Raw genomic sequence first — 106,279 nt, 5'->3', positions numbered from 1 at the left:
GGACGTCAGTCTTCCGCGACCACGGCCAGTGCAACCTGGCCGAAACGTTGGGAAAAAATGTAAAAATAAAGTTAATTAATCGCATTCGACCTGTATGTGACTTTAAATATGTGTACAAAGTGCGAGAACTTAGTGTTATCTTGATAAGGGATAGGGATAGCGATAGGGATAGCGATATCACTACATAGTATAAAACAAAGTCGCTTTCTCTGTCCCTATGTCCCTTTGTATGCTTAAATATTTGAAACTACGCAACGGATTTTGATGCGGTTTTTTTTAATAGATAGAGTGATTCAAGAGGAAGGTTTATATGTATAATAACATCCATTAAATAGTGGAGAAGTACTGTTATTTTTGAGGTTTCTAATGTGATGTCGTAAATAATTACATGCGGGTAGATTATATTTATTTGTCTACCCCGAACATTTATATAAATTAATATCGGGTAGTTTTGTGTTGTTTACATCTCCGGTGACATTTTGCTGGGACGTCAGTCTTCCGCGACCACGGCCAGTGCAACCTGGCCGAAACGTTGGGAAAAAAGGTAAAAATAATGTTAATTAATCGCTTTCGACCTGTATGTGACTTTAAATATGTGTACAAAGCGCGAGAACTTAGTGTTATCTTGATAAGGGATAGGGATAGCGATAGGGATAGCGATAGCCATAGCGTTAGCGATAGCGATAGGGATTAGGGATAGAGATAGGGATACGGATACGGATACGGAAACGGATACGGATAATATGGGTATCGTTAGAGGGATACGGATAATCGGTCGGCGGTCTCTTACAATCAAAGTGCTCTAAGACGATCGTTGTTTGCTTGCTTGAAGATTACGTTTGCGATAAGTATAAGCAAAATGTAAAAAAATTATAAGGGATAATAGAAAAAAGTACTTTTTACCCACCGATCATATAGTGTCGAAATACGGGCTATGTGGGATGTTTATAAAGGTTTCCCCAGCGTATATAGAATTACCTACGCTGTGGTCGATGTGTAATATTTCTACAATCATTGCAAGCAAAAGTATTATGTGCAATCGAAATAATCGCAGATAAATATACCAGAGAAACCTAAGGATCCAAATGAAAATCTTAATGAATACTTTTATTACGCGGGCGAAGCCGCGGGTAAAAGCTAGTTTAATAATATTTTTCTATTTTATTTTCGAGATCTTCTAAACAAGCCCGTAAATTCTCTTCGGGAACTTGTTCTAACTTTTTTCTTATAACGACTGCAACTATATTACGCTTGCATGAACAAGGGCACATCGCGTCCGGTTCCGGTTCACTATAAATGGATTGCATGGGTTGTGCTCTCTCAAGGACTGCATCTTGGTCCTTAAAAACATTTAAAAACATATCACTATTACAAATTCACACAGATTAAGTAACACACATATTTATACAAATTAGTGCAGATTATATTTTATACAGCTTTCTCACACTATAAGCACTTACATCCAACTCAAGGTCATCAGAATCGCTTGGATATGGGGTAGTTTTTCTCTATATATATTTTTTTGAAGGCTAGATCTTCATCATCTATGTCAAAGCTTTTATCTGCAATAAAAATATCTTATTTATTTTGCATAATGTACTTACATTTCTAGAAAATTATTACAATAAGTTACAAGCTTTTGAGAATTGGGCCCTTGGTGTATCTACATGGAATACACAACTGTAGTTGGCGAGTGTATTAGTGTCTACACTGTCTACAGACGACCAAACCGACCAAGGTCCAACAAGTACGGGATTGTAAGAGCGGGAGAGTTACGTCAACCGGGGTGGCTTTAGGAAAATTTGGGGTTACTTTGATGGTATTTGAACGGCTTTAAAATTAACATCATTCATTATTTACTGAAACTGTTCATGTAATTAGTAGATAGATAATAGATCAATAAATATTCTTGTAAATCTACCATAGAAAATCGCGAATTTACTTACAGTATGACTTTAAAACTAAATTTTCAAAGTCACCCCTGCGTTTTAAAGCCACCCCGGTTGACCGTATAAGGCTTTCTCATTTTTTTACAAATAACTGCGTCCCTAATTGACATATGTCGGTACGGTCGCCTGTAAGTACCTACTTTAGGAGTGACACCGAATAGGGCTTGTATTGTAATCCGGATATATCCGCTGATTTTGAAATTCGGATAATTTGCACGTTAAAATCCGGATAAAACGAATAATTCGAATATTGTGAATGACAGAAATACCATTGCAATTTTTAAGAAGCTCATTTGGAAAACAAATTTTAAAGTAAAATTAACACATTTCCGATATTAAAGCGATTTATATCAAAAATTACTCCTTGAGTGGCACTACTACCTTATTTAATAATAGTCATACTAGTTATGAAAAGAAAGCTGCACTTTTGGATGGAAGCAAGTCGCTTTGCATGGTGATAGTAGACATCATAGTAAACGATTTTTTCCGAGGATATCGAAATTTCATCCCTTAAGAAGCCGAGCGTAGCGAGGTGTTTTATGAAAATGAAAAAAATTCTATCTTTTTATTGTATCGTCCGATTTTGACAAAACGTATCTCAAATGAAAGGTATTAATTTGTGTAATTAAAAAAAAAATACAAAGAAAAAAATTTAAAATAAAAGTAAGAAAAAAATAAAAAAAGTAAATTTCCGTCTCGCACTGAATAACTTCAAAGAATGACAGACAAAATGTACAATGTCGATATACAAGTTTTTTTTTTTTAATCGAAGACAGATAAATTTTTAGTTGAAAACTGAAGACCGCATCGAAATCAGATCAGCATTTTTTAAGATACAAGTTGCCAAAGTTGGGAAAGATCGCTTTATATGGCCACTTTGAAATTCCTTTGCCAGAAAGTCAGAAATAATATGTTTTTCGGACACAGAAAAATACATAGTAACAGTACACATCAAAATAAAATTAAAAATTCCGAGGATATTATAATTTCATCCCTTAGAACGACGAGCGTAGCGAGTCGGTTACGAAAACCGAAAAAAAAATATCATTTTTTTGTACGTCGTCCGATTTTGACAAAACATGTTTCATTTGAAAGGTATTACTTTATGTAACTTAAAAAAAATATTGAAAAAAATTGGAAAAAAAATGTAAGATTTAAAAAAAAAACCTTAATTTTCGTATCACACTGAATAACCGCAAAAAACGGTAGACACGGTGTATAATTTCGATATATGATTTTTTTAAATTAAATACAAATAAATGTATGATTATAAACTAAAAACCGAATCGAAATCGAATCAGTAGTTTTTAAGATGCAATTTGTCAAAGTTGGCTTAGTTTGTTTATATGGTCGCTTATAAATTCCTTAGCCAGAAAGTCAGAAACATTATATTTTTCTCACAGTTAAAAGTATGCATAGGTAATAGACATCATAATAAACAATTTTTTACGAGGATATAAAAAATTCATCCCTTGGAAAGCCGAGCGTAGCGATGTCTGTTACGAAAAACAAAAAAAAGGCAGTTTTTTTTATTGGATCGTCTTTGTAAGGGTTTCTAAGGAATGAAATTTTTATATCCTTGTAAAAAAATGTTTATAATGATGTCTATTACCTATGCATACTTTTAACTGTAAGAAAAATATAATGTTTCTGACTTTCTGGCTAAGGAATTTATATTATAACTATTATAAGCGACCATATAAACAAACTAAGCCAACTTTGACAACTTGCATCTTAAAAACTACTGATTCGATTTCGATTCGGTTTTTAGTTTATAATCATGCATTTATTTGTCTTTAATTTAAAAAAATCATATATCGAAATTATACACCGTGTCTACCGTTTTTTGCGGTTATTCAGTGTGATACGAAAATTAAGGTTTTTTTTTTAAATCTTACATTTTTTTCCAATTTTTTTCAATATTTTTTTTAAGTTACATAAAATACCTTTCAAATGAAACATGTTTTGTCAAAATCGGACGACGTACAAAAAAATGAGATTTTTTTTTTCGGTTTTCGTAACCGACCTCGCTACGCTCGTCGTTCTAAGGGATGAAATTATAATATCCTCGGAATTTTTAATTTTAGTTTGATGTGTACTGTTACTATGTATTTTTCTGTGTCAGAAAAACATGTTATTTCTGACTTTCTGGCAAAGGAATTTCAAAGTGGCCATATAAAGCGATCTTTCCCAACTTTGGCAACTTGTATCTTAAAAAATGCTGATCTGATTTCGATGCGGTCTTCAGTTTTCAACTAAAAATTTATCTGTCTTCGATTAAAAAAAAAACTTGTATATCGACATTGTACATTTTGTCTGTCATTCTTTGAAGTTATTCAGTGCGAGACGGAAATTTACTTTTTTTATTTTTTTCTTACTTTTCTTTTAAATTTTTTTTCTTTATATTTTTTTTAAATTACACAAATTAATACCTTTCATTTGAGATACGTTTTGTCAAAATCGGACGATACAATAAAAAGATAGAATTTTTTTCATTTTCATAAAACACCTCGCTACGCTCGGCTTCCTAAGAGATGAAATTTCGATATCCTCGGAAAAAATCGTTTACTATAATGTCTACTATCACCATGCAAAGCGGCTTGCTTCCATCCAAAAGTGCAGCTTTTGGCCAAAAATTCTCCATAACAAGTATGACTATAAGTAAATAAATAATAAACAAAAATATTGGGGGACATCTTACATAGATCAACCTAGCCCCAAACTAAGCAAAGCTTGTACTATGGGTGCTAGGCGACGATACGAATACATACTTATATAGATAAATACATACTTATATACACAGAAAACATCCAAGACTCAGGAACAAATATCTATGCTCATCACACAAATAAATGCCCTTACCGGGATTCGAATCCGCCGGGACCGCGGCTTAGCAGGCAGGGTTTTTTTCATGAATATTTGTGGATAATCTCATGTAAATGTATATCAATTTAACTCAATCAATCAAGTGACACTGAGTACCGTATCAAACGCTGCACTTTCATTATTGTTAGCATCCGAATACATTATAAATAAATAAATAAATAAATTGCAAACAGAACTAAAACTGTTCAAATTTTCTGACAAAAAGAAGTCTTCTATGTATCCCGCGGCGGAAGACCTGTTTAGTATTGAACTGCAGAACAAGATGAAGTAGTTAAGCAGATACGCTTTTACATTTTATCCTTTCAAAATAGGTTGCAAGTGTTGCAACACCAAAACTTTTTCGCTGTATACGTAACGTAAGGCCCTCTGGCTAAGAACGTCTACCCGAGAGTCCCAAGTGTAACTGGAATGGAGTCACGAAGTCATCAAAGATAAGAGGTGAAAATTATTAGAGAGAAAGATCATTCAGCCTTGTTATTTAACAAAGCTAAATGGTGTTTGTAATATGTCATAGTTCTTTTTGCATTTGAATAAATCGGCAATGAAAACCTCGTAAATGCAATCTGATATTTAAACAAGGAGTAGGTAGGTAATACCTTTTTTAGGTAATATTCGATCTAAACGATCACAACATGACGTTTTACCTCATATGGCAATCAGATTATGTCTCTAGCATTAAAATTCATTAATATCAAATATTAGTCAAAATTACATAAAAATAAAATCATATATCTTATGGGCAACTGAAGTCATTTCATAAAAACCGGCCAAGAGCGTGTCGGGCCACGCTCAGTGTAGGGTTCCGTAGTTTTCCGTATTTTTCTCAAAAACTACTGAACCTATCAAGTTCAAAACAATTTTCCTAGAAAGTCTTTATAAAGTTCTACTTTTGTGATTTTTTTCATATTTTTTAAATATATGGTTCAAAAGTTAGAGGGGGGGGACGCACTTTTTTTTCCTTTAAGAGCGATTATTTCCGAAAATATTAATATTATCAAAAAACGATCTAAGTAAACCCTTATTCATTTTTAAATACCTATCCAACGATGTATCACACGTTGGGGTTGGAATGAAAAAAAAAATCTGCCCCCACTTTACATGTAGGGGTCCCGTTAAGCAAGCAGAACTTGCGGTAACATTGCTCAATGCTACATCTGGGAGCTTGAAACTTACAATTGCAACGTTGCAATGTTTGGGCAACGTTTGAGCCATATTGATGTTAAACGCTTTCGGCCGCGCTGTAGATAAACCCTGTAAGTTTCCCAGATCGGATTTTTACAACTTTCTATAACTTTGAATAGCAATGTTGCTGATACATTGAAATATCAACTTACTAGAAAGTTACGACGAAAACTTTTAAGAAGTTCATTTTTGTACATTGCAACAATAGCACATTATGCAACTTGTACGTAACTTACACGCTATTCATTACGGCAATGTTGCATTTACAATACACCAAAAAGTTTAAAGTTGTAAATTGTATCAACTTTTCACCGGTACCTTTTAATAAGTTACAAATGTAACATTGCTTTAATAACTCTAGTGAAGTTCCTTGTAAGTTACTCTTGTAATGTACCTAAAAGTTGCATTTGGTATGTTGTGTCAACGAATCACTGGCAACTTGTTCGTTTAGTGAAATAATAATATTGCTAGCATTTCCTAGATGCATGTTTTGTGCAAGCCACTCGTGAACCGTTCACACAATATTTCATAGGGATGTTTCAGGGAAGTTGATTTTTGTGGTTGATAGGATGTCACAAATTAACTGCACGCAAGGTGCTCTGCAAGCTGCGCGCGGACCGCCGCGGCTGTCGAGAACTCGCTAGTTTCGATCGCGAGTGAATTGGAACAAGCTAGATTCTCTCCAAAAACCGAAAGTCTGCTCGACAGGTTTGCGACGGTCCGTGTGCAGCTTAATACTTCCAAACATAATTTTAATGATTATGTATGATCAAAATAACTAGAAACGAAAAAGTCAAACTTAAAAAATACCACACACAAAAATCATTGATGTGTAAAACAAAAACATGGATATACAGACAACATAATTATTTTATTTGAAGTTTTTTCTTCAGGCCGGAAAAACATCACCATACTAATGAAAAGTGATACCTATGTATAGTTATGTAGTGTTACACATTTGAATTGAACGTATGTTACCATAATACACACAAACACTATTTTAAAACACTGCGTGAAAACTACGACGGTTAAGAGCCCACGGGACCCGAGCTCCTTCTCATATTTGAGAAGAATACACCCGTCGCGTTGAAGAGGCGTCACTTAGGCCGTTCGCATATGCACCTACTCAAATCCTCCTCGCCTCAGGTGACATACCTGCAAAAATTTAAATTCATTCAATCTGTAATTTTGATTGCACACGTGAAACATGAGTTTGCAGCTGATGAGATGAAGGACTTATGATATTTTGTATGATTAAACGTATTGATTATTATTATGATTTGCCTGAGCGCTCTTTGAGCTCGCAACCTGCACAGTCTTCAATATGTCTGCACGATTTCTTAGAAACTGAAACTGATAAAAGTCTTCAAGACGTGGAGACTTTGCAAGTGTGGTTTTGTACAGGCAAGTTTCCAGTACTAGAAATATTTTATACCATACAAAATTACAAATGAAGCATCAGATAATTATAAGAAACACATTGGCAGAAGTTATTTTTTAATCAAATTGCTATTGAATATGTCTGATAGAAATATATTAAGTAGGGTGCATTGTGGTAATTCCGAAAGTCGTCTAATTTCTAAAGTCACAGAAAAATCACCATTATTTCCATCATATCAAGATTCCCCTTTTTAAATTACCTGAGCATTTCTGTGCTTCGAAATTACCCCAATGCACACCAAATGAGTTGACCGTGACGTCACTAAACACGAATTCGAATCGGCGAAATTGGGTTTAAAAATATGGCAGATTATTTTTAAACCCAATTTCTATTTAAGAAGTCGCATTGAAATTTATAATGAATGAGTTGACCGTGACGTCAGTCGACACGTTTTTATGTATGCGTATTATCACCCTTCGATCTTCTTTTGTTTCAGACTTATTCACGAAAATGTAAAAAATAATCAAGGTAATTTTTAAACTGTGATATTACATAAACCAAACCAAGTAAGCGAGAGTAACCAAATAAAGTCAGAATTAGAGATGGGCCGAATATTCGGTAAATATTCGGTATTCGGCATATTCGGCAAGTTTTTCAATGTTCGTTTTCGGCCGAATAATTCGGTTGCATTGCCGAATATTTACCGAATAAACAAAGTACATAACTAATGAAGATCTTACGTATTCCATTCGATAATAAGCTCCTCCTCCTAGCTTTCTAAGGAACTACTAAAAAGAGATAATTCACTATGCGTCAAAATATAAATACAAAGTTGAAAAAACCGTAGTTTAAGACTTGAGTAGAGTTCAGAGTTGTTTTAACTAAGTTTTAGTTAAATCCACTAAATCGTAAGAACATATGTAGTTCTAGTGACATTATCCATCATTTAATAGTTTTAATCTTAACTTCCGTTATCCTCCATCCTCCACAACCATTATCCATCATTTAATAGTTTTAATCTTAACATCCGCTTTCTAAATATGGCGTAACCGAATATTCGGCCGAATGTTCGGTTCGGTAAGAGCTGAACCGAATGTTCGGCCGAATATTCGTATTCGGCAAAGTCCATATTCGGCCCATCTCTAGTCAAAATGAAAGAACATGAAATGGAGTACATAACAGCAGAGGCTGGTCCATACAAGCCGATTCCCACCGGCTTGCCTAAAATTGATTACTAGGAAAGTACATACCTAATGTTAAGGTCAGGTTCCTTTTTGCTCAGTGTTGCCTAGCAGAAATTTTCACCAGCCCCACTGATACATAATGCATATTTTTAGACATTCATATTCTTCTATTTCTATTCTCGAACCACTCGCTTCGCTCGTGGTTCAACTATAGGATCCTTTCACTTGCTCGTTTTTCAATTCCACACTCGGCGTTAAAATACAACTTTGCCCCTTGTATAACAAATAACTATAACTATTATTTTTCTCATCCAAGTTCAAGGATATGAATGACTGTAAAAATATGCATTATTGGGGAATGGAATGGGGTTTCCATTTCATGCTTTCTCATTCTGACTTTATTTGGAAACAAAAGAAGATCGAAGGCTGATATTACGCATAAAGTGTACTTAGGGCCTGTCACTAATGCACCTCAAATTACAACCAAATCCCTTGCAGGGGCCAATCTTCTTAGAGCCTGCTAGACGCTTTATGTATATCACTTTTATTTTCTGAAATTAACTCTTTTCCTTATGGGGCCAATAATTCTTTAAATTTAGTAACCCGTGATTTCCGCGCAAAATGTTTGCGAACTAACAGTTTTAGTTTTGCTTCGTCAATCTCCTGGCTCTCGTTATCACTACTGGTACTGTCATTGTCCGACATTTTGTATTTACTGAATAAAAATACATAAATAAATAAATGAAGAGAAGGGTAACAATGTGCAAGCTAACCAAATTCCACCGGGGCGAAGCAAGGAGGCGACACTGTCGAGCTGACACGTGGGTCTCCAGTCGGAGAACAGCCCGTGGCAGTAGCAGAGCGCTGCGCCACAAATACAACCATCTGAAATATTCGGTGCGTGGGATAAAGCAAGTGCGAATGCAATAACAGCAAATGCGCAAAATGTTGGTTAATGAGGTGCAGAAACAGTGAATTAGAAAACCCAGGAAAATTTATGAACACATACATAATTAGCAATTAAATGCTAATGAAATTTAAACAAATCTCTTGGGTTAATTAATCTGAGCTAGGACTACCAAAGGGTTAAGTGGGACTATTTAGGTGACGTTTTTATACTTGTCACACAATGAAACACAAAATAAACATTGTAGACAAGATACAAATATTGCACCCTCGACGGCTTTTAATTGTCAAGTTGAAATAATAGACAACCACAACTGACTAAAAACCTAAATTAATCTATGCTTAACTGCGCCTTAAATGTCTGACAGAGGCACAAAAATATTCAATAAATCTAACTAATTGTGTACCTGTAAGTATTGGTAAATTAGAAGCAAATAAAATTATACTTATTATTTTTAAATCTTTACGTTTGCTATAATAGTTAGGCAGACTTCTCTATGTATACGTACCGTTTATGTGTGGCTTGTGGCGGAGGCTTTATAATGCCTAATCCACGAACTCACGACACTATTCACAACAAATCGAAAAGGGGTGCAAGGAAATCAAAGTAGAGGTATAAATAGAATGGGCAACTTACTTTGTTAACTTCGAGATAGATCCGCCGCATCACATGGACCAGCGATGTTCACCTCGCCCGATGATAGTGCAGGAACAGGGATAGCTTCTTATAGGTCCGTTGCGGATTTCACTGGTCATTGCTCGCAGGCCGGGTCTTGTTGCTGGTTGCCAACTTGTCCAAGATGAAGCAGCAACAAAAACAACCCTGAACACAGTAAAAAGTTATATTAAATTGAATATTTAAAATAAAGTGCGTAATGCGCAGACGTTGGAGATGTGATGCGTGATGCGCGGGCGCGGCCGCGACGCTCTGAGCCGATGCTCGCCGTTCCCGCGACGCGACCCGGAATTGTCCTCCAAACGTATTCAGACTAAACTAAGTGAATTGAATTCATATTGTTTATTATATAAATACTAGCGAATAAATACTTAGCGGGGTACTTGTGTTGTAGGCTTCTTTCTGTAATAAACCAATTTTACACAAATCAACCTAGTCCCGCTGCCGCTGGCTGCCAGGCTCATTTGTTCACTATATATCACTGTGTTAATAATTCATGCATAATTAAAGAAACAAAATACTTACTGCATGATCATGGTCTTCAATGTGATCCATTTTTTGATACAGCACTTTATTACAGCAAGAACAGACACGCAACGCTCGAGACGAGAGGAAATGAAAGATGGCGACGGCAGGCAGTGTTGCCAGGTCCAATTTGAAAAAACAGGAGACACATGTCCTAAAAATCAGGAGAAATCAGGAGACATAATTTCTCCAAAGTCATAAATTGATGATATTATTCTTCTTTTAGTTTATTTTCACAATTATTTGTAACATCTACGTTAATTAAATATTTAAAAAAAATATGGTCAGTCAAATCTTGTCATTTAAAACTTGGTTCATAATACTATTACTATGACGTATTTAAGGCAGTGTTATGTACAGTACAGATGTAGTGCGAAAAGGTTTTCCTTCGTGTTTTTACGGAAAAATTCGTCATTGTCATGCTAGTTCAGACAGTTTCAGTACGTTTTGTACGTAAAAATAAGAAGGAAAGTATTTTTGCACTACATCTGTATTATTACTGCAATTTGCCGATTGCCGCCATACACTCACTTCGAGAAATTTGAATAGAATAGAATTTTAACACCATAATCGTGAACACTAAGAAATTTCTCACAAAGTCAGGAGATTTTCGGGAAAAATTAGGAGATATTTGGGAAAATCAGGAAATTTTTGGTAAAAATCAGGAGATCAGGAATTCAGGAGATGCACCTCGAAATCAGGAGATCTCCTGATAAATCAGGAGATCTGGCAACACTGACGGCAGGACATCACGGACGGCGATCCGGGGTTGCCAACCAACTCTAATAATTTATTTTACATTTACACCTTTATCCGTAGTTATAATATGTACTCTGTGTCCGTAGTCAACTTTTTCGCTACAATGATTATAATAGTAGCACTTCCATTCCAAGTCGTTGCGAATTCGTTTATTTTGCTATATTTGGCTAAAAACGACTATGTGTGGAGGATTAACTTGTCTATATTTGCTGAAATACGCTTATTCGACCGCTTGTCAGTTTTTACTTTTCAAAGGACGCAGCATGAATATTTTGAGTTGGCATGCTAAGTGTGGATGTCGTGTTTGTGAATGTGATATCATAAATGAATATAACACGTGTCGATTTAAAACACTCCCTTCGGTCGTGTTTTAATTTATCGCCACTCGTTTCGAACTTCCTTTTTACGCACTTGTATCGTAATGTACTATTTTAGTACAGATGGTGTTTTTACGCACTAGTGTGAGAAGTGGTTCCATTATATTCCAGGTCGTATTGTACTGAAAAACATCGTACGACACACGTACGAAAAGGAAATTCGTAACTCGTGTTGATTTAGTGCCCTTCGGTCATGTTTAATTTATCGCCACTCGTTTCGAACTTCCTTTTTTATGCACTTGTATCGTATGTCCTATTTTGGTGTAAATCTGGTCCGCCTCTAAAATTCCTTCATAATATATTTTGGCCCCCAAAGAAAAAAGGTTCTGCACCACTGCTCTGTATAGTAAGTTTTATTTATATATTCTTAAAACTCGTAAAATGTGGATTTTAAGTTTATTATGGATATCAAGTTTTGCATTTGAATGTTACAAAATATTTAGGGTCTGTTTCACAATTTCCAAATAAATAATCAACAAATAAATAAATTAACTGCTATATAAAACTTCCCGTTAAAAACAGTTTGCGTTTCACAAACGTGAACTGTTTTTAATGGGAATAAATTATAAATTTACCCCAGTAAATTTATGTGGGCATTTCTATTTAAAGTTGTACCCCCGAGTTTTCGCATGTCCCCTTACATTTTTTGCGATTTACTCTTAAGATTGAAGTTTTAACTGGCTAAATGTTGGTTTTTATTGAAATATATTAAGTAGACGCATCATTTATCAAGTAAAATGCATAATAAATCAATTTTTTATACTTACAATTAAGTTTTAAAATATGGTAAAATGTGGCTGTAGTACTGTCCCCTTCCACGATTCGAAGTTTTGTTGGACTTTTACACAATTTTTTTCTATGATAGTAACATTAAGTAATGCATTTCTACCATAGTTTAAGTAGTAGAAAACGTATTTTTGACGAAAAAGAACTTTAAAATCAACAGTAACAGGGTATAATGTCGATAAAAACGTTGTCCCCTCGAAATGTCCAGTTTCGAGATCGTCCGTTTGGTTACGCAGTTTTAACTAAGTAGCAAAATATTTTTTACCAACATTTAAGGTTTATTTTAATCCTGGCAAACCTGTGACCATAGACAAACCTTGTCTAACTTCACTTTGGTTAATAAAACAGCCAAACCGCGACCGACAAGGAGTGCTGGCATGTGACAGGTAAGTTTACCACTATGTTTGGTCCGTTTTGTTCTAATTTTTACGTAACTAAACTGTTAGGTAAGTAAAGAACTGTTGATGTTAAATGAATCAATGCCTCATACAGTTATTTCTCAAGTAAATAAGTTAAATATTGCTGTTAGTTTTGTATTATTTTCAATCGATTTAATTCTGGTCTAGACAAATCGTTACGTCCGTTTGGAAACAATTTGCAGCGTAACATATTGCCGGACAGTCAAATGTAACCAAACTGACACGGTAAAGTTGCGTGCACATTGAGAATAGCTAGTTTTTTGCCGTGACTTTGTCCATGCTTATTTTTTTGGTAATATTCATACTAGTTTGCAGATCTCATGGACACAAAATATGACCTTATATAATAATAAGATAATTTTTGTTACTAAATAGAAGATATTTCCCATTACTTAAGAAAATACTCCGTTTAATGTGTTTTCTACTTACTAAGAGAGTTAAGACTAAAATATACTATTACTTAAATTCATTTTGATAAGAAATATTAATTTTAATATTATTATTTCTAACTGTGATTAATAAGCATTTGATACCACAGATGTTTAGTAGAACTAAACTCTACCCAAAGTGAGATTAGATATTAGGTATATTTCATAAAAAGCCATTATCGTCCCATTAATGCAAATACCGACTAAGTGACTTTTTGACGAAATCGAGTTTTTAGCGCCTATAGAATAAGGTTTTCAAGGGCTACAATATGTTAAAACCCATGTATTGATACGAAGCTGCATTCAAAAGATAGCTTTCGCATAAACTTACTTAATGGTCAATTTGTTGCATTATAAACTGCCAGAATGTAATATGAATATTTAATATAAACTTTTATGCTTTATCCGCCAAGTAGAACCTTTTAATGGTGTATAGTGTTTTTTTGCATTTAAACATTTTGTTAAAGTAGCCATCTTATGTTCTACAAAAAAGTTTAATGTGTACATATTTGATTTTTGCAAATAAAACTACCAACAAAATTCTTTATTTTAAGCCAGGCTAAATACACCAAATGTCTTTAAGATGTTTTTCCAGAAGACGTTTGTTTACAAACATCAGCAATGTCATTCTACCAAAAAGTTGTATAGGGACTATAATTGGTTTTTCATGTGATGTGACGAATGAAAGGATAACGGTCTATTACTGCAAATACCGACTATGTGTAAATAGGCGATTTTGAGATAATGCGGTTTGAAAGTTTAAAGGCACGTTTTATATGAAAACATGAAGAAATGTACGTTATGTGTATGGCATTTTAAAACCTATATTTTTTTGTTTACTTCTTTGTCGTATATATGTTCAGAATGTATTTAGTTGACGATTAAATACGATTTAATAAAACAGTCGAATACCTACTTAGTTGGTTTTTCCTGTAGAAATAAATGTTTGCATATTTCTCTTCTTTATACATATAACCCATTGTTCGTCTTAAATTAAGCTTCGTTTTCATATGATGTTCTCGTGATTAGCAAAAAGTGCGTTGAGAACCTCCTCCTTTTTTTTGAAATCGGTTAAAAATACAATAACACAAACGGTTTAAGCTGAAGGAATCGAATTTAGTGTAATTTTATGTTTCATAACTTCGATGACCGTTACTAATTACAGTGTTACATTTAAATCAAATCTTTTTTGCCATTTCACCGACTGCTAAAGGCTCTCTTAGTTCTTCGAAAACGGACCAGTGAGTTGCATTTTAGCCACAAAATCTTGTGGATTGCATTAGTGCAAAGTTATTTCATACTAATTTTAATTTGGTAACCTAAGCTGGTTGGAAAATAACTTAAATTAACCTTTGAATTACGATAAATAATACATATCGGTTCAGACGTCTGTGAGTAATCGCATAACATGTATCGTTGTTTTAACAACTCGAAGTGGATTTGGCCTACGAAACTAAATTCACTGCGCCAAAGTCACTGTATTGTAGACGTAGGTAGATGATATTCTTATTAATAAAATAGTGATAAAATTATTAAACGTCATCTTCATCGCTGCTGATTCCCATAAAGCGACATATAGCATCTATTTTTAACGCCTTACCAGTTGAGGAGGGTAATAGATATAATCTTAAGTTACAAAATTGGTTGATAAAAAATATTTTCTACAACCTAAATGAGTTTTTTCTGAAATATCCCGGGTAATAATTATAAGTTAGCCAGTAAGCTAATTTATAGTCAGTAGTTTTTAAGAATATTGTACGCTCGAAATGGGCAACTGTTGGTACTGTATTTACTGTATATCATCCCATCTTATGTACACAGTTAACAATGAATAAACTTTACTTTACTTTACTTACTAGCATACCTACGGTACGAGTAGACTTCAGATGTCATAACTGTGTACCACTTCACCAACTGCAGTATTAAGTGATTGAAACCACTCATGGTATTAAACCTAGTTAGTCTAGCATTGACAGCCGTGTTACGGACGTGTTTGTATCGAATTCCACCAGCGATAAAGATGTTGTTTAATAACTTTTTATCACTCTTGCGCAGTAAGTGTGCAATCGCACGCAGGCATATCAGGAGTAAAAGAAAAAACTCTTTCCCAAGGAGTGTTTAAATTTGTATTTTGAACTAACATAAATACTTTTTTATCTTTTTACTGCAAGTGTGATGAAAAACACTGCGTGTAACTGGGGGCGTAAGAATATTGCAAACATGATTGCTTTAAATCGCCCCAGAAACCTATGTAATTACCGTTATACATTACTTTTTCTTACTTATTACCTCATCTACGCCTACATTTTAGTGACTTTGGCATGAATGTTTACTACAAAACTTTAAATAAACTATTACTTCAGGTTATTGAGCGTACAAAAACTATTTACCTATATATATATTAAATGTAACAGTGTAGATAGTGAAATTTCGAACATAAATTATGGCGGACTTCGGATTGCTGAGACAGTGAACTAGTACATACTAGTTCACTGTCTACTAAGTACCTATGCATATTATGCTATTACCCAAAAACGCATTAACCGATTTGTAAAATTCTTTTTGTGATTTCAAGAGAATGCTATTGCGTTACTTCTTGTTAAATTTTACTGAAATCGGTTAAAGTATTTTGTGAAAAATCTTCTAAAACCGGTTGAAGAGGATTTTTTTCAAAAATTTTTTTTTGAGAATAACCCTTCAAAACCCCAAATAAAGTATTATTAATTGTTAGTAATGTTAAAAAACTTTTTATTACAAATGTACCACTTTAATTAACAATGATAAGTGAAGTTTTGTAACATAAAATTAGAGCAGCTACATTTCCTGCAACTAAAACCGCCTATGTCATTGAGAATATTTAATATATTTTGAAATAAGTTCAAAACTTTTGTATATTTTTTCTTTTTTTGCAAATCATAAGTAAAGTGTATGAAAAGCAAAACTTAATCAAAGGGAAACACTGCTTTATATGTATTAATAAGAGAAATATACAAATTTTTATTTCTACAGGAAAAACCAACTAAGTTTGCTACTATTTTTTTTAAATCGTAGTTTTATCGGAAATCAAATACAGCCTGGACATTTTTTACGATTAAGTATTAAACAAGACAATACGGGCTGTAGAATGCTGTATACAAGTAGTAATTTTTTTCATGTTTTCATATGAAATCGTACCTTCAAACATTAAAATCGCATTATCTCAAAATCACTTTTTTTCACATAGTCGGTATTTGCAGTAAGGGGACGTATATAATAGTGATATATATTTTTAATAAGTATTGATATTATAAGTTCTGATATTTCAAGTACCTACGTACTGTGTTTTTTTACTGAGCAAGCATTTGAGTGAAATGTTTGCTTATTGTGATCTCGTCCTTACTTTGTCCGTTAAGTTACATAGGTGTCCATTTGGAAATTGTCCCCTTGTTAAAAAAGTGTTTTTTATTGTTTAATTAAAGTATAGAAGCTATAAATCTTATGTTTTAATGCTAATAATTACAAGTTTCGTTAATTCTATTGATTGTTATTCATTATATGTCAATAATGCCCGTAGTTACTTAATAAAACTAAAAATAAGGTACGGTTTGGGACCATGCCGTAACCAAACCACCTAAAATACGGTTTTATAAAAAAAGTTTCATTAGTATTATTAAATGATGATTGTTTTTACTTTGTTTAATACGAATTATATCTATTAAACATTAAAACCTTTGGTTCAAGTATGTCTTTTATTTCCTACACTAAAAAACATTTGTAACCAAACGGACCACAAAAAACCTCTCCCATCATAATAAAAATTCATTTTAACTAGTTTATCCTAAAAATATTGCGATTCTCTTCAGTGTTTCGTAAACTAGAATATATTTTCTAACAAAATAACACGACAAAATACCAAATAATGCCAATTTTATTTTCAACTTCTCAAATGAGTCATGGTACAAGTTTAAATAGAAATGCCCATGTACCAGTTTGCTTGCTTATTGTAAGTTAGAGCTGGCAACATCGTAAAAATGTTTCGGTTTACGGAATATGTGAATTTTTTCACTTTACAAAATAAACTTTAAATGTATATTCTATTATATAACAATTATTAATGATACATTTTTTTTTATCGAGAACTTTTATGTGGATACAATCATATTCTTTGATGTGGATCGAAACAACTGTCAAAATGCGTTGCATTGCATTGTAGCTGGAAACAAATTATGAGACGCGACGCGTCCGCGGACGCATGGCCACTGCTGCGATGTAGAATCTACAGTGGCGTCTACATTGTAGATCTATAAGATAATGAATATACTCGGAATTGTGCAAACTATCGGACGTAACGTAAGCCATGGACATGGCCTTGAGCGTTTGGTTTCAGACATAAAACCTGGCCGCCAGATGTTTTAAGACTGCATGTCGCGGTCGTCAGCCACGTCCGTATGACGCGTCCCATAATTTGTTTCTAGCTTAATGCAAATGTCAAAGAAACTAGAAACTTAGAAAGTTTTAGCAACCGTTCGGTTGACTTTTATTGGGCATTTTTAGCGTGTGCGTGTTTCTTTTGAACTTCAGTTTGCCAATGCGCTTGAATCAGTGGCAAAGAGTATTATTAGTATATATCAGTGGACTGGGCTGCGGTGGTAGAACGCTCGAGGCACGATTGTCACAGGCTCGCGCAATCACTACTTAACATATTAGTTGACAAATTTAACACATGTTTTCCTATACTTACGTAAACAACCACAACAGCACAGGAGGGCTGAAGCCTCAGTGCAGCACCTGTTTTGACTCCCAGTGAGAATGAGTGACAGTCTGCCAAAGACAGTAGGTATGTTTATAAATTATTGCTTAGATTTATTTACAAACTAGCTTTTAGAAATAGACAAAAGTAGCCTATGACAGTCTCCATCCTTTCAACTATCTCCACTTAAAAAATTACGACAATTCGTCGCTCCGTTTTGCAGTGAAGGACGGACAAACAAACAGACACACACTTTCCCATTTATAATATTAGTATGGATTAATTAATAACATACAATACAACATTAAATTCAGACTTTCTATGTAACAGTTTTTTTCTACCTCTATGTTAACTGTGAATAACGTTTTATATATTTTTTATTTACTAATGTATTCATATTCTTCTGTTTCAGTTACTTGCATTTTGCACAAATACCCTTCACATGATTGCAATAATGCAGATGAATCTAAGTGGTATGTACTTAATAATGTGTGTAACATATCAAGGAAGTTAACAATATTATTCTACATTGAATTTTATACCTGTTTCAGTATTGGTAACTTCACCATCCTGTGTAGCCGAAGAAGCACCTGTATGTCCACCAAAAACCAGAGCACATAATATATAAAAGAACAAGTACAGAAGGCTCACAGTCAACAACCTGTCAACGGACTGCATGTGACATTGAGTTCTATTGCGAAGCGAGAAGGTCATCAAACTATGGGCCGGGAACTCTTAGCCGCCGGAATGTATGAAAGAAATGTGGAGTGAGCCACCCCGACAAGAGTTATTTTTTTATAATAATCAGATAGAACTGTCACAAATAGAAGAGTTAAAATTCACTGCAATTGATCAACCACAGATTTTGTATAAAAAAAATGCCTATGTGATTAATGTTGAGTGTATTCTGAATATTTTATGAAATACCTATATTTTTGTTTTATTTGTATAAATGATTGCATCTCTTCTAAATATACTGACTAGATGGCTTTCAATATCATTAAAATCAACCCTACCTTATAGTTATTCAAATTTACAAATTGGTAGCAAAAACATTATGCATGCAAGTACAGTTGGGGACAGCCAGAGTTAAATATTATAGGACGTTCTTCACAGATTTCTTTTTGTTGGACGTTTTTCTTTTAAATAAAAACTTTATTTAATGGTGAACGATTTGAAAGAATAACAATATGAAACCTAAAAAAAATACCTAGAAATAACTACTTAACCCTTAAATGTATGGTGATGTATCACACATTTGATGGCCTGTGGTTCAATATGTAGATATCCAAAATCACATTTATAGCCATTGAACTACTATGTACAGCTTAATTATTATTCAGTATTTATTGTTATTAAATAAATTCAATAATATTATGATTTACTATTTATTATTTAAGGATAAAGATGAAATAGCGGAAAAGTGTGAGAAAACAGGATGGTGGCGATTTTTAGTATGTGATTTAGGCAGATTTTTCGGAGTTAGTAATTAGTTTATGTTTAAACATTATATCACATGGGTTTCAGAAATAGTATACCTTTCTAATAGTAGTAAAACTTTACAAATAAAACTTGCCAATAATTATATATTTATATAAATAAGTTTTGGCCTATTTAACTTCTAACACTGATTTGGTATTAAAATCAGTAGGTATTAAATATTTTTTTATTATTTTTCCTACAGTCAGAAAACCATTCACATATATTCATATCTCGTTAAAAGAAAAATTCATGCATTTAAGGGTTAAATTTAAAACCAATTATAAAAAGAAAATTCCATCTAAAAGTTCCGCCTGCGGCATGGTGCCCATTATAAGTATGCTGGCGGCAATTCCTCTCTGTATTGCCAGAGCGATACGTTGAGAGAAATATGCTCCAGCTCTGGGGTCTCCTGTGGAGTCAATGAGCCGTGCCGACAGAGGTCCCAAAAGGCTTTCATGTCTGCCGACCAAGGACCCAGTGTCTCCATAGCATCAAGTGCCGCAAACTCGTAGTCCTTCGTCAAGAACGAGTAAGTATTTACGGCGCTTGAGAATCTGGGCCTGGTCAGCTGCACCACCAGCCTGAGTGCGGGTCGCCTGGATATGGGACTGCGCGAACGTATCTACGCATGTCGCGTCCCATAGGTACTAGGGTTCTGCCTAGTTTCCATGGCACCAAAGTTGATACGGGTTATATCGTTGAAGGAGAGATCATTTTGTGATAACGCAGCTAAATTATAAAAAATATATTTAAAACGGTCAATGACTGTAATGTTGATGTTAAATGTTTTATAAACATAATTATTACAAATTGGTGCAACATTGAGAAATTAATTCTTAAAAAAAACAATTGCTGTGACATTGTATTTATAAGTAATGTGTAATGTTACAAAAAAAAATACCAGTTCTATCAAAAGGTTTTATTGGCGGAAATGTTAATTTGTGATATTACAGCAACTGCATAAAACCAATATTTCAAGTGGTCAATTGCAGTAATATTGATTTTGAACATTTGGGAAACTTTAAGTTTAGACATTGAGGTAATATCGAAAACTTGATGTTTCAAAGTTAATGTTGCCGTAACGTTGCGTATATAACATAACTAATACCTTGTTGCAGCAATGTAATAAATGAACATTTAAATAACTTGTGATCAAAACATCCTCGCAATATTATAATATCAGTTTTCATTTGTCATGTTATAGTAATATAGTATTAGTAATTTTCTGAAAGGTTCAAATTACCAATAAGTTGAATGTTGTTGTCATATTTTTTCGACTTTACGTTCTAAACTTACAAATGTGAGGTATGTAAACTTACTGCAAGTTATTGTAAGTTTCATGCTCAGTGGGGTGGTACCCTAATAAAACATTTTTTTCCATTTTTTATTTTTGCACTTTGTTGGCGTGATTGATATACATATTGCTACCAAATTTCAGCTTTCTAGTGCTTACGGTTACTGAGATTATCCGCGGACGGACGGACGGACGGACGGACGGACGGACGGACGGACGGACAGACAGACATGGCGAAGCTATAAGGGTTCCTAGTTGACTACGGAACCCTAAAAAAGGCAAGAATGAATTAACTAAGTAACCTAACCTAACATTAAGGTTACGAACAACAGCTCAAGCCTGATTATAAAATAACAATTTCCTACGACGTGTTTTTCGTATCGTAGTACATAATTATGTTACTAATTATGAGATTTATTAAATAAAATAAAAAATATTCGAAATATCCATTTTATCCGAATATCCGGATTTTCAAATATCGAGTCGAATCATCCGGATTTCGAATTGGACGGATAATTGCAAGCCCTAACACCGAACCACCGGGCAGAGTTTCAGTATTTAGGTTTATGAAGGTTTAGTATAGGTAAGTACTTACTCAGTGGCTCATTCTGTGCATCGATCAAGTCATAAATATCATCATTAGTGCCCCTTTCACTCGCAGCAGTATAAGAACATTGGATAAATTGGGATTCTTCGAGTTCTGGGACACGGGAGTGTTGAATACTAAAAACAATTTATTTTTGTGACTAATTGCACATTTCACATCTTTCATTGTGACGTTTTTAGACTAAGGGCCCGTTGCATCAACCACATTTGACACACACATCATCGTCACGCAGCAGACGCCTATGGAACTGTCCATACAATAAAATTTAACGAATGCTTTAACGGTGACAGACGGTTTGGTGCAACTGACCCTAAAGGTCCATTGTTGATAGTAGCTGATGTAATTTCTATGGTAATTGACTATCTACAGTACCAACGACACAATTAATGGGAAAGTAGTGTATATTGTACACACGCACACGCACACGCACACGCACACGCACACGCACACGCACACGCACACGCACACGCACACGCACACACACACACACACACACACACACACACACACACACACACACACACACACACACACACACACACACACACACACACACACACATACACACACACACACCTGAGATGACCGTACCAAGGTCAAATAAGGACGCTCGCTCTTGCTAATAGCGGCGTCCCGTCCTTATTTGACCTTGGACTGTACGATTGCCTGTAAATAAATACTTAAGCGTCGTGACATTACTTAAATTTTAAAATCGGTAAAATTGAAAGCACTAAGTTAAAAGAAAAAAACTTACTTCATTGTGGTTGTGGTGCAGAATGTTTTCGACGTATTTGTTTCGTTCGACGCCACGTTTACTCACCGCTAGTCTCAAATCAAACTAAAGTTACTTAAGTGATGGCCGTGGCCGACACCGCTTGCACTGTTCGTTCAAATTCTTGGAAATAGAAAAACCGAAATAATTTCGTTCCTGCGAACTGTTCTTTAAAGAACGTATCATTTAATTCCGTTCCCGCGAACTGTTCTTTAAAGAACGTATCATTTAATTCTGTTCTTCGGAACAGTTCTCACTCATAAACGTTCGTTCACTGAACGAAAAAGAATACCGGTTAATGGAACCAGAAACGCTAAAGTAAAGTTCTCGGGTCAACGTACGGAACCGTTCCGAAAAAAATACCGGTATCCGATCCCTGCTTGGTACTAAGAATCGTACCTCAATTTTTTAGCGCCACCTATTAAATACTATCAGAACTACACTGATGATACCTACAAATTTCTTTTTAGGGTACCGTACCAAAAAGGTACAAAAGGAACCCTTATGGTGCGACTCTGTCTGTCTGTTTGTCACATTACGAAATATCTTAAGAAAGTCGAGAACTACTTATGCTACCGCTTTGAAATTTGGAATACTTAGGAACATGATTAACCTCTACAAATTGAAAGATTTTTTTTAATGTATTGAAAAGGGGGCAATCTATAAATGTCACGTGACTACGTCAAATCAAGTGGGGCATCATTAGAAAAAGCTTAAACTGTACATATCAATTTTTTTTTAATTTTCTTTGTTGTGGAAAAAAATGTTTTTTGAAGGAAACCGTAAAAAAATAGCGCCCCCCCCCCCCTTTATCTCCGTAGTGCACCAACGAAAAGTCATGAAATTTTATCAAACATGGCTATTATAATAAATATTACAGGAAAAATAAAATGGTAATTATACGTATCTTGAAAACTTTTATTTTATTAATAAAAAACCTGTCAGATTTACATTTTCAGTTTAACCACCGTTGCGGGTACCTGTAATGTCTACAGAATAACAATGAAGTATTTTCACCGATTTGAAATAAACTAATATGGTCAAAATCGGTTCACGAAATAAACAATTAATTATCCCATAAAAATCATCCTGCTCATCTTTTGACGACCGGTCTGGCCTAGCGCGCAGTGACCCTGCCTGCTACGCCGCGGTCCCGGTCCCGGGTTCGAATTCCGGCAAGGGCATTTATTTGTTCCTGAGTCATGGATGTTTTCTATGTAAATAAGTATTTGTATATTATTATACAGGATGGCCCATTCAAATCGGTCAGTATGGGAAAGTCTGAAACTGTAAGACATACGAAGATTTGTTCTTAGGAACCATGTCACCGATTTTGATAAAAAGAAAAACTGCATTCATACAATTAAAAAAAAAAGTGTACCCAGCTGGGGAATCGAACCCGGTTGTTTTGAAAAAATAAACTTACACTATTTCTATTCAGATATCGTTTGTGTAGGTCTTAAGCAGTAAATATCTCTAAGAAACATAATGTCTAAAATGAATAAAATGCATTTTTTTCACATACTTTAATTTATCATAGTAGGTGTTAAAAGCGATAGGTCTGAGGCGGGCAACCCCATTTCCCGCCGAGGTATGTATAGTGCTTTTCTCAAACATGGTATGAAATAAATAAAGTCTACTGAAAATAGTAACTTTGGATGGCTGTATCTCCTAAACGGTACGTCGTAGCGCAAAAATAATCGAATTTTCGTTCCCCTTTAATGCCCCGTATACGCCTATAAAAAAACAAAAAATAAAAAAAAAACTTTAAAAAAATCGAAAAAATTTTTTTTGTATGAAAACGCACCCAAAATCAAATATTGTCTAGGGCCCGTACCAGTTGCAGTCGGCACGTCTATAAAGCCCCTTATAGTTTTTTTTAATTGGCTAAATACCTGGATGTTATGTCACAATTATCTGTGTTTGGAAATTAAAAAAGAAGACTTTGCCGGCCTCGGCCTGCAAGGTTTGTATGAAATTCCATTATCTATCAATCGTCCTAGCCGCACCCAACGTCATACTTCGCTGCCAATTATAAGGCACATAACATCAATATTTCATACCATGTTTGAGAAAATACTATTTTCACAGGACACCATGTTAAATATGCCACATAATAATATTAAGAAGGTATGTACAAATGTGAAGTCAGTATTAAGCGCGACTGTCGCAGTTGGTTTTTAAGTATATTACAATCGTAACTTGTTATTAGAAATTGTAAACTAAGTGATTTATACATAAAACAAACATGTATTGTAAGTCGCCTGATGCCAACTGTGGAACATTCGGCCGGTTTAGATCGCCGCGAGATCGACAATAAATTCGTCCAATGATGCTGCCAAACTCATTAATTCTAAATATCTCTTTACCTATCTATAATTGCCGAGTCTGTGTATTGAATTTTGTTAAATATATTATTAATAAAAATGTGGTAAATGTTACAGTTGCCATCCCATCAAGGTTGTGACTTATAATTATCGTAACTTATGACATAAAATCCACGATACTAGTATACAACTTTGCTATACATAGTCTTCGTGCTTATTTTTCGTCATTGAGCCATTGCGATTTATATTTTTCCAAACAAAATAAACTTCCAAAGTGACTGATTCCTCAGGTATCTAAAGAAGTACCTACGTACAGACGCGAGTTAATAGACGCAAGTAAAATTTGGAAGCCTAGCCACAATGGCAATAGTTTGGAAGGAAACTAAAATAAACGCTCTCTGCCTCTATATTATCATTATATCGAAGGCTGTAGGTATAATTATAAGGCGAGGATCGGTATAATCCACTCAAGCCTATGGCCTATGTACTCATGAAAACCACTTATAATATCATGGTTCTAAAGTATTTATTTAGGTTCCTAATACTTAAAATCAGATTTTAATAAGCAGGCGTAAATTAGAAATGCAAACATTTAAAGTAAACACTTTGTTGGCAAAATTAAATATGAATGATTAAACGTTTCTGCAAAGTAAACACAACTAAATATTTGAATTTAAGCGCAAGGTATACCTTTACATATCAACTAGAGAAGCTATAAGAGACCGCAATAAACTGGAACTGTTGAAAATAGCAGAAAACCTAGCTACTTATGGTTTTCATGAATTATTTACTTAATTATTATTTTTTATCAAGCAGTGCTTTTGTGTATTTTTAGCCCATCATCGGGTATTTCAAAGCGAGCAGTAAAATGATTGAGAGTACAATTTTAATTCTTTAAAGGTAAAATTGGCGTACCTAATTCCACATGACATGACCAATTGGTCGTAGTTGTGACAGGTAAACTATTTAACTGCCAATGCGCCTTTTGTAACTCGAATCAAATTAATTTAGAAAGAGATAATATAACCTTACTTGCGTATCCTTAACAAAATTGATGCGAACGAGACTTTCAACAGCCATCTTCGTCATGGGAACAATCATTGTATTGCATATGTTGGAGCAATCATCATAAGGATGCAGTGATATTTATGAATAATTTGTATGAGCTCGTGTTTTACTCGCAGCCTGGTAAAGAAACAAATAGCACTCAGTACAATTTATCTGCTATCACGTATCTCCTTCTGTTCGTAAACCCTCAGCTTAAATAGTCAATTTTCGCTCGCTAGCTTAATACAGAATTGTAAAGTACGAGTTACCTACCTTCTCGTTCTTAGGTGTTTAATTAAATTTGAAGTTTATTGCGAAGAGTACTGTATATTTGTAAGTAATTTTGTTATATTATTCTAGTTTTTTTTTTTACTCTTAAATCATAAGTCTTGTTAGAGGTGTTGACACTTTATTGAAGGTGCATTACGTTTTAATATTTACTTTCGAAAACATCTTTAAGTTATTTAACAACTTTGATGGCATCAACTTAAAATGGCACTACTTATTATACTTACGTAGGTATTTAAATAATTTCGTAAGACAGAACAACCACGATGGTTTATTTAATGAATAACTATACATTCATGCCTATAAAAATATATAATTACTAGAGAGCGGTTTTGAGGTAGCGATTTAAATATTAATATGGATCTGACTCGCATAATTTATTATTTTTTCTGCACACAAAAAAATGTATCGGATCATAAAAGTAAAAGTTTTTGGATGCTTTTGTGAATATGATGATACCGATAAATAAATACATTTTTATTATTATTTTTATATTTTATTTAATTAAGTTGCGCATTGCACAGTAAAAACTTCTATTGCGACTAAGAATAGAAAAATGAAAATAATTCGCTTCCTGTATACAAACTCCTTTATTTACAATAAAATACTTTTCTTTAAAAGCAGTTTGTTGCAAAAATTACATTAATGTAATTTAATTATTCAGGAAATTTTTGCGGTGTGCTATACGATAATTAATAGATTGTAAGACCTTATATAAACCACATAACATGTACATATTTAATAAATTGCACTAGCCATATCCAGATATGATGGGCCATTTTTTTTTTCAAAGTTGTCTACCCCACTTTTTTGGATTAGGTTTTTTTTATGTGGTTTCCACTCAAAATCGCAAGCTCTTTCAATGCTAATAGGAGAAAAAAAGTGTCCCAAGGTTTTTTTCCAATTTCGTTACCATTTTTTCATACATTTTGTATGGCGGTAACGGAATGGAAGGTCTGAAAAATGTATGGAAATCCTGGGACATTTTTTTTTCTCCTATCAGGATCGAAAGACCTCGCGATTCTGAGTATGAATCGCGTAAAAAATACCTATGTTACAAAAAACAGTGGGGTGGACAACTTTGAAACATAATGGCCCTAATATTTAAATCGCTAGCTGAAATCCGCTCTCTAATAATTACGTTAAAATATTGATAGATTTACGAGACTATCGGGTATAATAAATTAAGTAATAAAGATGATTGTTATAAAAATTTTGTTATTTATTTATAGAAATATGGAGTTCGTGTTTGCCACATTAAAAAATAGCGCCAACTGTTGTTTTATTCTTAGATGTTCATAGCGATCAATTTCCTATCCCCTATGACCCCAATCATAATAATTATGCTACATAGGTAATCAATGTAATCATTAAAAACCAGCCACCTTATTTATGACTGCATCTTGTATAGAAATGCACGCCGATGTTGCAGTTCCCACACTACTAGTTCCAGTTGGGTTGCATTCTGAAAAATTAGTGAAATTCACAAAGTTCACTTTTACAGCACTCTGAATCTTTGACTTACCTGTAAAATCCTACTTCTAAAGCAGGGGAAATCACTATAAGAATACGTAACTGTAGTGACTGTAGCCAAACGTGAAAGCTTACAAGCTCGTCTCTCGAGCTGGGCATGTATAATCAGTATAATTAATTGTAGTGAAATTCGCTAACAGTAGGTAGGTCTAGCCTAGCCCGAGACATACACTCAGCGTCAAAAAAATCGCACATCTCAATCGACTTTGTGCAAGCGGTTTTATATAACCCTTATAATATACACGGTGTAACACGAGGAAACCGAATAACTTTAACAGCGTATTCCTCGGGTGCCCTCTATTTCGCCTATCATTAATTCGCATAACAGATTTGGCATAACATAATTGTTCATAACATTGAATAAGCATAATACTTATTTCGCATAACAATGAATTTGCATAATTGAAATTTGCATACTATTGGGTTGGTAAGAAAGTAATGAGCGAATCATAACCAATATTGTAATTTTTATTTAATTTATTATTTTAATCATTTATCAAAAATATAACGGCCTTCGTTATCTACTACTTGTCTCCATCGTTCTGGTAAAGAATGAACAGCATCGGCGAAGAAGTTCTTAGGTTTCGATTCAAAAAACTCAGCTATGTACTGTCGTAGATGGGCTTGATCATCGAACTTTTTTTCATTCAAGGCATTGCTTAGCGATCTGAACAATGCGTAATCCGTAGGTGCCAAGTCTGGAGAGTACGGTGGATGAGGAATCACTTTCCAACCTAGCTCCAATAGCTTTAGCCGAGTCACTTTTGCAATGTGTGCGAGCATTGTCGTGTAAGAAAAAAACTTTAGCATGCTGTGGACGATTCTGACAGATTTTTTGGTTTAAATTAGCAAGCTGATTACAGTGTACTGGTCGACCAGACTTAGGTTGATCTGATAATGAAAAGTCGCCACTGCGAAACCGCTGGAACCATCGTTTCGCCGTGGCCTCAGACACAACTTCAGGAGCAACACGCTGACATATATTACGCACTGCTTCGGCGGCTGAATGGCCAGACTGAAATTCATATAGTAAGCAATGCCTTACATGCACTTTTAATTCGTCCATTTTCTTCCTTATATTAGCTCGGCGACAGCTAGTGAATGACTGGCGAGAAACTGTGCGACTCGCCCTTTATATACTTTCGACCATAGAAGATTCTAGAACTCTCTCAAAAATTTTATGTGGAATTCAATCGATCGCTCATTGTAGGTACTTTTATAATTGTACATATGTGGGTAAGATTACATTCACGTGGAATAAATCAGTCTCAGCTCGAAGCCCGTGTTTGATTCACGACTCCTAAACTAGATACCTTAACATGGCGCAGCCGGAATTTAAATAAAATGATTATCGCAGTGATTTAGTTAGTTTTGTGCGTGTAGTACATGTCAGGCAGTGATAGTGAACAGTCTTTTGATTCTGTGGACGAAATTGTGGTTTCTTTAAAAATGGAGTCGGTTTTACAACCGCCACCGCCATTCTTGTTCGAGAACAATTTAGTTAATGTCACATCCGGAAATTTAAGTGCTGAGTGGGACAATTGGAAGAAATCGTTCAGAATATATTACGAAGCATGTGAGCTTTCATCGAAAGCTAAAAAAGTGCAAGTAAATATATTATTGCACGTCATCGGAACCAAATGTCGAGAGGTGTACGAGCAATTTACAGCCGACGGCACGGATACAGTGGACGGCTTGCTAGCCAAGTTTGATGAGTTTTTTGTTCCGGTAAAAAATTTGGCAGTGGAAAGGCACAATTTTTTTAAAAGAGATCAGAATGAGTTAGAGTCGACCGAGCAGTATATCTTCGAATTAAATAAAATAGCCGCCAAATGCGAGTTTGGAGACTTACGTGATGGTTTAATATGTAGCAGGTTCATCTGTGGTGTAAAAGAAGTGACCTTATCGGAACGGATGTTAACCCTTAATTGGACAGTGTTCGCTGTGGCGAACATACATTTCAAAAAAATCTACTGGTCACATTTTCATCTTTGTTTATATTTCTTTCGACTCAAATTGTAGCTTTGTGTTATTATTAATTGGTAGAAAATTAATTCATTGCTGTCACAATATTCGTATGTCAGCAGTGCACGCAAAATCGCGGCAAGACGGCAACTGCGAAGTATCATCAAGTTATTTATGACATTATATTAGATTTTTATGGTGTCATATTAATAAAAACGACATTTATCGGTTACCAATGAGGTAATTAATCGTACTAAAGAGTTTCTAGTTTAGTGTATGTCTTAATTTAGTGACAGTGACACTTAAAATGTCATGTTCGTGGTACCGAACACTGCCATCTTCACAGTGAAATAGTAGGTTTGTTGCATGTTCGGTGTGGCGAACACCGCCAGCTACGCAGTGTTTGAATTCCAGGGTTGCATGTTCGGTGTGACGAACATTGCCAACTTATCGGTGGACCTTATACAAAAATATTTATTTCACAAAAGAGCACAAAAGTAAATTAAATTACATTAATATGATGTCTAAATAAAAAAAAATGAATAGCTAACTCTAACCTAATTACGCACATCCCGATGCAGAAGTACCTACCACTGTTCTTGCCGCGTTACCGTGTTGAAGCATGATGGATGTGCATAAGGAAGGTCCTATAGCGAGGATTCAGACCCCTTTTCCTCATGAGTCTTCCTACTTCCCCAAAAATACTTTCTAAGAGTAGATTCATCCATCATCATTCATCCAAGTAAAAAAATCTCAATACTCTCATCCGAGGTTCGCTTCACTCAAAGTGTAGTTAGGCATGCACTTTTTGCCCTCGTTGTCAATAAGTCCAATGGGCCTGATGGTATTCCAGCTATTGTGCTGAAAACGTGCGCTGCGGAGCTTACCCCAGTTTTAATTCGCGTTTTTTGGCATTCATACTGCTCAGGTAAATGCTCGTCATCCTGAAAGACTGCTTGAGTCCATCCAACCACAAAGAAGGGTGATCGCACAAACCCTACACACTGTCGGCCCATTGAGGCCCAGATGAGAGAACCTCTCTTCTCTCCAAGGCAATGAAGTAAGTGGATAATAACCAGCTCTTGGCGTACCTGAAGAACACCAGATTATAGTGACCGGCAATACGGCTTCCGCCATAGTCGTGGCGCTGGTGTTCTTTTGGTATACTTATAGTTGGGCCACCGCCATTGAGAACAAGGGAGAGGCACTGGCAGTTAGCCTAGATATCGCTACCTAAGGTTTTTGATAGAGTTTATCATAAGACGCATCTCCCCAAGCTACCCTCGTACGGGCTCCCAGAAAGGCTTTGCACGTGGGTCGCCAGCTTTCTACCTGGGCGAAGCATTTCAGTTTTCATCGACGATCAATACTCAGAAATCCGGCCCATTAACGGAGGTGTACCCCAAGGATCTATGCTATCACCGACCCTGTTCATCCTTCATATCAATGATAAGCTAGAAACTAGCAATATCTGTTGCTATGCGGATGACAGCACAGATGATAGCCAGTACACAGGTCGTGCAAATGCCTATCGTGAGCAGGTTTTGGAAAGCAGAATGCAACTTGTGTCTCAAATCGATGCCTCTCTTGAGCAGGTATCCGAGTGGAGTAAACATAATCTCGTCTAGTTGAACCCCAGTAAGAACTTTGCACATTTTCCGCATATAAAACCTCATTTGACATAACATAGCGCCTAAATTCCAGGACATCCCCTTTACCGTCTCCAAGAGTACCGAGATATTCGGTGTCAACATTACGACGGAGGTCTAGTTTCGGGGTCACAAAGTACAAAAAGGACACACAAAGTGTAGACAATACTTTTATGTTCATTTTCTACGAAAAATTTGTATGTTTCTTAACATTTATATAGCAAATTATTTCACACTTTTAGTTCTTGATTAGCTGGCAGTGTTCGCCACACCGAACATAATTTTCCTGAAAAACTGAAAGATTATGATTTTTTTCATTATTTTTTCGGGGCTCCTTATGACCCATAAAAATAGTATTCAACAAAAAAAAACGGTATTTTTAATGTTTCTATGTCTGCCAAATTAAGGGTTAAGAGAACCGGACATTTCCCTAAAGAAAGCAATCGACATATGCAAGTTAGCGGAGATGTCTAAATTGCAGGCATTAAATATAAAAACAAATAGTGGTGAACAGCATGTACATGAAGTTTCACAGGGCACTAATCAATCAGGAACAACAGCCTGTGACGTGCATATAGTAAATAAACGTGGTAATACCTCAACCGCTACAAACCGCCCGCGCCGGCCGCCTCACACACCGACGCGGTCGAACATGCCCAGTGGTGCGCGAGAGCATCAGACATATTATCCCAGATCTTCATTTTCTACTCCTAACTCCAGAGATAGGACATTCAATCGTTATGGCAATACATCGCAGCGAGTGACGTCAAATGAACCTCAAAGAACCTTTAACGGCTGTAGCAATTGTGGTCATGCACATAGAAGGATGGAGTGTCCCGCGTTCGGAGTACGGTGTAACAACTGCAATCGGATGAATCACTATGCGCGGATGTGTCGATCGTCGCGTCAAGTGTTTCAAATAGAGGAGGACTCCACCGATCAGGTAATCGCTCAAGTTAATAATAAGTATGATAACAATGACTGGTTTGTAAATTTAGAGATAAACAATGGGTTTCAAGTTGGCTGGTTGGGTGGCTTTCAAGTTAGATTCTGGAGCGGATGTCAATGTATTGCCCAAAAGATTTTTAAGTAAAATTAATTTATCAACTGATGTGTTAACTAAAACGTCGACAAGGTTATATGGTTATTCCAAGGAACCGATTGCCGTACTGGGAAAATGTTATTTAAAAGTAACTTACAAAGGAAATACATATTTTGTGAAATTCATAATTGCCGACGTTGACTCGTGTCCTGTACTTGGCAGGAATTCATGCGTAGAATTAAATCTAGTTAAACGAGTCATGACTATTAGCCAAGGTTCATCAAGTGAAAAAATATTAGACGAATTTTTAGATATCTTTGAAGGGATGGGTTGTTTGCCGGGGGAATACAAAATACAATTAAATAATGACATTTCCCCAGTAGTCCATGCTCCGAGAAAGCTACCGTTAGCATTAAAAGATCAGATTAAAAATAAATTGGATGAAATGGAACAGGAAGGTATTATTTCTAAAGTGGAGGGCCCAACAGATTGGGTCAATAGTATGACTGTGGTTAAAAAGCCCAATGGTGATTTACGTTTATGCCTGGACCCCCGCGATCTGAATAGAGCGATTAGGCGCGAACATTTTAAACTTCCAACGTTTGAGGAGATTACTGCGCAGTTGCTAGGTGCGCAATATTTCAGTACTTTGGACGCGAAGCAAGGTTTCTGGCAAGTAAAACTACATCCAAGTAGCACAGATCTTTGTACTTTCAATACGGTATTCGGCAGGTATAAGTTTTTAAGGATGCCCTATGGAATTTCCTCAGCATCAGAAATATTTCACAAACGGTTGTATAGTCATTTCGACGATATAGAAGGTGTAGTGTTATTTGTGGACGACTTGTTAGTATATGGTCCAACTAAGGAAATTCACGATCAGAGGCTGAGAGCAGTGTTGAACAGATGTAAAGATATTAACATAAAACTAAATAGGCAAAAATGCAAAATCGGTTTAACTGAAATTAAATATCTTGGCCACAAAATTGGCAGCGACGGCATTCGTCCTGATGATTCACACATATCGGCGATAAGGGACATGCCTACGCCGCAAAATGTAAAAGATGTTGAGAGATTTTTAGGTCTTGTCACTTACGTCAGTAATTTTATACCTAACTTCTCTGAGAAGTCTGCGAAGCTCAGAGAACTATTAAGAAAAGACACCGAATGGCATTGGGACCAAAATCATGATAAATGTTTCAAAGAGCTGAAGTCATGTTTAACCTCCTCACCAGTATTACAATACTATGATATAAATACGCCGGTGGTAATTTCGGTTGACGCGAGCAAACATGGTTTAGGTGCGTGTTTGTTACAAAGAAATCTACCAGTTTGTTACGCTTCTAAGTCTTTAACAAAGACAGAGCAGGCATACGCTCAAATAGAAAAAGAGCTGTTTGCTTGCGTCTTTGCCTGCGAGAAATTTTATTCATACATATATGGCCGTACAAATGTAATAATCGAAACCGACCATAAACCACTCGTAAACATAATTAATAAACCCCTTGTTAATGCCCCCGCACGTTTGCAGAGAATGTTGATGCGATTGTACCCATATACCTTTTCATTAGTGTACAAGCCGGGAAAATATCTATATATCGCCGACGCACTATCGCGTGCACCTGCACCGAACGCGGGCACGCCCCTCCCCCCGCGCGACCACCTCGAGGCGCAGGCGCAAGTGTGCGCGCTCGCGGCTACAAATGAGTTAACCGACACACATTTATTGGAGGTACAAAAGTGCACAAAGGAGGATAATGAGCTTCAAAATTTAATAAAAGTAATTAAACATGGATGGCCTAATCAAAAGAATAACGTTAGCGATTCTTTAAAATGTTACTGGAATATTAGAGACGAACTCACTACGGATTTTGGGATGGTATGGAAAGGCAATAGAATAGTCATACCTAAGTGCATGCGACATGATATGTTGAAGAAAATTCATTCCAGTCACTTGGGACTGGAAAAATGCAAACTTAGGGCTCGGGAGACTGTTTATTGGCCAAACATTAATTCACAATTACAGGATTATCTGTCTAACTGTCAAGCGTGTCTCACTTATAAAAAACAGAATTCGAAGGAGCCTCTCATTTCTCATGAAATACCGAAAAAACCATGGCGTAAAGTAGGAGTCGATATTTTTCATTTAGCGAATAAATCATATATACTGGTTATAGATTATTTTAGTAAATTTATAGAAATAGCGGAACTGCAAAGTTTAAAATCAGAAGCGGTAATTTCTGAACTAAAATGCATATTTAGAAGACACGGTATCCCGAAAATCGTAATGAGTGACAACGGTCCAGAATTTTCTTCTAATTTGTTTAAACAATTTTCTTTAAATTGGAAATTCCACCACGTGACCTCGTCCCCTGGACACTTGCAATCGAACGGTCAAGTGGAACGATCCATACAAACAATGAAAAATATTATGAAAAAAACGAATTTCGATAGCACAGATTTAGACATTGCATTACTAGAGTACGTGTGTACACCGATAAGTGATAATTTACCGTCACCTGCAGAGTTATTATATAACAGGAAACTTCGCGGCATAGTTCCGTATAAAAATAACCCAATGGTACCTAAGATAAGAACGCAGCAACAATATCATGACAGATTAACACACAGACAGGAGACTCAAAAACATTACTTTGATTTACGTACAAAAAACTTAACGCCCCTAAGCGTCGGACAAAAAATAAAATTAAGGCTACTTAATAATTGGGCTCCAGGTACAGTTCACAGCATCTTAGGACCTAGGACGTATCTGATCTCAATGCCTAACGGTAACGTTCTACGGCGTAATAGAAGACATTTAATTATAGACTCACAAGACAGACCAGAACCCACATGTTTTAACCTTGATGACGATGCAATCTCCTCCCCATTAATTACTCACACTCAAACAACATCCAGCTCCAGCCACCCTATTGTCCAGTCAGCAGATCAGAATGTGCAAAATAATAACATGTTTTATCGTACTCGCTCCGGCAGGACAGTGCGACCTCCTGATCGGTGGGGATACCCCTACACGTCCAACGCGGTCAATCGGGTCACGTGAGCCATTTTTTTTTTCTTCTGATAATTTTCATTAGCCTACCTATATCTTACACAAACTGTGTACGTAATCAATAAGATTTGAATAAAACAATAGTTTTATTAGTATAAGTAATCTGTATTCGGAGATGATAATACCTAAACTTTTTGTTTACGTCATAAGAAATTGCTAAAGTAAATACTTAAAACTTAACAATTACATGTATTTACCTTCAGTAAACAATAATAATAACAAATGTATTCATAGGTACTTAGCCAAAATTGCATGTGTATTTTTTTTTATTTTTTTTTCTCAAGTTTTAGGTACTTATGTTTATATTGTAAATGTCAATAATTAGCTGAAATAAAATGATAAAAATGTAAAAAAATAATAATAATAATAATATAATAATACAATTTAATGTTATCCTAATACCTACTGTATGATAGGTTAATAGGCAAGTTATTTTATATACCTAAATTACTGAAACTAAATTTATATTATTTTACTTAAATGTAAGAGATACACAAGTTTACTAAAGTAGGTAGAAGTAATTAGCATGTACCTAATCAATATCGTTTTTAATTACCTTCTTCTTGCATATGTGTAAGAAAAATGGGATAATAAATGTTTGCTAACTGATAGTATTGTCGCAAAATTAATATTGTAATTTACATAGATATGATGCTGTTGCAAATGTTTACAAACTAGATTAGTACGAACCTACCTAAGTGTCTATATCTCCTTAGATATAGGTTAGATTGATGACCTTTTTTATCCGCCATGAACAGTTGCAGACAACACGTAGGTACTCAGGAATTTAGAGCTCCTATTTATTTTGGCACCTAGATAATTTCTGCAACTGTCATTACCGTTTTCTATGGGGGATGGAAGGGCGATTAAAACATCACTCATAATCATAATTCAACTTCAACTTTAATTTCTCAAAAAGGAGGTTGTAGGTACTTTTATAATTGTACATATGTGGGTAAGATTACATTCACGTGGAATAAATCAGTCTCAGCTCGAAGCCCGTGTTTGATTCACGACTCCTAAACTAGATACCTTAACACTACTACTTTCTTACCAACCCAATATTATTTCGTATAACTTTAATTATCCTAAAATGAATTGCCATACTTCTAACTGTACTGCAAGCGATTGCATCAATCAGGGGCAGATTTTCCAACTTCGAGCGCTCGATTTTGAGTGTTTAATTTTATACTGTCTCACTTATTAAGAATGAAAAAAATAGGGGTAAGTAAGGTACAGCGGGGCAAATCTCGAGTGGGGGGCAAATGTAACTGGTCAATTTCTTCCATGTTTTACAATGTTTGCATTTAAAAAAAAACTGTTTATTTTTAAGAAACATACATGCATTTATGAAGGATGAGATTAGCCCATCAGGACCGGGATAAGTGGCGTACACGAAGGGAGGCCTATGCTCAGCAGTGGGCGATTAATGGCTTAAATGATGATGATGATGATTTATGAACTTAACTGTTAACCTTAAATTAAAAAGATTATTTGAGTTAAGTATATGAAAAAGGAGTGGAAGGGTCAGTTGGTAGTGGAAGACCTAGGCGAACTTTTCTTGATCAAATCGGGGAAATATTGCAAAAAGGCCAGGTCAGAAGTACTCGAAACCGACGAGCGTGTATGAGAAACGTTATGAAAGTGTGTGAAGCGAAAGTGGTTTGTCAGGATCGTAGTAAATGGAAATCCGTGATCTCTGCCTACCCCTCTGGGAAACAGGCGTGATTGTATGTATGTATGTATGTATGTATTTGAGTTAAGGAGTCTTTATTTATACATTACTTATTAAGTTTTTCGTTTTTCATAAGTGTTTTTCAGAAAATAGAGTGTCTACCAGTTATGTAGTAGGCGTGTTCAGTGGATACATGTAATAATGGAATAATGTAAATAGTGTAATATGGATTAGTTACAATTGCCTTTTAGTCTAGATTTGCCCCGCTGTACCTTACTAAAGAAATTGAAAATGGATAGTATTTAAATAATATTATTTCATCGTTTAGATTTTCGCAGATCGCACGTGCCAATACTGATACCCGAGCAAGCGGAAGATTACAATATTGAACCGCGAGCGTAGCGAGTGGTTCAAAAAGTGGAATCTTGAGCGTTGCGAGGTTTTTAAGGCACATTAACCTTCGTACGGTACGTTAAACATTGCCACCGAGTTTGAAACACAAAATTTTTCACCACCCCAACACGAACAAAATATACTGACTATAAAACATCAAACTAAATCAAAACCATCGATTTCTTCAATATTTATGATTCAAAATCATCATTTATAGGTAAAATTCTATCAGCTAGCTTAAGACATCAAGTTAAAATTTGTATGAAATTACTTTGCACTCTTGTGGGTAAAATGCAATTTTGCTATCTGTTTTCGAACAGAAAAGTAGGCCGTTACCCGTTAGTGTGGTGAAAATATAATTTTCTTGTATGCCATTTAAACATTCTACGAAACAAAGTTATGCTTATTAATACTTATACCAATTCATCGTTATAACAATTTACATTATGCGCATTAGCATTATACGAAGTCTGTTATGCGAAATAATGATGTGCGTATTAAACGTTATGTGTAATAAACGGTATGCCAATTCATATTAGGAGTATTCAGTTATGCGAATTAATATAGACCCGTATTCCTCATCATATTAGAAGAGTAAAATGTCATATAAACTTTTCTGGATTCCGCCTACTTTCAGAGTTACCTATAAGCATTTTAAAATATAACAATCACTACACAAATATAACAAACAGTATACAGGGTGCCCGTTAATTAATGGACAACCTTTTAACTACCAAGAGGGCACCTTATACTGGTCCAGAAAATCGATATTAAGGTTTAGTAAAAGTCGCCTGGTTTTTTCGTCGAGATTTTCACACTTTTTAAAATTTTAGGTTTTTTAGTTTCTAATTCCACTCGAATGATCTTGGAGGCCACAAATAAAAAGATTTTTACGTTCTGTTTTTTGAAAAATATTCCCAAGTGCTTCTAACTGACTGACATTAAAGTCTCATCACAGTTACTGCATTTTTTTTGTAATTAGGCCTTGATTCAAAAAAACAACTTTTAGACTAACAATACTAACATTTTCTGCAAGTTCAATCGCCATTGGTAAAAAAAAACGTATGGAATTAAAGTGGCCAATTTCCAGGATAATAGCTTAGGTACTTAATACTGAATCAGAAATGGTACGTAAACCGGGGTTACTTTGATCAATTTCAGACTTTGACACTATTTTTTGACGACCCTAATATACTTAAAAATATGAAATTAAAATATAATAATCGGATTTTTCTCTCCTATAAGCCTGCCAAATATAAAAAAAATAGGACCTACAGTTTTTACGAAAAAAAATAAAAATAACGCGATCAAAGTTATATTGAGAATGGGGTTACTTTGAAAACCGTACTTTTTTACTGGTAATCTAAAGTAAACCCGCTAAAAAGCTAAAAAAAAAAAAAAAATCGGTCAAGTACTTTTTGAGTTATACATATTTTAAGTGTATGGGGTGACTTTGATAACAACCAAATGATATTTATTTGCCAGGAATAACATAAAAACATTACTTATAGGTACAGATATATTATCTTTAATATCTGATATCTGACAACAGATATGTCATAATCAGCCTTTTTTATAAATTAACATGTTATAGAAAAAATAGGTACTGAACCAAAAATATTGTCGCTTCTTTGGTATGTTCTTAGATATCCTAAATCTTAGATTAAGATTAGGTTTCTTTTACAATAGCTTACACACATTTTGGTCACAAACATAATCAGCTTTTTCTAAAAATCAAATAACAAATAACAACAGCAATGTAACTTCTTTGCGCGTGAAATCCTATAATTATGGTACCTATTCTATAAATTAGGTAGGAACAACATTAAAAATCGAAAACATAATCTTGGAAGGTATTATAAACTCTAACAAACTACATTTCTAAAATGTCGATGAAATGTCATCAAAATGAACTTCAACAACGGTTTCGACATCTTCATCAGCCTTAACTGATTTTGGTCGAGGTAAAAATGCAATTATGTCAGTCTCATCTATCTCTGATATGTCTCCTATTACTCTCTTAAACTTTTTTTTGGTTTGCCATGCCTTTGATAATTCGATCAATCTAACCACGTAGAAGTGATCAAAGACCCCCCCAAGTCCCCCAACCCATGGATTCCCCGATAGCGTACACGTGTGTCGGTTGTTAAATTGAGGTTATATTTTTTATAACTTCACGAATAAACACTGATTAACCTGAGACACCGTGAAAATCACGTCTATTTATTAAAGATACAATTACAGTCAAAGTTTTTGCGATACCAAAAAACGCATTTTATCCACTAGAAGTAAAAATAAAGTCAAATTAACTGTACTTACCATAAATATTTTTTTTTGCGTTGTAGTTTCTTATAGTGAGGGGAAAAGTTTTGTGTTGCACTCGCTGAAATAACAAGTATAAACGTAACAAGTATAAACGTGCACCCGGTCAGTATGTGGTGGAGCAACTATCAGAGTCGCCATTAAACAAAAAAGAACTCCTTAGACGTTTTTAGGGTTCCGTACTCAACTAGGAACCCTTATAGTTTCGCCATGTCTGTCTGTCCGTCCGTCCGTCCGCGGATAATCTCAGTAACCGTAAGCACTAGAAAGCTGAAATTTGGTACCAATATGTATATCAATCACGCCAACAAAGTGCAAAAATAAAAAATGGAAAAAAATGTTTTATTAGGGTACCAACCCTACATGTAAAATGGGGGCTGATATTTTTTTTCATTCCAACCCCAACGTGTGATATATTGTTGGATAGGTATTTAAAAATGAATTAGGGTTTAATAAGATCGCTTTTTGATAATATTAATATTTTCGGAAATAATCGCTCCTAAAGGAAAAAAAGTGCGTCCCCCCCCTCTAACTTTTGAACCATATGTTTAAAAAATATAAAAAAAATCACAAAAGTAGAACTTTATAAAGACTTTCTAGGAAAATTATTTTGAACTTGATAGGTTCAGTAGTTTTTGAGAAAAATACGGAAAACTACGGAACCCTACACTGAGCGTGGCCCGACACGCTCTTGGCCGGTTTTTTTTCAATTCGGTTAAACGAGGACTATAGTATCGGAAGGAAGTTGTTATCAAAGTCGACCCACAAATCAAAGTAACCCCGGTTTACGGTATAACACATGATAGCTATTATTTCACGAGGATGAGATAACTGGATGAGATTTAGCCCAGGACCGGGAGAAGTGGCGTACTAGAAGAAAGGCTCTCCGTGCTCAGCAGTAGGCGATAAAGGGCTGATATGATGATGATGTTGATGAGCACATGGGTGGCTTCTTTTGGTGAAATCTTATTTTTAACAAAGGATACACCGCCATTACCCTAAAGATAAGCTTTGAAAGCACTTTCCGCAAATGATATCTCTAAACAAATCATTGACCGCGTTCAACTGGAATAATATAATCTCGCTCTTAATGATTATTAACGGCAAAATCATTTTCGTGAAGTAATTTTCTAATTAAGAAGTTATCATGTGTTGTACCATTTCTGATTCAGTATTAAGTAAGCTATTATCCTGGAAGTTGGCCACTTCAATTTCCATACATTTTTTTTTACCAAAGGCGATTGAACTTGCAGAAAATGTTAGTCTAATAGTTATTTTTCTTAATCAAGGCCTAATTACAAAAAAACTGCAGTGATTGTGACGAGATGTTGATGTCAGTTAGTTAGAAGCACTATTTGGAAATATTTTTCAAAAAACAGAACGTAAAAATCTTTTTATTTGTGGCCTCTACGATCATTAGAGTGAAATTGGAAATCAAAAAACCTAAAATTTTAAAAAGTGTGAAAATCCCGAAAACCAGGCGACTTTTACTAAACCTTAAAGTCGATTTTCTGGACCAGTATAAGGTGCCCTCTTGATGGTTAAAAGGTTGTCCATTAATTAATTACCGGGCACCCGGTATAACATAACAAACAATCGATGACAGACTTATGCCAAATACATACGTCAAAGTTTGTATGAAGTGACAGCTATCTTAATCCAAAACTAATCGAGGTTCAGTAATACTTAAACAAACGCATCCTTATATGTAGAGTTGGACCAAATTCATAGTATTCTTCACAATTTGGCTTGGCACAGACTTCAAACGTATCCACATATATACTTAAAATACTAATAATATTTTATTTCTTCCTTTTTGAAGTCGGTTGTATTTTTTTGTAAAAAGTTTTTATTACCTATGTGAAAATACATCCAAAAAAACTTAAAAAAATGCACAAACAATTTTTTTGGCAAAATTCTTGACATTTTATCTTTATTTTTCCCTCAGAAATGCGTAGGTAAGTAGTTAAAATCTTTCGGCTTCCTCATGTAAAACCATGTATACGCTCTACTGGAAAATTTTCAGGAATAACCACAAAATTAAAATGTTGAAAAAATTCCCGACCGCGACATCGTGGACCGATTTTCATGAAACATGGCTAAGAACATTCCCGACTAATTCAGCTTTCAAATAACTAAATCTATATCGGTTCATCCGTTCGGGAGCTACGATGCCACAGACAGACACACACACAGACAGACAGACAGACACGTCAAACTTATAACACCCCGTCGTTTATGCGTCGGGGGTTAAAAAGGAATCGACGTGTATTCAGGTTAAAATAAATGAAAAAACAACGAAATCAACAAATACCGAAAATAATTTTTAAGAAAAAAATACCGCCTTCCTTTGGGGTTCTGGTGATAAATACTTTCAAATGTTGGATTATGTTATCAATTTGTCTGTATATTTTTTAATGTTTGTTATTCGATATCTCCGTCATTTCTGAACCAATTTTGAAATTTGGATGATTCTGAAGTACTTATTACAGATGAGAATGATTATCAGAACGGAACTCTAACCAGGGGCGGCTCACTCTTCATCAGCAGTTCCACTGCACCAAATGTCACTGTTCTGGACGTAAGTGCATGCTGTTCTTATAAAAATACCAAAGTCACCATATGTATGCCTTTCAGATTTGAGGAGTTCCCTCGATTTCTCCAGGATCCCACCACCAGAACTGGGTTCTGAGAAAAATGGGACCAATCTGTATGCATATAAATTCAATCAAAAAAAAAAAATTCAAAATCGGTCCAGTAACGACGGAGATATCGAGGAACAAACATTAAAAAAAAAAACAGACGAATTGAGAACCCCTTCCTTTGAGATTTGGAAGGCGGTTAAAAATGACTTAAAACTAAACTTAAACAACCCTAGTGTTTCCTCCCCTGGCCCTTCGTGTAGCTTCCAGGCGATCAGTTATGGACCTGATCACGATCCGAGTTTTGAGGAATGTTTTTCAATAACTGCGGCTTTCAGCTCGTCGAGGGTGGCTGGAGCAGGACCCCGCGACCGAACAAGCCGTTTTAACTCATCCCAGAGATGCTAGGTCGGGGATCGTTGCTGGCCACTCCATTACGGTGATCCCGACCTCATGCAGGGAGTCCGGCACTATGAAGGCAGTATGACAACGGGCGTTGACGTGCATAAATTGCAAGTCAGGTCCAACAAACTTTGATAAAGGGCTAAGTCAGGTTCAAGGCACATGTATGGTGATTTCGATGTTTTCTTGAGTAACTTGAGTAGTTTCTCTCGAAAATGAGCACTTTCACAAAGTGGACCTGATGATGATGATTGTTTTCACGATAGGTAATGCTAATTATACTAATGATTTAAACAATATAAATCTTGACCGATTGTGGTGCAAAATATACACCGTGTTTCCGGTATCACTCAAAACCTCAGACCCCCAACTGATTTTTATTTTTTTAAACGTATCTAGAATATTCATTTTTTATTTTGATGATTATTATTTTTTTAAATTGAATATTTAATTTTCTGTGCAGCTCTACTCGACTTTTAACTCTACACTCAATAAAATAATTGCTAGCCATCGTAAACCTTAAAACTGATTAATTATGTACGTTACTGCAACGACATAAGGTTTACCAATAGACAGCTATGTCACTGTAAAGCACGTTAAACTGTGTCACAGTACCTAAACTTCAAATTGGACAGGTGACGCAGTAAGCAAATTTAAACCTAAAATTCAAAATGACAAGGTTGTAATTAGGTAAGAGTTCAATTTGTTATGACTTATGATAAACTTTAAAATTAAAGTGACGCACAACGTCAAACTCGTAGCGGAAAAAATAATCGTCCAAGTAACCAGCCAGTATTAATACCCCTAAATACTGAAAAAGGTATACGACCTCTAGCAATATGGGATGCACAATGTATTACGAATTTGTAGAATGGGCACGTAAACAATAACTAATTATACAAATTAAAACAAAAAAATATTACCTCCATCAAGATATAGCTCAATCGATTCTACTCTCGATTCTGAACAAACGGTTTTCAGGTTTTTAGTGTTAAGTGAAACACGGTGTATAATGTAAGTATCAACTATGGTTTTGCAACTTTGCAATCAAAAGATTCTATTCACCTGTTGACAAGCGTGTTACGATCTTACGATACACATGATTAGTTCCATACATTTTGGCGTCACCTGATAGCCCCGCGAAAGTGAGTTCTATCACTATAATAAAAGCTGATAGAGCTAAGAGGTGGGTACTCTACGAAATAATTGTATCCGTACTTATTTGATACCGTTTATTATATAATATGTTACCCATAAAAACAACAAAGAAAGACACATGTATGTATAAGAAATTTACACCAAAGGATATATAAGGTCCTAATTTATTAGTTGCAGATATTTTAACACATGATACTTTACATTAAAATAATTAACTTTAAATATAAATTAAGAAATCTTTTCATGTAACTTTTTTGATTTCATTTTCCTAACAAAAAAATTAATTATAATTTCGTCTAAAAAAAATCATCATGTGCATTATCACATGTCACAATAACACTGTCTGTCATGTCAACAATTGTTTCATAATTGTTTGTTGTAAATGTCGTAAAGGTTCGGCGGGAAAACTGCACATGTCATTGAAGTGGCCAGTTACAGTTAAGTTGTATTGTACGTAAAATAGGTACTAGAATCTGTTCAATGAGTTTTCATTTAATAATCACATAAACAGGGTGTTTTTGATTTTCCGTTTTCTCCAAAAAAACATCGTAAAAGCTATAATGTTTCACGGTTTAATATACTCCAGAGACCGAGTACTATCAGCTGTAAAAATATCTGCATCTAATAAATTAGGACCTTATATAAATGACTATTTTAGATATACATATATGACAAAGATCTCTGATTATGGCACGGTGAGACACTTGATTTGGTTAATCAGTCAATCAAAATTGACAGATAGATAATAAATTACTCGAAAAATAATTCGCAACAGATTGCGAGCCCAACTAACCAACTAGGTACAATTCGATTGACAATTGTCCTTCGAAACGTATGTATAGGTATAATGTAATGAAGCGTTATTCGACCTGCATAAAAAAACATAAAAAGCTGCATAATTTTAAAATCATCTGTTGATTTGAAATCATAATATGTTGTTTCTGATAAATCTAGCATACTTCGGTCAGCTGTTCAGCTAAAAGTCAAATAGTATTAATTATAAAAAACCCATATGTTTTGAACTGTGTGCCTTTAGTACCGATTGGTAGCCAAAATTTCGTAACCGGCTACAAACCGGGAATCTTGATTCCCATTTTGTAGCTGGTTACGTATTGGACTAGAGTAGTACCGTTTGGTAACTAAGTTTTGTAACTGGCTGCAAAACGGCAATCAAGATTCCCGGATTGTAGCCGGTTACGTATTTGGCCAACGTGGTATCGTTTGGTAACTAAGCTTTGTTAATGGCTACAAAATGGGAATACAAAATTCTCTGTTTGTAGCTGGTTACGTATTGGGTCCGAGTTATTGATGGGAGTTGCTACTAAATCGAAGTTAGGACAGTGTACCTACATACGGACAGACGGACAGAGCGAAACTATAAGGATTCCTAGTCAACCTACGGAACCCTAAAAAATTAGGTACCCAATGTCAGCATTATTCGAAAAAATCATGTACCTATTCATGACGGCAAAACAAAATCCCATTTTGTAACCAGTTACAACACAGGATATTTTTTCGCGATTGGAAGCTGGTTACCAACCATGGCTACGAATCGGTAATGATTAAGTCTTCATTTTGTCACCAGTTACAACACGGGATTATTTTACCCGTTTCGAAGCCGGTTACCAAACGTTGTTACAGATTGGTAATGGGAATGTCCCAATTTGAAGCCAGTTACGAATCAGGTTTTTTTCCCGTTTCGAAGCTGGTTACCAATTTTTAGTTACGAAACGGTACTAAACCGCTAATTGTAGCAATTTAGTGATTTTTCCCTCATGAACGGGAGATCCACACGAATCGTCAGTTTTCAATAAGTGTAAGGCCTGAGTGGACGCTCGGCGTGGAGCGTTCGTAGGCGTGCACGTGCAGCCGGGCGGGCGAGCATGCATGGGTACAAGTTATGCAGTGTCGACTCAGGCCACTCGTATGAGCTTCAATTGTTTGACATGCATGCCGTGCCGCACGCCCATACCCATATGAGCGTGCACTCACTTACACTAAGGGAATAAGGGAAGCTTACAAATATTTTGAAATAGGTACCTATACTTATATTTTACTTACAATCATAAACTATTCAGTTGTTAGACCCGCAGTTCGAACCCTGGCGATTTTGTTCATAAATATATTCTACTTTTTGCTAACTAATAATTTAAACAACAAAAGTAGGTACGTACCTACATAAATAACAGTCTGCGTCTTGAATTAACACTTGCAATAATATACATGTAATGTTTAGGATGTATGTATTTATATTATGTTTTTTACTGATGGTAGTACGTAGACATTGACATTGGTTGATTCTCTAACAATAATATATCGGCGTACTTACAATAAGATAAACAAACACAGATCAAGGGGCACATAGGTACAACGCTTTTTGTTCTTTAATAAGGTTAGAATCAGCTGCAGTTGGACTTAATTTACTGTGTGTACATATATATAATTGTATATGTAATTGCTATCCGCCCTCCGTTGCCTTTGAACTGGTGTTTGAAGATTTTTAATAATTCAACAACAATAATTATTGTTGTTGAATTATTATCTACATCGTTCCCGCATACTACTTAGAATAATTAATTGATATCTCTCTAAGATCATAGGCAAATACATATAATAAAGAGCAATAATTTTGTCCCAGAAATGAACAGTAAATTATATATTAGAACATGGTACCTAAGCTTTATAATTGCTGCTTATTCGAAGGTCGTAGTAAAGAAGAAAACAATTAAAGGTATTGACATTGACTCCGATTAATCATTTCAATCGACTCTTCTTGCTCTCAAAATATATATTTATTAAAGTACTTAAAAAAATCGTCAGAGATGATTCACACATATATGTAATAAGTAATAAGTGTCTCGTTGGTAGGTATTAATAATTGTATATGAAGATAGATAAAGCCCATGAAGGTTAAAAAATATAACCTGTTTTTTACATTAAAACACTTGAATCAAATTCGCACCTTTAGGTTATATAATATAGATATTCTACAGTAGAAAATATATACATATACATATATATATTTGTAAAGATATTAAAACATTAAATATATCAAAACCAAACAGTATATAGGTAAACATTGCTTGCACTCAATTTTAGGCCGATCCAGGCCGGAAGGTCAACAAAATATACGCACTGGACTGTCTTCTAAATCCTGTTTCTCTATAGGTATCTCAAATAGAAGCAAACCATAAAATAAAATATAGCAGTTAACAAAGGGTCACCAAATGACGGACCGCGATTCGGAATCGGATCGGTAATGTAGTGCTGTCGTCCGAACATCTAAATAAAATAAAGTAATTGGTGATCCCTGCATCTGCAGTAAATAATCACTGTACAATAAAATAACATACTAAAGTTAAAAAAAAACATCAGTGTAGGGTTTTACAAAATATGGCTGCCATATACTACGGGGTGAGACTGCCCCCGCTGAATGTTGATCAGTTGCGCTGCGCGTTACTATTGACAAAATTTAACAGTTTCAATGTCTTAATTAAATTGTTAGAATAACTTTTATTATATGCTCAATATATTTATGTTGTAAACCTAGCAAATGACTCCCACAGGCCCACACTAATATTTGGAAGGAAATGTTATTTCCTACTTTGCCTGCACCTTAAGGATTTTTCTAGTTATGGAACAACTATTACCTATAACACTTCCTTAAATAATAAAACAGTAACATAAAAAAAACGTAGGCATAAAAACATATGATGACGAAGTTAATAAATTAAGCTATGGCAGGTACCTATAGCAAAATAACACACAACACAAAATACATTCTACGTAAGAAACTAAAAACTCCTTCAAACAAAAATAAGAAAATGCATGCAAATGGTGGGAACCCGTAATTCGCTGTTTGTTACTAAGTTATATCATTATTCTGAATTGTAAGCTGGCTCTCCGAATAATAAATAAAATATATTAATGTCCGTTAAAGGGAAAGAGCAATCAGAAGAATACAAACATCATAATTTAAAAATCTGGCATAAAGAAACAGGTTCAGCAGTGTGTTAAAAAATATTTAAAAAATGTCATACTCATAATACAATATGACTACAAAGTACAACCTATTCCTGATATTGAACTCTACTGATGTAAAAGTAGACCTAGACACTATTCGATGCAAATATTGCCTAGAATCTTTGGAAGTACTTACATGTTTCTTCATATTCCTCTAAGTTCTTATTTACCTATTGTGTATGTGAGGAGACATTGAAATAATACTGATACACCGTAATTCACGCAAAATACCAGTAGGGTGCTGAGTCACAAATGGGACAGACGAAGCTATTTTGATTAATACATTTACCTAGTTATTAGTTTAATTATTCTATTATATATTAAATTTGCCACATTGAGTAACACCGATTCATATTTTGTAAATAACTGTATATACGGCAGATTAGTCGAATTACTAGGTATATGATTTTCTTTATAATCTAATTACTATCATGTTTATGTTTAATAAAATTTCATGATTACCCTAATACACTGGTCAAAAAGAGAAATAAAAAAACAAAGTGTGATGTAAAGCTGCATTTTTGGTATGTTATTTGGGATCCTTGGGGGAATGTAGGACTATATTTTGCAAGCAAAAAAATGGTGTGCTAACTTCGTAATTTAAAAAAAAAAGTAAAAAAATCAGACTTTTTTTGGTTATTGCCGTTTTATTAAAAAACTATGCATTTTTGGTCAAAAGTTGCTTTGTAATGTTGAAAGCGCATTAAATTTCAAACAGTTTGACATCTTTTTTATCAATGTCCGTCAAATATTTATTGAGATATGAAGCGTCAAAAAAGAGCATTTTTCCCCTTTCTATGAAAATATTCGTTTTGCTAATATTTTGAGACAGATATCAGCAAAACAACTCAGGATATTACATAAATTGTAAAATAAAAATGTAGAAAATTTCACTAGCTTTCATTTAAGACCAAAAGAGTGCCAGTTATTTAAAAAATAGGATTATATCATAAGTCTAGTATAACTGGATCAGAAATAATCGGTGGATGGTAATGGCCAAATGGGATAGTTTACATATATTTACAGGAGGCGTAGCGGAGAACGAATTATTATTATTATTTGGGGGCTGTTCAAGTATTACTCAGACACATATTTGCGTATATCAAATCAACATTTATTTAGTAAGTTAAGTTTACGGTCAGAAAGAGCTTAGGATCGCCGCTTGGCGGAAAAAAATATTTACGAGTAGAAAACCCTCATTAATTGAATCAGATTGTTCCGAAATTGTTCTTGTACGGACTGGTTTTTAAAGCATACCACTGAGGGTCAATAACATCGATGCAATCTCACGAGCGTTGTCGTGGACGTGTCCGAATCATAATAGTATTCTCCGTTTAACGAAATATCAGTACATAGTATGTGTTGTATTGCACGCGCAGGTCTCTCACCGCCGCGCAGGTGTAGTCGGACCATAACTCGACAGTATACACGCTTGTACAAAAACTGAGGAACAGCTGTCTTTTTACGCTGTCACTACATTTGGCGAATCTTCTAGCCAACATGTTTGCCCTTACTGCGGTGGCTCGCCTCTGCCTTTCTATGTCCTCGTGGTCTTTTAAACTGGACAACAAGATGTGGCCAAGATATTTGACTTCGTGTACTCTCCGCAATTGAACTCCATCAAGCAAAAGAGGTGGTACATGTGTGGGCATATGTGCTGCCTCCATGAGCATAAATTCAGACTTGTCCGGATTGTATCTCACGTTATGCTGGCTGGCGTATCTCTCGCATTCTGCAAGTAACTCACGCATAGCTCCCACAGATGGTGCTAGTAGGACCATATCGTCTGCATATGCGATGTGATTTATCATTTGCCCATTGATGGAGCAGCCAACCTCGGTACTGGTCAAAACCTGCGACAGCCCATCCATGTACACGCTAAAGAGAGCCGGAGACATACTGCCTCCTTGTCTCACGCCACAGTTTAGCCCGCTGGCTGTGGACAGAGTTGACTTCCATCTTACTACGTTCTTCTGCTGGGAATAGGTACCACTTCTCCAGTATCTTAATAATTGGCGTGGGCGCTTTCCTTCCCGTAGTTTATTCCACAGCAATTGGTGGTCAAATACAACTCAAGTGGACTTTCTATCACTACAGGAGTTATGCCATCAAGATGCAGAACCAGGACCCTCAAAAAGGAAAAAGTAAAATGTAACTAATTCTGTTTTATTTTTCTAATTTACTAAACTTCAAAATTTTACTGTATTTTATTTCTTCATTAGTAATAGTCAAATCGATGCAAAGTTAGCTTAGACAATTTTTTCAGATAAACGGATGTCAAAGAAAGTAAGATCGAATAGATAGCACTTTCAACCTAAAACTTTTACCTTAACCAATCTACCAGACTCTTGGCTTCTCTATTTATAGATTTTTTTTTTGTTTACCAAAGTAACTATTCGTCTTACTGACCTTTATTTGCACTAAAACTAAAGCAAAATAATTTTTATACAATGTTATATTGCAATATATATCATATCATGAAGTATTTTGCAGATATTTGTCTAAAAATATTGGCAAAATGCTACATTTTATAAATTCGTCAAAAATTAACCTTTTTTGACGCTTCATATCTCGAAAACTGTTTGACGGACATTGATAAAAAAGATGTCAAACTGTTTGAAATTTAATGCGCTTTCAACATTACAAAGCAACTTTTGACCAAAAACGCATAGCTTTTTAATAAAAAAATAAAAACCAAAAAAAGTCCGATTTTTTTACTTTTTTTTTTTAATTACGAAGTTAGCACACTTTTTTTTTGCTTGCAAAATATAGTCTTACATTCCCCCAAGGACTCCAAATAACATACCAAAAATCCAGCTTTACATCACACTTTGTTTTTTTAGCCGATTTTCATGTAAGATTTGACCGGTGTATAATCACCGGAATATTTTCCAGAGTTTTAACAGTAGGTAGGTAATAATATATGTCCAAACACGAACAAAAGAATTATTTTCATTTTATATATTGGTACCTTGTTAAATAGAAGATATGTGAAGAGGTACATAAAGTTTGTTATACTTTAAAAATCCGTAAGTATTTAAAACTGACTTGAGAATTTAGATTCAGTTCTATACATAGCCTTTTAATCGTAGTTTTGGAAGCCAACTTGTATAACATTTTTTTTAACTTAATTTATTGGTGTATAATGTTTTTAGTAAGATTGTTTGAACTAATGGTCTAAAACAAATATAGAAGTAACTCTCGATATAAATTGTTGATGCAGAACGACACGCTCGCATCCATCACAAGCGTAATTAAAAATCATCAAAATATTTGTAGGTAAATCTAATAAATATACATAATTAAACAATGCTAACTAAAAGTGGATTAACCAAGTTATTGGAGATCTATATTGAACAAACGAAGACTGAAGAAAGAATGTATAGTATGCAGTTAGTCCTTGGGTTGGGGTTTGACCACATCGCATTTGCCGGGAGTGGCCGGGGTGGGGTCGTCGGAGAACAACGGGTTCTTCACCTCCATGTCACCAGTCTGCGAGTAACATTCAACATGTATAAATACTAAGGTATTACGTGGAAAATAAGCTAAATTAGTTAATTGCAATCATTTGCGGGGTGAACATTTATGTCATACGGAGCAATTTCAACTATGGACCCCAGAAATTGCGAAAAAAATTACAAATACAAGGTCATACAGTCAAAATGTATGAAACAGTAATTTTTTCGGTATTTCGGATGGTGCCGGGTAAAAGTTACTTTATATTGCCTAAATATTTTCCGCGAATTATATCGAAATGCACACAGTAAGTATAGGATCATTAGAAGCGGTTATAAATGAGTGTATGTACCGTGGCGAACCCGGGGCACTCGTACACGGTGTAGTCGCCTTCCTCGTTCTCCTCCTCCGACTCCGGCTCCGACACCGAGCCCAGGCGCTGCTCCAGGTCTATCCGGCTACAACCAACAACATACATCTTATTATGTGTATTGGCAACGAGCGAGAATATCAGCGCCACATTATCATGTGGCGCTGATATTCATACATTTATACACGTCATCTTATGGGCATGTCGATCATTAATGATAGCAGCGGCCGTTAGAACTAATTTAATACCAAACAGTTGAATATGGAAATCCGACAAAATGAGCGCAGCACCAGTCGTGCACATAGCGGTCTGAAGCTCTGAAGTAGGTACGTAAATGCTAACCAGGCTGGAGCTAGCAATATTCGTAATACTAGATTGAAATGATGTTTTTCTACATCCATATCTTAAGTTCTCTATAGGTAATATGCTTAGGAGCTATTAAGTTAATAAATAGCCTAAATTAACAAATCTATATATATGCTAATGCATCGCAATTTTTACTATACGATATCAGCAAGCGATACTCTGTGGCCATAATTGTAATTGCATTCCAATTTAGAAATTCTGTTACAATCAAAAACTAAAAATCACGATGTGAAATTCATTGATCAGTCATTTTTTTTCGTTTTAAATATCGAAAGTTTATACTTAAATTAAACTGACAGTCACCTCATTTCTTAGGGTTCCGTACCAAAAAGGTACAAAAGGAACCCTTATGGCGACGCTCTGTCCGTCTGTCTATCTGTCTGTCACATTTCTAATTATCTCGAGAACTACTTATGCTATCGATTTGAAATTTGGAACAGTTATAAACATTTTGAACCTCTACAAGCTGATAGTATTATTTAATAAAATATATTAATTTTAATTGTAGATAATGGCTAAAATGGAAGGGGGGCAAACTGTAAATGTCAAGTTACTAGGTCAAGTGGGGTATCTTTAGAAAGAGCTTAAATTGTACGTATCAAAACTATTTTTTATAATTTTTTTTTGTTGTGGAAAAAAAGAATTATGAAGGAAAATGTAAAAAAAAATCCCCCCCTCCCCTTGTCTCCGAAGTTTACCAACGAAAAATTATGAATTTTTTACGAAATTTTGCTTTTATGCTAAATTTGACAGGAAAAATAAAATCGTGTATGTACCTTGTAAACTTTTTTTTAATTCACAAAAAACTTTTCAGATTTTAACTTTCAATTTAACCACGTTTGCGGATTATATCGAACTTCAAATTATACAAGATTATACGTAAAAAATCTTTTAAATAAAGAAAAAACTATCCAAACCGGTTGACATTATAAAGAATTATCCCCACATATGAGATACATGAGGTTATTTTAACTTTTGTAAGTTGGTACGGATACGGAACCCTCGGTACGCGTCTTTAATGTCCTTACCTCCTGAGTTACACACAATGTTTTTCATCACATTTGAGAGAAAAATACAGAGAAAACAGTCATAAGGCAAAACCTTCAACCGGCGGCGTTGCGACCAGTAGTGTATCTTGATCTACATCAGATTATTCATATTAAATCCATTGTTTTTGATAACACTTTTTGAACGAAAACAGACACGAAAATACTGCATATAAATTAAATGCAACGTTCAAAAAAGCATAAAAATTATAAATCATATAATTGAACCATGAATTAAAATTTTACTTATATTATTTTTTAATACAGTTGCTCAAAAAGTGCCCGTTTTTTTGCTGTTTAGCGTGCGAGAAGTTGGTTTTTACGCACTAGTGCGTAATTTTACGACTACTTACCGAGTTGTTTTAATATTAGTCTAGTTTACTAAGACGGAATAAAACTATAAACATACTATTAAGGCATTAATATTTAAAACATTGATATTTCCTATGTAATTGTTTACTTTTAGTCATATAACATATTATACATAATTTATAAAATGGTTTATATTTTGAAAAAATCATAGATTTATAATTTTTCCCCTCACTAGCTCGGAAACACGTGTTTTGTCCTTTAATACCAGCGGGTAAAAACGCATTTTATCCACTAGTGGGTAAAGTAATTTGACCTTGAATAAAGTCAAATTAACTGCTTTAAAATTGATAAAAGTAGGTGAATCTAGTAATAAAGATGATTTACCACCTGTGGAACTACATGGAAGCAGTGATAAACGCATTTTTTGCGTTATAGTTTCCTCGCTATAGTGAGGGGAAAAGTTTTGTGTTACACTCGGGTGCAAATGTATTTTACTTCTCGTGTGTTAAAAAACTCGCAAGTTCAGGATTCTATTCTCGAACCACTCGCTTCGCTCGTGGTTCAACTATAGAATCCTTTCACTTGCTCGTTTTTCAATTCCACACTCGGCGTTAAAATACAACTTTGCCCCCTTGTATAACAAATAACTATTAAGGTAACGGCGGCTATCAACGCGGGTATCGAAATCGACGTCCATTACCGCCGCATTTGCAAATACGCGTTTTATAGGCAAACCGACCAATTTCTTAAAAAAAGTTACTCACACAAAGGAAGCCTGTTTAGTTGACTAACGCACATATAGGCGATAGAGAGTGTGAATGAAAGAAGACGCTCGCTATTTGACAGTTTTTGCCACGGGGCCGCGAGAAGAGGTTGTGTCATACTGACGTGTGACGCTAAACCTAAGTGAACTCCAATCTCATTTAGTAGTTTACGTAATAATTATGGCAAACAGGTGAAAGTTATGCATTTCAAATTATTATTTATAGTTTTCTACATGACTTCTGAGTACTTTTTACGTATTGTTTAGCCTGGAAATGTGTTTAAAGTGGAAATTAAAAGACAGCGGTGAAAGGCGCCATTTCGTGAGTAGATTATATTACTGTGGTATACCACGGTAATAGTTAAAGTAGTGATATTAGTTATTTTTGCTTTATTTTAAGTATATGTGATCAGTTATATAATGTCTTACAGTTGTTTCAATCTTGATCTATTCACTCTATCAAAGAACTATTTACGCGGTATGAAAATTATTCAACAAAACCTTAATTTTTAGCAAAAACTTCATGACTGATTTCGTAGTTTCTATGAAAACCGTTAATTTGTCAATTTTTTAAACATTGACATAAAGTCTGATGCTTACTTACCAGTTATGTAAGCTTGGTTTTAATATAAGGTTGCAATATTTTATTTTGATTTGTAATGAAAATACATCTGTATGACTTTGTTTTTATTGGTCGGAATTAGATTTTATAATACTCCAATTTATGCCTATTACCGATGGTACGATCAGATAACCCTCGGTAATAGAATATATTAGAATCTATTACCGATCCATGCAATATTTGTTTGGGTCGGTAATGGGTTCCTATAGAAGTATCTATTACCGAGCGACATATTAGTCTTGTATCAAAATATGACATTTAGTGTACCGTAAGTACAGATTTCTTAGGTGAAACTGAGTCTTCTGTGGGTATTCATAAAGGAGGATAGTATAGGTATATGTATTTGTCATAATTTGTATATTCAACCGTCGGTATTAAGCTCCGAATTTTGAGATGGGTTTCTATTTACCGATGGCAGAAAAACACTGTCATTCATACCCTCGGTAATGAAATCTCAATTCGCGTTAATAGAACTGCAACCTGTTCATTACCACGGTAATAGAAAATTTAGGTATGTTGGCTTCAATAATAATTTTATGACATATAATAAACTAAAATGATCCTAAAACTCTTTAAAACTAATAGTTCAATAAATACTCTTCCATAAAAAAAAATATTTGTGGTCGTTAATGAGCTTTGATACCCTTAATTTTTTGGTATCTTTTGAAATCTGCTTAAATACCACGTTAATAGGCGCCATTACCTTATATATTATTAAGCTAGATTGAGTTGTTAGGCCAAAAAGTGTGTCCACATGAGAGGGTAAAGTTGGGGCTGGTGTCCCTCTCGCACTTATTGCCGCTGTCAAAATCATTTGAATGACGTCATCACTGTCATTGTTTGGGGATACCAGTCAATATTCAAAGTTACTACCAATACCAAATCTACTAATACCGAATTAAAGGTATTTTTTAATTGCGCAAATCTTTGGTTTTATGGCTTCATAATAATGACTTACCAATTCGTTACAAGGTATTAATATCTTTGCCTCGATATAATACAAAAATAATTTAAGAAGTTTATAAACTTAGTTATCATACAGGTAAAAATACTACTATTATAGTAATCTCTTTAACACTGGTCACACGTGCGAGAGGACACACTTTTACTAGTCCGATAAGAACGCCTTTCTGCACCGGTGATAAAGTTCAATTTAGTATGGCAAAAAAAGTGTGAGCTCAGTCCCTATTGAAAGTCCATGGAAAAAATAGGTCACAATGAGTCGTGTAAACAGAATGGAACGAAACGCGTCTTCTGTCAAAAGAGTTGTCTCTTAATGCAAGCACGTTCAAAAACCTTAATATGTTACGCGATTTGTCATAATTATTTAATGTTATTTACAATATATCGAGGCATAAATGGGTCGATTGAATTAAAATATTAGTATACTTACATTAAACAATCGTCCCAAATCGTAAATGTTTATGTTTTTATGGTGCCCAATGAAATAAATTGTGTTGGATGAATAGCAAAATCGAAAATATGCCCGCAAGTTTAAAAGCTTCAACGCCTTTGAATTGTCAAATGTACTGCGTCAATGTCAATGCGAAAATTGAGAGTTCGGATTGTTTTATTTCGTTGTAGTAGTGTTTTTCGCAACTGTATTAAAAAACATCGTTCGTCACACGTGCGATAATGACATACTTCTCGCACTTATAACGAAATGTACTATTTCATTCATTTAAATATTTTGATCTGTTGTACTCTCCGTTGCAACGGTGGCTGCCTCGCGTACGCACGCGGTCAAGCGCGAGTAGAGTTAGAGAGCATATTGTCAGATTGTAAATTATAACAATTTATCTGAATTAAATTTACGAAATAATGCAAAACACACTGAAATAATTGTAAAACATAAATAAAATGCATTTTTCATACCGTATAATATATTGTATAGCTTAATAATCAAATTTTGGCTGTGTAATAAAAATCCTTGGCAGATTGAAGCATCCTTTGCCTGAAGTATTGTATGGATTGTATTAATTTTTAAAACTAAATCCATTATTCCATTGGGAATAAAATAGTACATTATGCTTCAGTACACGTAGACGCAAGGATACCTTTAAAGAGCAAATGTGATGAAAAATAACTAATACCTATGGACCTGTTATGCTCTTGTTCTGGTTAAAATTCTTAACATCTAATATTTGTACTAAGAAGATAGGTTGTCGACGACTGCTTCTTTGATTACTAAATTTCTAATTCTAAAAAAACGAGGTTATATCTTTAAGTTTAAAAATCTTAAATAGGTCAACGTGAAAGAATGCTTCAAGTCAATCCTCAATTGACTCGAATTTTAAACTTTTAACTTGTAAGTTAAATTAGAGATTGGCATTTTTTTCAGTTAATCATACCTATATCAAATAAACGTTTATTCGTCAACAATATTATGAGACAATAATAAAGAGCCACAGTAAAAACTCACTTTTCCATTGCAATGATCTGTTGCTTCTGGTGCTGATAATGGTACATGTGCGCCGAGTGTGCGAGCTTCCTGTCCCCTGACGAGTCGACCGTGGGCCCCGTCACCCCGTACGCCGGATAGTCCACGTCAGCAGCTGCCTTCGCTTTTTTGGCCAACCTGTGCGAATAAAAAGAATCATGCTATTTCAATGACATTAAATACAAGACGCACAGTTCCAAACAAAAATGTTCAAATATCTGGGTCTATAATAAATGACGTTTGTCACATTCTTGTTGATGCTAATATAACGTTAACTTCTTATCTTCTTAGAAAAAAAATAATTCATGCCATAACCAACTTAGTGTAATAAGACCTAAGTATCAAAATTGTAAATGGAACTGCGACACACTAAAGACTCTTTATCAAAATACCTAGTAATCGTAATATGTTCAAATGACTTATGAAAGTGAATTGCGGACGAATACTGAACGAATGGAGCCACTATCAATATATAATAAGTATTAAATATTTATTCCATAATAAGTAGAAATACCAAAAAAGGCCGCATTTTTACATTTTTATTTATGTTAACTTTAAAAATACAATAGTGTCCTCTTTATGTTGGTGACTTGTAATCCGTTTATTACTAAAGATCGTTATCAGCGTACTGTATTGGTGGCAAAGTATGGTTGGCAAAAAAACAAATACACAAGTATTTAAAACATTATATACTTAACCAATTAAGAAATATATACATATTTATAATTACTTATCCAAATTACATTGAATAAATAACTAAAATTTGTTCAACACATTTGGCTGTCAGTCGTTCACGTCGATTAGAAAAAAAACACTTTTAAATAACTAAATTACCAGGAAGGTTGTTATAAAATCTGGGTATTGTGTCAAATCCATACTGTGAATGAAGATACTAGGATTATTCGTGCACTTTATTACACTCCCCCGTGCTCGTCTTACGTCGTGCATTACTTTGGACTCTAACTAGGTACTTGAATAACAGTTCTAGATAGTCGTATCTAGAGTGCATTTGATTATTTGGATTAAAATCGCGTAATGTATTTTTATGACATAATTAATGTCATTTGACGTATATTGTTTTAAAAATATATAGTTGGTTGGAAAAGGCTTTGTACCATAGAGGTGTAATCCTAAGAAGGTAAGTATTTATTTTGTAGTTAAGAACAAAATGAATATTTTAATGTGAGTATTTGTTTTTTTTTGCCAACCGTACCATTTGCCACGAAAAGTGCACCTTGATAACGATCTCTATTTATTACAATACATAAGTATATGGATTTCTGAAGCAAATGTCATATCATATATGTATAAATAAAAATTGACAGGGCCTCCAAGTATCTCTGGATCTAGCTGGAAAAAATACACATTAAAATATTTTCTATGAAAAAAACCAACGACTTTCGACTATTCATTTACACTAAGCATACCGATCATACAACTGACTCTGACCGAACTGACGTTTCTCATATCAACAACACTCGTGTAGCTTGGCTTTAAAAAGTGCGTCACATTTCTTCACGCTATAATAGATATTCCATTCTGCAAACCGGTGGGGATTTTGTGAAAATCTTATATAAAAGAATTTATTAAGATTACAATCTATAAAATCCATATAAAAAAATATTAAAATACAGACCTAATAGCGACTCATTAGTTTTTGTTCCTTGACGGTCTTTAACACGGAAGTATAACTAATATTTTTTTTAATTTAAATCTGTTAAATTACGACGAGTAGGTATTCATTCATTTTGTAATGTAATCCAAAGATATAACTTAAAGAAATATATTCCATCCTTTCTGCATGGTTTCTGATTACTATTTTGCCAATTCTTCATTGAGCACTTTCGTAATTCCGGACAACTGTCACTGTTTGCAGTACAAACAAGACTAATCGACATCGACTCCGCATTTGTACGGGAGGCATATTTGAGGGGCCATTTTTAGGGATCCGTACCAAAAAGGTACAAAAGGAAAGGAACCCTTATGGCGCTGCTGTGTCCGTCTGTCCGTCTGTCACATTGCTAAATATCTCGAGAACTACTTATGCTATCGACTTGAAATTTGGAATAGTTATGAACATTGTCAACCTCTACAAATTGAAGGTATAATCTTTTTAAATTTATTAATATTAATTATAGAAAATGGCAAAGAAAAGGGCAAACTGTAAATGTCAAGTTACTAGGTGAAGTGGGATATCGTTAGAAAGAGCTCAAATTGTACATATCAAACTATTTTTTATAATTTTTTTGTTGTGGAAAAAAAAATAATTTGAAGGAAAATGTAAAAAATACCCCCCCCCCCCCCCTCCTTATCTCCGAAGTTTACCGACGAAAATTGATAAAAATTTTACGAAACACTCGTTTTGTGCTAAATATTACAGGAAAAATAAAACCATGTCTGTATTTTGGAAACTTTTTCGCATAATAACAAAAAACTTTTTTTAACTTTCAATTTACCCAGCCTTGCAGATGTATATCGTTTTTGAAATGAATACGAGATATTACGTAAAATATATTCTTTCAAATAAAATAAAAACTGTCGAAATCGGTTAACATTATAAAGAATTATCCCTGAAAAACCAACATACTATGCAAGTCGCACAAATTAGTTAGTAAATTCACCGAGAGATGGCGCTGTACACAATAATACACATCATTCGTACATACTGTATACAGTCTTTAGAGTTATCTGAGAAACTTGAGATTATTTTAACTATTATTGAGTTTGTACGGAACCCACGGTGGGCGAGTCTGACCCGCACTTGGCCGGTTTTTTTTAGCTGATTGTGTATCCTGTATTTTTTATATTTATGTGTTATTAACAAAATAGTTATTTGTTATACAAGGGGGCAAAGTTGTATTTTAACGCCGAGTGTGGAATTGAAAAACGAGTAAGTGAAAGGATTCTATAGTTGAACCACGAGCGAAGCGAGTGGTTCGAGAATAGAATCCTGAACTTGCGAGTTTTTTAACACACGAGAAGTAAAATACATTTGCATCCGAGTGTAACACAAAACTTTTCCCCTCACTATAGCGAGGAAACTACAACGCAAAAAATGCGTTTATCACTGCTTCCAGTAGTTCCACAGGTGGTAAATCATCTTTATTACTAGATTCACCTGCTTTTATCAATTTTAAAGCAGTTAATTTGACTTTATTCAAGGTCAAATTACTTTACCCACTAGTGGATAAAATGCGTTTTTACCCGCTGGTATAAAAGGACAAAACACGTGTTTCCGAGCTAGTGAGGGGAAAAAAAGTTTAATTACGTAGGTACCTTTCCCACGAATATTGCGATATTGATACGAATCAAGTGTTTTATATTACTCTTGCTAGGGAAATTTAATACATCGAATATTATAATCTGTAAGCACACTCACGTATACCACGCGAAGGTGAATCCGAATATGGTGAGGCTGACAGCTGCCGCAATAGCCCCGCCCACGGCGGCAAACAACAGCGGGTCTATGGGGTCGTTGCTGGAGGCCTCCAGCACGTGAATGTTCTCTCTGCCCTTCTCTCCCATCAAACCTTCTTCGTGCCCGTTGCTGAAACGTTTACAATATTATAGCGACCGCAAGTTTGCAAGTTTTGGCTTCTAAGGATGCAGAGGCTAAGAAACAAATGTCTATACTCTAAAGGGTTGTCTACAATGATATCTACAATGAAGGTAGGCTACGAGTATTAAACGTACTTATACCCAATTTTAAACAAAAGTGTTAAAGCAGTAACATAATAAATGTGCCTTCTTTTGCTGTAGGAAGATTGCTGCGATAGTATTAAAAAATAAACCAATTTACGAAGATAGAGTTCTGAAATTTAGTTAATGAGAGAAAAGATAATTCTACGAAGAAGATTGCCCTAAAACATCAACACGACAGCTGAAAGTTTCAAATCATGTCTTTTAATTTCATACAGTACCTACAGTTTACCTATTAGTTATAGCGTCAATAGTAAATAGGTAAGTATAATAGGTATTTCATTACTTCTTGGAGTTTCAGTCACGCTTGCAATGATCACCAAATCTACCAAATTAATGCGCGATATCTACCTGTCACCTGAATAATCCATTAACGTAAGAACGTACATATACTATAACGAACGTATTTATAATGAATGATGCAAATTAGAAGTGCGACCTATACAAAAGCCGAAATGCGACATAAAAATAATAAATAATATGAGATTGTACATCGCACGGAAATGCGGAGGTCGAGGCTTCCTAAACGCCAAAAATCTCCACAACCGTGAGGTGTACAATCTCAGGAATTACTTCCTTAACAACGAGTGTGGGATGCATCGTGATGTGGTGGCAGTAGACGGAAACCTCACGCCGCTCTCCTTGGCAAAAGAGAACTGGCGCAAACCTGTGGTACTAAGTACTGCGGACCGCAAGGCGGTATGGGAGAGCAAGCAGCTACACGGGCGGTTCTACAAGGCCCTCACGGGACCCGATGTAGATTTGCTCGCATCGGTGAACTGGTTACGATTCGGGGACCTCTTCGGAGAAACCGAGGGTAAACTACCGGAAATATATCCTGAAGGACGGTACGGTCGACATTCCGGTCCCTGAGAGTCACTCAGGCATATCATTTCCGGTTGTTCTCATCTTGCTAACGGCGAGTACTTGCACAGACATAATCTCGTAGCCAGGATTATTCACCAGCAACTTGCTCTTCAATACGGCCTTGTGGACCGCAAAGTACCTTACTACAAGTACTTACCTGCGCCATGCAGTTCTCGAAAATGGTCGTGCCACGCTCTATTGGGATCGATCTATTATCACTGACAGGACTATTGTAGCCAATAAGCCTGACATTGTGATAATAGATCGACCGCAACGCCGGGCAGTGCTCGTTGACATCACCATCCCCCATGATGAGAATCTCGTGAAAGCCGAGAAGGACAAGTCCAGTAAGTACCTAGACTTGGCTCACGAGATAACCGCCATGTGGGATGTTGAATCAACGATCATTGTTCCGATAGTCGTTTCAGCGAACGGTCTCATAGCGAAGAGTCTCGACCAACATCTTAAGAGACTCTCGCTAGGTGACTGGATCGAGGGCCAGATACAGAAGGCGGTGATCTTGGACACAGCGCGGATAGTCCGACGGTTCCTCTCTCTGCAGCCCTAACCACCGGCAGCTTGGGCCCTGCCCCGCTGCTGGCGGCACCCTAGGTTAGGTTTTTTATAATGTGTTTATATGTTTTATATTGTTTTGTAAGTGTTTTTTTTATTTTACTTTTATACTCATATTGTAAGAAACCTAGCTTAAGAGAAAAGATAAATAAATGATAAATAATAATAAAAATATGCGAGAAATATAGGTAGGTCATGTATTTATGTAAGAAAATCGACCATTAAAGAATCAGACTCTCAGAAAAATTAGATAGGATATGTTGAAACGACATTCACAGAAACTAAATAATGCTACAAAACTGGGTCGCGTAACGAGACTCGCGTTTAGAGACATAAAAAGCTCAGATTTTACAACAGTATTTCCCACTGAATGAGTTTATTTACTAAATCTCGCAAAGTAATGATTGATTAGTGTAATTTAATTTACTTTTATAAGATAAAAAGATGTTCAATATTGCACGCCATTATTTAAATTAAAATATGTTTAATGGCTGCCGGTAACTTTAATAAAATATTTTTCAGTTAAAAACCGGCCACGAGCGTGTCGGCCACGCTCAGTGTAAGGTTCCGTAGTTTCCCGTATTTTTTTCCAAAACTGTTAACAACCTATCGAAACCAAAATAATTTTCCTAGGAAGTCTTTATAAAGTTCTACTTTTGTGATTTTTTTCAAATTTTTTAACTTATGGTTCAAAAGTTAGAGGGGGGAAGGACGCATTTTTTTAAACTTTTAGAGCGATTATTTCCAAAAATATCAACAATATCAAAATAGTACATTACGATACAAGTGCGTAAAAAAGGAAGTTCGAAACGATTCGACCGCAGACTGGCGATTATTGATTTTAAGAAAATGGTAGATATTGTTTCTTAAAGGACTTTAATTGTACTTTGAAATTATACCAATATTGATAGGTTAATTTTTTGTGCGAGGTGTAATTTGTTTGACGCCGAATGTCTGGGAACGCGTGTCAAACGGTGTGCCTCGAATTCAGTTATGTGCTTGTAGTTTGCTTATTTATTATCCGATCGAAGAAATTTAGTAACGGATAGCTTAACAATGTGGCTAAATTATTTATATAACATATGTTTTATCTAAGTGGCCGTTTTCATTACCTTTTTGAGTCACAAAAGTCAAAAAAGAGAGTAAAAAAAACGTTTTCTTTTGCATTAATGTTAATAAAAAAATAACTAAGAACACTAGGTATACTTTTCACCTATAAGAAATCTTAATCAGCATGTTACTTATACGCTTTCAATCGACACCTCATTTTTCAAAATTGGATAAGGGGCTCTAGACAAATTGGCAAAAAATTGAAACCCAGGACCGCGGTTTTTGTGACGTCATAGTTAACCCCCCCACAGTCTGAGAATGTGACAAGTCATTATTTCGTACTCAGTAAAGTCTACCAATCACAACGATACCACTTGTCAGCAGTATACTCTCCAGTCACATCAACTACAAAACTAGACGACTTTTTTCAATTTGGCCGCCTTACTATTAAACAAGAAATAAAAATGTGGTTACGGTTATCCCATCGCCTGTCTAAATAATTAACTGTCATATTCAATTCTGTCTTATTAGGGTTCCGTACCAAAAAGGTACAAAAGGAACCCTTATGGCGCCGCTCTGTCCGTCTGTCTGTCTGTCTGTCCGTCTGTCACATTGTTAAATATCTCGAGAACTACGTATGCTATCGATTTGAAATTTGGAATAGTTATGAACATTGTTAACCTCTACTAATTGAAGGTATTTTTTTTTTTAATTTATTAATATTAATAATAGAAAATGGCAAAAATTAAAGGGGGGCAAACTGTAAATGTCAAGTTACTAGGTCAAGTGGGGAATCGTTAGAAAGAACTCAAATTGTACATATCAAAACTATTTTTTATATTTTTTTTGTTGTGAAAAAAAAAGAATTTTGAAGGAAAATGTAAAAAAAATACCGTCCCCGTCCTTATCTCCGAAGTTTACCGACGAAAAATAATGAAAATTTTACGAAACATTAGTCTTGTGCCAAATATTACAGTAAAAATAAAATCATGTCTGTATTTTGGATTTTTTTTTTAATTAACTAAAATCTTTTCAGATTTTAACTTTCAATATACCCACCCTTGCGGATGTATATTGTTCTTGAAATGAATACGAGATATTACGTAAAATATCTTCTTTCAAATAAAATAAAAACTGTCGAAATCGGTTAACATTATAAAGAAATATCCCTGAAAAACCAACATACTATACAGGTCGCACAAATTAGTAAGCGAATTCACCGAGAGATGGCGCTGTACACAATAATACTCATCATTCGTACATAATGTATACAGTCTTTAGAGTTATCTGAGAAACTCGAGATTATTTTAACTATTGAAAGTTTGTACGGAACCCTCGGTAGGCGAGTCTGACTCGCACTTGGCAGGTTTTTTTATATTCTTGATCAGGCGAAGGTATATTCCTCCCACATCTTATATCGGTTATCATAGTCGAGGTTTAACTCCAGAAATTGTTTAGAATGAGATTTTATAACTAGGTACATGAAATCGCTTTAGGTTGAATACAAAAACAGTTTCATTACTTACGTGAGTTTTTATGATATTCATGACAAGACAATTTACCGGGACATGGAAATGGAAATAGCACCCGCACAGTTAAATTCTAATAAGTAATTCTAGTTACCCTTGGGTTGCAAGGTCAGATGGCAGTCGCTTTCGTAAAACTAGTGCCTACGCCATATCTTGGGATGACTTGTCAAAGCGGACCCAGGCTCCCATGAGCCGTGGCAAATGTCGGGATGGGATAACGCAAGGATGGTGATATATGCCTAACTTATATTTTTTTAATAAAGTAAAAACTGACGAAATCGGTTAACATTATAAATAATTGTCCCTGAAAAACCAACATACTATACATGTCGCGCAAATTAGTTAGCAAATTCACCGAGAGATGGCGCTATACAAAATAATGCTCATTATTAGTACCTATACTTCTAGTCGAGTCTTTAGGGATAATTCTTTATAATGTTAACCGATTTCGATGGTTTTTACTTTATTTGAAAGATGAATGTATTACATAAAATCTAGTATTAATTTGAAGTACAATATACATCTAAAAGGGTGGTAAAATAGAAAGTTAAATCTGAAAGGTTTTTTGTCAATTAGAAAAAAAGTTTTGAAGATACAGACACAGTTTTATTTTTCCTGTTATATTTAGTATAAAACCAATATTCCGTGAAATGTTCATAATTTTTAGTTGGTAAACTTCGGAGATAGGGAGGGGGGGGGGGGGGGATATTTTTTTACATTTTCCTTCAAAAAAAAATTTTTTTTAGAGCAAAAATATAAAAAAAATTGTTTATTTACGTTCAATTTGAGCTCTTTCTAACGATACCCCACTTGACCTAGTAACTTGAAATTTACAGCTTGCCCCCCTTTAATTTTGCCCATTTTCTACAATTAAAATTATTAAATTAATAAAAATTATGCCTTCTATTTATAGAGGTTAACAATTTTCATAACTATGACAAGTTTTAAATCGATAGCGTAAGTAGTTCTCGAGATATTTAATAATGTGACAGACGAACAGAGTCGCACCATAAAGGCCGGTTCACACGTATTAAGTTGTCAAGTAATTAACTAAATTTTAACTTAATTTTAAGCGACTTAAAGCGTGTAAACAATCAATTTAGTAATAAGTTACAAGTTAATATTTAGCGTGCACTTAAGCAAGTAAATTAGAATTTTGTCTATTTTTCGGTTAAGTAGGTGGGCGTGAACTACCACTTGATAAGTTTATAATTAGTTATATAAGTAATATTAAGTAATATTAGTTAATTGTATAAGTTTGGCGGAGCGGTTGCGATCGTATGTTCGTGAGTTATCTTTTTTCGAAGTGGTCGGAAGACACTACAGTGAAGTTTATTGAAGAATAATTATGTTAAACAAAGTTGCACTAGCCCCATATTCATTCCTTCTGCTTATCCAGTTTCTCATCCAGTCTCGTGGGTGCTCTCGTTTCCCTGTCTATTTCATCCTTCAGTTCGTCTAAAACCTCGCTGAATACGAATTTAATTAATTACTGAATGAATGACTTGAACGCGCCGTTGATCGTCCATTTCAGGATGACTAAAGAGCTTAGCTGTTTACGACGTGTAAACGCTTACTTAAAATTAAGTCGCTTAAAATTAAGTTAAAATTTAGTTAATTACTTGACTACTTAATACGTGTGAACCGGCCTTTAGGGTTCCTTTTGTACCTTTTTGGTACGGAACCCTTAATAGAGCAGACCCATAATTACACAGTGTTTTTATTACCTATATGTTATATGTTTATACTTGTATGTTAATTGCTCTGATTATGAAACTAATATTTTAATTATACAGAGTGTAACAAAAATGGTGGTGATCCGTTTAAGGGCGTACTCAGTATCGTATTCTTATCAGGAAAAAGTAGAAGAAAAATTTTTTTTCGCTAAAAAAATTTTCACTTTTGTATGAGCCGGGCCGCGCGAATCGGTCGAATCTCCATACAAAGATAAAAACATTTTTTGCGAAAAAAATTTTTTATCCTACTTTTTCCTGATGAGAATACGATACTGAATACGCCCTTAAACGGATCACCACCATTTTTGTTACACCCTGTAGGATCTTAACCGTGACATAAGGACATACGGGTACGTTTTACGAACAAATATACCTCAATCGTACCATTTCTACTTTTTTAAAGTTATTTTCCTCAGAAGTTATGTAAGTTCATATTCAATTTGTTATTTTTGTTGATTAGTAAATAAATAAAAAATATTTTACTTTCAATGATTGTTCTTTTTGTTACATTTCCTGATAATAAGCACTTTCTCTTAGGAGGTACGAATAAGGCAAGTTTCACATTGATATGTATTTACATACATAAAAATAATGGTATAGGCAGTACGGGGTGGAACATGTAAATGTGCCCAGCTGACATCTAAAAACTGGCCAATTAGTGAAACTTAAGATTGTAATAAAAATAACTAGAGTTTTTTAGTGAGAGTAGGTATTGACCTGCGAACGGAATAGTTCCATGCGTGATATAGGGTATTGTATTAGGGTAGCGGATATTCTCTAAATGTAATAAAAATCATTTCAATTTCACCTCTCCTCATCCTCAATAGTATTAATTTTCAACCAGCCCAGGTTGGTTGGCAGTAAGGAGACGGGTAATCGGTAGTCCTTATTAGCCCTGTAATTAATACTTTACTGACTACTGAGTCACAATAGAACGCAACTAAGTACAGGAAAAATTTTGGCTTACTAATCTATATTACAACTAAAGGTCAGAAAAGTGCCTTCTCGGGTGTCAAGATTTGAGTAATAAAGGGAAATTAATAATGATACTTATTTAGACTATATATATATGTCGCAGGGAAATGGCCAAAACAGCGATTTCATCAAATCACTAAGGGATATGATCAAATCACGCAGGATGTCAAAATGGCGAATCCATTTTATCATTTCTCTAGAAAATTTCAGTCATTTGACTAAATCCCTTACTCGGTTTAGTAAAATCACAAAATCGACCAACAGACACGCCACGTTTTGTCATTTCACTAGATTTGTTTAGGGATTTGATAAAATCCCTGAACCACGTCAGTAAGTTGACGAAACGAGCTTATAAAGTCAACTAGTTTTATCATTTCGCTAAACAAGTTCAGTGAAAAGACAATTTTTTTTAATAAATATGAAAATAATTTGAAATGAATCATTTTTAGCTTTGTTTCTTCACTTATTCTTTTTTTTTTCTTATTTATAGAAAACCAAAAACTCTTAAAAACGGATTCAATTTTACCATTTCACTAATCTAGTTAAGGATTCAATCAAATCAAGTCACAAAGGCAAGAGTCTAATAAATCTAATTGGTTATATTAGATTCTTGGCTTTGTCATTTCACGAAACCAGTTTGGACATTTGATCAAATCACCAGTTGAGACTTTATCATTTCCCTAAATTTGTTTAGGGAAATGTTAAAACTAGTTGACTTTTTGAGTTCGTTTCGTCAACTCACTGTCGTGGTTCAGGGATTTTATCAAATCCCTAAACAAATCTAGTGAAATGACAAAACGTGGCGTGTCTATTGGCCGATTTTGTGATCTCACTAAACAGAGTCAGGGATTTAGTCAAACGACTGAAATTTTCTAGAGAAATGATGAAATGGATTCGCCATTTTGACATCCTGCGTGATTTGATCAAATCCCTTAGAAATTTGATCAAATCTCTGTTTTGGCCATTTCCCTGCGACATATACATTGTAGGTTGCCATTAACCGAGGAGCACTATTTGACCCAACCCAAGAAGTTTAGGGGTATCTTGGTTAATATGTTATTAACCCTTTTTTGCATGATTGTTTATTTCTTTTTGAAAGAAATCACGATAACGTTAGTCGACCTCCACATTACGGTAAAAATAAATAAAAAATTACATATCAGGCAAAATTTACGAAATATCTCTATTTTTTGATATGATGAAAATTTCCATCACTATGCAAACTCTGACCATAAGCGTAGTAGGTACAATAGGTAGGTACTTAGTAAATATATTAAAGTTTTTTTTTCGTGAAAACAGTCGGAAATTTGTAAATCCGGGCATTTCTAAGCTTTTTAGGGTTCCGTAGTCAACTAGGAACCCTTATAGTTTCGCCTTGTCTGTCTGTCCGTCCGTCCGTCCGCGGATAATCTCAGTAACCGTTAGCACTAGAAAGCTGAAATTTGGTACCAATATGTATATCTGTCACGCCAATAAAGTGCAAAGATAAAAAATGGAAAAAATGTTTTATTAGGGTACCCCCCCTACATGTAAAGTGGGGTTGACATTTTTTTTCATTCCAACCCCAACATATGATATATTGTTGGATAGGTGTTTAAAAATGAATAAGAGTTTACTAAGATCGTTTTTTGATAATATTATTATTTTCGGAAATAATCGCTCCTAAAGGAAAAAAAAGTGCGTCGCCCCCCTCTAACTTTTGAACTATATGTTTAAAAAATATGAAAAAATCACAAAAGTAGAACTTTATAAAGACTTTCTAGGAAAATTGTTTTGAACTTGATAGGTTCAGTAGTTTTTGAGAATAATACGGAAAACTACGGAACCCTACACTGAACGTGGCCTGACACGCTCTTGGCCGGTTTTTGAAAAAGCTTCGATCACTTGTTCATCATTCATCTCACTAACAAATGATTCACCATACTTTACGAGTGACGTTGTTGCATAATCATGGAAATTTCCATCACGTGTACATATACTTTCGAGAGTTTCGAGTTAAGTACTTTATGTTCCAATTTCGAAAATGTATGCACAAAACCTGCCATAATATTAAATGGCATACCTGGTGCACATGATTTTTTCCGCAAATATCCATATTTTTGTGGTACTATCGTTCAAAATCCAGAATACAAGGTCAGCAATTTTCGTAAATGGCGCGAAACGGCGAGCCCGCGAATAAAAAGTATAAATGTCAAAATTCTGTTTATTTTTTTAATCACTAGTATGTTCTATTTCAAGGTATACTGTTGTTGAAACATAATAGTCTTAAAATAAATGTCAATCACCCACAAGACTACCTATATTTAACAGGTCAATGTTATAATATAAACCATCACCATGCAAAGAAGAGTTAATGAATAAAGATTAAAAACTCGAATTATAATGTACAAAAATCATAGCAACGAGAAAGAGAGAGAGAGAGAGAATAAACAATGGACGTAGAAACAATTTAAAAAAATGAGAATTGTATGCGAAGATACAATTTAATTTCCTTATTTTTAGTCAAAGATTTTTTTTTAAATGAAGAGTGTTTTCAATAGCTCCACTTTAGAATAACTAGAGTCTGGCTAATGAAAGTTGAGCCCGAAAAAACGTGGCAATTTCAAAAATATTGGAGCTGGCAACACATTGATAACATGGTTTCTTTTTTATTAATTCTAATTAATTTACAGCACTTACTTTACTAATTTTTATGGTGTTATTCATTATTATTTATAGATTTCGCTGTTAACTTTTACCGAAATTCATAAAGTGACAGTCACACTGACAGATGACAATCGATGATATGACATCCAGAGTTGCTGTTTTAAAAAAATACTGGGTTCAACTTTCATTAGCCAGACTTTATTCGGAACATAATCTATCTTTTAGCGATCAACAGGGCGGACCTCAGCGGCAGTATTACCTATATATACCTATAGCATTAATTAAAAAAAATAGTACCTATCCTTTTTTATTTTTTATTTTTCTGCTTATTGTTCATGGTTAATAAAAGAATTCATGAATAGGATTATAAATGTGGGTAAAGATGGAAAAGAGCTAAGAAGACTCAAAAAAACACCGTTTATATTTATGACACAAAATACGTAAGGCATGGTATTTTACTTCCAGTTGACCCATACATAAGTCAACTATGAAATTAGATAAATCATTTCTTCTTATAATAGTTATAATACTCATACCTGCTCGTAAGTACACGAACAAAGGCGTGTAGGCGAGACACGCATTAGGTTTTTTATACGTATACTGTGATTAAACTGATTATTTTAATTTGTAATATCATCAGGTCAATAGGTACTTAAAAGGTGAAGTAGGTTTAGAACAGAAAAATCAATCAAAAAAGCTTAATAAAATTGTTGAAAGAAAACAGAAGATTCTTTCATTTAAGATGATATCCCATGTTACATAGAGTAAGTACAGGATTACGTTAATGTGCCTCGGTAGAATATTATAGCAATACCTATTTTTCGATTTTTAATACCTATTAAGTTCTAATTTTTAGCTGTTATTCATTCGCTTTAAATGTGCATTAATTTTGCCTATGTACCAAATTTCATCATTATACACGGTTTATCACGAGAGAAACGAAAGATTTTAACTACCTACGCATTTCTGGCAGCAGGGAAAAATAGATACAATGTTATATGCCGTCAAAAAAATTTCGGCAAAAAAATATTTTTTTGTGTAATTTTTTGTTAGTTATTTTCCAAAAAAATACTTTTTTTACAATTAGTTACTAGTTATTTTTTTGACATTTATCAACGAGGATAGTTAGATTATGTCCGATAACAGCATCTTCGCCATCAAAATAGCGTTGTTCTACGCGTCGACTTTAATCTGTCAATTAGGGCACCACAGACTAAACTAACTATACGTGCTGACTTTTCAGTGTTTGACACTTAGTCAACTGTAATATTTCATTACACTTCACTTTAAATAGAACTCTATACAAGTTCTATACTAATTTGCGATACCTGGCAAATTTTTCTGCATCTGAAACACATTTTTTTTATCTATATCGTTATCGACCAATCAGAGACGGTTATTACTTGGTTATTACAAACAATTGGTTGCCAGGTAATTCAATGTTGATACAACGGTGAACGACGCTATTAACATTAATTTTAACTTGAATGATGATATTTTTCGTCCATTGATGATGAAGATGATGATTCATAGAAAAAGTATTGTATACAATAGTGATATGATTAAGCTTTTCACATGGTACTCGACTGAAAAGCTTTGTGTTATATCACGATTGTATAAAATACTATTTCATCTAATAAATATTAAGTAATTATTATTCATTTTAAATGCTTATAACTCTGAAAGTAGGCGACATCCAGAAAAGTTTATACTTATGACATTTTACTCTTATAATATGATGAGGAATACGCTGTTAAAATTATTTGGTTTTTTCATGTTACACCGTGTATATGTTAACTTTAAAATGTATCAATGTATAAAAAAAAATCTGTTTTTCGAGGGTTTGATCTTGTAGGTTCCTTCAATAGGCACTATCACTACTAACTACTACATGTCATTTAGTAAAATCAAATATTGAAATAAATTAGTGTCCGATAAAGAGATACATTTTCAATACTAGTTGATGTCCGTCGAAATCGAGCTGACTAAGTTCTAAAATCCATCTAATATTATCTACCTATATTATGTTAGGATTGAAATTTTGAGCTTTAATCTTTCAATGATTTTAGCAGTTAGGTAGTTTTTCATTTCTTTAGGCTGATAAACATAGTTGAATGATCTTAGAATGTTCGAAGCTGTGTTAAAAATTCAAATTCAATAGTTATTTGTTTGGATAAAGTTGTTGTTTGAGCACTCGTGCCAAAATTGATACCCGAGCAAGCGAAAGATTCCAAATAAGAGTGGTTCAGAATGTGGAATCTCGAGCGTTGGCAACGAGTGAAACACGAAAATTTTCACCACATCAACACGAAGGAATTATATTAATATTATCTGTACAGTCAAGTTCATAAATATGTGTACATTTCTTCACCTTAACTCGTTGCTGTACTGTACAGCATTAAACTAAATCAAATCCATCCATACAACTAGGGAACAAATCAAATTATTTTATTGAATATTTTTTGATTTATTCTTTTTTCAAGTAGTCACACTACTATACACGGTGTTGTTTTTGTTTTCCGTTAAATTCGACACGTAGTTAGGTTCGTTATAAGGAACCACCCTGTATATCAGTTTTAGTTAAATTCGCAAAAAAATATTTTTCATCATTTTCATACATAATAAATTAATTTATTAGTGTGAGAGACCCTTAAGAATAACATTCAAGTTAGTGTCAAGTGATTGACAGCACATGTCAAAACAAATAACATTAGGAATTGACAACATTTCATTTTTTTACAATGGCTAAAAATTGATGTCTATTTGTAGATTAGGGCTTGCTGAGTACATAAAAAATAAATTGGATTTTTAGATTCAGTTAATCTTGAGAAAATTCAAAATAACTTGGCTAAACCAAGTTTTAGGCAGATTAGAAGTATTCCGGTGCCTATATTCCGCCCGTCGTCAGAGGAAAGTAGCGGTTTGACACTGACAGTTTATTGACATGGTATGATAGGTATTTTATTGTTTATGTCTGTTCAAGTATTTGTCAATTTATACGTTTGAGTTCAATTTTTACAGAGATTAAACTCATTAATGAAAGTTACGGAGGGCTACGAGGTGGCAGATTCTCGCAATCTGCCACGAGTAGATAATATAATGCTCATGCACAATTTATGTGCGAAAGCGATAGCTTTAACTCTGCGGCCGTTCGCGGAGCAAAAACCCTTCTTTCTACCCCGAGACACCTACGTAGAAACTGCGATTGGATACGCAGAAGTGAGGAGAGAGAGGGTCATGTTTCGTCAGGTGTAGGGTCACACCCAAACATAACGTTAATTCCAAACTGTATTCAGTGCTTGCACGAATCAATGAAGCCGAGGATATCATTTTAGATGTCAAATGTGAAAATTGTGCTGCAAGAGAAGGAGGATGCAAACACTCCGTTTGTTTCATCATGTGGCTGATCAAGCGGACCGAAGAGCCGTCAGTCATATGGGGTCCGATGTTACTGGACTCGGCCCAAGTTAAGTGAGACTGTGTTTCCACGAACGGTCTCATAGCGAAGAGTCTCGACCAACATCTTGAGATTTTCGCTAGGTGGTTGGATCAAGGGTCAGATGCAGAAGGTGGTGATCTTGGACACAGCGCAAATAGTCCGACGGTTCCTCTCTCTGCAGCTCTAACCACTGACAGCTTACATAACTAAGGCGTAAAATACACAGAAGGGACGCACGTCGTAAAAAGCGGAACGGACGCCACGCAAACGCTCGTGCGTCCCTTCTGTGTATTTTAATTAGAAACTAACATAATATTGACTGATAAGTGTTGAAATGATTTCTTATTATTTATTTATAATAATAATAAATACATAAAAAAAAGAAAAAGCCTGTTATTTCTTTCATATAGGTATATAATGTTATTTTGAGTTTACTAAATTTTATTTGTAGGAACTTATTAGTTTTATTACCAAGCTTATATTGGTCTTATTTGTAAAGCCATAGGAATGGCTCTTGCTTATAAGTGACCTTAGAAGTAAAGTTGCTTTTAATGATATGGATAGCCTTTTAATCAGAAACATGAAGAAGTATTTAAATACAATTTTTTATACAAATAAAACTAAAATAAATAAATTAATTAATTCGTTTTATTGTTCGGTCAAGTACAAAGATTTCTTCACTTTATTGCATACGAGCAGTCTATGATGCACTGCACATTTACATATTCGGAGTTTACTCTGAATGACGTAGGTACTCCCTAATAACTTCCTTCGGTCGTGTTTTAATTTATTGCCACTCTTTTCAAACTTCTTTTTTTATGCACTTGTATCGTAATGTACTATATTATTATCTTGCACAACATTATGTTTAATGATAGCATTTTACAGCGTTTTTCAAGCCATTCTATAATCCACCAACATGATTTTGGGATACGTATTCCATTCCGGACTATTTTCAATCAAAGACAGTATAAAGTTTTTGGTACTGTAAATGTCACTTTCAGAGTTCACTTCTGTTTCTAGGAGCTCCCATGTCCCGAGAAGTCAGAACTTGGTGGTAGGTCTATTACTACAGATAAATTATCCTCGAAGGTTCTTCTTTTTCCGATTGATTTTTCACTTGAGTTGTCATGTTTCTGTATACATTTACATTCGTCTTATTAACAGTGGCGCACCATTCTGCCCTGTTTCTGTGCGGTACGAAAAAGAAATATTTTTCGGACGACATTAAAGCGTGATTAAAGCTTTATGTTTACAAGTTGGCACGAAACATGTAATTAAGGGATCTTGTCGGTACATTTTTTTATTGCTTATGATGGGGTTCTTTAAACTAACAATTTATTTTCAAAGATTATTTCAGGGTTTAATTTTATGAAATCAAACACAACGGAAAAATGTCAAATGTCACTGTCAAGTAATCGCTGACATTCACAGATACAGTATACTTTTACTTTTTTTTAGTGAGTTGACTACAGCCGTATAGTGTTTTATGCCTAGACATGTACTTACGCCCTTTCAGAACGAAGCGTTTTTAAATAATAAAAATGAGGGGGTTAAACTCAAAATAAAATGAAAAGAAAAAATACGGGTCTCTTAACTTTTTGAGTACTATTACACACCATTATAAAAATAAGGGGTAAGAAAAATGAAATGTTGTCAATTGGTAAAGGTTGTCACACACGTATTCAGTAATTATTAAATATTATATTAAATATTATAGGACATTCTTACACAGATTGACTGAGCCCCACGGTAAGCTCAAGAAGGCTTGTGTTGTGGGTTGGGTACTCAGACAACGATATATAATAATATATACAAATACTTATATACATAGACATCCATGACTCAGGAACAAATATCTGTGCTCATCACACAAATAAATGCCCTTACCGGGATTCGAACCCGGGACCGCGGCGTAGCAGGCAGGGTCACTACTATATTTATCTTTTTAATAACTCGATAACCGTAAGAGTTAAGATGCTAGTTTCTTAGAGAAATTAATTGTATTTGATCTAAAGAACCTTCCCTTAAAGTTAACGGAATTCAATAAAAACAGGTTGTATATAAATTATAAATTGAAATAGATATCATACACGAAAGCAAAAACGACAAGGCCTACTGGTGGCCGAGCCGGGAATCGAACCCGGGTCTTCAGCTTACGCGGCTAACGACGTCTTTACCACTAGATCGTGCCCGCCCGCCAAAACGCCGCGGCTGGTGGTCTAGTGGTAAAGACGTTAGCCGCGTATAAGCTGAAGACCCGGGTTCGATTCCCGGCTCGGCCACCAGTGGGCCTTGCCGTTTTTTCTTTCGTGTATGATATCTATTTCAATTTACAAATCCATCCATTTAAGAAACAGCCAGCTTTGTGCATAAGGTTTTTGTATGAAATTACTTAGCACTCGTTTTTGAAGTATCAAGACTCTTTGCTATTCGAAAACATCAGACAGCAAAATTGCATTTTATCCACAAGAGTGCAAAGTAATTTCATACAAATTTTAACTTGATGTCATAAGCGGGCTGGTAGATTTTACTTATAATATATTATATAAATGATGATTTTGAATCAATTTATTCAATATTTGTATTGAATAAATTGATTGATTTGATTTACGAGTAAAGTAGTTTCTTGTTTTATAGTCAATATTTAGTTCGTCTTGGTGTGGTGAGAAATTATGTGTTTCACTCGATAGCAAAGTTTGTTTAACCTTCGTGCCTTGAAACCCTCGCAACGGTCAAGATTCCACTTTTTGAACCGCGAGCGGTCTTACAACATATACATAAAAGCTAAAAGCTATTGAGTTTGCGCTGAAATTTGCGAGCTAAACCGGCAAAGCTAGCCTTCTCAAGTAATTACCCTAAAAGCTACTCAAAAGAAAGCTTGCGATAGTTTTTTGTTTCTTACTGCTAATATGCGCGTGCATAAAAACAATTCTCGTGTTGACCTTGGTTACCTACATTTGTACAAAAGTAATTCCAAGGGTAAAAGTATCATGGGTACTGTACAGTAACTCAAAATCATGGATAACACAACATGTACGTACACAAAAAAAAAATCGCTTTTTGATGCTATAAATAGTATAATAGACCATACTGTGTTAGTTCCACATATAAGTCATATTTATTTATTTATCTTAAGACCTTATTGATTAAACAATATTTAAGTAGGTATCTACATAAAAATAAAAGGGTATTAAAATGCGTGTGTGGACGAAAACTAGAATATGTGGACCGAAACTAACGCAATGTCCTTAGTTAACTAAAAAAAACGAATCACTTCAAGTAAATACTTACAGCCCGCTTCTCAGTTTATCTATGTTTTCGGTGACGAGTGTTTTGGTTCGGCTGAGATTGGGATTCTGCCGAGTTTGGCGGGGTGGCTCTTTGACCATAGCTGCCAAAGGTTCCTGGATACTGCCCGTGTCCACTACGACCTCTTCTTCTACAAAATACTTATTAATATATCTTACATACAATATCAATACGTATAATTTGAAATAAGCATATTTATATGATTTTTACCCATCTGACGATCGACACATGGTGCCATACTAAAAGTACCACATAAATATGCTGCGATATTTATAATTACATACCACGTTTTTTAACTGTTTCTGATAATACGTATATTATACGGTTCTAATGTCGTCTTCCATATAACAGACAATATAGATACAGATGACAACCGAATAGGTAGCTATTTGCGCGGTTTGCACCCGCGCGACTTCCGCTCTATCTGAACTAGCCTTATATACCTCTTTCTGAAAAGCTATATTTTCAGAAAATACTATACGATACAAAAGAGCGAGTGATGGAAGGTACTTAAATTGACTCATACTGAATTTATGAAATAAAAATGTAATGTTTCTAATAAAACTAAACACAATAGCTACGAGTATAACTTAAATTCTACTACTTACGTTGGCTCTTTGCATTTAGATCTGGTTCAAAATATCCCTTATCGAGAGGCGTAAGTGCAAATGATTTTCTATCATCTGTATCATCAGTAGGTTTCTCGGGGCGTTTGCTTAGGCCTTTTATTTTATGAATAGAAGGGGTGAGCATTTGTCGCGGTATCTCTCTGGTTTCATCTGCTTCGTTCATAGACTCTGGAATCAATTTTTGTCTAGGAACTGTTCTCACAGGGTTTTCAAACATACGCTGCAAATACGGATCGCGGGCAATCCAGTGAGCCAAGTCGTCGTCGTACGGCCTCATAAAGGAGTCGCTTTCACTTGACATCTGATTGATGCGATCAATTTCCTGCAAGGTTGGCAAGTAATGGTATCTTCAGAACATTATAGTACCCAAGTTATGTGTAATATACAGGGCGTCGGGTGTCCCAATACCTAATTACTACATATTAGACATGAAGGAAAAGTACATACCGAATATCGTAGATCCATCTAAAGAGATACGAGTATGATATCTAAATAGATTTTCCCGAAAGAAGACTATGGTTTTTTTTTATTAGTAATTCTATATTCTAGTTTTTCGATTGACATCAAAAAAGTAGGACTGATTTTTTTTTCACATTTAAGTCGGGTCGATTCGTCTGAATAGTAATTCTTAGAAAAAAGTTCAATGCAGAATTACTATCCTTTAAAAATAAACCCTATCTACGATATTTGAGATAAGGTACAGCGGGGCAATTTCGACTGTGGGCAGGTGCAACTGATTATAATTATAGTGTCCACTGGTTATATATGGCACGCGTGTTCAGTGGATATACATGTGGAACTCAAGTTGATAGTGTAATAATAGGAAAAATGGATCAGTTACAATTATTGCCCTTATCTGCCGTCACATTATTAGAAGATAACGTTCCTGAGTGTTGTAGAGACCTTTATTTCGAACATGTTTGTATCTCAGATATAGTAAAGGCATTTAGATCAATGAATGTCAAAAAAACTAAGGACCTCTGGGGGGGCTCCGTCCATGCCGTAAAATTCTCAGTTGAGATTATAGCGCCTGACTTAGCAGTTAAATTCAACAACAGTGTTGATTGTGGCGAGTTTCCTGATCTAATGAAACATAGTAAAATAACTCCTTTTTTTAAATCCGGTAGCCACTCTGACCCCACTAACTTTAGACCAATATCTGTGCTACCAAATTTCAGTAAAATATTTGAAAAATTGGTTCTTTCTCAATTAGTACGACATTTTAACCTTAATAATTTAATGCGTAATAAGCAATGTGGCTTCACATGGGATCGCTCGACAACTGATGCTGGTGTTGAGCTAATTAAGCATATTTTCGATGCCTGGGAGGAGTCACAAGATGCTTTAGGTATCTTTTGTGATTTATCTAAGGCCTTCGACTGTGTGTGTCATGAAACATTGATCAGGAAACTCCATTATTATGGAGTCAGAGGATCAGCACTAAATTTACTCAAGTCCTACTTAAATGGTAGAATACAAAGGGTAGATGTGAATGGACAGAGATCAACTGGGTCATTGGTCTCTATGGGTGTACCACAGGGATCAATATTGGGGCCTTTCCTGTTCCTTATGTACATAAATGACTTGCCATTTCTTGTAAGGACCCACCATGATAATAGTATTGTTTGCAGACGACACGAGTCACGACACCTCGCTTATTTTCAAACTCAAACGACAGCAACAAGCTCACAGTGATGTAAACAATGCTATCTCGAAATGTATTATTAAATGAGAAAAAGACTAAATGTATTGAGTTTGTCACTAATAGTTACGTAAGGAATGAGCAAACAAGTGTCGTTGTGAAGGATGACGAATTGGAACGGTAGATAGTACAGTTTTTCTTGGTATAACTTTAGATTCTAAACTTTAGTGGGGTCCCCATATTGTTAACCTCTCGATTAGACTAAGTTCTGCAGCTTTTGCAGTGAGCAAGATCCGTCAGTTAACAGACGTGAAAAACAGCTCGATTAGTTTATTTTAGTTACTTTCACAGCATACCATATTTATTCTGCAGAAGAGGGCTATTCGAGCAATATATAAAATGAACCATAGAGACTCACTTAGAGATTGTGTTCGATTTTATAATAAACTTCCGAATCATATTACTGAATTATCAATTAATAAATTTAGTGCGGGGCGGAAACGGCTAATTAGTATGAGAGTACAGTCCCTGCTGCTGTTATAAGAAAATATGGAAGTAGAAACACGCCGAGGTGTCAATGTTTCCCCTCTTTCCCCCCACTTTTGTATCCCTGATTTCAGTTTTTTAATATTTCCATGAAAACCGTGAAAGCTACCATCACGATGTCTAGGAGAAATATGTTCTTCATAAAATTCTCTACAATATTGTCTTTGGAAGTATAAAGCTAGAACTTATAATTTTCAAACTATGCTCATTTTCCCCTAACGATATTTCTCTTTGGTGACCTGAACGATAAGTAAGACTAGCGACTTTGCTCTTTTACCTGTGGCGATGTTGCTTCACAAAATTGTTCCTTGGGTCAAACTGATCCGATTTAGCTCAATAGTCATGAAATCGCACGTCACTACCCCTCACAAAGGCAAGGGGAAAGGGCCGGTTTCCTCGGTGAAAACTATGCATTACTTCTTTTTGCTCTTAGTGACTAGGGCAAATCGTATATCATTTTCCTGTAATATAAGGACGAGTTAATCATTTCTGAAAAAATCGTTGCACCTTATCATACAAAAATAACGATTTTGTCACTGTTCTGAACGTAAATGCATGCTGTTCTTATAGAAACACAAAAATCACTATATCTTATGCCTTTAATATTTGAGGAGTTCCCTCGACTTCTCCAGGATTCCATCATCAGAACTGGGTTATTGGCTAGTCTGTCCTATGTTTTATTTGTTGATAATTGCCGCGATGTAACTGTAAATGCCATAACTTCCATACTTAATGAAATACATAAAATTTCATTATTTTGCTATAAAATCGTTATTTTTGTATGAAAAGGTGCAACGATTTTTTCAGAAATGATTAACTCGTCCCTATATTACACGAAAATGATATACGATTTGCCCTAGTCGCTAAGAGCAAAAAGAAGTAATGCATAGATTACACCGAGGAAACCGGCCCTTTCCCTTTGTCTTTGTGGGGATGTTGTGGGGGGTAGTGACGTGCGATTTCATGACTATTGAGCTTAATCGGATCAGTTTCACCCAAGGAACAATTTTGTGAAGCAACATCGCCACAGGTAAAAGAGCAAAGTCGCTAGTCTTACTTATCGTTCAGGTCATCAAAGAGAAATATTGTTTGAAAATTATAAGTTCTAGCTTTATACTTCCATAGACAATATTGTAGAGAATTTTATGAATAATGTACTTCTCCTAGACATCGTGATGATAGCTTTCACAGTTTTCATGGAAATATTAAAAAACTGAAATTAGAGATACAAAAGTGGGGGGAAAGAGGGGAAACATTGACACCTCGGCTCGGCGTGTTTCTACTTCCATATTTTCTTATAAACCTATAAGCTATATAATATACATGCCAAGTTTCATGCTTTCTGCCAGACCGGACTGTACATCTGGTTAAGAACTCGGACTAATTTAAGAATTATGTAAAGCGTGTACTCATTTCCAATGCTTATTATACAACACAAGACTACATAAATGATAAAACAACGTGGAATTAATTGTTATTCGAAATGGTTTATTATTTTTTTATGTTTTTATCATTGTTGATGAAATTAATTTTGTATTTTTTTTTACCTTGGATTTTTCCTACAAATATTCTAGACATGTATTTATGTATAGGTACACACATATATTTGACGACCGGTCTGGCCTAGCGTGTAGTGACCCTGCCTGCTACGCCGCGGTCCAGGGTTCCAATCCCGGTAAGGGCATTTATTTGTGTGATGACTGATGAGCACAGATATTTGTTCCTGAGTCATGGATGTTTTCTATGTATACAAGTATTTGTATATTATACTAGCTTTTGCCCGCGGCTTCGCACGCGTTAGAAAGAGACAAAAAGTAGCCTATGTCACTCTCCGTCCCTTCAACTACGTCCACTTAAAAAATCACGTCAATTCGTCGCTCCGTTTGGCCGTGAAAGACGGACAAACAAACAGACACACACACGTCGTTATCTGAGTACAGTCAAACAACACAGCTGTGTATACAAACAAAGTGCCAAAAATATGTATACAGAACTTTATTACCTGTACATAAAGGTGTGTATACATATTTTTGGCACTTTGTCTGTATACACAGCTGTGTTGTTGACTGTACCTGCAACACAAGCCATCTTGAGCTTACCGTGGGACTCAGTCAATCTGTGTAAGAATGTCCTATAATATTTATTATTATATATAGTCTGGATTTGCCGCGCTGTACCTTACTTTCAATTCATGTCCCATAGTCTTGGGACGCCCTGTGTCTTTGCATAATTAATTTATTATAAGAATACTTAGGATAGATTTAAAAAAAAAAATACTCGGTTATTTTATTATTCTTTCAAAGTGTCCTGATGTAGGTACATACTAAAAGTCCCCATTTCCCGAATGGTGGGAGGCGAGTCGGTGGTGGGGGAGGGTGGCTAACATTTTTCAGTACTTTGCTCATATCTCGTTAATCATAAGACATTCTCTTTTTATTAATTATAAATATAAAATTCTAAATAAATTATATCATATATTAAGTATTAAGATATTTACTGAAGGATAGCAAGGATCCGATGCCTAATTTAAAAGCTAGACAGAATCGATCAAATAAAACATTTAAATACTAATAATGTATAGATATTTATAATATGTAGCACGTGCTGCACGTCGCGTAATTTGTTCAAAATGTAATATTATTGTCTAAGTATTTAATCATACTAGTTATGAAAAAAGAGCTGCATTTTTAGATGGAAGCAAGCCGCTTTGCATGGTGATAGTAGTCATCATAGTAAACGATTCTTTTCGAGGATATCAATATTTTCATCCCTTAGCTCGGCTTCAAGCGTAGCGAGGTGTTTTATGAAAATGAAAAAAAATACCTTTTTTCAGATCGTCCGATTTTGACGAACCGTATTACCTATCTTAAATGAAAGGGGTTGTAACGTAAAAAATATATTTAAAAAAATACTTCTAAGAAAAAGTAATTGTCGACGATCCCAAACTCACAGGCGGTATTGAACCCTTAAGTCTAAGAAGAGACTTCGCCTCCTTATGTGTGTTCTATCGCCTGTATAATGGGTTGTGTTCTGAAGAACTGTTTGACATGATGCCAACGGCCACTTTTCATCATGGCACCGCTCGCCATCGACAGGGCGCTCATCCACACACACACCTTGCAACCTAAATGGTCGGGCATCGTGTGGTTTCAGAGGAATTTCCTCCCACGAACGCTCCGGCTGCGGAATGAACTCCCTGAGGAGGTATTCCAGAAGATACAGTATGGGGTTCTTCAAAAATGGAGTGTACAAGTTTCTAATGGGTCGGCAACGCGTATGTGACACCCCCTGAGTTGCAGGCGTCCATAGATTACGGTGACCGCTTTCCATTAGGCGGGCCGTATACCTGTTTGCCACCGACGTGGTAAAAAAAAAAGTAAGAAAAAAAAAAGTTAAGGATACGGCCGGACCTCCATAGCAAAATCGCCCCTGGCTGAATTTGAGAAGTTGTTATGCACGATTATTCGTTTTATTATTACATATACTCTAACATATATTTTAACAAAATCGGTAATTAATTATCAATATGATTTAACAAACCTCCCTGAAGAAATTAGAGGGTTTTGTCAGTTTTCGGGACTATGCAGGACAATTTCTCTCAACAGGATGAGTTTGGGCCGCTTTAAAAAAATACGTGTCTGTTATTTTTGACTACTCTATAGCATATAAAAATCAATCAAATGGGAGGGGGACAGTAGGGCTTTCCTTAATAGTAAGTTTAATTTTGTCCAACCTGTTTATAAAAAAAAAATTTTCAAGTTGATGATCGAAACCAATATTTTTGATATAAATATATATAATAGAGTATAAAAATACGGATATTATATGAAAATATGGTAGGTGACGCTAACACATATCTAGTAAAAAAAAAACTTAAACTCAAAAAATTAAGTACTTAAAAAAAAACAGGAAGTAATTTTTTATTTCATTTTTTATTTTATGTATATCAATAAAATATCCAAAGAACAAATCAATCGGATACGTGGTTTTGAAGAAAAAAAAACGCAAACGATAATAATTTAAGGCATAATATTCACCAAAAGTATAAAACGAATAATCGTGCATAACAATAGCTCAAATTCAGCCAGGGGGGCGATTTGCTATGGCGGTCCGGCCATACCCCTTTTCTCAAACTTGCAATGAAATTTTGTCCTTACGTTCGGGAAGTACTAATAGGTACGTATCTGGTTCTTTGAGTGAGGATGATATGTAATGGAACTTTATAGTAATTTCCCCACCTAAGCCAGCAATGCTCGAGTCATTTGTTTCTAAACGGCAAATTCTGACACAACGCCACAGGGTGTGTACCCTTGTTTCGCCGACAAACTTTTCATCGAATATCATTTCATCGACAACAAATCATCGAAAGTTTAGTTCGAGTAAAATTGCTTTAAGTAATTTTGTTTCAACTACTATTTATTTGAAATTTTCTTAGTTGTTATAAATACTATTCAACTAATATTTCTTCATCGCTGATTCGTTTCAAAGTCCTTCAAATAGCAGAACTACAAAACATCGCAAATCGCAATTCATTTATTCGACGTACGTACAAAACTTTCTCATTTGTCGTACTACACATTTATAGATGTTTCTATTCTAGGAAACTTCAAACTGTCGATTTTATCGTGGCACATCACATACGTCCATAATGAAACTATGACCATTGGCTTATAATTAAATTACTAGATTAGAACTGCGATACTACAAAACTATGAATAATGGCTTTTAAAGTAGATTTAGGTTAGGTTAGAACTGTGACCACACAAAAAACGACCAGCTTACAGAGTAATGTTTTAGTTAGGTTCGACCTGTGATTTACACAGAAGCAAACGTACTGCAGAGTAGGTTTAGGTTAGGTTAGAACTGCGACCCTACACATCAACGAACGGTCTATACATAATTACATATAGTAGGTTTAGGTTAGGTTAGAACTATGACCACACACAAAAACAAACAGTTTACAGAGTAGGTTTAGGTTAGGTTAGAACTGCGACCCTACACAACAACGAACCTTATTTAAAGTAGGTTTAGGTTAGGTTAGAACTGTGACCAAACAAACAGTTTTAGAAAAAATCATAGTTGAAATAATATTATGTGTAATGAATTGTATTTAATGTCAAACAAAATGAAATGAAAAAACACGAAACGAAATATATACCACGATACCTATAAAGTATACTCGGAATAACTTATCTACGAAATAAAAGTTTTCGGTTTGATTTTACTTTTATCGATTGTTCTACGATATGAACTGTCGATGAAATTAAATTATTTGAAACGTTGTCTTTGAAATAATATTCGAACAAATGTCTGTCGGCGATTCAAGGGTAAACCACGCCACAGAATAAACAATACTAGGACAACGTCATCATCAAAAAAGACATACAAAACGGTTTACATAGACGGTGGCGCCCCCTATTAATTTCTAATCTTTTTTGTCAGACTATAAATGCGGTAAATGTCACCGTTTATAATTTTTAAGAAAAAAAACCGCCGCCTTTGGGGTTCTGGTGAAAGCTACTTGCGAATGTTGGATTATGTAGAAATATGTAGGTATTTTTTAAAACTGCTTTTAATACTTTGATGGCAACACAAATGAATAAAATAAACGTATACCGTTAAGGTTTGAGGAGTTTCCTCAATTCCTCATGAATCCGATTATAAGAAATCGAAGCCTGACAAAATTTGACTTGTAAACTCAATATTTTTAACAAACATAACTAAATAAATGTCACTGTTCTGAACTTAAATGCATGCTATTCTTATAAAAATACCAAAGTTACTATAAGTGTGCAGTTTAGATTTGAGAAGTTCTGTTCTGATCTTCATCAGCAGTTCCACTGCACCAAATGTCACTGTTCTGGACGTAAGTGCATGATGTTCTTATAAAAATACCAAAGTCACTATAAGTGTGCCGTTCAGATTTGAGAAGTTCGGTTCTGACCATCATCAGCAGTTCCACTGCACCAAATGTCACTGTTCTGGACATAAGTGCATGCTGTTCTTATAAAAATACCAAAGTCACTATAAGCGTGCCGTTCAGATTTGAGGAGTTCCGTTCTGACCATCATCAGCAGTTCCACTGCACCAAATGTCACTGTTCCGTACGTACATGCATGCTGTTCCTTAAAAAACACAAAAATCACTATATGTGTGCCTTTCAAATTTGAGGAGTTCCCTCGATTTCTCCAGGATTCCATCATCAGAACTGGGTTCTGAGAAAAACGGGACCAATCTGTATGCATATACATTCAAACATAAAAAAAATTCAAAATCGGTCCAGTAACGGTGGAGATATCGAGGAACAAATATTAAAAAAAAATACAGATGAATTGAGAACCACCTTCCTTTGAGATATTTGAGGCGGCGGTTAAAAATGTTACCTCAAACAGATTTTTAAGCACGGAAATTAAATAAAAATATATGTTTGCTCGGATTCATCAAATATATTATCAATAGCTTTTTCAAGTGAGTTCGGATAAAAGTGATGTGGATGTTGATTTAAAGATTTTAAAGTGAAGATACGCCTCCGGAATTGCGAGCAGAGGCAGAAGTAGACATGAGTAAGTTACTGCCCCCGAAATCCAAAGTAAATACATGACGGCGTATGAAAATTTCTTCAAATGGAAGGTTTTCAGGGTCACCTTTTTAGCCTATTTCATTGCAAGATTAAGAAAAGCACTCTCTTTCAACTGACACACGTTTTGTCAAAATCAGACGATACAAAAAATACATTTTTTTTTGTTTTTCGTAACAGACCTCGCTACGCTCGCCTTCCTAAGGGATGAAATTTGTATACCCTCGGAAAAAATCGTTTAAATATTATGATATCTACTATCACTGCATACTTTTAACTGTAAGAAATAGTATTTTATGCAACTGGTGGTTAAAAGAGGTCAAAAAAGGTGAGTGGCGTCGGTAACAATTTGAGGCGAAGCCGAAAATTGTTAATAAAGACTCCACGAGCATTTTTAGGGTTCCGTAGTCAACTAGGAACCCTTATAGTTTCGCCATGTCTGTATGTCCGTCCGTCTGTCCGTCCGTCCGTCCGTCCGTCCGTCCGTCCGTCCGTCCGTCCGCGGATAATCTCAGTAACCGTTAGCACTAGAAAGCTGAAATTTGGTACCAATATGTATTTCAATCACGCCGACAAAGTGCAAAAATAAAAAATGGAAAAAAATGTTTTATTAGGGTACCCCCCCTACATGTAAAGTGGGGGCTGATATTTTTTTTCATTCCAACCCCAACGTGTGATATATTGTTGGATAGGTATTTAAAAATGAATAAGGGTTTACTAAGATGGTTTTTTGATAATATTAGTATTTTCGGAAATAATCGCTCCTAAAGGAAAAAAAAGTGCGTCCCCCCCCCTCTAACTTTTGAACCGTATGTTTAAAAAATATGAAAAAAATCACAAAAGTAGAACTTTATAAAGACTTTCTAGAAAAATTGTTTTGAACTTGATAGGTTCAGTAGTTTTTGAGAAAAATACGGAAAACTACGGAACCCTACACTGAGCGTGGCCCGACACGCTCTTGGCCGGTTTTTTGACTCAGTTAAACACCGTTGCATACAATACTTTTTCTACGACCAAGCACTTTGAAAGAAAATTATAAATTCAACAAATACCTACTTTCAGTCATCTTAGTTATCTAGTGGACCACCTACCATTTTGAATATGCAGTTTGAGTGCAACCATGAAAATAAAACTGTCTATGGTATGGTTCTCTGAAGCCTGGCCACTAAAACGAATCGAGCCGCGTTGAATCGAGTTCTCATACATTTGAATGCGATTCGACGCGTCGCCAATGAACGCAGCAGAAAGACTCGACTCTGCGAATGCCAGGCTTTATCTGACATTCTAAGGTTGGCAACGATGTATTTCATACAATATTTTAATTTTCTACGATGAACTGATTGGTTTGTTAAGTTGGTAGCAATGTGTTACAGAACTTTAACAGCTATATCGTGCTACTGCTACAAAATTTTTTCAGGGTATCGACTAGATAGACTTGTCCTGACATCTTTTATGTAGGGTTTTAAAGTTAAATGCACGACCTTGTAACTCACGAATAACAGTACGGGAGTAGAAAAAATAAATTACCTACTTCTGACTTTTTGGCTAAGGAATTAAAAAGCGAACATATAAACAAACTAAGCCAACTTTGTCAATTTATATCTTAAAAACCGATTTTGATTTAGTTTTTAGTTTATAATCATGAATTTATTTGTCTTTGATTTTAAAAACTCATATATCGTCATTGTGCATCTTGTCTGTCGTCATTTGCAGTTATTCAATGTGATACGAAAAAAAACACGGTGTATAACTAAACTAAATAGGCTTGTATCTGACCTTATTTAGCCAATCATGATCGGGTAAAGTTCGCTGCGGCGGTGGAGGCATCCGGGGGCTGTCATCGTAGCCTAGAAAGTGCGGCAAGAGGAACCTCGGTAACAGGTACTCTCGCGACTCTGGAATGGGCACGCGCTGGCGGAGTGGGCCGCGCGGCGCGGCCTCCAGCGCCACCACCCGCGGCGGCGTGGGCTCTGACACAAGAAACATTGCGTACATGTCAATATCATGTCAATAGGTCGCTCCGTTTTGCCGTGAAAGGCGGACAAACAAACAGAGACACACACTTTCCCATTTATAATATTAGTATGGATACATACTTATATACTTAGAAAACATCCATGACTCAAGAACAAATATCTGTGTTCATCTCACAAATAAATGACCTTAACGGGATTCGAACCCGGGACCGTGGCTTAGCAGGCAGGGTCACTACGCGCTAGGCCAGACCGGTCGTCAACTCTCGTCGCCGTTAGTGCGTTTTCACATTATCCGATCCGATATCGGAAGTAGGAATTATTTCAATGGAAAAAACCAAAGATGGCGGCGTAGATATATGTGATATCGGTCCGACATCCGATAAGGGTGTTGAAATTGAAAATTTAAATCTGAAAGGTTTTCTATAAATAAAAAATAGTTTTCAAGTTACGTATACGATTTTATTTTTCCTGAAATATTCATTATAATAGCCATATTTGGTAAAAATTTCATAAATTTATGTTGGTAAACTTCTGAGATAAGGGGGGGGGGCGGTATTTTTTTACATTTTTCTACAAAAAAAAATTTTTCCCGTAACAAAAAAATTATTAAAAATAATTTTGATATGAACAGTTTGAGCTCTTTCTAACGATACCCCCCCACTTGACCTAGTAACTTGAAATTTACAGTTTGGCCCCTTTTCATTTTGGCCATTTTCTGTATAATGAATATTTATATATTAAAAAAATAATAGTTTCAATTTGTAGAGGTTAACAATGTTCATAAGTATTCCAAATTTTAAAGCGTTAGCATATAAGTACTTAGTTCTCGAGATGTGACAGACGGTCAGAGCGGTATACATAATTATACCGTTAAGGTTTGAGGAGTTTCCTCAATTCCTCATGAATCCAATATAGTTGGGGAGTTTATTGAAAAACCTTAAATTTTTTGACCAAAGCATGAAACTTGGCACAGTTGTTCCTTATATCAAAATAAGCCGATTAAGATCGGGAGCCTTCGGGAGCCTCCCCCCTGGGGCCCGGGAGGGGGGGTCAAAGTACCGCTTCACCCGGCTTGGTTTGAAAAATTCTAACTTACCCCGTTTAGTTAATAGGTCATGTTTGGTATCGTTTTCGAGTAAATCAATAACGTATAATTCGTTTTCAGTCCTAAAATTATCATTTAATGGTAAATAAAATAAAAAAAATTAAAAAATTTGAAATTTTCATCCATGATTTACAAATTCAAGTCATCATAAATGACAAACTGTTTGCTTTTTCTATAAATAAAAAATATGACATGATAGCCTATTTAATATAGATTATAAAAAATATAACTTTTATCCACCTTTACTAACGTTAAGTTCCACAAAAAAATTTTTAAGACGCGCGGCGTCGGTACGCCGCGAGCGTAATTTTAAAATGCCTTTATTTTAGAAACTCTATTAGACCCCGTTTAGCTATTAGATCATGTTTGATATCGTTTTCGAGTAAATCAATAACGTAGAATTCATTTTTGGTACTAAAATTATAATTTAATGGTAAGTAAAATTAAAAAAAATTAAAAAAATTGAAATTTTCATCCATGTTTTACAAATTCAAGTCATCATAAATGACAAACTGTTTGCTTTTTCTATAAATAAAAAATATGATAAGAAAGCCTATTTAATATAGATTATAAAAAATATAACTTTTATTCACCTTCACAAACGTTAAGTTCCACTAAAAAATTACTTTAAGACGCGCGGCGTCGGGACGCTGCGAGCGTAATTTTAAAATACCTCTATTTTAAAAACTCTATTAGACCCGGTTTAGCTATTAGGTCATGTTTGATATAGTTTTCGAGTAAATTAATAACAAAGAATTTGTTTTTGGTACTACAATTATAATTTAATTGTAAATAAATTAAAAAAAAAATCATCTATAATTTGCAAATTCAAGTCAACAAAAATGTCAACCGTTTGCTTTTTCTCTTATCGATACCTCCTAAGTATACTGAGCTAACTGCAAATTCACAATTTTACAGGAGAGGCATTCAAAGGTATAATGTGTTGTAACTAAAGTATGCGTAAAGATATCTGTATCAAACTTATAAGTATTTTATATGAATATATCCTAGTCTTATCTGCATTCATAGAATATAGCTATAAATAATAGTTTTTGAGATAACTGTAGATACTCCAGTTTACGTGTAATCGACTTGCTGTCATTCTTGGTATACTGGATCAACTACCACTTGCTCCAATATACGTCGTGGCATAATAATAGAGGATAATCAATATATTTGTAAAATAAAATACTTTTTTTACATAAAATATATGACAAGGTACTTTGTTTGATATATATACTTGTATAGTAGGTAATATACTTGTATGTATAGTAGGTAAGTACTCGTTTTCCGTTGTGTTATATCTATAACGATTTATCTGTAATGTGAAACAGTAACTTGTGGGTATTATGTTATTTTTATTCTATTTATATATATGGGTGTGTATATACAGATATGTATATTGAATCTGTTTATATAATATGTTTTTTTTAATAAGTAAATGTTAAAACACGAAATTATATAGAATCAAAATCATTTTTTATTATGTAAGAAAATCAACACATTAATCACATACTTCATACATCATTCGTATGGTTGCATTTATGTTTTATAACAAAAAATATACTTAATCAGATACTACCTACATATTGTTTTCTTAAGAACTGGATTTCTTATTTTAGTCAGTCAGCGGTAGGTAGCTACTCAAAAATACAACGCAATTTACTTTTGGACTGTATACATATAAATCAACAAAATAATATATCGTTACTTAGAAACTAAACAACAGTTTTGCCTACATTTAATAAAGATATTTTTTCTTATAAATAAGAATATAGGAACTGTTTTAATGGTTTAATTTAGGAATCTCAAAAGAGATCACGTTTTTTCTATAATATAGGTACCTTAGTATACTTGGGTACCTATAGGGTAGACCGAGGTTATTCGGATGAGCGGGCAAATCGGATCAAGGTCCGAAATCTCTTAGTATATTGCAAATTTTTTTAAAGTAATCGATCGAAGACAAAGAGGGATAGTGTGGCTCAACTGAAGTGCGATTAATTTGAAGAGATTATCAAAACACTAAGAGATTTTGGACCTTGATCCGATATACCCGGTGATCCGATTAGCCTCGGTCTACCCTATTGAAAGGATTGAAAACATAAATCTTTGTTAATTGTTTTAAACAATATATCTAACTTAAAGGTACTATAACTTAAAGCTACGTACCCTAAGAATTTAATCAGTCTTATTTGAGTATTATAAAACAATAATTATGGCACTCGATAGTAGGTAAATTACCAATCACTTTCGTTTTCCCACATGTTTGTTTTTAATCTATGTAGGTAATTAAACTGTTGTAAAAATCATGATATTGAGTTGGAATAATACCACGTTGACATAAATATTTAAGATCTTTTAATTTGTCTTTATCTATAGGTATTGGCTTAACATAAGCCAGTTTAATATTGTTCAAACCGGTAATTAGCTCGTTATGTCGACTTCTTGTGTTTGCACTCGAAAAACATTCAATTGATCGATATGTTTCCTCTTCAAATGTATATTTATATTTTATTGTGAAAGGCTCCTCAGGTGATACATGTACCTCACACATTTGACTCCACTTTACAGTTTCCCCGTCGGTACTATTTTTCCAATTATTAAAGAGCTCTAAACAAGCTTTGAAGTCAAATATTGTCTCTTGGGAAACTTCTTTGACTTCATAGGGATGATCGGTTTTTGCCATTCGCATTGCCATGTACCACTGCTCAGGTGTGTAGATATTAATGTGTTTTGTTTTCCTTTCAATAAGAGCATGCATGCTATCTCCCTCATTTTGGGTGTGTCCCACAGCTAGAAAACGATGTGTTATCGTTATACTATACTTCCAGCATGCGTACATATACATAAGAAAGACAATCCTGTTACGATTTTGGCCTCCACAATTATCAGACCAGAATCTGAATTCTGTTACATTTCCTTGAATTTTTGATTCAATCAAATATAATACATTGCTAGCAACTTCATTAGCCCCCTTTTTGGCTGTTTGGTCATGCCAACAAAAACAGTAGCCTTGAAGTGAGGCCAAATCAAACGCAGTGAAATTATGCACGTTAAGTTTTCTCTTATAGTAGAACACACTTATATTACCGTGGGGCGTTGGCAAGGTTTTTTGGAAGTCAAACACGATGGTGACAATTTTATTGTTACTTTGAGATATTTCTTTGTCTTTCTGTTTCAAATCTCTTACTCTATTTTTTTCTTTTAAATGCCAATCGTGTTCAGATTTTTCTTTTTCTGAAGGGTTCTTCAACTGCTCGTAAATGTGACAAGCATCACATTTATCTTTTTTAGGTAAATGAAATGCCAACTTTATATGTTTGTTAACTATATCACGATATTGTCGAACAGTCATAACTTTTGAGTCATATTTAGTAGGGTCAAACCATTCTGAAAATAAATTGAACATTTTTTGAAAACTTAAACCGCCGTCAAGATATTTTTTATCGGATCGTTTTCTGGTCAAGTGACTATCTACAGGAGCCAAGGCGTTTACGTGATCACAAACGCTTTGGGTAGCATCTGGAGTTATAGAAGTGGGGTGATTACTGTGCTTACCTCTGCAATCGGGTTCTATTGTACCATCCCCTTGCTGAAATTTGTTTAAAGCAGTGTTTAAGAAATTGTTACTGATATCTAGTGTATTTAAGAACATCACCTTGCATATAGGTATCGTGGAAAGTTCTTGAGAGTTTTCAACCTTTTTTGGAAAAAAATACTTGACTGTGCATGTCCTTTGGGAGTTAGATTTAGTTACCCTATTAACTTCTACTCGTTTTGCATATTTAGCTATAAAATCCCATTGTCGTGTGTGATCACCTATGTTCCAAAATTTATCAAAGATTTTCTGCCGATCTGATTCAGTAAAGTGATCGGTGCATTTTTTTATACATGTTGTTGAACAAGGTAATTTAATTTTTTTTCCAGGTTTCAATTCCCCATTTCTACTTTGGTATTGCAAGCCACGATTTACATTGTACTTTCGTTGTTCATCGTTCCACATACTTTTAAATGTTTCCCGCAAGTTACCGGCATCTTTTTTTTTTTGAAATTTTCTTTTACGATTACCTGGTGTACTTCCCGGTGAGTCTATATCAGTTGGGGAAGGAGAAATATTGTGATTGTCCACCTCCATACAATCTCCGGCATTGGTAGGAGTAAACGTCATTAAAGGCGATGGCATTGGAGTCAACTCTTCCAAATCAGGTGACTGTTCTTGCTGTACCATCTCTAGTCGCGAAGATTCCGTAATCTGTTCTGCGGTTGATTCACTTACCTGTAAGTCGATTGTTTCAGAAGATGGTAGCAAAATATTGTTAAAAATATCTAAAGAATTTATTTCAGGCGAGGGCATTGGGGTTAAAAAATTTATTACTGGCGACTTTTCTTTTTGAACATATCGTTTTTCCGACTCAAGTCTTGGCTCGATCGATTTTTGTTCATGTACATCTGCAACTACCAATAATTTTTCATATTCCACTACATTAGGTGAGGAACAGCTGCGCTCCACTGAAAAATCATCGAAAAGTACACTTTCAGAAAACTCCACTGGCACTAGAGGTTCCAACTCAATTCCAAGTCTTGGCGAGTTTTGCGATATACAGCTTTGATCTGATGCTATATCTTTGAAAAGTGTACTTTCAGAAAATACTCCCTGTTCTAGATGATCTAAGTCCATTTTTTCTAATAATGAAATTTCGCCTCGAAAACCGTCAGTTTCTAGAGGCAGTGGTGACACTAAAACAAAACAACACTGTTAGTTCTTAGAAACCTATAGTAAACATTATTATAAAACAAGCCATTGACAAAGTTAAATGCATAAAAAATTATCTAATTTAATTACTTACAACTCGATTCACGGTTTTGAGTTTCATTTAAAACCAATGCGACTAAATTTCTTCCTCTCGTCCTCTTCATTTTGCACTGATACTATTTATTCACATGCAAACTAATGGTGTTATGGTATAAATAAGCTTAATTTATCAAATATTTAGCAACGAAAACCTATGCAGCGGTAATCATCGGGCAGACATACTGTTGCAACGTGCACTCGTATCGACAAGAAGCATGCATACTGAGCTAACTACCAGTTACACCACTCCTGCGCCGCACTTGCGCGATACTTGTACCGCGTACAATGGACCAAGTGACTTAGCTCAGTATACAATGTTCTCACTTAAAAAATGGTGTTAGTTACAATCATATACGCTGTTTTATTTTCAAAACTAACAGGAATTTCAGCTCAAAATTTTTATGGAAGATAGATTTAAGTATTTTAAACGAAAATATGAAAAAAACCGATTTTCGTAAAAATGTTGGTTGGCTCAGTATACTTAGGAGGTATCGTTATGTCACCAAACACCCAGACAAGTTTGGTGGAAACTTCCTTCACGAACTGCTTGGTGTCTGATGACCATGGTCCAAATGTTTCAAATGCAATTGCCGCAAATATGTAGTTGTTTTTTAAAAATGCATATTTGCGCGTTTAAACTGGGCGTTTTGCAGCAGCAGTCTCTGGTTTCTGGGCCGAGCGTTAGACGTTGGATGGAGCCAAGGTATCCACACAGGTCACGCCCCATGCCAAGGGTCGTCCCAGAAACCAAGGCAAAAGCAAGCAACCATCAGGCCGCTTTCCGTCTGCTGCTGACAAGCCGACAGGTTCGAGGGTTGTCGGCATGTTCGCTGTGCCGAGAGCCTTGCGGATTAAATCGTTAAGTGCAGTGTGTCACAAAATTCGGCCAGCAATAGACTGGCAGTGGAGTCCGTGGTGTCCTAATGCGTCGGCAGCAAGGGTGTGGTTGGCATGTCTTTAGCCCCAGTCTTAGACAAATGGCAGTATATGATGAAGTAAGGCAGCCTCGGAAGGAGGTATGTTCTCCAAGTGTCGATCTTTTCTAGTAAATAGGTTCTTCCGGCACTCATTCACTGTTGCGTAAGGACCCTTGATCTGAAATAATATGTGCATTGTCATTTTATTTAAACAGATTCTGCAACTATCAAATTACAACATTTTGGTGGATCACCTTCACTATTACACACTTACCTATCATACAAAATAATTACAAACTTTAGTAGAAGCTGATTAGCCTATCTATGATATTGCTCCATCTCGTAATAGTTTGAAGCCTTGGGTGGCCATGTTTCTCCCTTGTTGATCGTTTCAAGCTGCGTTTATCGTACCTATCCCATACTATGTCTAATCTAGAAACGTTTTCTTTTGGCTTTGAAGCTTAGCCAGGCCACTCAAGATATCAAACTATTACAAGATGGAGCAATATCAGAGGCAAATCAGATTCTACTAAAGTTTGTAATAATTTTCTATGATACGTACGTAAGTGGGTAATAGTGAAGGTTACGTGATCCACCAAAAAGTTGTAATTTGATAGTTGTAGACTCTAAAATGATAATGCACATATTGTTTCAGACCAAGTCGTTGCGCAACGGTGAATGAGTGGTCGAAGTACCTACCTCTTTAGGTACCAAAAAAGATCGACAATTGGAGAACATACCTCCTTCGGAGGCTGCCTTGGATCAGCATATACTGCGCACAGTGTACCAGGGGCCCATTTCTCGAAGCTACAAGTTACAATTTTCAACTGGTTGTCAATGTCTAATATGACAAGTTGGAAAGAGACTTCCGCTTGTAACTTGTAACTTTCAGTTTTGAGAAATGGGACTCAGGGCGTTCTTGTTTGGAGTCAGGTGTTGGCGTTGGTGCCACACCAAAATTTGCCAAGTCCGTCTTCTTGGGGATGGAAGGAAGAAGGAGACGAATGGGTACCACACTGGTCAGACAACACTGAAGTGGCCAGTATATGCTTAGAAGTTACAAGATGTAAATGTAAATCAGGTTGCAAAAACCGATGCAACTGCATAAAGAGGGTAGAGCCTTTTTTATGCAGTTCCATATGTACCCAGCTATGTTTTTGTGAAGGGAATGTATAGTATGAGTATGAGTATGAGTAATCTGTCAATTAGGACACCACAGACTAAACTATAAGTGCTAACTTTTCAGTGTTGGATACTCTATGGCAGTTCCGACTCAATTATAATAAGCTCATTATAATTGACTTTAGTTAACTATAATAATTTCAAAAATAGAACTTCATACAATTTCTATACTAATTTGCGATACCTGGCAAATTTTCCTGCATCTGAAACATATTTTTTATCTGTCGCGTTATCGGCCAATCAGAGACGGTTATTACAAACAATTGGTTGCTAGGTAATTCGATGTTGATACAACGGTGAACGACTCTATTGACATTAATTTTAACTTGCATGAATGGTGATATTTCCGGCCATTGATGATGAAGATGATGACTCGTAGAAAAAGTATTGTATACAATAGTGATATAATTAAGTTTTTCTCTCTCGTACCGTACTACACATGGTACTCGACTGAAAAGTTTTGTATTATATCACGATTGTATAAAATACTATTATATAAATTTCTTTCAGGATTCACTACAATGAATAATTAACAGGTACAGTCGGTCTTTAGATCGTGTGGTCCGACCCGAGTGTTGCCGTTGTCGACACGTCAATAATAATGAATCTTTTTCTATTTATGCATTAACACACCTCTGACACTGGCGATCAAATATATGAAAGAGGCGCGTTCCCCGCAGACAGTCTAAGCTCGCGTAGGTGAACGCGTACTATCCTTTGTGAATAGGCTTTAATATCATATTTTTATATTTATAGAAAAAGCAAACCGTTTGACATTTATCGTGACTTGAATTTGCAACTCACAGAAAATGATTTATTTTTTATTTTTATTTCATTTAACATTAAATGGTCATTTTAGTACCAAAACTAAATTCTACGTTATTAATTTACTCGAAAATGATACTAAATATGACCTAATAGCTAAACGGGTTCTAATAGAATTTTTTAAAATAAAGGTATTATAAAATTACGCTCGCGGCGTCCCGACGCCGCGCGGCTTAAAGTTTTTTTTTTATGAAACTTAACGTTAGTAAAGGTGGGTAAAAGTTATATTATTCATAATCTATATTAAATAGGCTTTCATATCATATTTTTTATTTGTAGAAAAAGCAAACAGTTTGACATTTATGATGACTTGAATTTGTAAATCGTAGATGAAAATTTCAAACTTTTAATTTTTTTTTATTTTATTTACCATTAAATCATAATTTTAGTACCAAAAATGAATTCTACGTTATTGATTTACTCGAAAACGATACCAAACATGACCTATGAACTAAACGGGCTATGTTAGAATTTTTCAAACCAAGCCGGGTGAAGCGGTACTTTGACCCCCCCTCCCGGGCCCCAGGGGGGAGGCTCCCGAAGGCTCCCGATCTTAATCGGCTTATTTTGATATAAGGAACAACTGTGCCAAGTTTCATGCTTTGGTCAAGAAAAAGAAGGTTTGGCCTCTTTTTGTCGATAAACGTCCCCACTAATATCCGATGGTAAGAGATCGATCTTGACAAAAGTTGACTTGAAAACTCAATACCTATGCTTAACAAACAACAAAAGAACAAATCTCGTCACAAATAAATGTCACTGTTCCGAACGTAAATGCATGCTGTTCTTATAAAAATACCAAAGTCACTATAAGTGTGCCGTTCAGATTTCAGGAGTTCCGTTTTGATCATCATCAGCAGTTCCACTGCACCGATAGTGTCACTGTTCTGAACGTAAATGCAAGCTGTTCTTATAAAAATAACAAAGTCATTATAAGTGTGCCGTTCAGATAGGAGTTCCGTTCTGATCATCATCAGCAGTTCCACTGCACCGAGTGTCACTGTTCTTAACGTAAATGCAAGCTGTTCTTATAAAAATACCAAAGTCATTATAAGTGTGCCTTTCAGATTGGAGGAGTTCCATTCTGATTCTGAACGTAAATGCAAGCTGTTATTATAAAAACACCAATTCACAATAAACTTGCAGCACTCAGATCAGAATTGGGCAGCTTTCAGTTACAGCACTACTTTCATAGTATTTTATGAAAAAATATCGAAGAAAGATCATATTTCGTTTCTTTTTAAATTACTAAACTGATAACGTTTTGGGAGCTCTAATTTGGCATACTTACTCGATACTAATAGAAAGACAAATGAATAAAAAAATGCAAGCCAAAACTCGCTGGGGGCAGATTTACTTAATAAACCTTGTTTCAAACAAATAATTTCTGTGATTGTGCTACGAATATGTTTTTTCTTTGATATATTTATTCTATCCATTAAATTAATTAGTGAGAGGCAACAACGACCGAAGTCATGCATGATTTGTTTTTAAATTTGATTTATACATTCTATAGGATTTGGACACCTGCGGTTTTACTAAAGAAATATTCAATTACAGTCGAGTTCATAAATACGAGTATGTGTACCTTATAGCAACGAGTTAAGGTGAAGAAATGTACACATATTTATGAACTCGACTGTACCTACTTATTTTTTTTTTTTTGTATAATATATTGGTATGTAGATACCAATATAGTTACATTTTTTACCGTTTTAGGCAGATCGCCATCGCCAGTGAAAAAAAGAGTAACAGGTGTCAGTCGGAAAAGCGACAACGCAACGGGATATTTATAATTCGATTTCAGTTAAATTAACTGTTTATGTTTTATATTGTCGTGTCAGACAAATAGCTAAATTACAAGGTCTAAGTAAATTCGCAGCGCAACACATTGTTGATACGGGAAACTCGTTATCAGCTACGATAAGGACTTGGGTATGGGCAAAATGTAACAGATGGTCGCATCGAGTGTGTGTATCCCTGAGTTGGGTTACCTGGAGGCCGGGCAAGGGCGCACGCCGCTGTGGCCGCGAGCAGAGCCAACACCAGCTGCGTTGGCATCCCGGGGCACCACCTTCGGCGAGCGTCAGCGTGCTCTCTGTTTACAGTCTGCGCCGTCCGCGGCACGCTCGCGCATGCCTGCGCGTCGATCGATACTCCGCCCACATCCACTCGATGTCGCCAAACGCAGTACGACATAACCGACAGCCTTTAAGCTTAGCTTAGCTCACTTATTTACAGTCCGTTTAACATCACAACGGACCTTTCAGCGATGGATCCGACGCTTGTGCACCCATCTCATGTCTTCATCTTCGGTATACGACCGTTGAGCCAATGTGCATAAGGTTGGTTTTAAATTAAACTCAATTCATTAATGAATAGCATAAGTACATACCTACAAAATGCTACGATGTGCTGATGTACATCCATTCAAAAAGAAGTTGTAAATCGTTACCAGCATCACTTTTCAACTAAAGAGACAATATTACCTACCTGAATTTAAAAAAAAAATGTTTGCAGGGTTTTCCTTTCAAATGGAGTCATATCTGCAAATGATGAATTAAGGTCGATGATCAACATTTATAGAGGCATGAATAGGTACCAATGAAAAAGTGCGATTAAATTGGATATTTAATTTTTAATCTCGATTCAACGATGACGAATTATCATATCCAGAAAATTAAAAAAAAATCGACTTCAAAAAAGAATAAATAAAATACTATCAGTATTTTAAGTATATGCGTTACCGAAGGATTATGTTTGAAGTCGGTGAAAAGCCAAATTATGAAGAATACCATGATTTTGGTCCAACTATAAGGATGCGTTTGAAAAGTATTACTGAACCGCGATTGATATGGATTGAGAAAGCTATCACAGTTATCACTTCATACAAACTTCGACGTATGTATTTGGCAAATTGGCATAGCTGTCATCTCTGTTCCACTGCACCAAATGTCACTGTTCCGTACGTAAATGCATGCTGTTCCTGAATAATTTTTAAGAAAAAAAAACCGTCGCCTTTCGGGTTCTGGTGAAAGCTACTTGCGAATGTTGGATTATGTAGAAATGTGTAAGTATTTTTTAAAACTGCTTTTAATGCTTTAATTATTAGATGGCAACACAAATGAATATACGTATAACGTTAAGGTTTGAGGAGTTTCCTCAATTCCTCATGAATCCAATTATATTATAAGAAATCGAAGCTTGACAAACTTTGACTTCAAAACTTATGCTTAACAAACATAACTAAATAAATGTCACTGTTCTGAACTTAAATGCATGCTTTTCTTACAAAAATACCAAAGTCACTATGAGTGTGACGTTCAGGTTTGAGGAGTTTGGTTCTGGCCATCATCAGCAGTTCCACTGCACCAAATGTCACTGTTCTGGATGAAAGTGCATTCTGTTCTTATAAAAATACCAAAGTCACTATAAGCGTGCCGTTCAGATTTGAGGAGTTCGGTTCTGACCATCATCAGAAATTCCACTGCACCAAATGTCACTGTTCTGGACGAAAGTGCATGCTGTTCTTATAAAAATGGCAAAGTCACTATAAGCGTGCCGTTCAGATTTGAGGAGTTCGGTTCTGACCATCATCAGAAATTCCACTGCACCAAATGTCACTGTTCTGGACGAAAGTGCATGCTGTTCTTATAAAAATGGCAAAGTCACTATAAGCGTGCCGTTCAGATTTGAGGAGTTTGGTTCTGGCCATCATCAGCAGTTCCACTGCACCAAATGTCACTGTTCTGGACGAAAGTGCATGCTGTTCTTATAAAAATACCAAAGTCACTATAAGCGTGCCGTTCAGATTTGAGGAGTTCGGTTCTGACCATCATCAGAAATTCCACTGCACCAAATGTCACTGTTCTGGACGAAAGTGCATGCTGTTCGTATAAAAATACCAAAGTCACTATAAGCGTGCCGTTCAGATTTGAAGAGTTCCGTTCTGGCCATCATCAGCAGTTCCACTGCACCAAATGTCACTGTTCCGTACCTAAATGCATGCTGTTCCTTTAAAAACACAAAAATCACCATATGTATGCCTTTCAGATTTGAGGAGCTCCCTCGATTTCTCCAGGATTCCATCATCAGAACTGGGTTCTGAGAAAAATGGGACCAATCTGTATGCATATACATTCAATCAAAAAAAAAATTTTCAAAATCGGTCCAGTAACGACGGAGATATCGAGGAACAAACATAAAAAATAAAAAAAAAAACATACAGACGACTTGATAACCGTCCTTCTTGAGATATGAGGCGACGGTTAAAAAACACAAAAATCACCATAAGTATGTGTGCCTTTCAGATTTGAGGAGTTCCCTCGATTTCTCCAGGATTCCATTATCAGAACTGGGTTCTGAGAAAAATGGGACCAATCTGTATGCATATACATTCCATCAAAAAAAATTTTTCAAAATCGGTCCAGTAACGACGGAGATATCGTGGAACAAACGTTAAAAAAAGAAAAAAAAAAGTACAGACGTATTGAGAACCACCTTCCTTGAGAGATTTGAGGCGGGGCGGTTAAAAATTAGAAAATTACAATATCAAGTCATTCATTCATTAGCAGTTCAATACCCAACGAGTGCAGTCGCCGGTTCGCTCCTGATTCAGAGCAGTTAATACCTTCCGCGTAAGCGTTTCATAAATTACGTCACACGTTAAGGGGAGGGAGGGGGTCAACGAAGTGGGACAATGTGTGACAAGGGGGAGGGAGGGGTCCTAAATTTCGTGACGTCACATTTCAAAATCTATCATAATCTAAGGGTTAAAACACGAACTATAAACTTTCTTTTTCATAAAGAAAGTTTATAGTTCCCCTCATAAACATATTTAAATACACAAATACAGAATGTTCGGTAACCGGATGAAAAGCCAAAAGTAGGCGATAGTCTAGGCTATTTAGAACATTCTTAGGTCTTGGACAAAATTTGATTCGTCGTTTTTAGGGTTTTTTTTAAACTTCTCGGTGAAAACTCCAAAATTTCACTAAGGCTCCGCGCACACGGGCGACAAAGTTGCTCGGCAACTTTCGTATTTGTATGAAAAGTTGCGTCGCCTCGTGTGCGCACCTTCATACTAGCCCATAGACCGAGCGACGGAGACAAAACAGTTTTGTCGCCCGTGTGCGCGGAGTCTAAATCGATAAACGTACTCTTGTTACTGTAGTTGTTTTGGTTTTATTTCGTATTGTAAAATGTCTATCGTATAATATCATAAAATAAATTAGACATATCTGTGTCTAAATAAAATTAAACTACATCAATTTGAAAATTGAATAACATAAAAAAATTATTTGAGCGATTACTTAGATCGAAAAAAAACCTAAATTTTGTCTAAGCCATGTATAGCTAAAAATGTTGTAAATGGCCTAGAATATCACCTATTCTCGACTTTGCATCTGGTTATAAATATAAGATACCAATTGTTTTGTCGACCGATTCAGAATGTGGAATCTTGAGCGTTGCGGGGGTTTCAAGGCATGTAGGTTAAATAAATTTGTCACTCACACACCAACACGTGGAAAATATTAACTGCAAAACATCAAACAATGTAGTTTGATTCATATTTTTTTAACATTTAAGAGTCAAAATCATCATTTAAACGTTTCCCATATAACCATAATCGGTCGCCGTTCCTACGCAAATCCTCCTATTTTGTGTACACACAGGTCTTCGGGTCTCAATGCTTAGTCGCAGTACGGTCGCCGTTTAGTCGAGGCGACCCAAATGGGAACGATTGGTAACAGGCACAAATGGTCACAGAAGTGACAGAAGTGTGCACTAGGCGTGCACACATTGTTACCGTTTGGCGACTACTTTCCCAAAATCATTCGTTCATTTTATTCTTTTCAAATGGCGACTGTCAGAGACGTCAAAGTAAAAAAGAAATAAAATCATTTGACATTAAAATGTAATGGCGTAAGAATTTGTTAAAGTTAAATATTGTTTGCATTTGTAATATAATGTGGGCTAATTACCATGGCCAATTAAATTGCTCGAGTGATTTCCTGATTTCATAAAATAAGTCTAAATTTATCAACGCGCCATCAATTTACCTCAGTTTAACCAGTAATAATATTATTGACTACTCGGTGTTTGCGTGTTATGTATATTGATTGGTGAAGTTTTAGTGCTCCGGTGCATATACTATACTGAAATAATAAAAATAATGCCTAGAAAACCAATAAAGTTGTTAAAATATGGATTAAGACGGTAATATTCCATGTAAAAAACAGTCGCCAAACGGTCACCAAACGGTCGACAAACGGTCGCAAAATGGTCGCAGCGTACACGCGTGACCGAAAGCAGTGAATATTTATTGTATTTTCAAAATGGCTTCTTGTATTAATTTTTTCCAGGTATCCTCAAACTTTATAAACAATTAAATATGCCGTCGTACTCAGTTGTCCTCACTAAAGAAGATTAAAAAAAAATTATAACGTGCGTACCGAGCTGCTGGGTTGTAAAGGATCGGGGATCATATTATTATGGTCTTCTATAGAGCAACTAGTATTTTGCGGCATTTCACAATTGACACTTGTTGAAGTAGTCGTCATTAATATTACTATCAACATTAATTTCAGCGATCTGTACTTCTTTTGTCAAGATTTTTGTATAGATAAGTGTCCACAAATTTGTAATGTTAAAGAGACATAAATAAAACGTAGTAGAGTAAATAATGTGTTTTTTTTGTAACCCAAACAAAATTCTTGTAGATACGAGTGCGGAAAAGAGGAAAATCGATAGTAGCGATAAATTAATACACGAACGAAGGAAGTGTTTTAAATCGACACGAGTTGTGAATGTCCTTTTCGCACGTGTATCGTACGACGATTTTCAGTACCTAAATCTAAGCTAAGAGTTTCGGCCAGACAAGAAATGAATCATTGCTTGATTTGCTCGCACTACTGCGTTAAAAAAAGCAGCATCTGTACTGAAAAAAACTATCATTGCGCAACAGAAATTCTATTAATATCACAGTATATACTCTATTTCATTTGATTCCTACTTTTATTGTGTAAAGCAACACTACACTTCATTTTTATCAATAAGAATTAAAAATTATATATTTAATACATTAAGTAACTATAAAGTGCTTATCTATTTGTATTATCATTCTGCACTTTTCTTAACTTTCCCACATTTCTATAAAATGTCGAAGAGAGCTTAAATGGTCGTCGTCGTTTATTATTATTTAATTCGCTCATATTTAAATGATTCAAAGCAACCAGTCCACAACTTCACAAGACAGTTTGAGAAACCTTCGTATTTCAGATTGTCATTTGCGGATAAAGTGGTTTAGGAGCAGTTCGGTAATCAGACCCACGGAAGTATAACTAAAGCATGGAAGCCATGCTAAAATAAGAGCATGGTGACATGAATCTTACTCACAACACACTATCACGTTTTGTTTATGAGCGAATGCGACAAAAATCCGGAACTTCTTTCGTTTTCCCGAAGGTGGTCACTAAACGATTGTCAAGTGGTTGCCTTTTAGTAGTTACAATATTATTTGTAGGATCTAAACGAAACATAAAAAACGATATTGATAGTTTATATATAACTAATGCCGTATTAAATTCTGCATAGTTTTATTCATGTTTTTTCGATATTTCTTCAAACTGTTTTTAGGTTATGTTTATATGATAGTGATGCGTAAAAATGTGTAATTTTTATCGATGTCAGGGATAATAACCCTATCGACACATTCATTCAATAATAAGGACATGAATGTTTATTGGTAGGCATCACGGACCTGGTAATGTAACAGGTCTAGCGAACTCAACCATTAATATTTTTTAGTTTTTCCAGATATTCTCATAGATGATTAAAAGAAACTAAAAATAGTTGAAACTATTGAAATAATAAATTATGTCACCTACACTGCCGTTTGTTTTATTTTCCATTTGGTAGAGAAGGTAAGTAGATTCTGAGTGGTGGACTTCACATGAGATAGATGCTAAATAAAAGCATTTTACTTAGGTCTTTGCGTAATGAGAAGAGAAGAATGTATTGATTTCTCATATACTCGTATTTTTTACACATACTATTTAGGCCGATATTGCACTATCATGGAAATCACATGATCACAGACAACATGCCGTCCTTTTTCGTCGCGTTAAAGAAGAAGGGAGACATACACATCTATGATGAAATATATATGATAATGTGATATGGGCCAGTGGGCCTTAGTAAGAGAAGAATAATGAGCGGTTATGTAGGTACTGAGTACATAAACAAACCATTTATTTGCAATCCGTAGGTATGGTTAGATTGGTTAGCCAAGAATACAGTATGAATATGTGACTTTCATGGTCAAAAAGCCACAATAATCCTAATGAAATATTTATAATAGATATTGTATGTTTTCGTTACTTTTATATGTATCAAGTTTATATGATTTTTAAGGTGAGAACATGAGTAAGCGTGTATTTTATCGATAATAGAATCGACAAAGTAACATCCCTAGCAAAACAAGAACCTACTGACCACCTACCAGAAAGAGAAATAACTAGCATATATCCATCCCTTTTCAATACATTATCTAATTCATAAAGAAGTCAAGGATGAGTATATGCATTTCTCAAACTTTGTTATTAGGGAGGCTTGATCAGACCTACACATGTGTGTACAAATTCTGTCAATGTCACTGTCAGAAACCGTTCTGACAGTGACAATGACAGCCACAAATTCGTCCACATGTTGTTACCGTTATGTGTGCAAACGTCGACTAATAAAGTGTCGTTAAAAGTCATTCTGACAGTGACATTGACAGCCACAAATTCGTACACATTTTGTTACCGTAACGAGTGCACACGACGACTACATTTTGTTATTGTATCAATACGGTCGCATTGTTTGCACGACGTTACCACGCGTTATGTCACATTTGACAGTTAGTTACTGATTTGAAGATTTTGCGACTGAAATGGTTGTATG

At 35.0% G+C, this 106,279-nt stretch overlaps 2 protein-coding genes and 2 long non-coding RNA genes across 5 annotated transcripts; 2 read left to right on the top strand and 2 right to left on the bottom strand.

Moving 5' to 3' along the window:
* Positions 1 to 6,869: 6,869 nt before the first annotated feature.
* Positions 6,870 to 11,709, bottom strand: LOC125241231. The gene is made up of 4 exons (XR_007178727.1): positions 10,690 to 11,709; positions 10,126 to 10,311; positions 9,356 to 9,467; positions 6,870 to 7,172 (listed from the first exon to the last, which is right to left on the bottom strand). It is a non-coding gene; the product is annotated as an uncharacterized LOC125241231 (long non-coding RNA).
* Positions 11,710 to 18,604: 6,895 nt separating this feature from the next.
* Positions 18,605 to 19,167, top strand: LOC125241230. The gene is made up of 2 exons (XR_007178726.1): positions 18,605 to 18,660; positions 18,739 to 19,167. It is a non-coding gene; the product is annotated as an uncharacterized LOC125241230 (long non-coding RNA).
* Positions 19,168 to 29,326: 10,159 nt separating this feature from the next.
* On the top strand, positions 29,327 to 35,465 carry LOC125240629. The gene is made up of 3 exons (XM_048148609.1): positions 29,327 to 29,453; positions 31,560 to 32,094; positions 35,191 to 35,465. Coding segments are annotated over exons 1-3 (555 nt in total). The 5' UTR covers positions 29,327 to 29,451; the 3' UTR covers positions 35,209 to 35,465.
* Positions 35,466 to 50,760: 15,295 nt separating this feature from the next.
* On the bottom strand, positions 50,761 to 99,446 carry LOC125240628 (protein cab-1). Of its 2 annotated transcripts, XM_048148606.1 has the most exons (9): positions 99,328 to 99,446; positions 88,253 to 88,446; positions 77,691 to 78,033; positions 77,065 to 77,212; positions 67,519 to 67,605; positions 60,636 to 60,803; positions 57,239 to 57,394; positions 51,690 to 51,795; positions 50,761 to 51,373 (listed from the first exon to the last, which is right to left on the bottom strand). In XM_048148606.1, exons 1-9 carry the CDS (start codon positions 99,392 to 99,394, stop codon positions 51,275 to 51,277), a joined length of 1,368 nt encoding a protein of 455 aa, XP_048004563.1. In that variant the 5' UTR covers positions 99,395 to 99,446; the 3' UTR covers positions 50,761 to 51,274. The 2 variants fall into 2 exon arrangements, with proteins under 2 accessions (XP_048004563.1, XP_048004565.1); XM_048148608.1 differs by lacking the exon at positions 67,519 to 67,605.
* Positions 99,447 to 106,279: the final 6,833 nt, after the last annotated feature.

The sequence above is a fragment of the Leguminivora glycinivorella genome, chromosome Z, assembly GCF_023078275.1.
Source record: "Leguminivora glycinivorella isolate SPB_JAAS2020 chromosome Z, LegGlyc_1.1, whole genome shotgun sequence".
Lineage (NCBI taxonomy): Eukaryota > Metazoa > Arthropoda > Insecta > Lepidoptera > Tortricidae > Leguminivora > Leguminivora glycinivorella.
The sequence above is the reverse complement of the archived record's forward strand: the minus strand, read 5'-3'. Positions and strand labels throughout refer to the sequence as shown.

Coding starts and splice junctions, on each gene's coding strand:
- LOC125240628 (XM_048148606.1), bottom strand. CDS start 99,394: ATGCCAACGCAGCTGGTGTTGGCTCTGCTCGCGGCCACAGCGGCGTGC. Junction 77,213..77,690: donor TCTAAATGCAAAGAGCCAAC/GTAAGTAGTAGA, acceptor AGTATTTTGTAG/AAGAAGAGGTCGTAGTGGAC. Junction 51,796..57,238: donor CAGATCATTGCAATGGAAAA/GTGAGTTTTTAC, acceptor TGTTGGTTGTAG/CCGGATAGACCTGGAGCAGC.